At 44.5% G+C, this 141,638-nt stretch overlaps 5 protein-coding genes across 21 annotated transcripts in view; 2 read left to right on the top strand and 3 right to left on the bottom strand.

Annotated features, from left to right (window-relative positions):
- NARF (nuclear prelamin A recognition factor) overlaps nt 1-18,962 on the bottom strand; it is a 36,950-nt gene extending 17,988 nt beyond the window's left edge. For 8 of the 13 annotated variants that reach the window (XM_080395716.1, XM_080395722.1, XM_080395721.1 and 5 more), the window contains exons 1-12: nt 18,458-18,584; nt 17,424-17,504; nt 16,263-16,406; nt 14,445-14,577; nt 13,194-13,328; nt 9,104-9,184; nt 8,163-8,281; nt 7,165-7,294; nt 6,404-6,476; nt 3,675-3,812; nt 2,948-3,105; nt 1-2,358 (exon numbers count right to left, since the gene is read on the bottom strand). The exon at nt 1-2,358 is cut by the window's left edge and continues 8,513 nt beyond it. In XM_080395716.1, coding sequence (XP_080251842.1) covers nt 2,117-2,358; nt 2,948-3,105; nt 3,675-3,812; nt 6,404-6,476; nt 7,165-7,294; nt 8,163-8,281; nt 9,104-9,184; nt 13,194-13,328; nt 14,445-14,577; nt 16,263-16,337 — 1,284 coding nt within the window. In that variant the 5' untranslated portion in view covers nt 16,338-16,406; nt 17,424-17,504; nt 18,458-18,584 and the 3' untranslated portion in view covers nt 1-2,116. Of the gene's footprint in view, nt 2,359-2,947; nt 3,106-3,674; nt 3,813-6,403; nt 6,477-7,164; nt 7,295-8,162; nt 8,282-9,103; nt 9,185-13,193; nt 13,329-14,444; nt 14,578-16,262; nt 16,407-17,423; nt 17,505-17,827; nt 17,994-18,457 lie in introns of those variants that run through there. The other 5 variants (XM_080395720.1, XM_080395717.1, XM_080395728.1 and 2 more) reach the window with 5 other exon arrangements.
- Nucleotides 18,963-24,102: 5,140 nt separating this feature from the next.
- CYBC1 (cytochrome b-245 chaperone 1) lies at nt 24,103-37,104 on the top strand. 2 transcript variants are annotated; one of them, XM_080401397.1, is made up of 8 exons: nt 24,103-24,326; nt 25,212-25,339; nt 27,048-27,178; nt 28,368-28,409; nt 29,694-29,767; nt 30,843-30,939; nt 32,123-32,264; nt 32,838-37,104. In XM_080401397.1, exons 3-8 carry the CDS (start codon nt 27,094-27,096, stop codon nt 32,965-32,967), a joined length of 570 nt encoding a protein of 189 aa, XP_080257523.1. In that variant the 5' UTR covers nt 24,103-24,326; nt 25,212-25,339; nt 27,048-27,093; the 3' UTR covers nt 32,968-37,104. The 2 variants fall into 2 exon arrangements, with proteins under 2 accessions (XP_080257523.1, XP_080257522.1); XM_080401396.1 differs by having other exon boundaries at nt 24,129-24,326; nt 32,120-32,264.
- Nucleotides 36,959-47,036, bottom strand: HEXD (hexosaminidase D; the record flags this gene model as incomplete). Its single annotated transcript, XM_080397018.1, is given in 13 exon segments — nt 36,959-39,003; nt 39,817-39,906; nt 40,438-40,539; nt 40,618-40,696; nt 41,476-41,558; nt 42,235-42,430; nt 43,203-43,274; nt 44,696-44,879; nt 45,773-45,937; nt 46,382-46,469; nt 46,571-46,680; nt 46,825-46,913; nt 46,916-47,036. Coding segments are annotated over 13 exon segments (1,548 nt in total). The 3' UTR covers nt 36,959-38,834.
- Nucleotides 47,014-91,567, top strand: OGFOD3 (2-oxoglutarate and iron dependent oxygenase domain containing 3). Of its 3 annotated transcripts, XM_080397821.1 has the most exons (10): nt 47,014-47,094; nt 47,210-47,346; nt 47,685-47,902; nt 55,367-55,438; nt 59,822-59,910; nt 62,193-62,257; nt 62,836-62,892; nt 70,776-70,929; nt 77,773-77,896; nt 91,234-91,567. In XM_080397821.1, the coding sequence occupies exons 1-10, from the start codon at nt 47,035-47,037 to the stop codon at nt 91,368-91,370; spliced, it is 1,113 nt and encodes a 370-aa protein (XP_080253947.1). In that variant the 5' UTR covers nt 47,014-47,034; the 3' UTR covers nt 91,371-91,567. The 3 variants fall into 3 exon arrangements, with proteins under 3 accessions (XP_080253947.1, XP_080253949.1, XP_080253948.1); XM_080397822.1 differs by lacking the exons at nt 47,014-47,094; nt 59,822-59,910 and adding an exon at nt 56,386-56,428 and having other exon boundaries at nt 47,159-47,346; nt 55,367-55,442; XM_080397823.1 differs by lacking the exons at nt 47,014-47,094; nt 59,822-59,910; nt 62,193-62,257; nt 62,836-62,892 and having other exon boundaries at nt 47,154-47,346; nt 55,367-55,442.
- On the bottom strand, nt 70,921-115,543 carry LOC308068106 (urotensin-2 receptor-like; the record flags this gene model as incomplete). 2 transcript variants are annotated; one of them, XR_013929862.1, is made up of 2 exons in its annotated part: nt 70,921-71,059; nt 114,401-115,543. XR_013929862.1 is itself a non-coding variant. In XM_080398127.1 (1 exon), the coding sequence occupies one exon, from the start codon at nt 115,541-115,543 to the stop codon at nt 114,452-114,454; it is 1,092 nt and encodes a 363-aa protein (XP_080254253.1). In that variant the 3' UTR covers nt 113,786-114,451. The 2 variants fall into 2 exon arrangements, 1 of the variants encoding a protein (XP_080254253.1); XM_080398127.1 differs by lacking the exon at nt 70,921-71,059 and having other exon boundaries at nt 113,786-115,543.
- Between the last annotated feature and the right edge of the window lie 26,095 nt (nt 115,544-141,638).

The raw sequence follows: 141,638 nt of genomic DNA, 5'->3' as shown, positions 1-141,638 counted from the left end.
ACATACATAAAAAAAATAAGCATACCATACAAAGAACTGAAACAATATAATTTAAACATGCCATCAAGCTATAAACCATATATACATAGAAACGTATGCCTATACAAACAGAACAAGGCTACTTTATTACAAGATAAATCTGGTGAAGTTTTTGGAGGAAATTACGACAGATAAAGAAAATTAGACCAAAGGAGTTGGATGTTGCTTCTAGAAGTAATCTGTTCAGCAATTTCATGCAACACCACCATCTTTCCTTAGCAGACATTTATTACAGTTTCAGCTATACATAGGTCTTCCCACAATTTCTAGACTCCCTTCCTGTACAGAGGTAGATTTCTGTAGATGTTCTGATATTGCACCACGTTAAGTATAATGTTTTTATTACAACAAGGAACAACTTAAAGGCTGATTTACGGGTATAATCTCATTGTGTGCATTCAGGTTAACACAGTAATCAAATTCATTTTCACTTGAAAGAAAACATCTCTCAGTGAAATGTTCTGTTGTTTAGGTGGAGGTTCCGTTGAAAGCTGCAATTCTATTAACAGCTTCACATTAAGAGATCTCTTGTCATCAGGGTAACACACTTATGTCTGTCTCGTTTCGAGCCTCTGTTGTTTAGGCAATGCAAGGACCTGAATCGACTTCACTGATGCATTTATCTCATCCACTGTGTTCAAGTTAAATGCGTATTTCAAATAACACAGGTTTTTTTGCAGTATTAGATCTTACTCATACAAGCAGCTGCAATATTAAGAAATTGACAAGATTCATTCAAACTGCCTGAAATGATTAAAAAAGCCCACCCACACTTTCAGACTGGAAAAGGAAAGCTGAAACTTTGCTAGCTTCAAACAGCCATTAATTGTGAACAAATTTGATTCCAATAGGAAAACTTGAAGAAGTCTGGCAGTAGATTCAATTTTTTTTTGTCCATCGCATTCTTCAATAACCCTCTGCCAACTCATGAAGTTGCAGAAAAGTTTGCACTACACACCACTTTGAGATGTCTGTCAAATGAGACCTCTACGATACACTTAAAATTAAGCGCACCAAAATTCATGAAGCCAATGTATAGTAACTTTGATGAGCTCACAAGCATTGCTACTTGGTTGGTTTTTTGGAGGCACTCCATAAAGTTATTTTAACAGAAGTCTGTCAACAAGGAGATAAATGAAAGAACAATCTGGTGTTCTGTGTACTGAAACATGAAAGAACAAGAGTGCTGTAAGTCTGGCTCAGCAGATCTAGCAAAGCTGTACTATGCATGTGCTCACGTGAAGTACACGAGCACGTCACACTCTCCTAAAGCTGCCAGACAACATGAGCAGCACCACTCTTCCTAGCTGCAAGTTTCTAAGAAAACTTACAAGGAAAAGTTCTCTTTTTGTACCAACCAACTTACCTAGAACTATTTTTATCAAAGGACTGTGTTGTAACCATTTAGCATTGGTTTCCCCAAGTTCAGCTTACATGAAACATCCTGTTCCTAACAAAACATTACATCAGTAAGGAATAGTGACTAGCTCTGGAACTGAATAGGTTTTGTTAAGATACGGATAAAAGGCATATATAAATTCATTACACTTCTCCATATACACACTTGTCCCTGTAAAGGGATTTTTTTGTTAACAAGGCAAGTAAATCCCAAGTTACTTCACAACAACATTGAAATTCATGATGACCATTTTCCTGTGATGAAACGGACTGCACACCTAGGAGTAGGAGTACAATAATCTCACCTTCTCGGGGGAGCCCATTTTGTGAAATGAAGGGAACCCTTCACTTCAGGGAGTAACTTCCATCAGGAATTACACTCCCTGCCCCTGGCAGAAAGTGCTTATGTACCTTGCAAGAACACATTTTTGAATAAAGAAACCCATTATACGCAGGAGATTACACACAGTAAGAGTTAAATGACAATGGCAGGAACCAGGGCTTTTGAAGATTTCTGTTTCTGTTTTTAAAAAGCAATGGTTCTTCACAAATAATAATCCACAAGTAGGAAGCGTCTCATTCATACACTCGGCTAGTGCATAGCATCTGCGATTGCATAGAATGTTTCCAGTGCTGAATCTGTAACTAACATAAGCAAATCTTTTGCAAGTTTGATTTATTACCATTTGATATCCAAATTGCTTGCTGTTTGATTTACTGCACTGTATTTGGTGTGCAAAGTTTCCTGGACCTTCTTAGAGTCCATGCCTTCCAGCCAGTCCTGGTACATCTTTTGTATGTGCGCATTGGTTTCTGGAAGTCGAACAGGTATTGCAGCATACACTTCTTCCATCTGGTTAAGCAGTGCTTTATCTGGTTTTCCATCTTCAGTTTGTGCCTGACCTTTTCCATTTAGGCACCCTTAGGAAAAAGAAAAAAAAAAAAAAGCCACAAGGGTGATGGATGAATATTTGATATGAAAAGAAAATTTATGTTAACTTGGAATTTTTTTCATACTTGTCTAAAGAAAAAAGTTGTCTCTCTACATGAGCTACCCTCCATGCTGTCAGAATTTGTATTTACTTAAAGTGACTCCAATATCAACATCACTTCAGCGTAAATGAGGTTTCTCTGTTTGCAATCTTTTCTGCCTTCTCCGTGTTTTTATGATCTTAATTATGTTCCTTGTCTCTTTTCTTGCCCTTGACAACCACTATTTCAGAATATTTCCTCTGAGGTTTGAAATAATCATAAAAGCCACACTGTCACTTATTTATAGGTCAGAAGAGAGCAAATAACATTGTGGTTAATTTTAGAAAATCCAATCTATTTCTGAGCCAACCTTGCACATGTAATTGGTGTTCTGGACTGTTCATTAAATAGTAAGCATTTTAGATGATTAAGAAGAGCATTAAGAGGGAATGAAACTAAGTGCCAGCCTCTAAGACAACTTTCCTTTGAGGTTCAAGATATGTGTGCAGAACGACTGTGAATCCACAATTATTCTTACCCCCTGGGCAGGCAAGGACTTCTACAAAATGGTATAAAAACTTTCCTTTTTTCAGCTTCAGAACCATGTTTTGGATATTTCTAAAGCCATAAGCTGCTGCAAAACGCAGCACTGTCTCACCATCCTTCTCAAGGGTAACTTCTTGAAAGTCCTTGTTCCTGCAAAGATATGCAGAGAATATTTTAAACTCCTGCGTTACCAAAGGGATGATCCAGCTGCATCAGTTTCTATTCAGATGCTCTGAAGAGAACAGAACAGGTTTAACAGTTAAGCCGAACTCTTCCAGTCTCTAAACTGAATTAAGCAGAAGTTGGGGTTCAGTTTTCAGAATGGAATTACACTTAATTTTTGAGGGCACGTAAGTTATTAAAAATTAAAGCTAGCATGAGCTACTTCATAGCAACAAATGTACAGGTCTGCATGCCTACCAGCAAAAGAGCCAGCTCTGCAATAACCGCATTGGGACTCACTGTAGCACCAACTAAACCAGGACGCTGGACATTAGGGACCATTTCTTTACCAAGGGGGTGGTCAAACACTGAAACAGGCTTCCTAGATAGGCGGGTCACGCCCCAAGCCTGTCAACATTTAAGAGACATTTGGACAATGACCTTAATGGTATGCTTTAACTTTTGGTCAGCTCTGAAGTGGTCAGGCAGTTGGACTAGATGATCTTGTAGGTCCCTTCCAAGTGCCATATTCCAAGGACACAAAACTCTTAACTTACTTTAATGCTTTGTAGGTGATTTCCTTGACATCCATGCCAAAAAGCTCCTTTGCAGCATGCTTAAAAATGTGCTCCAGGTAACCATCGGATCTCTTCCCTTCATGCCTTACTACATCTCCCTCCTTTATTTCACCAAACCTTAGAAAACAACAGAAAGAAAAATCAACTTCACTTCAGTAAAATACTATGTTCTTCCCCTTCTCTTGCCTCCCCCACCAAAAACAGTTTTATAGTAGCGAGTGAGAACATACTAACATTTTTGTTATTTGCAGCCTAAAAAAATTAAAACTATTCAGGACAGCAGTAAGATGATGAAAAAAATGCAACAGGATGCATGGCTTTCCATGTTCAGCACCCTTGAGCAACAGTAATTTCTAAGAATGCCCATTCAGCACAGCCTAAAGACTTGGTTAACAACCACGCACTGCTCTGGAGACATTTTTGGGAAAAAATAAGTCAGTCATTTTTAGCCTGTGAGAATATGGAAGTACTTCAGAGTTACAAGCCTTCGCTGACGAACAACTCTCTTGCCCCAGAAGCTGTTTGTCACAGTCTGTAACACTGCGCCACTAAAATAACACCAAATCAGCACAGCTGCGGCCAGGCTAGTGCAATACTTTTAAGGTAACTGCTACACTATAGTTCAGTAAAGAAAATTAGTGAAATCATATCCAAATCGTATCCAGCATTCTCCTGAAGGTTCAGCTCTCCCTCAGTGAAAATCGGCACTGATGAGCTGGCAGCCGCCAAAGACTGCAGCTCTGCAGCCTCACGCTCCTTTCTGGCAGAGGAGAAATCAATAGGGCTGTGTGGTAATGCTGGTTTCAGGAAGAGATATTCATCTTCAGATTAGCAAACAGACAGATTATGTCCTTGGCTCCTGTGTGTAAAAGCCTCTCCAGATACAGTCTAATTCCCTTCCTCCTAGGACACCCAGCCACGACCTTCCCTGGCCCACACTGCCAGCTCCTGCCCGAGCAGCAGCCCCAGCACAGCGCTCAGCCATGAAACCACAGTGAAAACCACCACAGCAAACACCTTGCTAACAAAAAATACTGAAGTTTTCATCATGGCAGAGAAATATTTTAATCACTACAGAGCTGAAGCTTACAAATTTAGAATGTCTGTCCCATCTGTGCCACGCCACTGCATCTACTTAGGAAGTACTGCAACTTTTTTGGTTTGTTTTGGTTTTTTAAATAAATTTGGGTGATTTTGTCTCCTAATTTTAGCCCATTGCTATTTGTTAGCATTCTCTAGCTACGAAAGTGAGAACTCAAACACGAGTTACTTTATCCATACTACTTTTGCAATTCCAAGAACTATACCACAAATTGCTGCTGTGTTGAGACTTATTTTAAAAGGAGTTCAACTGATATAAATTTCCATGCAAAATCTACCTTTAAGACCCCAGAGGAGCAAACATTTATGTCATCAGGTCTCACAGTTTGAACCAGTACTATCAGCTTTTAAATATTAACATCATTTTCCAACATAAATTGGTCCAATAAAACAAGTATATTCTGAATAAGAGCCTGTTCTTTTATTGGGCAGGCAGATTTAGAACTAAATAACCCTATGTGATTATGTCTCTAAGAACTTGACGTAATTCTCATTCTGTGTAGCAATCTCTGGTAGAGGTAATCACAGCAGGCTACACTACACAGACAGCTCTGAAAATGTTACCACTGTACCGCTTAAATTTCTCCAGTCTAGACAGGGTCCAAGTGGGATACTATCCAAAAGTTTAAAAGATTTATAAAAAATTTCCAGATCTTTCTGTTTTGCGCAAGAAAGCCTGCTGATTGCTCCACTATCACCACTTTGGAAAGATACCAAAGAACATCTGTCACACTTGAACGAAGATCAGGGAGCAGCGAGACCAGGCTTTGTAACTAACCCCGAGAATTAAAACAATATGCATGTTGCTTTCCGAGCCAGTCATACAGTAAGCAAACAAGATCTATTTGATGCTTTGTCTGATTTTCATCTAAAGCATGTTTCAATTTGATCTGATCTGGAAAACTGCTGTCCTCAGTATAAAAACACCCCAGTAATTACCATTTCCTGAAAGGGTGCCTCTATCAATTCTACATGAACATATTAGGGGAAGTGGAAATTTACTGTCAAGATGCTGCTGTGAATGAGAGGGAAGCACAGAACAGATGGTCAGCCCCGACCGCATCCCAGCATCTTTGTGTGAGGCTGGGCAGTTGGAGGGGGGCAGATGAGACTGTTCAGCTTTAGGCAAGCTCAAGCATACGAGAACTCTGAATGGGGTCAACACCCTGAGCCAGTCAGGCTTACCAGCAACTCCTGAACTTGATATAGTCAAGTCTAATATTACGGCATTAAAATACAAATAAGGAGCTACAAAAATCTTCAAATATCGTAAATATTTGTGTTACTAGATAGGCATCATTACCTTCAATTACCCACTTTGTATTTAGACCATACATACAGTTTTATATTATCTGTTCTGTATTACTTTTATATACATCAGTGAACATCTAAGAGAATACTTTGGGGATTTTTGGCCACTATATACAGGACGAGGCTTTAGTATACTCAGGCTTTAATAAAGGTTTTCTTTAAAAAGAAAAAAAGGTTTTCTTTAAAAAGAAAAAAAACATTCTTTTGAGAAGTTCTACATTTATGTTGAATATGCTCAAAGGTGTTGTCATCGGTCATCAAAATAAGGAAGCAATATCCACAACAAAACTACTTACAAACTATCTACAGCTATTTCAGCCACATCTTTCATAGACACATTTTTCTGTTCCATTATTTGGACAATTTCACCTGTAGGAAAACATATAACATTTTATTTTCAACACAAAGCAAAACGCACATGCTGTAGGAGATCACTGTTCCAACACCCGTATGCGCTTACAGTCACATCCTCCAATTCTCATGAGTCAGTTTGCACCAGTAACTGAGAAGCCTGACACTTCCAGCCCCCAAGAAAAGGGCCTTCACCCTGCTCCAGACTCTGCTTAATGCTATCCTTAGCCTTTCCGTTATGTTAGGTTTGGAAGGCGTTTCTACGCTGCAGGGGAAAAAGGAGGATACACAGTTTGGACATTAAGCCTAAGGACAAGAGCCACACCAAAAAGCCACGGATGCCATACATTTAGAATGAGTAATCCCAGCGGAGATTAAATAATGGCCACAGACAAGCAAGACAATGATTTTAAATATGAATTTGCATAACTCTCATCTTTCTCAAGAGGCTGTCAAAACCAAATACCTGAACCTTGTTTTCAGATGAATACCAACTTAGAAGGAAAGTATTTTTCACTTTGTCTTACCTATACAATATCTATACTACCAGTAGCACAAACACATGCACTGATTTTTAAAGCAGAAAAAAAAGACAACCTTGCAACCAAAGCAGACTTGAAAAAAAGCAAAGTCTGGCACGAAGACTATTCTAACAATGGTGATTCACTTGTATCTTTATACATAGTAAGTTTAAAGAAGATTTAACCTGATGTCAGAACACAGTCGACTTCCTGTGAATTATACAAGGCAGTGTAGAAATCTTCCCGCAAGGCTTCCAGTTTTTTGTCATAACAAGGCGCCACAATTACATGGAAAATTTTATCAGGAGACAAGTTCTGTGGAACATAGAAGAGACTGCATGTGAATTCCACAAAGAGCAAGTGACAGCATGAAAGATTACAGGGACAAAACCTGTACCTGCATCACAAACTATGCAGGTAATACTAGTAATCAATCCCTAGCAATTAAATTTTAAGTCTGCTGCACACAGATGAAGTAATTTGCCAGAAGTCACAAAGCATCAGCAACAAACATCAAAAGCCAAGTCTTCCGGCTGAAACTTTACTTATTCCTTCAGACCACATTTTCTGTAGCTTTTGATTGCCTTAGAAAGTGAACGCAAGTCAGAACTTCAGAATTCTGTTTTCTAGCTGTCACTCATTCACTTTCATCCACAGCAAGTCCATCGGTATTTCTCTATGTAGAGACAGCAATGCATTCCCACATAATATGTGGATACATAAAAAGAACTGCAACTTTTTCAACATAAAAAACTGAGATAAGTAAATTCCTAGGATGCAATACTTTTATTGATCCCAGATAACAGGGCAATTCCTACACTACTCTCCTGCGCTCCTGTTTTGGCGGTGCTATCCAACTACCAGGCAGCATTTAACAAAAATCTCTTTAGCTACCCTGGATTTAATTCTGTCCATCAATATTTAAGCCCCTGTTGCACAGCGAGCGCAAGGATTGCTGCTGGCTCACGCTGCACCACATGAAATGAGGTTCATTGTACATTCTTCTTATCATGAGCACCTGTGTAACAGCAGAGCACCATTTATTCTTCAATTAACAGACAAACAATTCAAAAGGATGCTTTATCACTGTATAATACACCAGGATCCATATTTCAATATTAAAACCCACTAGCCCATCTTTTTAGAAGAGTGTAATGGTAAAAAATAAATCAGAATTACTTACCTGCTGCCTGGCAAAGTATCCCTTCACCAGAGAGCCCATGATCTGCTGCGGAGACTTTGCAGTGCAAATGTGAGAGGTCACAAGATTGGTAAGTACCCTTTCAGCATACCGGATCCAACCTGGAACGGCAGAAAATCACAGTTAGTGAAGTGGCACATAGGCACGGCAAAATGGCAGCAGTTATAGAACAGCTCTTAAAAACGAAGACACCTTCACAGGAGATAGGACATTCCCGTGCAGGCTGGAAGCCCCACCTTGGGAACTGCAGGAATGCTTTAGAGTTGGCTATCAATAATTCACGGTGTCATTAATTGTAGACCTAGAAGCCACTGTGAACTTCACGACCTATTACACCCTTTCCAATGCATAGATTTAACAAAGCCGAAAGAACAGGACCCCAGCTAACAAAGAGTAAGTTGACTTTCTAGACCTCAGCCCTTGGATCACCAGATACTACAACAAGTGTACTCTGTTCAGCTGCTTAACTGTAATCTTCTGTTTTCTGAGATTTAATATCCATGCACTCAGCTTGCCTCCTCTACAACAGAAGTCACATGAAAGCATTATCACAAGATGCACATGGATTAAGCCTGGAAAAAAACGGCTTCTTTTACTATTGTTAGAGTAGCCACGCCTTCTTTAGAAACACCCCCACAGAGTAATCAACTGAAATCTCTCTGTGCTCAACATTCTTAGTTACTCAAGAGTCCCCCTCCCTTTCACCAGGCTCCTTCAGCGTGTCAGCTATGACAAGCTACGTACATTCAGACCACCCCAATACTCAGAGAGGTTCTATGATAACCCCACCTTCCACAACAGGAGCTGACACAGGAGCAGATCAAGATATGCAGGGTGTGCAATTCTTTCTTAGGCACTGCAGCTCTCACCAACACAACAGCCCAGGACCTGTCACAGCAAGCACTCAGAACATTTTGCTTCACCTGCATGAATGGAGAACGAGATACCCAAGCTGTGCAGAAGTGTTAGGTCCAGCCTTCTATGGGAGTGTGTTGCCTTTGGCACTAAGAAATAGTGAAAAATATCACACTTCACAGAAGAAGATACCTTTTAACGTCAAACAGATTAGTGTTCATATAAAAGAGAAAAATTGCTGTGAAGTACCTGCTGCCCAGGAAAGGTAAACCCCATAGGTTAATTCTTAAGCTTGAAATTAACACGTATGTGTAAACGCCTGGTAATAATTAAGTCACAAAGGCCAACAGCAGCACAGACCTGGAATCCAAGCCTTGTTCAGATGGTTCATCTCTCTATGGCAAAGTGGTTTTCCCAGTGTAATAACATTTTACTGATGGAAATGTATTAGGGAAATATGAGGATCCTCCAGCTGTTTAAATATTCCCAATTCTTGTTACAGTACAGACTTCAAGATTAACAGATACTGGTCTCCATGGAAAATCTCAAAGACTTGCATCACCTTCAACAAGCATTCCTTTCTGTTGTAGAAAGGGTGGCAGGACTACGCTGAATCGCTAGGCTCTGAGTAGGAAGTTTGCTTAATGTCCAACTTCAACCTGGACTTAAATCCAAGACACTACCTGCAACAAAGGACTTAATTTCTTGGTGCTGGGTAAAAAGGCCATATTAGCATATTCTGTATAAGAGAGATACGCATCTATTTCTTAATTGGCTTTAGTCTCAAGTACTGTCTAATAGAACAAAAACTGCTTCAAACAAAACAGAGTTTTTAAAAACATTCTGCCTTGTACTTTAGTAGCATTTCTGAAAAGTCCTTCCGTTATACTGCAACTATGATTGCCATTAATCACCACTGCACTCCTGCTAGGAGGCTAGTTTTTAGAGCATTTTGGATATTGTAGTCATGAATTATAAGGAAAACTCCCTAAATCCCAACAGACTTCCAGCAGGTATTGCCCAAAGCAATTTCTTAAATTGTTTCTTTCCTTGCAGAAGATGGAAAAAGCATCTTGTAGTTGGCAGCTCCACAATGACCATTAGCCGCTGCTTAATTATACAGGCAGCCTTGGTGAATGAGCAACAGGAGGCATTTATCTGCACTTCACATACACGCTAGCGGTTTCTGCCTACTCATCAGCGGGGCTAAATTCCACAGCCAGTCTCAGGAAGCCCGAGATACCCAGTTCTTCCATCAGAGCACCCCTGCACCCCCACACCTTCCCGCATTCCTTCCGATTCTCAGCCATTTCTCGGCTTGCTTTAGTATCAAAGAACAAGAAGAAACCCCTACAAATCACTGTATAAATTCTTACAGATATACTTCAGAACACCTTGTTTTTAGTGGTTTATCATGATTAGATCACAAAGATGCATGCTATAAATATCTACCAATCAGCATGAAGTGCAGAAAAACTAATAAAAACTTCCACTACTGTAAAACCCCATTTCTGTAAAAGGATATTAGTTGACTGGGACAAAAAAACTTGGATCCCCAACACTTATGCTCCTCCTGTGTGTGCTGCAAGCCTGCCCTCTTGACCTGAGTTCACAGAGGATGGCAATGCATTAAAAATGCTGGCTGGCTCCCAGAGCAAGTGGTTCTTGTTGCTTACCAGTTTGGTAAATTAACAAAGAGAACTGACTACTTCCAAGATATTACATATACAATGAGTAGTTAAACTGTTGTACTTTCAACAGAAACACCACCCCCACCCCCCCCAGAAAAAAATAGCTCTCTTTCTTTTCAAAGAGAAGGAGGAGGATGTAAGAAAAATTAAGACAAAGATGATAAAATGCCCTTTTGTTAGGTTCTGGGACTATATGGGCTATACTCTTTTGCTCATGGTAGATTCTACATCACAGACCACTCCTGCAGAGGGTGGTATTTCTGTTATACCCAAAGATAAACAAGAGTAAAGCAGTTGTTCTTGAGTTCACGTTGACCTTATATCTACAGAACTATGTGAAACACACCGTGATAAGCACTCTCAGTAAACAGCATTTCTGGGGCAAATTTATGTCATCTGGGGGCAGAAAGAAGAAGGAGAATGAGGAACAGAAAATGCACTCCAAGTCAGGAAACAGTGAACAACCTTACTTTAAAGATTACAGATTATGGTTTTTTTTCCTGTAACTGCTGTCAATAGGAACAAAATACCCCATGCTTTCAGAATGGCTTTACAGTGATATTTCGCTTTTCCAGAAGTGGAAAGCACCCATGCTTCTGCTAACATCTATACCACAGCAGACAGCTAACGCCATAAGTAGCACTGAAAACAGAAACAATCTTTTATACAACAGATAAAGACAAGAAAAGTGCTCAGTTAACTATTTTAAAATATTTCCTGTGAGAGCAGAACATAGTCTGAGCTGTTTCTAGATGAAGAAAATTAAAATTATCTCAGAAGTTCTAAAATGCAAAACCTGAGGATTTCTTTTAAGTAAACAATGTACAACAAGACGAAGTTAAGTAATAGGGGGTTATTTCAACTTCACAGGGTTTACAGGGAAAAAAGCAACATACAGTATGTCTGCTCCTGCAGATAGGTGGTAACACTAAGATAACAGTTAAGGGGAGGGGGGGGCGGGGAGAAGACACTTTCCTCTTAATACATGTATGCAGTTCCTAAAGCATAACCCAGATACTTCCACTACAGAATACACAGAGCAAACAAAAGTACAAGTATCACTCCAACAGCAGTATTTATACTTTTAATTCAATGACAACAGCAGATTCTGGGGATCACCAAACTCAACTCTGACTGACTCTCTTGTCACTGTAACATTTATTTTAAGAATGCAATCTAGCATTGAAGATAATAACAATGTTGGCATAATCTAACACTGAAGTTTTTTCAAAGCTAGAAAAACATATTTTTGTATTTTTATTAGCCTTTTGAAAAGCAACACCATGAACTTTAGGGTGGAGTTGAGGGGGGAATAGGCAAAGGAGTTACTTTTGCTTCCTTTTTGATACTTCCCTTTTAGAAATGTGACTTATCATACTTAAACTGAAATGACTGTGCTAATGAACGGCAAAAGTAAACAATGACTGAATGTTCTACATCTTTTCAGTTGTGTTAAGTGCAGGTTCTGTTCATAATAGAACAAGTTCTCAGGTGCAAAATTCTCAAAAGACAGACACCGAGTCAAATCTGTACTATTTCAAGTGGGAATTATTTCGTAAGTGGAATTATTTTGAAAGTGTTACAACATAATCATCTCACAGTCATTAAGAATGATGGCAAGTTCAAAACTTTGCTTGAAGTAATGGTGGTTGTGGTTTAATTATATCAGTTAGCAAAGTTCCCTAAAGATTCTTTTCAATAAGGAAATACCATGTTAAACTTTGTGGTCTGAACACACAAGCAGCAGCCACTAACTCCTCAAATCCAGTTCTGATTAATTTCTCCTGAAGTCTTACGCAGAGCACTAAAAACTTCAGTACCTCCATACCTCAGTTTCATTATCTAAAGATTCATACGCAATGCAAGCTCCTTTTATAGAATTGATGGGAAATACAACTGACTCATAAATTCCACATACAAACACTAGCACAGGAAATCAGGTTCTTTGTATTATCAGAGGCTGCGGACTGCAGCAAGTCTTCCCCCGCCTCCCCCCCCCCAGAGCAACAACAGGATTTATACTCCTTGCCTTTTACAGAGCTCCAGCAGAAAACTGTAAGATGCAGATTAGGGATAGATTGCAACCTTTGTACCCCACTAAGGCCCTACAGTGAATGAGCACATGCTTATCCAGCATGATCACACCCTCCTTTGCCTGCATGGTTCACATTCATGGCTGCGGCACCTCGCTTACATACGAGAAAGCTGATTATGCTTGTTGGAAACAAATCCTGCTCTCCCAACAACCCATGAAAAACAGGCCCACCTAGCAATGCACTGAAATGCCCTAAGGATGGTCAGCACTACTGGTAGCAAGTACAGTGTGCAGTATCTGGTGACTCTCAAAAGCAAAGCCAAAACGCCCTGTCATGTAAAGCTCCCAAGTGAAACCACCTTTCCTTAGCTCATTGGCAGTTCCAATGAGACTAGGCTGAAGTGCAGGAAGGTTGGAAAAATCTGTTCTCACCAGGGCAAGCAGAGGCAAACATTGGTAAGGCATGCTCCTCCTGGTTCCTCCGCTGATACCGCTGCACAAATTCCCTCTGGCTCTCCAGGATACTGAAATCAGCAGCTATAGTGGTGTCAAATACATAATGCACCCCTATGAAAGAAAGCAGAAAGGAAAAGCAAATTATTAGAATGTATTCCATCCTGCAAACTTCTTATAGCTGTCTACTTCCCTATGAGAAGCTTGGGGTTCAGCACATACTCGCTTTTTGTTTAATTGAATGGGATTTCACCATTCCTGTCCCATATGCAATGACTCTTGAAAAGAGCGTTCTTTTCAAGACAAGCTGAAGTCAGGTATCATTATCCCCCAAAAATATGTCCAGCCAAGAGGCATTATCTTCCATCGCTGAAGTTGTCTGCAAAGGTACACGAGCATATCACGAACAGAGCAGAGAACTTCTGTCTGCTTATTTAGCAACAAACTGCCTATATGCCTACGTAATATTGAGCACGTCCCTGCAGCAAGTGAGGCACAGATAATGAACGCATTCTAAGAAACCGAGGCCCACCAGAACTTAGCATTCCTTTTAGATTAATAAAATGTACTGGGTATAGAAATGCATAAACCCTATGAAAAATATAAATGCATATACATATATATGAGAGGAAGCAGTTTATAGGTTTATCACTGTCTTTTTCCTTCTTCCCTTAAGTACATAGAAAAAGAAAAAATCCAAACCAACAGGCAACGTATTTTTGGTTTTTTTAACATAAAACTTAGCCTATGTAGTACAAAGAGCAAAGGAAATACAGCTTTAACGTAAAAAAAGACAGATACAACCATTCTTTTTTCTGTAATGTGAAATCACACGCAAAACAAAACTGAGAATCTTCTAGAGATATAACATGCCAAAAGGACTGAAAGCATTTAGGGTAACTTCTTCCCTCAAGTTACAAAATAAGGGGAATTATTATTTAAGCTCATGAACAAACCCTCCCCGATTTCTTGGCAGTGAAGGTTTTGAAGGCAGCTCTGTAATGTCCTTCTATTCTGTGACCTTTATTATCAACAGGGTAATGCCTCCAATCCATTTCTGACACTGGTGTACGTCACGCCGGCGCGCTGTCATTAATGTCAGAGTGCTTACTTCAAACTCGATTGTGCAAGGGCCATTTACAACTGCGTAACAAAGAATTCTGCTGAGGAAGCAAAACCCTGAAATAATCTCTCCTTTCTGCCCCACCATCGTAACAACCCCAAACTTACCGAGACTTTTGAGGAAACCACAGAGTCTCTTGGCTGCATCATTCACAGAGAGACTGAATTTAGCAGCAAAATAAGGCAATGACTGAGGGCATATAGACACTGCCAACACTTTGTGTTTTGAGGTATCACATTTCTGGTAAACAAAAAAAAAAACAACAAAGGAAACGAGGTATGTAATTACAACAGGGTAAAGCTCCCTGCTTTCCCTCCCTTTCCCACTCCTGGAGTTACTGCTCAGTGTCCTGTGCTTCAGTGGGCCACGTCCTTAAAACCCCTGTGAAACAACTACTAAGTTTCCTGACAGCACAACAGGACGTTCCTCTGATCCTGTCAGTGCTCATCTCTAGATGTTTCTTTTATATAGCTCAGAGAAATCCATCCCTCCTAGGACAACTGTGGTTGGTCTCCAAATGGCATAAGGAAAGTTAGGAGACATTCAGCACCTACAACGTTATAGCAGTATGAAACACTCTAGCCAATATGAAAAAAGCAGCATGTTTAAACATTAATAAATAGATAAACTGAAGTTTACAGGAGCACGGGCATTTGAAGTTACAAATCCAACCCAGCAAGTTACAGATCTGATCCTTTGTCAAGGCTCTTGTGTGTCTATCGCTGAAGTTGTTGAGAGAAACTGGCGTGATAAGACCCTCAACAAACCAGTGTTTGTCAGCACTGAAGAACCTGTTGAAAATACCTAAGATGGTGTGCAGCTCTATAGCTCTGATGGTGACTGTGACATTGAATTGCAGGTGAAGCTTGTGTTTCAGTTGGGATGTTTTCCACACCAGTGGAACCCTTGGAAGACAAACCAGGACTATGCCAGAGACAAGTCTCCCCCTAAAAATGCTGAGACCATGGTTTGTACTTAGACACCCTAAACACTGCGTAATGACCCTTCACGTAACGCTCATAACTGCCTGGAAAGCATCTCTCTTTCTCACTGTCCTCTTCTGGACCCCTGAAGTTCTGAGGAAGGCACCTGGCTGCCCCCGTATCGTAGGCTCTCTTAACAGGACCCATGCGACCCTGAAAGATTATTTCCCCCCAGGCCCCTTTTCTTCTGTTTTTCTCATGTATGACAACATTCTGCTGCCTGGAGAGTTAAACTAGTTCTAAGAAAACCGAATCACTATGTAATGAAGCCTCTATTTATGACACTTATGTAAAATTAAGAAAAAGCATCAATTCTGCTAGCTTTCGCATATCAAATAAGGGCACAGAAGTCTGGAGCAGAAATAAATTAATTCAGTATCAAGATCTAAAGAACTGAGCACCATGCATAGCAACTAGCTTCCAGGAAATCCAGAACAACAGAAAATAAGACAGCAATAGAACAATTTGTTAAGTTTTGCTAAGAATTTGGATAAAAAATTCTGTTCCAAATATAGTCAGCTCAAATATATATATTAAAAACAATTCTACTTTCAGAAACATGCCTTGGTAACTATATTATATGGATACACTGGCACCAAAACCACCCAGAACAGTCCTCGTAATGAAGATGTAAGTATTTATAAACACTGAACCACAGACTAATTTCTTACTACAGTAACAAGGTAGTAACATTTCCCAAAAATTTTACTTCTGCAGATGTAGTAACTTTAGCATTTAGGTTAAGTGCTGTGATATTGCATCTCTAGCACAAAATTATTTTAAGGACTTAATTCTCATCTTGCCTAAGTTTTCAGTTCCTCTTTAGAAAAAATACATACTGACGAATGTTCACATTATCTGCCTTGGGAAACCAAGCTGCTTAGTCATTCTGCAATTGCCTCCTCCTCACAGAAAACTGTGTTATTGTTCGTGTCACTTTACCTTGTTAAGGTTAAGAATATGAAAGAGCTCCTTCTGATTCTGTTGGAAAACTCTGGCTCCTTCTTCTGATGTCATACAATTGTCACAAGCTAGGCAGTCACTAAGGAGTATTTTAGCATTAGCCAATGTATGAAACTCATTTTTCTAAGGGGGAAGAAAGAGAAGTAAACAAGTATTTAATAACGATTGACCAATTTTCAAGACCTCTGCAATGAGCCACCCAGCTGAAGAGCAGACATGCTGTCACTGTTTTGTTTCAAACAAGACAATCCATGACACTTGCATAACATCCAAGACTACTTAGAAGTAATCAAAGCAATTTGTTCCATCCTTCTTCATGACTTTTGCTCCTATTATTACTGTGAAACTGCAAAATGTTTAAGTGTAAACACAGATCTAAATTTAGCCTTCTAGTCCATGTTCTAGTAACTTAATTTGCATCGCATTTCAGAGCTGACATTCCCCATCAACTTACCAAGCAACTGATAAAACTTTTACTTGAACTACTAAATCTCTTTTAACAGCCAGGTGCTCTCTAACAGCAAGATGGCTTTGGCTTTTTACCACAACATACAACAAACAACGCGGTCCTACAGCTACACTGAACATATACCATAAGATCAGGAGTTTCATACTTCTGGCTACAATACCCTTGGCAGTTCATCTGTGGGAAGAAGGAATACTTGGACAGCAGCGCAACATAACCAGACTGTGTGCAAAAAACATAAACAAAACCCCCTCAATTAAGAACCCATTCTCAGGGAAACAGTTATCTGTTGAAGAACAGGAGGCAATCTTCAAGTTTGCCTAATATAAAGAGTAAGAAGACGTTTTTTACACTTGTACTATCACAACTCCTCCTTCCTCCTTACAAGCTCTGTCTCCGTTTTGGAAACTTGATGCAAGAAAGATTTTTGACACCCAAAACAATTTTAGTACATCAATTTTTGTTTTGTTTGCATTAGTAAGGGTCTTTTTTTATTTCACTTTGATTCCCATGTTATGAGATGCCTGGAAGTGCTCATAACTGCTTACAACTGCTTGTTCATTAGTTATATTTAGTATTTGGAAGTTCTCTACTACTAACCACCTCTGCAACAACAACAACAACAACAAAAGAATACAAGGAGGAATGTATCAGAATTTATGAAGGAACATTACCTCTTCGAAACCATCGTTTGAACTCAACACATCAACAGATGTACTTTGCGTATCATCGTTTTTCTGTTTCTTACTGCACTCCTGAAACAAAGCATCAGACGCGCACCTATTACACTAAACACGCTCACAAGAACACCTCCGCCGAGACGTTTGTGTCCCGAAAAACGAACCCGGTTCTTTTACAGGTCTTTTCCCCCAGGTGTTAAACCGACACCCCCCGGGCAAAGCCCCGCTCTCACACCGCCCCTGCGGGGGGCAGCGACTCCCCAGCGCCCCCCGCCCCCCTTCTCTGCCCCCCGCCGGGCGCTCCCGGGGCCGGTGACCTTGGGGCCGCAGCCGCCCCGGGACGCCACCGGGCTGCGTGTGTGCGGGGACACCTCCCGCGCCGGCCCCGCCGCACTCACCTTTTTGGTGCAGTTCTCGCACTTCATTTGCGATCGCGCCGGCGCTGCCCGGCCCTGGCGCGGCTGCCGAGCGGTCCTGGCCGCCGGGGCTGCGGGAGAGGCAGAGCGGTGCGGGCAGGTGAGCCGAGCCGAGCCGCCCGAGCGGCCACCGCCCCCAACCCCCTCCCTCCCCTCCCGTCCCCGCCGCCCTTTGTTGCCGCGCTCCGCTCCTGCCCCCGCACCGCCCCGCCGCCGAGCCGGGCCGCCCGCCCGCAGCCAATGCGGCCCCTGGGGCGGGGGCGGCCCCGCCGCGCCCCTCACGTGCTGCCCCATGGCCCCGGCCCTCATTAACCAACAAATGACCCGCGGGCCCCCGCCGGTCCCTCCCCGTTACGTGCTGCGGGGGGTGGGGTGGTGTTCCCGAGCGCTCCCCCGGTACAAGCCGCCGGAGGACAGCCGTGGCCCCGGGGCCTCGCAGCGCGGCCCTGTCTCCGCAGGCGGAGCGGGGACCCCCGCCCTCAGCGCGGTCCGGGGGCGGCCACGAGCTCCTCAGCTCCGCGGGGAAAAACAAAATTAACAATAGTAATAATAAATACAACCCCAAAGCAACCCGAAAAGGGGGTGAGAGGGGCGGAGGAGCGGGCACCGTACCTCGCCGCCGCGGTGAGCTGCGTGCCCGGCAGGCGCGGCCGCGGCTAGCGGCAGAGGCAGGCGGGGCAGCGGCGCCTCGCCCTCCGCCGTGTCGCCGGCAGGTTCCCGGCTGGGCCCGCCGCTTCCCCGCCCCCCCGCGCGGCGGGGCTCATTGTGGACCTGAGCGTCGTCACGTAGCCGCCGCCGGCAGCGCCGCCGCGCGTCCTCGCCGCGGGGCGGGCACCGGGGGACCCTGGGGCGGCCACGGCGGCACCCCGCGGGGCGGGCACTGGGGGACCCCGCCGAGCGGGTCGGGGGGACCCCGCGGCGCGCCCGCGTCCCCACCGGGACTCCCAACCCCGGGCCGTTAAGTCCGACCGGCCGGGGAAGCGGGGACGCGCGCGTCCTGCCAGGCACCTGCGCTCGGCGGCCGGGGGCACCGCCGGCTGCACACGGCATCTGCCCCGGACGGCAGCCGCCGGCTCCGGGGGCACCGCGCGGTGCGGCGGGCGACACCGACGCCCTTCCCGCGGGCCTGCCGCTTCTCCCGAGCGTCTCCACTTATTTTTCAAAACACACTGCAGTCACATTCCCCCCCCCCCCCCCCCCGATTTTTGTTTTCTCTCAGTCCCGTTTAAATGGAATAGTATTTTGTAATTTAAATGGAATATTTAGTAACAGAAGTTACTAAATACATCATCACCACCCTTTTATTTAACGAGTATACTCTGATCTCCCCTTTCCGTAACAAAACACAAGTATCGGTGATGCTGTTCCCAGGCAGGTATTGCCAACCCTTGTACACAGCGTTATTACGCACGCACGTCAGCCGCCTGCAGCTCCTGGGCCCCACAGCATCAAGATGCTTATGATTTCTGTCAGAGTGTTTGTCTTTCTAAATGCCAGGTTGTAACATTTGAACAGAAAGGTTCAACCCACATTTTGCTTTCCCCCCCCCTTGAACATACACGTATAAGCATACGCCTACAGCTGCACGCAGAAATTTTTCAAGTATAAAATAACATTTTAGAAATTAAACCACAGAAGTTCCCACAAACATGGGGTTTCCTGTCTAAACCAACTTTTGATTATCAAATATGCCAAGTAAATCCCCTCCTGGTACCAGGTGAGGTCTATAGCTTTAATCCACAGACAAGGGTTTTGTTAGGCACAGATGGCAATGCCGTACAAGAACCAGAGTCAGCCACAGCTGCAGGAGTTTGTCACCCATGGCCATAACTCTAAATGCTGGTTTCAGTGCAACTGCCTGTGAAAGACATCACAATCCAGAAGCAAATGTTTGTGGATTGGGCTATTAAAGATTTCACAATCAAATTAATTAGTTTTAAAGACAGCTCCAGAGCAGAATGTAAAAATGATGTTTTTTTTTTTTTTTTTGATTTACAGACTGTGTGTTATCATTGAGGTCAAGGAAATCAGGAATTCCTTAGCTTTACCGTAACAAAAGCAAACAGAAACACTTCCTTACTGCCCATTTAAAGAAAAATAAGCTGATACTGCTTCACATACAGATTAGGAAAATATTACTATTCCTAGCTAGACGTAACAATTCTAATAGCTTTGGTAATCATTTTCTGTGCTTCTGCTGTCTTCATTCAAAATGCTCTCACATTTCACATCAGCATATTAATACAAGTGTTTTAAAAGCACTATAATCACTCTAGAGCAATCCCTAAGCAACTTCAGAACTTGCATTTCCTACAGAATTGCTGGAATGCAGCATTACCTGACATCTTGTTTCCCATTCTTCTGGATGAATATTTTCATACTAAAAAGATGTGCCAATCTCACAATTTATTCCACAAGGATACAATAGCCATAGTTGCATTGACAAATGTGGTGAGAGCACAGATGAAACGTCTAATTTAGGAATGTGTTGAGATTTGCACTTGAAGGCATATCTAAAATCCTTCTGTTTCACACTTTTGAAGATTATGCTTACATTTATTATCCAAAATTGATATAGCAACTCTCCAAAAGACATGACAGTTTTGGATATTTCTGTAACTCTGCACAGATCATATTTGAAATATTTTTTATTTCCCCTGGTATTTCTTTATTTTCACAATGAAAAACAGATCACTACATGAAAACTGAAACATTTGTAGAAACACTGAGGCCATCTTAGGTACACATCTTGAAGCATACCTACTTCATCCTCTGATTTAGAAATCAGACTGAGTTAATTTCAATTTAAGAATTCAAACAAACAAAAAAAAAGAGAAAAAATTCATACAAACTGAAGGGCATGCAAGGAATCAATGTTTCAATGCACAGGATAAAATTATATTTGTGTAATCATCAGATAATTAGATGTCCCATTTATTTTATTGGCAAGAGCAATTTCTGCTTTCCATGAGCTATTTATGCCATTTTCCCCCAGAAAATCAGATCAATTATCATCACACCGCACCTGACAACCTGAGAAAAGAAAGCACCATCCTGTTTTAATCTGCCCCGGGGGAGGTAACAGTTACTACCTTTGCAAGGCTACTTCCAAAAAAACCTCACAATATAAAAGCTTTCCCCTGTCAACAGTAGGCAGCACTTAGAAGAATTACTTCCTTTTATGGCCTCTCTTGATGTTCTTGGCCTCCATTGCTACATCTAACGTTTATACCTGCACCTAAAAGCATTTACACCAAGAACGAAAGAGATAACCAAGTATTTCTCTATGAAAACAGCATGCTGCAAACAATTTCAGAATGCTTTAAAAGGTTATGCATCAGTCCTGCAAGGCCCTGCAAGCTGTAAATGCTTCCTCAAGCTAGTGACAGCAGATGCCACTCAACAGCTGTCAGAATGAGGCAATAAATCTTGGTTCCAGCTGGTAAACACATATTCCATGAAATCAGTTCTCCCCAGGCTTTATACACACTGTTCCCATAGAGGTCAGTGGGGCACCACAGAGCTCAATGGGATGAGCTCATGTAGAACGGGGACTTGGGGCCAATTGGGTCCAGCTGCAAAACAACTGTTTCCAACCAACTGTTTAAAATCAAGCACACTAGGAATTTTATTCTGGCATGCTAGTAAGATCACATGCTTATTGCACAGCTGAATTTTGAAGGTGAAGACCTCAGGGTGGGGGAAATATAACGAGCTAGAAAAGAATATTTAGGAAAATGATCTGAAATTAGGAGAAAGGACCAGAAATATAGACAGCGTCAAACTAATGCAAAATAAAGACCATTTCTTCTGTATCAGCATGTTCTTGGTTTTAGATCAATGACTTAAAAAGTTAATGCCTCACAAAAATTTACTTTTATATTATTGAAAGAAGTCTACAAATAGTCAATTATGTATTTCTGAATGTTTCATCTGGCAAATAGTTTTCCTTTCTGCAGCAACATGTTTTGGAATTCATGCTGTTCTTTAAGTCCAAGATCAGATCACATTTTAAAATGTGTTTCTTCTTCCTTTTTTTATTGGTAGGTGTAACACCACTTACCTGCTTCAAACTGCTGGTGTAAAATCCCCAGATGACTGATTAATGATTCTTAAAACTTTTTTTTCTGCAATAGCAGAAACTTACATGGATCGTTACCATATTCCAGTTTGCACAAGCACTTGTTTGCATGTGTGTGGTACTTCCCATAGTTGAAATAATTTCTAACTTCATAATTAAATTAGGTCATATCAGGTTATCCTACCGTGGTCTTTGCAGAACTGGAGAAGTACAGTATTGCTAACATTTCTGTAGTTAGTAACATAAGAATAAAATGAGTGATATGCTGCGTGGTTTCTACTGAGTGGAGTGTACCAATGAGTTTCTTACTTATTTCACTCTACTTTAGACACAAGAAACCTTTTGTCTTGTACTACTCAGAATGGCTTAACATTTGGTTTCCAGAGAAACTGGCTGCTTATAGAAGCTGACTGACAACTGCTTATACGTTAATTTCTTCCCAGAAGACTCAATCAGCTGCTTGTTTGGGCTGACAACACGTGATACTTATTACTTCCTATTTTTCATCCAAATCCAGCAGCTGGTACCTCATTAATCACGAGCATGCCAATTCATTCTTGCAGTTCCTCATTGCCTCTTTCCATTAGATATTTTAGATACATACAAAAATTGCAGATCAGTTTGTATTTTCTACTACTTACAGTCAGTTAAGTCTATACCATGGACTCTTGAGCCTCACCACACCCCACACCCCCCCCCCCATCGTCTAGTAGTTCACCCTGGACTGTTAAAAAAACCACTGATCAAAATCTCGGTTACTGTTCACCAACAATGGCATTTGGGAACAGCTGAACAAACCTGTACCATGTTATGGCCTTGAGCAAACACTCTGGAGTATGTGGACTCATATTAGGAAAACCCCCAAAAAACAGTATGTCATTCAGGAAGGGACACATTCCTGTGCAATTGAGAGGCCCAAATATAATTTGTAAATGAAGTTATACATCAACTTACATAAAGCAAATGTAAGAAGTTAAGTTAATCTACAGCTGTCTGCACTTCACCGTTTTGTCGCAAAGATGACAAGAGCAGTTGTTAATGGATCGAACAGGAGCAGCTTTCACATGTGAATGATGTTTAACAGAACTAGAAAAGCAGAGGATTTTTCAAATGTAACCTACGGTCCAAAACAGGAAAGTCACTCAGTATTTCACATGAATTAGAAACCTTCTCCCCAAACACCAGATTTTCCAAACCAAAGCCTTTGGTTAACATACAATTCACAAAACATCACATTAAACCCATAAGATTATCACTGTTGCTTCTGCTTTGCAATCCGCCTGCCTCATTTTTGAACAACATTATTTTTTTTCAGGATTCTGTTCACAGTTATAACAGCTATCCAAAAGTACACTGCATTCAATTATTATAGCCATTGTAACTATCAATGCTGAAAGCTAAAGCTTAAAAAACACCAAGTATTACCTAACTTGTGCTAAACCAACATCAATTGGCAACACTGATATAATTCACTACTGGTGAAAAAGAATCAACAGCAGCAAACACCTTCCCAAGTATCAAGAGTCACGTTTGAAAGAATAGGACACTTAAATAAGTTAGCTCTCTACTTACATGTGTGTAGTTATTCACAGGAGTATACACACCCATAGAGACATCCAGTACAGAGAAGCAATGGCCTTTAGCTGCTGCCACTGGGAATCAAGTTCCCAGTAGCGGGTCTTCTCTGCACAGCCATCTTGGGACAACTTTGTGCTGCTGAGAAATCACTTACAAAGCTCACCTTACCGCAGCCTGCCACCCACACCTGCAGTACGAGCCAGTAATGGCTACCGCACAGCACGGGTGCCCCAGGTACACACCGGCTGCCTCCGTAGCAGGCACAGGCACCAAGGGTGGCCAGGCAGGGAAACAGCATGGAGAGCCCCCCCGTTACAGAGGGGGGGTCCCCAGGCCCCCTGTACCCCACCAGGCCCTGTACAGCCAGGCATCGTGCCCCCTCACCCGTCAGGCCTACCCAACTGCCACCAGCTGCACCCCGTAAAGCTCTTCCACACACCCAGCCTCACCCTATGGCATTTCACCCCTCTTGTCTACCAACAGGCACGATTGTCTCTTCTTTTTAAAAGCAGTTAAAGCCTTACAACCTAAAGAAACGTCAACCCTCTTACTTAGGCAGCATCCACCGGCCCAGCCGCCATCTTGAATGCGGGCACTGAGCCGCCATCTTGGGTGAGGCTCTTCCTCGCCCGCCCCCGCACAAAGCGGCGGGAACCGCGGGGCGGGAAGGCTGCTCTGCCCTCATCCAAAATGGCCGCTGGCGCAGCCCATCCTCCCTGAGGCGGGCGGCGCGCCGGCACGCCCCAGCGGCCGCTCTGCCCGGGCTCTGCTGGGCCACCCTTTTCAGAGCGCGGCCGTCGGGTGTGCTGCCGCGCCCCGCAGGTACCGGCGGGGGCGTTGAGGGGGCGGCGGGGGGGCTCAGCCAGCGGGCAGATGCGGCGGGGGCCGCGGCGCACTATCCCTCGGGGAGCCGCCGGCTGCCGCTTCTCAGCCCCGCGGGTGGGGCCGGGCCCGGAGCTGCTGCCCCCTGGGCCGCCCCAGCTGAGGGTCTCTGGTGCTGCCCACGCGTGGGGGAAGGAAGGCCGGGGTCTGGTGCGGCCTCGGCAGCGCGCTACGGGCCCTGCCCGGGGCTGGGCCCTCGGGGGGGGGCGGCCGCGGGGGGCGGCAGGTGCGGGGCCGGGAGCTGGGGGGCGGCCGGGGGTGCGGGGCTGGCGCGGCCCCTCTTTGTAGCGAAGGCTTCGGGTTGCTTGTTCGCTCGTGTGCTGCCCGGCCTCCCTCAGGAGCCGCGGGGACGTACATCGGTGTTTGCTTTTGGTGCTGAAGATCAGTTTGATGTAGAACCTGGTGAATGCAAGCAAAACTAGCCCCCCCCAAGTACCTCTTTCTCACTTACCGTGAAGTTGTTGCTGTAGTAAAAGTTCTGTGTTCAGGTAAAGGCATGCTTATGGCTTACAAAGTGTAACTTTAAGAAGCTGCTTTGATGCTTTCTGTCCCCTGAGGCACTAGTCCTACAAGCAGCCACCCCTGTGGGAGGCGATGCTGTTGACTTTGAGCATCCAGCGCTGCGTTTGCAGGATGGGCCCGCGCTGCGTGCCACCGCACACGCGTGGGGTGCTGCACCGCACACGCGTGGGGTGCTGAGGTTCGCGTTAACGGGTGTAGCTGGTTCGCCTGTCAGCAACCTTTTAAGTAGGGTGTGGTGGTTGTGAAGTATGGCCAGATTTCTGCAGTGATCTTTATGTATTTGATAACTTTTTTTTTTTTTAGGTTGCAGACAGAAGATGGCTTTGTAGGTGCAGAGATATTTTCCAATCTATTGAGAGCGACTCACAGGAGCCAGTTGAAAATTAAAATTTGATGCGTGACATCCGGAGGAAATGGGCTGTGTCTTATGCGTAAGTGGTTTTGTCTCTTTTGTTTTCAGATTCTCTCAAATGTGTTGCTAAGAGATTAAAGTCGAAGTCATATGTGCTCTTTGTTTAACTGAAAAAAACTTGGCTAAATCTTCTTTATTAAACGGGGAAAAAAATCCCCTGGAGCTTTGTATCTAAACTAGCCAGTTGGTGCAGAATTGCAGGAGTGTCATGGAGTGTCTAAAACCAGAAAGATGAATAAAGCACTAAAACTCGCTTGATTTTCTTCCGTAAGAACCTGGATGTGCTTGGGCCTGCTCTCTAAAGTGCTTTTCATGGTTATTCAGAAATCTGTTGAATGTTGGCATTCTTCTGGAAACCTGTTATCATGGGCAGCTAACAACAGCTCAGTGCCAGTCTCCTGCCAACTGGTTCTGTAGGCAGAAGAGTCAGCTATTTAATGATTAAAGGACCAAGTCAACAGAAGCAGGTGGCATTCATTGTCTTTGGCAGTAAACAAGCTGGTTTAGTGCTCCCGCAGTCCTCAGAATGCTTCAAAGAGATTGAGCTGCATCACACCAAGAAAAGTAGACAGCCTTTTTAGAAATCCCTTTTGAGGAAGTCTGCTTAAAACCCACTATCTTAAGTGGTATGAAGGTTGTAACAAAAAAACGGGCAAAATAAAAGTTTGTGGTTAAGGCCAATATATAACCTGCTAACTTTATGACACAAAGCCTAGCATGTGCTTTAATTTCCTATTTACTTTTACTGGATTATGATCTTCATCATAATAACAAGCATCTCTACTGATTTGCTTAAGGGAAGCAGTAAGCAGCCTGTCCTTTCTCTAGTGACAATCCTGAACAGATCAGCTGGGTCCTCATATGCCTCTTGCATCTCATGCAAATTAGTCTTTATGCTTGCCATGACAGTATTGGGATAAGATTGGGTTTTGCGCTGGAGGTCACAGTTATGCCAGAATTCAAACAATTTTATGCTGCAGATAAGTATAAACTTTCTGCAAATGCTGCATGGGATTGCCCCGTTCTTACTGGTTTTAATTAATCCCTGTAATTTTAATCTGTACTGTTACTTTCTGTCTAGGTTGAAGGCATGGTCTTGTTGAGGAGAAACAAATATACTTCTTGTTGGAAATTCCTGGGTTTATTCCTGCTTTTGGCTTGAAATATGGGGAATGCTGTATATGGCATGATGTGACACCAGCACGGCTAGGCTGAGGCTGTAACCCTTGCTGGTCTGTCATGAGGGATAAGAGACCCAGTGTCTGTTGTGGAAGGCTGCGTTGTCCTGCCCATCGTGGCAGCCTTTGCAATTGGCAGAAAAAAGGTTGTCAAAGAACTTCCCATTGTTCTTGCTGTTTTATTTCTTTGAAGCGCTGCGTGAATCGGCAAAACCACTGTTCCAGGTTCTTGTTCTTCACATTTTCTTCTGGAATCTGGTTGTGATAGAAAGGAGGAGACTTTTACCCCCAAAATGAGAAGTTTCTTGAAGAGTTCAGGTTCCTGTTGTTGTGCAAGTCTCCACATGACAGTTTTTCTTTGCAGTTGTTTTTAGGTGTGCATGTTGCTGCTGTTGTGAGAAAAAAGACTAGGTTCTTACCCTGGACGTTTTTTATAGTCTGGATTAAGACTTGATAAGCCCTGAAAAATGCTGGGAAGGTAGAGTGTTGGAATTGACAATGATTTTAGTTTCTTACTTTTTAAATTATTTTTTTATTTTTTTTGTCCAGTGAGGTTTCATGAGTCAGACTGGGCTGTTGGGAGTTTCTTCTGAAGATGTACATGTTAGTTGAAAACCGCACGAGTTCCCATCTTCATCTGAAGAGGTCACCTGGCATCCGATCCTGGTCTCTCTTTGTTGGTAAGATCATAATATATGTCAGTTTCAGAACTTGCTTTAAGGGAAAGGGGTCACAGAATAAATTCCTAAAAGAGCATCTAACAAGAGATGCCTGGCTTTCAGGCATTTTTCTTTTGAGAGGAGGAATCATTGTGCTTTGAACTTCTGCTATACAGTAGTGACTGAGTGAGTCTGAAATCTACTCTTCAGCATGGTAGTTCCACTGTCAGACATAGTATTTTAGTCTGTCATCTGCAGAATGTCAGAGGCTCACAGGCAGAATTTTAAGAGAGTCCTGAAACATCAGGAAAATAAAGTTTTATTATATGCCATGTAGCAATATAAATGTGAAGCTTCTAAAGGGGATGCATACTTAATGTTGAAAAACATCTGCGTTTTCAGAAATGGAAAAATCTGCAGTGTAGCGATGCTGGGGTTAGGTCTTGCGTGTGGTTGACAGTGAACTGTTAATGGCCCTGTGTGTATGAAATAGGAAGTCATATAGGATGTTCTGAAAGGCATCCGTTTTTAAACAGTACTGAATATACAGAAAAAAAAATGCAAGTGGCACTTCTTAGGATTACACTGAGCGAGCTGGCAGGGAAGACGTGGCATACCCCGGCTTTCCAGCTGAGTAGATCCCATTGCAGTAATGCTACAGCGTTGTCATTGCTTTCAGTGGTGTTGTCTTGTCAAACTGTCATTGAGGCAAGATCTTTGCAGTTGCAGCAACCCTCTGGGGCAATAGGGGCTCTGCTGCCGCTTCCTTGTCAGGAGTTGCCAGCTCCTTTCTCCCATTGACACAACTTTATTGCAGAAGTTTTCTTTCCACCGAGCACTTAGAGGGGAAAATAGCCATTGTCGTGCTTGTGGCAGCATGCTCAAAATTGTGCTGTGCTCAAGAGGAAGTGTAGTGTAATGGTTAGACTGAGAGTCCCCCAGAAGTTCTGTTCCCGATTCTGTCACAACCTTTTTTATTTCTGACCTCAGCCCCAGTGCTTTTAGTGTCTTTGCAGAATGGGAGGTTTTTAAAACTTAGTCCAGAGAAAAAAATAACTGACTCTTTATTCATATAATGATCAATGTCACAATCACATTTGTCCCTTCTTTGAAAAGTGATGAACTTATGAATGCTCGTATGTTTTTAATCAGGGAATTTTAGATGGTTTGAGCTGCTTGTTTGTCTTAATTCTCTCCCTTCTCATCCTAGGAATAGCCTCCATAGGTTTGGCTGCTGCTTATTATAGTGCAGGTAATGGCCTATCCTTCCTATCTTTTTTTTTTTTTTTTGGTGTAGAATTTTTTATTTCCTGTTGATCTGTGTTTCATGCTGATGACTTCTCTCTGCAGCTCCTGTCTGGCCTTAAAAAGGTAGTATATGGTGTGAATATTAAAATGCAATAATTGCCTGTGTGTGACTTATTGTGCTTTATTGCTCTATTTCTTACTCAGCCTCCCTTTCCATTTGCAAGTGCATTTTTAATAGTGATATTTAGTACTCTGTGGCACTTTGTACTTTTAGTGTGTATTATAAATGTGATTAGCTGGTCCTCACAGCTCTCATGGGAAGACATATAATGATTGTTTGCCACCATAATGAAATGATTGCCTTGCCTTTGATGGAAGTGCTCTGTTTCTCTGGAAACTGTTAAATCATCACTAGCAGAGATTACTCATAAAAACACCTCTAGAGAACAGACAGCTCCTGCTGCTTCCTGCCCCCCCGTGCAATAGAGCAGATGGCACCAAATGCCAGGTATCCTTCCATCTGTGGAATTTATCCTGCAGGCTGTCCTGTCATTCTCTTGCTGTATCTTGTTAACATCAAATGTTAAAACTTAATAGTGTGGAGGAATATGCTACCCATATAATCAATATCTTTTTATTTAAAGAGCAAAGTCCAGTGAAAGCTGCTTGAGAAACCAGCTAAATCAGCCTGTTTTTCTTAAGACACCGCAACAAAGTTTTCTGAAACAATACTGAGCACAGTTCTACTCTGCCTTCAGTAAAAGCCTGAGTAAGCAAATTGCTTAGGCTGCTCTATGTAAACATTTCCAGGACATAAAATGCAAATGTTTGTTTGTCAAGAGGGCTGACTGCTTCCTTTTATGAAGAAACATGTTTGCTTCAGTGAATTTCCATTGTCCCTTACCCTTGTCCTCTGCAGCACAAATATTTGGTGGCTGACAGCAGGCTGAGAGTTCTGTGGATGCCTTTTAAGATGCCTTTGCTTTTAGAGAAGGATGTGTAGTGATGTTACAACCTTCCCAATGATATATATGCTTATAATTCTGCATGGTTTGGAGCCCAGTGTAGATGGAATCTTAGAAAAATATGTGAAGAGTTTTTGTATTTTTACCCTGGGAGAGAGCTGTAAAATAGCTTGCATTACAACTAAAGGCAAAAATGTCGCATCAGAGAAACCTTTTTTCCTTTTGTTGCCTTTAAAGGGAGCATGTTGCTTTTAAAATTAACTGTTTGAATACCAAAGAAGGAATAAACTCCCCTGAATTTGTGCATTTTTTGCATTGTTCAGACAGCTTGGCATGGAAGCTCTTCTATATGGCTGGGTGTTTCTTTGTGGCAGCGCAAAATCTGGAGCAGTGGGAGGTAAGATGCTGAACTCAGGAAATGAGGTCGTGCGAGTTTAGAAAGAGTTGGCAGGTGCTGATTCCAGCAGCCCTGTGCACTTGCTCAGTCCAAACAGACAAGTTATGCTTTTGATTTTGAGGAAACTCTTTCAGGTTGCTGTACAAGGACTAGAATTAGGGCAATAATTCTTTCACTACGCAAGCATGAGAACATGAAGCTAAACATAGTGTTGTTTGTTTTGTTTTTTTAAGTGTTTTTGTTGTTGTTTTTTTTTTAAGGAGACCTGCCCCAAACAGTTTTGTGGCCTTTTCTTCCTCTTAAATAAAAGAGGGATAAAGAATAGCACTTTCATCTGCTACAACATGATTTTGTACTTAACTGTTCTAGCTAGTGGCAGAACAACCATTAAACAGGGTAGCTGTAACCTTCCAGGCTACTTAGCCAAGTTCCAGTGGGAAAAGCAGTGGTGTTTGTGAGGCTGGCTGTTAATCGTGTGGATGTTGATTTGTTCAGAGTTGGACTGAGAGCAGTAACCCATTATATAGGCTTGTCACCTTACTGACCTGAGTTGTTATTAGAATAAGCAACCCACACATGTGAGGTATCCTCTTCTCATCAATTGTCAGCAATATCTTAAATCTAGTGTAAGCCTGGCCCATCCAGCACAACACTGGAGTGTTGGTGGTTAGTGACTGTGTTAGTGAAAAGTGTAACTAGAACTTACGCTCACTGGATGTGTGTACCGTAGGCCAAATGCATACATAAAAAAGGAAAATTACAGGGGCTCCAACATCCAAATTTGATTCCATTTTTTACTACATGTGGAATGTGGCAAGAGGGGCAACGAAACCCGCTTTAACTTCCTTCTAGAAGTAACACAGGAGATACGGTAAAGTCTCTGTTAAAGCCAACAACAAGGTTGCAATTTTCACAGTCTAATAGTAGAAGAATGTCTCTAAAATAGCTATGTATTTTTCTGTGTTACCAAGATTATTTACCTATATAACTATTTTTATTTTACTTTGAAACATAGCTACTGATGGTGTTCTTAATAAAATCTTGATATTTTTTTTTTAATTTTTCAATTTTATAGGAAGCTGTATTTGATAAGAACAAGGGAACAGTCTGCCTAAAAACATTCAATCTTTACAAAAAAATACTGACCTTCTCAAAAGGAGGCAATGAACAAGGTGAGAAAGCAGTATCTGTGGTAGCAAGTGTGGTAAGCAAACAGAAGGAATGCGTACATGCCCACTTGATAAGCTTCTGTAGAGTTCTGTGCTCAAATTAGTCATGTCTGTTTCCAGGTCTGCTTTGTTCCCAAGCAGCAGATGTAATAATCTGCCTCTCTGCACCCAAATGCTTTTTCAGGTCAGGGTGCTGAATGCATCCTGCTAGTTACTTTAATCCAGAGTAACTAGGCCTAACATTGATTTCCATAATAGTCTTGGCCCTTCCTTTGGGATGTTAATGTGCGGGTTTGTATTTCCCTTGGCCAGCCTGCTTTGCAGGTGGGATTGTTAGAAAAACTTTTTGGATTTGGCAGATGATATTTCTGTAATCTAATCTGGTTTCAGTAGCAGGCAAATCTTTAGATATATCATGTGCAAGCCGGCATGTTGTATCCTGCAAATACATAATATGCATTTAAAACAGCATATTCAGTAGGCACAGCTTAATGCAGTATCTCGTTTCTTTCAAGCTTCTTGTCAGTAATGGAAGTTGAAGTCACTGAGACAGGAGCTCCATTGCAAACTAAAGTAGGATCCTCTTTAGTGTCAGATTTTTTTTTTTATTCCACTACTAGTCTAAATCGGAACTGACTCTCAATATGCTTAGGAAACTGACAACATTTGGAATGCCCCTAACCTGAATTGTTTTTTAAACATAATTTTAGAGATAGAAGATAAGAGATATGGAGAGAAGGATGTTTAGTGTTAACTGAGAGGTTATTTGGTAATACCTGTTTCAAGTAGCATCAATGTGGGGATGCGGAGATCAGCAGATGCTCTGAACAGTTCAGTCGTTCAGTATTCAAACACCCGTTTGCCTACTCTGTACAGAAGAATCTTTAGAGCTGTCATTAAAGTCAGTGGGAAACATAAGTAATAAACTAATGGTCCCCAGTTCCTGGGAGGCAGTATGTCTTGTTTATTAGGGGTTATACCAGCTAATATGTGCTGTAGTCACTCCTCGTTTGTTCTGCCCAAATAGCTCGGCAATTGTTAGCTGCTGCAGCACTGCTCCGGTTGCACGGATCCGAGTGATAGCGCTCAAGAGCAGAGTCCCGGTCCTGCTAGTCGCTAGGGGCAGTGCTCAGAGTTTGCTGAAATGCTAATAGACTACTTTGTTTTCCACATCTGTTTACAGTAGTGGCTCTACTGAATGAGATCCGAGATGTGAATGTGGAAGAGGAGACTGTTCGATATTTTGGGAAGGGTTACCTGGTTGTGCTACGGTTTGTCACTGGATTTTCACACCCACTGACTCAAAGTGCAGTGCTGGGCTGTAGAAGGTACAGTGTGGACTTTTTTTCAATTAGAATGTGTAAGGTGGGAAATACCGATCACTTGGCTCAGTAATTGCCAACTATTGAGGCTCCTCTTAGCTCCATTTTCATACTTGCTGATATGACCTTGTGTTAGCCAGTTTAACTTCTTTTAAACCCTGTGATGCTTCAAGTTGCAGACACTTGAGTAACTTCCATTGGGAGACTGATCATATTTAGATATCCAAGATCCCTTTAATGCTGCATGTCTGCTGTAGTTGCCTTCACCAGCTCAGCTGTGCAGTGGCAGAGGGAATTAATTCTGTTTTGCAGCCATCCAGTGTATTTATCAGTTAACAGAGGATTTATTTTAAGCATTGATAATAAGGACTCTTGCAGCAGGGACTGTGGGAAAAGGATTGATTTGTTCTGATGTGGAAGTAAGGGCTTGATATTCCTTCACAAGTGGGGTGCTGTCAGTCATGCTCTGTGCCATATGTGGAGCAGACCTTTCAAGCAGTTATTGTCAGGAGTCAGTGTGCCTGTTCTTGTCAACACCATGGTTTCACTAACTCTCATATTGTTTCTTCTTTTCCACAGCGATGTGGAAGCAGTTGCCAAACTCATTACTAGTTTTCTGGAACTGGACAGAGTAGAGAGCCAACAAGATTTCTCTCAGAGCAGTGAAACAGAGGCTAGTGACGCAGATGAACCACAGGATAAATACTAATAGTCGTCATGAGCTGAAGAAAGCAGAGGCTTTCAGACATCTGGAAAATACACTGATTGTTCTTCAGAAAAAGAAATCCCTCACAATCGTGGCCTGAGCATTTCTCTACGATGTGCATTTACTATGGGAGGAATCTGTCTTGAGGCACCTTTATAGTGCTAAACTGCTTCAAGACCCATGCCCCCAGTAGTGCCTTTGTAGAGTTGTATTTGCTCCTTTGCCTTAGTTCCTGCATGTGGGCACTGCTGGCTTTTGAACTTTGTCAGCTCATCAGACTTGTCTAGGAACAGTTATTTATTAATGAATTGGTTTGAAATAATTTTGTGCTTTCCCATTAATGGAGATACAGATGTAAACTTTCACTTACTGCAAACATCTGCTGCAGGTACAGTATATGAAATGAAGAGCTGAATTTGTAACACATAACGCAATGCTTTGAGGTTTGTCTTGAAATCTTATAAGTGACTGAATATATCGCTGAATTGGTTTTAAGCAGCTTAATATATACAATTAGGTAATGCAGAATAGTAGCACTTTTATATTCTCTACTACTGACTTTCCTTTAGGTACCAGTGGAAACTAAAGTTTGAGTGACTGTCTTGGAATTGCAAACATCAGGCTGATAAACTTGTTACAGTGTCTTACTTCTCTTGGACTTGCCAAGAGCCATAAATAGTAAACAAAAATGATGATGTTGATTCAGCATCTTTGGGATGTTCTACCTTAATCCTTCCTGCTTAACTTCTGGTCACAGGCTACCCTAAGACAGAATAACCTTTTTCTAGACCTCAACATTTACTATTTTAACTGTGTATTTAGAAAGGAAGAAAAGCACGTCTGTTACTTTAGGTAGGGAAAAGACTGATGTGAAACAATGTGGTAGCCTACACTTGCTTAGTATTTCCTCACTTGAAATGATACCGAAGTGCTAAATAATAACTTTTTTTTTTATAAGATAGCTGGGATAGATCCAATGTTTGACTTGTACCCGTGTTTTACTCCAGGGGTGTAGTGTCTTTTGTTCTGACCAGTGGTTTCACAAATAGTTAAAATATGAATTTTCCAAGGTATTTTTTGACGTAAAAGCTACCTCTGTTAGGCAACATGTTCTGTCTAGAACTAAAACTTCATTTTGCCTATATCAACAGATCAGTATGAGGAAAAGGTTGTAAAGAGCTGAAAATTCCTTCAGCATGCTAAAACTGCTTGTATTAAGGTTCACTAGGTTTTATTTAGTATTGTATGGTCTTAAGATCTGAATTAGAAGTAATTGTGTAAATATTTTCTAGGAGATCTGAACAGGGTACCAGGTAACTGTGTCTGCTTTCATACTTGGCCAGCAGCAAATGTCTTCTGGCAGCAGTTTCTTCAGGTCCTAAACGAACCTGTGTTCTTGTTTTGAAGCTCTCTACCTCTACAGAAGAGAAAGCTATGAAAAGATTTCAGCAGAAGCTATGTCCTGTTCTGTGTTCCAGCTATATTTGAAACTAAGCACATGCATTTCTGACCAAAGAACAGGTTGTACCAAAATTTTACTTGCAGCCGTTTAGACCTAGTATGTGAGCTGTGAGACAAAGATACTCTTACTGTCAGTTTGAAAGGGTAATAAGACTGCAACAGGGAGACAGCTGTTGCTGCAGCTTGACTGCAGCACAGAAATGGCTCTGTTTCTATTCAATAGAAAAAAGGAACTTGTAATCACATCAGGTATCAGAGCAGACCTCTGCCAGGAGACATGCTTGTGGAGTGCTCTGATTTGGTGGGCTAATCACATGGCTTCCAGTCTCTACCCCACATCACTGGAATTGGGATCCTGCTAGGTACAAATGTGGGAAAACGAGATTGCAGGCAATTAGCTAAATTTGCCTTTATTCTGAAGCACAGCTGTAAGCTAAGAATAATCATCAAACCTGTTAAAAAAAAAATTGCAGGGTGTAAAGCTTTGGGAGAGGTCTTCATTTAAATTGATTGTAACATATCCCCAGGTGATGCTTACTTTAGAGAGAGGAGAATGAGATTAGGAATTTGGAGAACTTCCCCCCTTTCAATGTAAAATGAGGATGTTGAGTGTTCTAAGGACTTCCATTGAGAAATACAGAAAAAACTAGAGTATTTAATGGTATAACATAAGCAAAAGGGTGCAACCTGCAGAATAACTGCTGCTTTGTAGCAAGGATATTCAGAGGGAGTACATGGTATGGATATACATTGCACTTACATTCCGAGCCCACAGAATCTGACTGTGGATGAAATGGAGAAAACTACCTGCATTCAACCTTAGCTGTGTTAGGTTTCTTTTGTATTTCCATGAGAACTAACGTTCCATGGAAGATACAAACCACACTGTGGTTTTGCAGCTAAAAATCCACTTTAGACAGGTGTGTCTATTGATCTAACCCTACACAGCGTCATGTACCCTGCTTCTGCTGAGCTCTCTTGTGCATCTAGCTTGCTGTGCATTCTTGACGTTAGGAATGTATATACTTACGGACTATGCAATGGCATTATACAGAGTAAAACAGTGTAAGGAAAACTTGGAATCCCTGGAAAGGGGAATGACCATATAACATAGCTTGACACACATTCTGCGTGACACGTGGCGTTTTGAGTTGATGTCCAATGATCATCTTAAAGGTGTTCTTAAGTGTTCGCTCCCACCTCAGGACCTACTGATGGTCGGCAGGAGAGGGTTGGCTGCTGGCACGCACTGTGTGTCTGGGAGGAAGGTTTTGCCTCCTCAGCCTCTCACTTGGGACAGCTGGTGTAATCCCCTCCTGTGCCATTTCCATTGCATTTGGCAGCTCTGTCGCCATACGAATTAGCACAGTTTCAAATGGGAACCCGAGTTCTGTAGGCTAAGCTAACGTGAAGGGGGATGGGGTAAATCCTTCAGAAGCCCTGTGCCAGGCACTGCTGGCTGGTACACGTGGCTGGGTCCTTACTGTGGTACCCGCTGCGCGGGTGGGGACGCCTGCGCTTGGCAGCTGGGTGCTGTACTCGAGTGAGTGTGGCAGGCTGGTGTGTGCGTTTCTCTTGATCCAAGTCCTGAGTTTCCCATGTTAAAAACTTTTTTGTCTTTTGTAGTTGGAGGACGTAGCCAGATGTTCACAGCTGTATGCATGGAAAATGTACGTGCGTGACACTGGCAGTGTCCAGGCTCCCCAGCGGTGCGATGCAGTTTGAAGGAACTGCTCGGAACAGCAGGGGCGACCCTGGGACAGGTTCTGGTTCCCCCCCCTTCCCGCTAGTCCTCTCCGAGCCTCTTCTCTTGCCACTTTCCACCATTTTCTTGAAGGCTTTTTTGGATGGTTTTCCTCACTTGGGCCTAGGAAATGAAAAGGCCCAGCAAACACAGCCTTCCGTGTGCCTGATGTGAAGTGGCTGGTACTAAAAGGAATGATGTGAAAGACTAGTTCTGGTTAGGAAATTAGATACCTGGAGGAGTATTACAGGTGATGGCTTTGTTCTTTTTGCATCTCAGGCCATCTAGTAACTTGAGCCTGGACTGCTGTAGTTTGTATGACTTACAAAAATGATTTTTGGTAATTTTGATATGCAAACCTGCATAACAGACCTTCGGTTAGATCTAGTGCCCTGCCCTGTAAAACCAACATCTTCTTATGATGTCCCTCAATACACAGGTGTGCTCAGTGCCGTGGGGCAGATGTGTCAGCAGCACGTTTGAAGTTACGTGCATGTGTGCAGTTGGGTGGGATCACGGCCATAGCTGCCATGCTGAACAAAAGCTGGACTGCATGTTGTATCAAGGGAGAAAGTTGCGTTATCTAAGCTATAATCTAATATTCTGGTATTTCACAAAATGAGTTACTCAGTAACTAGGATCAACTGTGCAGGAGTCAAAGAAAATCAGAGTATTTATGCTATATAGCTGAGATCTGACTCTTGTGTTGTATTTATGAAGTTACATGGATACCAAAAACTGAGCTGGCTTACATAGTAAATAGAGTGCTAGTTCTGACACTGTAGTAGATTGCAGATAGGCAAAAATACTTCTGGAAAATGTTTAGAAATTGCTTTTCTGCTTTAAAACTGTGAGTAGAATTTCAGCAAGGCCTTTTTTATTGTCTTTTTTTTTTTTTACAAACGTCCATTGATAAAATGAACTTTGATAACTTGCTTTGTGTCACTGTTGTCTTTTATATTGTTTTTCATTAAAATATTAATGGATAAATGACTACTTGGCACAGATCTGTGGAAGGAGTTAACGGGGGGAAGGACAGAGTAGAGGAAGCCTAAATAGCTAGCGCATTCCTGACCCTGCTTTCACTCCTGTGCAGCAGTCCAGCTTTCCATTTCAAAGAAGCTGATACAGCCAACTCTCCACAGGTGAATGCATTTGCATTTCCTCCCTTTAAATCAAACCAACATGCCACATGCAAAAAAACCTCACCAAAAACAAACAGCAAATTTCCACAAACATTTTGAGTATCAAAGGATTTATTATAGTAATGTAAATTAAGACTTGTTTAGTTCAAGGTATGTGACTTTTGTAACTAAGATGTATATATATCAATAGATAAAAATCTGCATGTGGACCTAACTCCTGTAGCTCTTACTAAGTTAAAGATTTGTCTTATGCTGCAGTTCTTGTGCCTCCTGTATCTAAAGCCATACTCTTTATAATAGGCTGTTGCAAGAAAACTTCAATACCTTTGCTTCCAAAAGAAGACTTTCAAGAAAGCAATAAATGAAGCAAACAAGTAAGGAATACTTTGAATATTCATGGTAGTGTACTTAACTATCAGATTTCTGAATTGTTTTCCACTGTGGTGATGACCTTAATGCTCTAGTTGAGCCCACAAGATATATTGCTATACATTATTAAAAGTTCAGCATGAAAGCAGCATAAACCAGCATTTCCCCTCCGTCAGTGGGCTCCAGGGATGCTTCACGTTGGGATGAAGCTGCAGTCTCGGGTTTTACATTGCTAAGCAGGTGCCTTTAAAGTGACTGGGATGGTCCTTCTCTGTGGGGGTGAAACCACACTTGGCTTAGACAATGCTTTGGTACAAAGTGCGTTAAGGCAGTTTTCCCACAAGGTCCAAGTGTCACCTTCACTCTTGGGTACAACCTCCTTTTCGGGAGCTCCCCTTGCTCTGTACTGTGGTGGTACGTGTCCTCCTTCATGTATCTGCTGTAACCTTGTCAGCATCTAGGCAGCAGTTCCTTGCTCAGACTTCTGCAAAAAGCTGGATGTCAGTTTCCTGGCCTCAAGCTCATCAAAGCTGGATTTAAGACTGATGGGTTTATGTATTTGAAAGACCAAAAAAAAAAAATCCAACCCAGTATCTGGAACAAATCAACCGCTGTACCTGTGGAAGGACTTGTCAATGGGAAGACACGTCTCTGAATGCAGCTGAAAGGTGAGGGAGTCACAGTACAGAAGAGAAGGACCTAAAGCGTGTTTAACATTCTGAATCTTTTTACAGAAATTGCAAAGGGAGGACACGTTGACTACTGACTAGAGTAGGACTTGTAGAACCTCCTCCAGGTCGTTGTTACGTGAGGAAGTCTCTTACTACAAATGCTGAATTTGGAAGAAAATGGGTTTTTCTCCTGCCTTGTAACACAGCCGAGTGCTGACTCACTCCTGTACTGTGTTACACAAGGGGAGCAACTGGCTGACAGGGCAGGTGATTTAAGGCTCACTAATGTGTTAAGACAAGAAAATTAAAATCTAGTTGAAGCCTTTTACACCCACAAATTCCTTTATGCCTTCAGGTCACTTTCACTTAACCACAGCTCGTGCTTCGCCTCACGATGACAAGCTCCAGCTATATGACTGGTTGCCAATTTCTACCAGCCATGTTTTCCCATGATATAAAGACAGACTAATTGAAATGCCCCTAATTTTGTGCTTTTATTGCTTTATCTAAATCATCCACCACTTGCTGCAGCTTCTGTAGGCTGGGGTGGACGTTCTCCTCCATCCACTCCTCTATAGTACACCTGTGGAAAACTTGCTCCATGGCTGCTTGGAGGTCTTGCACCACAGCGTTCCACTTGGAGAGAAGACTGAGTAGAAATCAGAAGGAAGAAACAGTCACATTTGCAGGGAAGCTCTGCCCCAGGGGAGGGCGAGCTCCCTGGGCCTTTTAGAGGGAGCACAGTCCTTAAAATGACTTTACAGGAAAAGAAGCATCTATTACATGAGCTCAAAGGACTTGATTTTGTGCAGTGGGAAAAGGCTGATGCTGTTTGTGTTTGAGTACCATTAACCTTAGCACTTTCCTTACACAGTGACTCTTAAAGCACTGAAATGTGAGCTCATAGAAACACGATACACGTTTTAAGCGTAACTGAAACCCACTGTGAGACTTGTTGGGAACTGAATTCTGGTTTTTATCAGAGCGGATGCAGTTGGATATTCACCTCCCCACAGCAAACCCTGTGTAAATTAGCCATTAGCCATGAACTGGTATCACGTCTAGGACAAGTTCTGAAAAGTGCACAGTGCCAGGGAGCAGGGAAAGGGGCTGGTTTTATTCCAAGCCCTGCCTGGAAGCTGTCCCATGGGGAGTTCCTAGGCTGAGGCTAACGCCTGCTGTCAGATGCAGCAGGTCGGCACAGCAGCAGCTCCATACACAAGGCAGAGCTTGTCAGAGACTGATTTTGTACCTGCATACAAAGAATTTGTTCAACAGAAGGTGGACAAAGATAAACATGTTCTTCTGTTTAAAACCACATTAGGAATACTTCATATTGTTTGATTTCCAGTGATGCTCATGAAATAATTATAGAAAGAGGCAAGTACTCAGAAGTGTATGTACTTGAGGGCCCCAAATATGACACTTTATTTCCCCTATCATGCAAAATAAGTGGTGTTACCTCACTGCATCTGGCTGAAAGTGATGCATTATTATGGGATGAATAATACTCCTTTTCCTGTGGTAGGGGCTGAACCAGCCTGTGACGTACCTGAAAATGGACGTTAGTGTGAGCAGCTCATGAAACAGCAGCGACACAGGTGTTTGTGGGCTGCCAGGGAGGTGACAGGGCTCTAGCTGAACTGCTGCACAAGCAGAGGTAACGCTTAAAGAGTAAGTAAATTTAAATCTACATATCTTTGGAACTAGCTTGTACAAGACTGTTCCTGGCAGATGAGAATACCTGATTATCTGTTGCAATTTAAGTTGCATTTCAAGCTCCTTTCTTTGTAACCACACCATTAAAAAAATTCATTGTAACTATAAATAACAGCAAGATTTAATTTGGGAAGTAACTAGATTCTTGAAATAAGGTGGCACACAGTATTTAGGAATTCTGCTGAAATACTTTAAATTTACATCTAAATGTTATGTTCTGCTCAGGTGTCTCTATAGAGGGACGTGATGCCTGAAATGCAGAGCTTGATGTTTACATCCCTTTGCTGGAGTTACGCCCCATTGTGAGGTGACACAGCTCCAACACTCCTGCACGCAGCCAGAGAATCGACATAAGCCTTATTACCTGTTCCTTTCAAGAAGATCATCCACTGATGACTTGAGGTAGAAACTAACTTGTGTCACAAGTGTAAGGATATTGCTCCCAGGAAAGGTCCCCAGACTTGTGCTGTCCAAAAAAGGATCCGTTAGTTTCTGAACTTACCACGCAATGAGAAGCATCTGAATACTGCAGCTGGAATTTTACCTCATGAAAGTATCAGTTTCCAGGTTGGACATTCCCAGGAGCTTTTCCACATTTTCTTTAATCTTTTCAGAATAGCCACCTGGCAGAAGACAGTAGAAATAAGTAAAAAGAGCCTAAATAACCAAAATGTTCATAAAAGAGTTTTTCTGGAGTACTCTGCATTGGCTTAGTAGCTCTCCCTGGATGAAGATTCTTTAAAAGGTAAAATGGGAAATAGAACAAGGAAAAACCTCAGGGTGGGAGGAGTACACTGTCTCGCACACAGCTGTCTCGTGCTAGGTGAAGCACTTTCTAGCTACGAGCTTTCCATTCAGGGTGCCGAGTATTTTTATTGCTTTGGTTAAAAACCAAGTAGGTTGTGGGAGTTTTATTTGGAAAATAAATGCAAAAAGACAAAAATAAAAATTCTGCTGGCAACTGCCTGTAAAGAAACCAGGAACTACAGGAAGTATTTTACCAGACAGTGGACATCCTACATCAGTTTTAAGAAAATTGATTAGTTAAAACAACTTTTGCATGCAAACAGGTTCTAAACTAAATCAGTCACATTCATATACCAGTGGTGTTTCAAAAGCAATCCAGCTTCTTACATTTTTGAAGAAATTTGCGACCATTTGCAGACTAGAACATAATAAATGATTAGTATGCTATGGCTATTTTTAAATACTTAGGCCAAGAGGCTTCTCTGCTCCCATACTGCAAACACACAGTATGTATAATTTATTGCTTGTAATTCAGACCACGATCAGTCAGTCAAACCACCTCAAAATATATAATACATCTGTGCCAATCTCAGGGCAAGGTCACTTCACTCTTGCGCTAGGCGTAAGCTGAGAGAGAATAAAGTTGTCATTGTACCGTTCTTTAGTGCCTGCAGACACACAGCCAACGATGGAATCGCCACAGGGAGAAGCTCGCACAAAACAGAGAAGTGATCATACCTAAATAAGAAAACATTCATTAATTAGACGTTTTACTGTTCAAACATACTAAACAAGTGGGAAATTTTAGTATTTCAATCACTAACATCCAAAGAGCTTTGGAAACATCAGTTTCTGTCTTGGAGAAGGGACCTTCTGTCTCTGGAACACTAAGTATTCCCGTTATACTCCTAAGAACGGCTACAAATGAACTTGCTTTCTCAAGCCAAATTTGGGTCAGAAATTGGAACTCAGCTCTCTGGTATTCCTGCCGACCTCCTGACTTGCATAAAAACCTTTTACTCCTCCATTACATTAACAAGTTCTTCTCTGCTATGCAACTTCATTCTATGTGGGTTCGCATCAGACGTGCCGATATACGCCATGCGTTAACTATGCTGTCTATAAGCAGTTCAAGGTGGCACCAAGGACATTCAAGCCTTCAAACCCAATCTGCTGGTGGTGGTGTCTGCCAAAACAATTGCTCCTGCTCATCAGTGCTGGAGCAGTGGACTCGAACTCTGAAATCCACCATTCGCAGTCAGTGGGTGAGGCCCAGCAGTAACCAACAGGAGGGGCTGCAGGGTTGCAAAGTTCCCTTGTAAATCCCCAGCCTCTTCGTACCTCCTAGGGGAGTTTTGGGGTGGAAGTTTCCTTCCATGTGATCCCTGGAACCACACGAAAGGATGTTCCTTACCTTTGCCAGCCGGTCAGTGCGATACCTTCAAGGACATCAGCAGGGCTACTGCCTGCCACTTTCAGCCACTGAAGATGGTTTTTCAAGTGGTGCCCGATAAGCGTTAGAGACTGATTCACTCCCGTAGCTCCTTTAAAAGCACTAGCAAACCACACCTTGGAGAAGCCGCACCTACGGTACTTCTCTATGAGATGTACTGCAATAAGACACAAAAGAACACTTACAGGACAAGTTTTTCTCCATTTTCAGCCTTGACCGTAATGCTCCAATTAAGAGGAAGCCAGGTCCAGTTACAACAGGCTGCTGAGTCCTGCCAAGTTCTGAGCATCGACAAGGATGGGAGATCTGACAACCCCTCCGAGCAGCCCGCTTTGGTGACTGCCTTCCTGTTCTCACGTGCCCAGTTACTAGACTCCATTCCCTTGAACTGCTAAATTGCTTCAGTGCCAAGAACCATGGGCATGCAACGAGCATGCACGACACCTGACAACTGATTCTTCTTTCAACAAAGCAGTATTTGTATGCATGTTAGATGCCTGCGTGGAGCCTTTAGGAGATTATCCTTTGATTTCTATAGATGTATGAAGCCTTGAAGCTTCTTTTGCAGAGCTGTTCAATACAGAGCTATCTGCTCCCACTGGTTTTAATGCAAGGAGAGCTAATTTAATGGTGCTTGTGAAAAACCTCTCAATGTCCCATCAGTGATTCCTTAACCTTGTTGAAAAGAATTGAACAGCAGAAAATTCAAGTCCTTCACAGGAGACACATGAATAGAAAAAGAAAATAAGTAATAGCAGCTATTACGTGAAGTCAAACAAGGGCTATACTTATGCTACTAAAACAATAAAAAACAAAAATGGATTTTTTTGGTGTCCAGCTTTGTTTTGATCATACTGTTTTGGCTTGGCTATGTTTTTTAACAGGTAGCAGGCCTCAGCTGCTACGCAGCTCAGCAGAGAAGTACAAACCTTTGTCCTCCACGTCGAGGTCTGCTGTGTAGTCCCAGATCATTGGCTGCACAAGCTGTGGGACCCCAGACTCTGAAAGGAAAAGAATTCTAAGTAATGGAAAACAGCCAGTTAAAAGTGAGAACTAAGTAGATAGTATGGTGCAGTAGCATGTGACTAGTTAGTTCTAACTAACACTGCGTAACTCCTTAACTATGGCTTGTGTCCAGAATTCTTCATTTGCAGTTGAAGTGATCCTGGGCATTTTCAGCTGGGCTGTGACTTTTGAGCACGTGGGTCCCCATGCCAGTGGCCACTAAGTCCTTAGACATCTTGAAACCAAAAATAGGGATCAGCAGTGACAATTCATCGGAGATCCCATCCATCCCGAGCCCATCTCATTCTTAGTCCCTTGCACCTATTGGTACACCTGCTTGGTTGAACTGTCAGTGATGCAAACCGCACATGCAAGATTTCAGCTAAATTCAAAGGAAATATTCACCCTTTAAGTCAGAGATTCTCTGAGCTGTGTTTGCACGGAATTTAGTTTTTCAAGATGCCTTTAAAGTACAAATAAGATACAAGTTTATCTTCAAATCCCTTTATAATCAACTCCCTGACTAGTGTTAAACATGAGCAACTGACCCCTAGAGAAGCTGCAGTAAATTGTACAGAAATTCAGTATTTTAATTGCATCCCATTTTAATTTGTTTTGTCTGTCATTGCCTGTAGCAGTAGAGTGCACTTAGATAGATGCTGTGCTGCTCTTGTGGAAACCGCATGGGTCCCAACTGCATTTTTTTGGATGATTTCCCACTATAAAAGCCATGAATAGGTCAGTCACTGCTGGAGGAGCTGCACAACCCTTTACAGTATCGTCCAAATCTGTTCAGAGCAGATGGGTGAGGTGGCTCTGAAAGTGCTGGAACTCTCTCTATGCTAGGACTATTCAAATTTTAGCAGTGGTTTCCTATTTTTCAACAAACAAGACTCATGATGTCCAGGTCTCGGAGCTACCCCACAATTCTGTATCAGAGTTCCTCATGATGTGCACTATGATCACATATATGTTGTCAAAGATGCTCACAGGGTTGCCGCTTCTCCGTGTGAGTCTGCACCACTGGAACCAGGTGCTGCACAGAGCAGCACATTACACAGAACATTAGCAGGTAGTGAGAGGCACAGAAATGTAGACCGAGACCAAAAATGCTAAGAGATTTTTGGGTTTTTTCTCAACGTCTGAAGAAAGTAGAATTGATGGCAACCACTACATGATGAGTGTTTTGTTTGTCACTGTGTATTACCAGATGGGAAACTGAAGTGTACGTGTCGAGACTTGCCCACAGTCCCACAGAAAGTCTGTGGCATAGCCAAGGACTGAGCATCTCTGCTCTCTAGTCTAATGGATCACATCTCAAGTATTCTCAGTTTTTTTGTTTTCATTATTTTCAGCTGGTTGCGTAAACTTTTTTGTATGCTACAAAATATGACTCACCCCATCACTGGTCACACACCTGCCAATGTCTCCTCACTTATCCCTCTGAGCATATCATCCCACACGATGGGCGTCACAGCGGGGTAAGATGAGGCCACACAACTTGCTACTGCTTTTATATGGGATAAGCACAGCTTCTCTGGAGTGTTGTTGCGTTGCTGCAGCCACTGCTTTGACTCCTCTCCTTCGCCAAGGTAGTAGACCTGGAATGCCAGGCAAGTAATCTTGACTTCTTGTATAGAAATAGGGGGGAGGAGGTTGACACAGGACCATGAAATCATACAATATTCAAAACCTATCGCATAGATGTGACAGGCTCAATGGACATATTTAAAAGCACCTCTCAGAGCTGAAGACACTGCAAGCACTTCTATCTCTGCAGGAGACTGTGGCCATGACTAAATGCATCACGTAAGGGAATCTTCCTACAGAAACCAAAATATTTAAAGAATAATTAATGCGTGCTGCATTTGTCTTTGGAAGGTTTGTCCTTGGAAGCAGCTCTTGCCAGTTTTACTCAGTTCAAGTGAAGCAGCCCATACAGTCCTGAATTAGAGAGAACGAGGTTCCCAGCTTAGGGAAGGAGATCATCTGTACGTGAATCTAGAAGCGACCTGGGGACACGTCCAAGAGTGGCCCCAGCACAGCTGGTCCTGTGCAGAGTGTGGATTTGGGCCAGTTGGGTTGCATGTGCATTTAAACTCGTTGCTGTTTTAGAAAGAATTTTATCTAAAACTATTCTGCAAAAATAGTATTTTGCTTTATAAAAGCCTGCAGCTCCCTATCTAACCTTCCCAACACAACAGGTTACAAAATGCTAAACTAGTATCAGTACAGTTAAGGCGATTCTTGCTGAGTTAGCTTTAAAAAACTGCTTTCGACACTTTTGGTATTGCACTCAGATCCATAGAAATGACATCCTGTGCTACTGGGATCGTTTATTGTCAAAACGACTTTTCTCCACTGGCTTGAGTTGATGTTTTTTGTCCCCAAAATCCTACCCAAACGTGGCCTGGGCAGCACTGAAATGCAGAAGCCTCAGCCCTTACCATCATTCCTCACAAGAGAACAATTCCTGGCTCAGGAGAAGTCCCACCTCATCACATCCGATGTGAAACCACTTTAAGTCTTCGTGCAGTGCCATGACCTGGTCAATCATGGCTTTGACCAGCGCCCGCGACTCCTCCTTGTGTGGGTTGAGCGCGTTGGGGAAGACCTTCACCTCCCGGAGATGAGCAAACTCCTTGTGCTTCAGCACAAACTGCAAGAGAAAGGAGAGGGAAAGGAGAGCTTGGGGAACTGCTGTGGAATGAGGGGGACAGCAGCCTCCGCCGGCGTCACCAGGGCTCTGCTCAGAGCTGTCCTGCTGAACCCCAGGCTCCGGCTCTGCCAGCACAGGGGACAGCGCGTGGCCTCTCCTCGGGGCTGGCACAGGCAGGAGGGGCACGGCTGCTGCTCCACGCTGCCGTGGGGGTGTCTGGCTGCTGCGGGGGTCTCTGGCCACAAAGCACCTCACAGGGCGAACGAAAGGCAGCACTCAGCACAGCTTCACCGCGGTGCCCGGAGCGGAGCGTGCAGCTGAAGGCTGCTGGACAACCCGAGCACCGGAGCTGGCGATTCCCCGCCAGAGCCCCCCGCCCGCCATCCCCGTGCACCCAGCCCAGCACTCCCAGGCCTCGAAGGCGTGACGCCGCCCGCCGCTCACCTCCATGTGCCCGAAGGCCTGCACCAGCGGCACCACCTCCAGCCCCTGCGCCCGCGCCTGGCTCAGCACCGCCCGCACCTCCCCGGGGCTGCAGGGGACAGTGACAGTCAGGGCTGGGCCAGCAGTGCAACCCCCCCCCCCCGCTACCTGTAGCGGTGCGGGGCGCGCAGCCCCCCTCCCCCCCGCTACCTGTAGTGGTGCGGGGCGCGCAGCGGCGCCAGCGGCCCCGCGTAGGGGAACGTGTCCTCATACTCCAGCAGCAGCCCGGTGGCGCCCAGGGCGCGCAGCAGCGGCAACACCTGAGGGGCGGCGAGCGGGTAGGGCCGGGGGAGGTCGGGCCGGGGGAGGCCCAGGAGAGGCTGGCCCAGAGAGGGGCCGGGGGAGGCTGGGGGAAGGCCGGGGCGGGGGAGACCAGGCAGCCCCCGCCGCCCCCCTTGCCTTACCTCCGCCAGGTAGGAGGCGCGGGGCGGGGCGCCCTTCAGGTCCAGGTGCACCAGCCGCCGCCGCAGCCCGCCCGCCGCCATGCCCACCGCATGCCGCCGCTCCGGCCTTGATTGCTCCGGGCTGCGCGCTCGAGGCTGGCCGCGGCACCCCCTGTCCGCATCGATTGCTTCGGCCTTCCTCCGCTGTATCCGGGCTTAAAGCGCTTAGCCATGTCCCTCCACCCTGGTTCCAGCCTTTCGGTGCTGCTCGGCCGCCGCCTCCCTCCCTCGGTGAGGACCTCTCCCCCTCTCCCTCCCTCTCTCTCTCTCTCCCTCTGTAATGGATTTCTCCTGTCTGCTTGTCTGCCGCGTTTCTGCTCGGCGGCCGATTGCTTTCCCCTGGCAGGCGGGAGAGGCGCGCCGAGCGCATCGCTCAGCGGCGGCAGGCGCCATGGCTCCGCAGCGGCGGTCAGCCCCGCGCGGCCCCGAGAGCGGCAGCGGGACGGCGGCGGCGCCGGACCGCGGGGGCCGCCGCCACGGCAGGTACCGGCCGGGCCCGGAGCTAGCGGCCGTGGGTAGCGGCTGGCCCCTTCCGCCGGTAGAGGCGGCCCTGTCTCCGGGGATGGCGGTGCTCAGGCCCGGCGGCCGAGGGGAGCGGGCTGCGGCCCCTGTGGGAGCTGCTGGGCGGGGGTGGGGGCGGCCTGTAACCTGCGGGCGTGAGGGAGGGAAAAGCGCTGCCTGTGTCTGTAAATGTGTTGTGTGTGCTCAAAGCAAGGGGCCAGCCGGGGCACTGCCCCTTCACCGGCCTGCCCGGTTTCGGCTCCTGGCCGGCTGGCGAGCGCGGTTCGCTCCGTGGGACTGTCCCTGTGCTCCCTCCATAGTGCTAAGAAGAGCCGGGGCCAGCCGGAGCCGTGGTGGCGGTGGCTGAAGGCAGCGTGCCTCCTCTGCTTGGCTGCCCTCGGTGGCCTGCTGAGCTGGAGCTGCCTGAGCGCCGAGGATGGGGTCACGGAGGTGCTGGCTCCTCACAGCGAGAACCTGCAGGGCAAGTTCATCGAGATCCCCTGCTCGGAGGACTACGACAGCCACAAAAGATTTGAAGGTATTTGGGTAGGATTGGCTGAAGTGGGATGAGGTGGTCTCGAGGACCGTAACAGGCTGACTGCTGTCTAAGTTTGTTAAACCACGTGTGCTGCAGCACTCCTGTGTTTCCAGCAAACGCTTGGTTATCCTGTGTATTGTTTAGTCTTGGGCCAGCCCAGAAGCTGTGGCTTCCCAGAGGTTCTTCTGTCATTCCTATATAGTTCTCCTCTGAAACTGCTTTGCTTAGGCTGCGTGGAATAAACCTTTTGCTGAATCTGTTTCTAGTGTCTTTCCATACTCTGCGATTCCAGTGATAGGCTTGCGGGTGAGTTTTCTGCTAGTGAATACCATACAGGGCATGGAACGGGACTGATTTAGCATATTGTCTGTGCCGCTAGCATGTGGTAATGGCACAAATGCCAGCTTCAGCTACGCTTCTTTTGAGGGGTGTATGTGTGTCGGCAGCTTTTGATGCTGCCTGCAAAGCACTTTGTCTTACATCTTTCTGAGCCTGTTTTCAGTCAAATTGGTATGTGTTTCCCCTCGTATTTATTTCTTTGGAGTGTTGATGTTGGATCTTTGAGAGAAGTGAAAGATTATCATCTTCATGAAGAGCAGTGAGCGTCTAACACAGTTTTCATGGATGAACTATGCTGATCTCTTTCAGTTTTGCAAAGTGTATCTTGAGGTATATTTTGAGCTGTTACTGCTGCCAGAACGTAGCTCTACTCTTGCTTTTTGTTAGCCTACCTGTATGTCTAGCTGTGTGTTGACCGATGAGCTATTGCGTCTTAAAAAAAAATACTCTTTTTGAGTTAGCTTTTCGCCGAATCAGTTGTCTTACCTGGTTGATTATGTGGCTGACAAAACACTTGCTGATGCAAAGCTGGCGGCAGTGTGGAGACAGAAAGAAGCTGCTTGGACCTGAGGAAGAACAGACGATCAACGGGCTGGAGAACCTGCCCTATGAGGGAAGACTAGAGGAGGTGGGTCTCTTTTCCCTGGAGAAGAGAAGGCTCAGGGGGGACCATGTCACAGTATCCCGGTATTTAAAGGGCAGCTGCAAAGAGAATGGAAGCTCCCCTTCCACAGGGAGCCACGTGGAGAAGACAAGGGGCAATGGGTACAAGTTGCAGCAGGCAAGGTTTTGTCTTGATATAAAAAAGATTTTTTTTTTTACAGAGGGAACATTCAATCATTGGAACCGCCTCCAGCAGCAGACTCCCTATGACTGGAGGTTTTCAAGATGTGATTGGACACGGTGCTAGATATTCTCATCTTGGCTCCCTTTACCACAAAAGACTGGACCAGGTGATCTTTTGAGGTCCCTTCCAGCTTGGGCTGTTCTATGATTCTCCGATTTCTAACTTTCTTCCAGTGGCAATTCTTGTAGAAAGTGTTCATCAAACCGCAGCCTGGATGTGGTGCCCCGGAGATGTGGCGGTATCCCCTGTCCTCTTCAGGTGGCCAGTGCTGTTGGTCAAAAGGCTTGTAACAAAGCAGAAGTTTCTATGTGGTCAGATAGCAGCACTGAGGAAAGGCTACGGTAGCATCTTTTTTGAAGGGTTCAGCCCAAATTTTATTGTGGCCAAGAAAACTATCAGGAAGCTACCAGCAAGAACACTTCCTCAGGAGGGGGCCTTTTCTGGCTGAGCTTGTGAAAACACATGTTCAGTTTTAACTTTTCATAGTTACTATAGGGAGAAATTGCTTTTGGCTTGATTAGCGTAGTGCCAAGGCCAGAGAAAACTGCAGCCGGTGTTGCCACAGATTTGGCAGTTATGACTGCACTAAGGCTAAAACTGTCTGTGTTCTGCTACTATGGATTTTGCTTATCAAAAGAAACCCCCCAAACCAACAAAACCTTATTTGTCGCTTCCCTAGTTTGCAAGAGGAATTTTCTGAGCTGAGGACTTGTGGTCTTGGCAACTGCATCAGTTATCCTTTCATCATAAGGAAAGCAAGAACTTCAAGGATATCTCTGCCCAGGAAAAGGAATGAATGGGTTCTCTATTCTTGTGGTGTCATGGGGAGCAAGCTGTGCAAATGCTGACTGCGGGGTGAAGCGTGACCTCTCCTGGCTTTGTATGGGAATGATTGACGCGGTTGGCATCAGCCCAGGAGGAACAAAGTGGAGCACACTTGTGTGGTTGTATTCCGGCTTTATAATTAGATGTTTGCTTGCTGCTGCTTCTTATGTGATTAATTTTGGGTTTTAGCAGATGTTCTTACACGTGTTCCCCTGTACTATGCTTTCAGAAAGATCAGTGGTGTTGGGGACGTGCAAACATTTCTTTTGTGAAGTGGTTAATTGAAGCCGTGCTGTGGTAATGAACTCCGCCACTTAACTCTTGTCTCCTGTTCGGAGCCCACGAGAGGGTGGCGGTGAGCTGCTGAGTCTTGCTGGCCCGGCAGAGCTGAGCTCCTTGCTCCACCGCCTGCTACTGAGAGCTTAGTGAGGCAGTAAATGCAGGTTATGGTTTTCTGCCAAACTAGATTCAGCTCTGAAGCTTTAGTCACCTTGGAAATAGCTTTCTGTCACTCAATAGCTTTCCGTTCTCTGGCTTGACATCCGCAGCTGCTGGCTCTGTGTCAGAAGGAGGCACATTCCTATCATCTCTTGGTGTCTGATACTCTGCTGTAAAGTTTCTGCAGCTGAGATGAGCTTTTTATTTATGCACATGGCCCTGCTTCAAACCGAACTGGTGCAACTGAGCTTCTGGTTTGCTTCAAGTGATACAGTAGCTGGTGTGACAAAGCAGTGGGTTTATTTCCGTAGCACTACCTGCCAGTAAACATGCTTCATACAGAAATAAAATTATTATTCTTTTCCAGAGGCCAAGCATCTAACTTATTATTTTTGCAGGAGATAGGGTGTTCTGTAAGCACGGTCTCATCTGTGTTCTGAACCCTGTGGCCAGGTCTTGGCTATTTCTGCTGTCTTGAGACATGGTTAATTACTTAAAGCTACTGTGGCTTCTAGTGCGTCTGATGGAACTCCTGGCTAGTCTCTTAGGTGTGTTGACTTACTGTGACAGTGTGCAAAGCATCCGCCATCACTGCCCAGGAGACAGCTTTGAGATGCTTTTCCAGAGACTAGATCAGTGGATGAGGAAAGAAGTCTGTGAGCAGCGGAGGAAAAGGTCTAGCACCTGGACTGCTGGTGCAGTTATGGAGACGTCATCCAATAAATCTTTGTTTCCTCTAGTCCTGCTTTGAGATGGATTGCATTAAAGGAGCGCTGTGATGGGGCTTTCTTCTCACGTGAATTGTCCTCGTCTTGACAGCATATGGTTCTTGGCCAAGTACCACTTTAGGTAGAAGACAGAGCTGCAGTTCAGACATTTGGACCCCTGTGTTAACAGTCTGTTTTCTGTGTACTGAACAGGAGCAGGGACCATAGGGAATACTTGCGGTTTTGCATGTTTGGGTATGCTTCTCCCTTACTTTGGGAAAAAAAATAAAATACAACTCTTAAGATCCAAAGCAGAGTGCCTTATTAGATACGTGAGTGATTTTGTGACTGCTCTGCACAAATTTGTAGAAGCTACTGGGTACTTTGTAATACTAAACTGAATTTCTTTTGTGCAGATTCTCCAAGTATGCTTTTAACACTTCAGTGCTTCCGTGTACCATGCTCTCTCAGACAAAGATGACACATTTCATAATGCTAAAATTGTTCTCAAACAGACTATTCTGTTTTTTTCCTTAGTGTTCATCCAGTGTTTGTGCCTTATTGACGGTACCTGACTGACTTTATGCTGGGCTACCTTTTTCTTTTCTTCTCAGTTTGGAAGAGCTTCTGCTGTTGCCTTCAGAACACCTCCTGCTCCCAGTACTGCCTTAGCCAGCTCTTTGTCAGAGGCCCTAGACATGTAACAGTTGTCCTAGGTAACCCTGTAGTTTTGCCAAATCTGGACTCTCCATCACCAGCCTTTCCAAAACTGTAAAAGGTCTGTGCTGTTGTTTGCAGCTGGAAATAGAGCACAAATGTCTTCTGAAATCAGAAAGGTTTTTTAAGTCCTGGGAACCCAGACTGGTTCCTCTTTGGCTGTTTCTTTTTACACGCATTTGAGTTTAAAATTGGGTGCTGGAAGCTGTAACTTCCTCAGCCATCTGTCTCACTCTTTGGGTGAGTATTTGCTAGCCTGGAGTCAGAGATATCTCATCCCTGTCAACTGGCTTCTGAGATGCTCTTCAGCCTGGCATTCAAGAGGAAATAATTGATTTTAATCTGCCACTGCTGAATGTATGATGGAGCCTTTAAGGCACAGTAACATAAAATGTGTGCTTTTTTGTTAGGGCAGACAAATAGTTTGCAGTGTTTCCTGGCTGCTACTTGTTGCTTTTCAGAGCTGCTAGGTCATATGCTCCAAAGGACTACAGCGTTTCCAGTGCTTGCATTTTTATTGCAAGATCTGTGGTGTTTTGACTTGTCGATTGTTTGTTCCTGGAATTGAGATTGAAAAATGCAAGAGTTTCCACAAAAACTGTGCCTAGCCTTTCTGGTTGCAGAGGGGATATTTGCAACGTGCCTGAGACATGGCACAGAAGCTCCCTCTTTCTCCCTCCTCCCCTGAATTTGTAACTTTGAACAACTTTCTGCCTGTAAAGCCCTAGTGGGTTTGAATTCTGTACCTTTTGGGGGCTGGTACTGTATTGCAGAGTGTTGTTCCTTAATATGCAAAGCACCTTTGGCTTGCTGCCAGAATTTCTAATGTTTTTGGTGCTTTTTTTAATATCAAGGCGCTACGGTTTCTGATGAATGGTATGTTTTGATTCTACTTGTTTCTTTAGCTCACAGGGTTGAGAGGCGAAAAGTGAGTTGAGGGAGCAGCGGTTGTGGTTTGTTCATGTCACAGTGCTGGGTTGTGTGCTGGCATTGATAAATGGATGCTTATGAGTGTAATCTCTAGCATTATTTTAGACTGCTAGTTTCTTAAGTCATCGTCAAATAATTTGGTGTGCTTCCAGGAATCTGAATCTTGAGCTGACTTCAGTGAATTATTGCAGGGTAGTCGGAAAACATGATGAATTATCTGGGTTGTAATCCAGTTGGTTTCCTGACCTTGATCTGTGTTTAAACAGTCCGCTTGGTGTGGGTGCCTTTTGACTTCAATTTAAACATGTCAACTAAGGGACTTCTCTTTTCCCAAGCAAGGGAACTGTGTGGAATTTGCTGTGTTGCTGTCAGTACTCAGCCTATTCCCCCACACATCTTTTTATTGCTTCTCCCTTCTTGAAACACGGGTGTAACTGGAGGGCTCTGCTGTGCACCCGAGGCATAGCCAGGGTATGTCTGGTAAGATTGAGTGGAAATTCCTACAAAGCACCCGTGCTGTGGCAAGATTTCTCTTTCTGTCAGTTTGTGGTCATTGTTACCATTAGTTGCTTTTGATCAGAGCCGACTGATGCTTTTGACTTGCATGAGTGAATTGATTGATTTCTTTCCATGAGTTCCCCTGCCCCTTGTGTTCTGATGAGCAAATAATCCTTGAAGAGAAGCTCAGTTCGGCAACAGTAAGTGTATTGGCAGGTGTCAGAAAATACACTCATCCCAAGTTTTCTGTGGCTTTACATCTATATATGGGTCTTCCTCAGTAAAGTTCCAAGTGTGGCATCCCAATGTCTCTGGTGGCTCAGAACTGATCTTACTTCTTCTTGCCTGAAGGCTGTTGTGGACCAGACTTCTAATTTCGTAAGAAATTTCACATATTCTTTACCTGGAAGTCTTAAAGCAGGCTTTTTACCATTTTTACAATTTAATGTTAATTTCTTAGCAATGAATTTTAAGAGGCTTTTTAATCATACATGTCCAAACTGTGTGCTTCAAGATGCTTTTGTGCAAAGTCTCATATAAAAAGCTGCTCTTCAAAGTGCACTTGTATAGATGCCCCATACAGAATGTTATTTGTTTCCTCTTGACTCGCCTGTTTGCAGGAGGAGAGGGCTGAGCAAATCTGAAAGATGCTGCTTTTGTTCTCCTGGCAGTGCAGTTGGAACGATCAAATTCACTGCTCTTTTATATTACCATTGTTTTTCCAGTGAACAAATACGGTGGTTCTTAGTGCTTGACTACAGAAATCTCTTGTTAATAAACCGCATTAATTAGGTTGAATACTGAAATGTAGGTTAAATTCAGTTCTTTGTGTTAATACATGAAGTAGCATATATTGTTACTACATAAAGATCCTACACCTATTCAGGAACCCTGCGTTCTAACCATTTTTTTCAGTTTCTTTTGTCAGGTAGTGATTTCACGCCTGTCTGAGTGGCATTCTCTCTTTTCTGTTATTGGCACGGTGGTGCTCTGGTGTTCCGTCCACTGCAGTCTGCATCCAAGTGTGTCTTGTCTTCTGCATCTCTCTCTCTTTTTTTTTTTTTTTTTTTTTTTTTTTTTTTTTTTTTTTTTTTTTCTTCTCTCTCTAGGACAATCAAGTTTGTTTATCCTGTTGAGGCTATTTGGGTTCGGGACAGAACTCTTCTTGTGTTTTGTATTGTACCTGAGTGGTGTGTACTGGACCTCTGTCTGAGTTGAAGACTTCCTTGCACAGTAATAAAAACACTTTGTGTATTGGCACGTGGTGTTAAGGGGGTTTAGCTGCAAGAAATCTTGGCTGATTTGGAACTGTCAGCCTGAGATGGAAGGATCCATGTGGCACTACTGAGCTTTTCTAGTTCTTGCCCTGCCTGCCCAAAGGCTAGAATAGGATGTGTAAGATGAAATCATCTAAGATCATCATCCTTTCAGAGACTGTCATATAAACAGAAGCTTTTGTTTTCACTACTGCATTTGGGAAGAAGGGCAGAAATCACTGAATCTCTCTCTTGCTGCATGTGCACTGAGATACAGATGTGTCTGGTACAGCCTTACTAAACAAAGGCCATCTTCTCTGGTTTGAAGTGGTAGATGTGCAAATGAACATCAGTAAGTCAATTTTAATTTCTAAGAATTATTTTCATATCATCAGGAAAAGTAGTTCGCTTTTAAAGGCACAGTATTGCTGGGCATTTTGCTTAACCTAAGCCCTGGAAGCTCTAGGTCATGCATGACAGCCACATCTCCAGCAGCTGTGCTACTCTGGGTGTTGAGATTTATTCCTTTTGAATCATCTCGGTTCTGTTGAATTGCATTGTGGATGTGGCAGGGCATAATTTGTCAGCTTAGCTGGTGTAATTCCCCTGAATTACACCAACCAGCCATGGCAGGGAAAGTGATGTAGTTTAGATGAGTCCTGGGGACTTGAATCTGTCCAGAAGCAACAGTGACACTGGCTGGCTTGTCTTCTCTCTGATTGCAGTGCAAAACGCATCAGAATGGAGATGTAATTGTCTTGTAGTTTTAAGTGATCTAAAATGTTCTGAGATTGCCAGTATCCCTTCTGAATGCTGTGAACTTCAAAGGGGAGTAGGAGAGACTTGTTCTGAACCTTGTTTGAAAGATGATCTCTTATCATCTTTTTTTCCTTCATCTGTGTTCCAGGTTGCACTCCTAGAAAGTGTGGAAGAGGTGTGACTGATGCAGTAATCACAAGGGAAGAAGCTGAAAGGATCCGTAGGTAATTTTTCTTTTAATGCTTAACCTTTACAAGCACTTGCTTTAATGACAGTGTGCCAGTGTTTAAGGTGTAGCACAAAGCTCCTTAGCTGAAGGAGGATGGGTTAAACTGGTTAAAACACTAAACTTTTTTAAAAGCTGTTTTCCATCTTCGCAGTAGTGGAGGCAGTTCTCTTTCATACAGAGTCTGCCTATCTCTGTGGGGCACGAGCATTGCAGAGGGAAAAGGTAAATGAATTAAGTAAGTTTTAAAGGATTTTTCACTTGTCCTTCTGTTCCATTTGGCCTTTAAAACCAGAACAAAACAACATAAGCCACCTTTCAGTGGATTCTCTTTCTGGGTAGTTATGAGCTAGTGCTGACCCTGTAGACCTCTATGAACACTAAGTGGTGAGATTTAATCAAACAGTAGGGGACACTGTCAAATTATGCAGTTAAAATAAGTTATCAGCCTCTTTGAGTGTGTTTTGCAGTTAATCATCACGTAAGTCAGGAATATCAGTGTCATGCTCAAAGCGATACACAGCTCCTCTAAGTGCTCAGTTCACTAGTCAGGCTGGCCACTTGGTGATGCCAGATTCTGTTGGGCTCCTGATTTTGGCACAGCGCTTCTGCATTGTACAGAGTTATTTGTACTGCCCCTAAGCATCAAGATCTGGGCTTTTTTAATGTTTAATCTTACTTGGCCAGAATGTATTTGAAATACAGTGTTTTGGGGATTTATGGAAGGGGGCTACAAGCACAGAAGTTCTGCAACATAGATACTTTAGTTTCATGACAGGCTGCAAGATTCAGTTTCAAATAGATGGCATCTTCTATTAACTCAATTGGGTTGTATCTGATGCATCAAATAATACTGAAGAATTACACGTTGTAAATAATGACATTAAAGGACAAAGTAATTGGACTTCAGTTCTCATCTGAGGTTATTGTTTTGCCTGCAGAATAGCAGAGAGGGGACTGTCCTTGGGAGGATCTGATGGAGGGGTGAGCAGTGTCCTGTTACTTTTTACATTCTCTTACTGCCAAGGCAAGATTATAAATGCATTTTGGGAGCTTAGAGGAGAGGAGATGGAGAGTTTTTCCTTCCATTCAGGCTAGGAAAAAAAATTGTTTGGAAAGTTTTTTTTTTTTTTATCTCCCATTAATACAATTGCTAGCAGCGTAATTTGTGACTTCTGCAATACAGTTGACATTTCCTTTTATTCAGTTCTGTTATTTCTAGCGCCTCTCTTGAACTGATTTTGCCGTCTCCATCTGGAAACAGTTAGTGTAGCAGAACCGCACAAGTCTGACTTCTGAAACTAAATTACAGTGGTTCACAGCATCATGTAAAGATTGGTTTTGTGTAGTGACAAAAAGTGCCATGTAATGTCTTAAGTAGACCTTTGAATAATATTCTTTAAAAATCAAAACAAACCCACTTCTCTTTAACAAGCACATTTATTTTAATTTCTTTCCCCCTGTCTGTGTCAGGATACTTCTGTGTATGAACAGAAACTGTCATGAGTATTTGTAAATGCGACCGCTGTAGGTCTTTGCTGAATTAGGACATGTATTGGCAGAAAAGGAGAAAGGTTTCAATGAAAAACGAAGACTTTATTGTCTTTGTGATTGCTGAGAAAGACCTGCAAAATATATAACCTGAGAAACGTGAGCAGTGCTGCCCACTGGAAACAATATGTTTAAAAGATTTGACATTCTCTGTTCAGTTCTGTCAGGATCCTTTGGATTTTTTTTCAGTTCTGTGGTTGCATGATTTGCCACTTTGCTTAGATTACTCGGCCCCTTGGGACCTCCAACTTGACAGCACCAACGACAGGAGTTAAGCGGGTTTCCTATCCTGTTCTTTTGGGACCTACATGTGATTTTTCATTAGACTTCTTCAAAGAGGGATTACAAGGGCAGTGTTTAACATGGACAGCTTCATGGATTTGGATCACAGAAAGCTAATGCCCAGCTGGGGTCAGGGCACTGGAGAAACTGAGGCAGAGAAAGTTTGGAAGAGACATTGTGGGAGGCAAACTTGCTGCCCAGTGCTTAGAGCTGGCCCGGGCTCCTGAGCTGCTGTACTTGGACAACAAGCCAGAGTGTCAGACAAATACAAATCATACATAATTTTGGAAGCATCATTGTGAGGTTTTTGAAAGGGGAGGGGAAATGGTGGCAGGGAGAAGATTCTATTGCTGCAATAAAATAAGTCTGTTAATAAATCAGATCTCCATTGAGAGGTGTGGGCTCTGGTCTAAGCCTTCTCAGAAAAAATCCTTAAGTAACTCCTTGTTTCTGGTTAATTCTTTCTTTAGCTGCTTTGATCTCTCCACTATTCCAAATAAAACTTCTTCAGATTTCTACTGGGATGCAGACTGCGTTTTCATCCTCTCAGATTTCCTGTTAACCCCTTTTTAAGCAACATGTCTGATGGTTTTTTTCTTTTTTCTGTCATATTTCTCATATTTTGAATCCACACAAGTGGATTTGTATTTACGTGTCTGGATATAATTTATTGAAGACCTAAACTTGTAGTTTGTGACTTTTGTCAATTCTCTCCTCCCTTTGTTTGCTGCCTTTCTGCTTCCTTGGAGTACCGAAGGATAGCACAAAACTTGTTTCCGTTTCCATCCTTCTCTGTTGAGAAAGTCCTGGCAAACATCTGAATTATTGAAATCTCCCAGGAACCATGCCCTAGCTGTTGTGCTGAGCTTTCTGTCTTATCTTCCTTTGTAATTTTCCCTAGATTTATTTTTATTTACGTACACACACGGAGTGAGGCTAGAGGAGGCCAGTTTATATTCTCGTCAAAGTTTCAACAGAATCCAAACAGGAGCCTCTTCACCAGTATGCCGCTTTTCCTTGTGCGTCTCTGTAAAATAGTTTTATACTCTGTTCCTTACTCACAGAATATGAACTGCATTAGTTCTCTTGCTGTTTGCCTCAGCTGAGGTTTTTTTTCTTCATTTTATAAAGATAATGACAATTTCTTCCCTAGCTAATGTTTTCTTACTCACTACCTTTTTGCGTTACTTCTTTGGTCATGACTCATTCCTTCACGTCTTTGTAGGTGCTGTTGTCATAACATCTCTCTAGTGTAAATGAAACAACTCATTTATTATCGGCTATATTGGCATTTATTTAGAAGCCCCAGAAAAGAAATCCCTGGGTACAGCCAGTCAGCTGCGGTCTGTTTCCTGCATTGCAAAAAAAGTGGAAGTCACCTAGACCTCCCTTTTGAGGGGAAAATTAAATTTTTTAATCACTGGGAAAAGCAAACAACCCGCGTAGCTGTGATGCCTGACAAGGGTTTCTGCCGTGGGCCCACTGAGCCGTGCCTGGAACAGGGGTTCTGCGGGCTGTACCCCTCCTTACTCTGCTTTCAGCCCTCCCAACCCAACTCTGAAGTCCTCAAAATGCTGGCGGCTCTGTTTTCCAGGGAGAAGTTTTAAGTCTCTGCGTAACGCCTGTCCTATTTCATACCTCTGCTACAGCCGTGTAGCTTTTTGGCTTCCTAATTAGCCTCCTGATAGCACTTAGGAAACACATCCTTGTGAGGAGCGAAAGACAGACTTGGCAGTGTCTCTCACTTTCCCTACGGCCGAGTGTTGGTACGGTTATCGAGCCGTGACTCCGTGAAGCTGGAGAGGACCTGGCTGTGTCTAATCTGTATCCAGTGTGGACTTGTACTGGACTCCGTAGCCAAATATTGCATTTAATTTCCCCGGTAATAACCTGTACCTCCAGCAATCAGAATGATGTATATGCTAGATTGGTTACACTTGTGTCTCGTGATTAATCGGCCTAACCTGTGAGAGGCGTTACCCTAAGAACATAACCTTTGTTTGCCTAATCTCAAGGTTCAAGCAGGGAATATTTAAGGGTGGTGGTGGTTTGGGTGCCTCTGAGGCTGCCTGCAGGGACGGCAGCTTTGATGCTGCCCAGGGGTTGGTGGCCATGTAGAATCTCCGTTGCTCGTCGCTCTCCTCAGCCGGAGGGTGTGAGCCTTCCCACAGCAGGAGGGGGAAGGGTCTGAGCGCTGCCAGCTCCTCTGGAGACAAGTAGAAGCAAGTTCTTGCAATTTTTTTCTTGTGGGCAGTGTGTCTGCTCTTTTCTTTAAAAGCATCGCTTAAAGCTTTTAAGGGGTGGAGGAGCTGCTGTGCAAGTGCGTATGTGTTCCGTGGTTGGCAGTCCCTTTCCGTGAGGATCAAAGGCAGGGCCTGTCGTGCTTTGCAAGGTGGGGAGATTGATCTTTTTTGCCGTATGCTGAGATGTGGTGGTTACTTGCATGTTCTGTTTGAATCCTTTTAGCAGTGAGAGCGTGGAGAGTATGGGACTAACAACACCGAAGGTCCAAAAGAACATATCTTGTGCGTTTTTCTTTTTTAGAGGCGGTTCAGTTTCCTTTGTATGGAAGTTCTGTAAACCAGGATATTGGGGAAGCTCTGTTGAACAGTTTCTCGGAAATAGGCGTGTGGGTACGTGTGTTTGCAGTGTTCCTGCCATCTTTAGATAAATTTTGTAGAGCTTTCAGCCTGGGAACACTGGCCTGAATTGCAGGCTGACCCTTCATCAGATAGCTGAACTTGAAGTAACGGTGTTGTTACAGGCTTCCACCAGGGTATTCTTCTCAGTGTAGGAAATGATGCTGAAAATATTTAATGCTCTGAAATGGCAGAGGCCAAAAGAAATGTATTTCAGTTTCTTTCCAAGGTAGCTGTTAAATAAATAGCTCCATGCTCATGCTTAATCAAGTCCCTGTCTACATCTGGCATTCAGTTCATTTCCCCTGTCTGAAACAACCCTGAAGAATATTCTTTCTTTTTCAGATTCCCTTTTCAGTCTTCATCTGGCTTTTCTTGTAGCTATTGTTTTTTCAGCTACGAATACCTACAGTTCTTGGGGGTGTCTTTTATTGATTCATTTGGTTATTTTGGATCTTCCCAACTCTAATCATCTGGAGCTTGAAAAGTGAGAAGAAACGTGTGTGTTCGGAAAGCACACTGAAAGGCAATTTGTTTTTAAAATAAATTAATCTTTTCAGATGTGTCCTGCTACTTCTCCTTATAATCTACTTTGGCATGATTTCAGGCATATTTTTGAAGCTACACAGGAGCAGTTTTACTCCTTCTAGCTGTAGCATAGGTTATTGTACAGAACCAGAAACGAATAAATGAAAATATTTTGCTTCTGAAGCTTGAGTAAAAAGCTTATTACAAGAACTGCTCTTGCATGACTCTGAGAGTACTTATTTCCGTAACAGTCCTCTGAAGCTTTTGGAGAACTGTGGGAAGGGAAGATCTGAAATGCTCATGCCATGTCCACTTGAATAGCTTTGTTACCTTACATATTTTTACAGGGGCAAATCAAACTATTTGGGTAGGTTTATTAAAAGAAAGTTGTTGCTATCCCTTTTTAAAAGGAGACTTTAGTGGGGTTTCCCTGCTTCAGCTCCGAAGCTCAGAGCGATTGAGCCTGCAGTAATTGTCTTTTGCTGAGAGCCTGTCATGGATATCTTCCTCCAACGTGCCCCAGAGGAGGAGGGAGAGGAGTGCTTTGAGGCTAGAGGTGAACCAAAGCTGAGCTGCCGCCTGGCATTGCAGCTCTGACATACCTGTGGGCTGATGCTTCCTCACCAGTCTGTCTGCTTTTGGATGAAGATTCAAAGTGGCTTCAAACAGTACTGTTCCAACCATGGCCAGAAATTCTTGTTGCTGGTAAGGTGGAAGTTATCATTCTTTCCAGGCAGCTCACCTAGTGGTATTATTACGGTTTGGATTTTGTTAGAATAATGTCAATGGTATGTGGTGCGTCAAGAAGTGCCAAATTCCAAGAGGAGTGTTTTTATATCAGAGATGGCATTAATTCGGTGCTGGTCAGGTTAATTAACTGTTGCTACTTGATATTTCCAGTACAGAAAAATAAGACTGCTCTTAAGCAGTCGTATTTTTAAAAACAGTTTAAATGATGCAAAACAATCATGTATTTTGTGGACAGCAAGGGGCATACAAAAGTGTACTTTATTTAATTTAGAGAAATAATTTAAGAGTCCTGAGAGGTAGCTCTTTATCCTGGCAAACGTGAATACTAATCTTTTTAGCTTGGTCTGGAGCTCAGCAGAAGTGTTTGGCTTGAATCAGATGAAGAAATGGATTGAATTTTCATATGTAAAAACTTTTCACTCTTTGGTTTTCTTCTACACTGGTTTAGAAAGGGAGAAGAAAGTTTGGCTCTAGTAAGCCTTAGAATTATAATTGTTCTTTTAGACAGACTTTTATGTCTGTATTAAATATGAGAAGTACACAGAAACTCATGGTGAAAGAGAAGTTTTAATAACAAATGTTGAGCAAGATAAATATTAGTGCTGCTATTTGAGCCCTTCACAAATACTGGAAAATTAGTCATCTTTGTGTGGAAGGGAAATGACTTCAGGGAGGGATCCAGGAACACAGTGACTTACCCCCAGCCCATGGTGGGAGAACGGCAATTCTGTATGTCGGATCTGAACCTCAGGAACAGTAGTCCTATGCTTTTTTCATAGTACCTTAGTATTTCGTGTATCTATACAGCAAACTGGGGGAGGTTTGTCGTTGTAAAGTAAGCATTAGTATTGTGAACCTAAATGCTAGAAACTAGTATTTTTACTTGGGAGGCTGTGGAAAGGGAGAGCCAACTTGGGACAGTTATTAAAGGTCATAGTTAAATAATGATAAAACCTTTTCATGCTCATTTTTCCTACTTTTTTTGTTTCCTTTCCCAGGCATCAATTTTGGACTTGCACTCCGGAGCTCTTTCACTGGGGAAGCATTTTGTTAATCTGTACAGGTAAAATGGGGCTGTGGCTTGCTGCCTCCTTGTTATCCCCCCCGTGCAGTGCTCGTTGCCTCTTCAAGTTTCTCAAGCCCTGTGGGCTGTAGAAGGTCGTTAGATTCACCACAGTTTCCATGACCAGTAGAAGAACTTTTGTGACGTGAAAACCAATCTTTTGTTGAACTGGGTGCTCTGAAAGCTACCATCACCTTTATTTTCAGAGTTCTTATTGCACCAGTAAATAATAGTATATTTTCACAGTTAGTTTGTCAGTGGTGGAAGAAATCAAGTAGTCTGAACTCTTAAAAACCTGAATCCAAGTGTTTATTTCATGACATGGGAGGGGACTTTTTTTAATGCCTGGGGAATTCTGTTATCGGTTGCTCCATCTCATCTGTTAATCTTTTAACACTGACTCTTCTAGCAATGCTTTTGAAATACCATGCTCAAAAGCATTTGTGGGATTTCTGTGTGTTTGTGTTTTCATTTTTTGATTGTAGGCAAAGCACAGGTGGGAGTGAGAATGCATCTTAGTGTTAGTCAGGCAGTCTGGTTCAGTGACTTCTCTTTTAGACTGTTGTTTAATTTTTCAGGTATTTTGGGGACAAAGTTCAAGACATCTTCACAGAAGAGGATTTTGCATTATATCGGTAAAGACTTTCAATGACTGCTGAATCAACCACATAACTTTTTTTTTTTTTTTTTTTGTAGAGTGCAGGTTGGGAGGGGATTGTCCTTTTGGATTCAGATTTACAATTGAATTTGTGGCTCAAAATAGCAATTTCTGTGAGAAGTAAGATGCCTTGAGGAAAATAAGTAAAAGGACCTTTTGGTGACTACCTGATAAATAATATCTGCTGCTTTGAACTTAGCTGCGTTACCAACGTCAGGGCAGTATTGACACTGTAAACATAACCAGAGTGATGGCAGCGCCACACACCTCCCGTTCTGCATAAGAGGCTGCTGCCAGCCCTGCAGGCAGGGAAAACTGCTTCATCTGAGTTCTGTGGTTGTTTGCTGGAACGTTACAGCTGGGTTGTAAAATCCTTCAGCATTAACTGCTATTTCACGTGGGCTGTCCAAGAGATGTTGTCTTCATCATCTGACACACTCCTGTGCTATTGTTACATTAGGGACTTGGGCTCTTTGGGTGAGGAGTAGCAAAACGTTAAAAATGGTAAAGCAGGAAGTGGAAGGACTTCACATTGCTCATGTTTTGGCTAGAGAAGCAGAGCATACTTTCCCCCGAAGAAGTCAGAGTATGAGATGACGCTGTAGTGTCATAGCTTCACCATCTGATGCTTTTATCTTTCCTGTAGACCTGCTCATATATTTCGCGAACACAACAAACGTAACGGTTCCATGTGTCTGAAGGTGTGGGGCCAAAGTTCAGCAACAAGCATTCTTTGACTAGATAAAATAAATCCTTAGTTACGTGTTTCGGTTGCTTTCTCCTAATTTAAAATGTACCTGGCTTGAACATTTTAACTTGGGTTTTTTCCTTGCCTTTGTGAAAGAATATGACCTCCCTCTACTGGTGGAAGTAGTATTAAGTAGCTAAATAGGTTTATTAGTTTAGTAACTCTTACTTGTCTTAAAATATTAACTACTTAAAGCTTATTTTGGATCAACAACTATTTTTTAGATAATCTTGTCTTTGTATACCAAAAAAAACACCAGAAAAAATAGAGTGATGGAGCCACACTTTACCCAGGGAATAAATAAATGTGACACTACAGTGCCCTTTTCAGAAGGATAAGTTTTTGCTGTTTCAATAACTGAAAACATCTTTGTTATAGTTCAAAAAACATATTTTTGCATAACTGCCCACATCTATAAAATGAAATTCTTTAAAATGTGTTTACTTCTGCCCTGAAAATCACAAAAATGAGATGCTGCCTTGATTGTTGTTGAATTTTGACTGTATAAAGAAAGGGTATAGTTTCTGCCTCACCAAGATAGTGGAGAATATTTTGAAAATAGTCTTTGTTTTGCCCTCCGTTCTCTAGATTAAAGAATCTGGAGAAAAAAACACGAGTGTATGGAGGGAGTGTCTTACTAAGGAATATTCATTTCACATGAACAGAAACATTCACTTTTTCAACTGTTTTAATGAATTTCTGATCCTTATACTGTGAGATGAGGCAGCTTCTAGGGAATATCAATATTCCATTGGTATTTCATGCCAATATAGGGGATGTTTTGGTCTAGCTGGATACAAATTTAATACAAAATATATTATTAAATGCTTCTTTTCATATTAATGGCAGTGCTTTAACATGGACTGTAGTACCTTATGTCCTTAATGAATGATTTTATGCTATTCTTGGGAGCATTTATCTTCATTACTTTAACTTACCTACCAAGGTCAGTTTAAAAATACACTCTTGAGAGAAATAACTAAATGTAATTAATGTCTAAGTATTGCTAATTGCAACAATAACAAATCTGATAGGCTTTGTGAGCCAGGAGGCTGGTTTCTAAACTGTCAAAATCATGTTCCTTTGGAATTGGTTATGGTTTCTAAGCTGATCCTTTAACCACCATCTGTACAGTGGTTCCTCTTGCTTCACATAATAGATGCGTCGCTATCCAGAAGAGACCTTTAAATCTGGACGCTTGGTTTAAGGGTTACAACTTCAGCAGAAAATGGCACTAGCAAAGACTGATTCCAAAAACCTTCTGACTTACTAAGGTAGAGACACAGAGTAGAGGAAGAGCTGATAATGTCGTTTCTTCCTTTTATTTGTTCTGCACGTGTGATTTCTGTTAAAACTTTCTGGCTGTGCAAGAGCATTGCTTTGCCTGCTTCTGCTGCCTTCAGTGCTTTTCCCTGGGAGCAGTGTGGGGATGCTGACAAGTGGGCTGGGGAAGCTGAGTAGTTTTGCAAAGCTTTGAGTGTTCCTGTCACCGTGCTTGAATCGCACTTTGCAGCAACTCCTAACAGTGCATTTTTTTGCTCGTCTGGCAGACCTTGTATCTTACAGAAACTAAAAATGCCACAGAAAAGTTCTTCTACTCAGTCCTTCATGCTGCTGCTGATACATTAAGTTGGTAACTTTGCAATCTAGTGATGAACGTCCTTTCTCTTAAGCTATGTGTTCCTTAGACTTCTGGCTGTTGGCTTTTTTTTTTTTTTTTTTTTTTTTTTCTTCCTCATCACCCCACTGCAAAATAGATTTCAGTAACAGCTTCTGTAGAAGGGCTGTGCTTTCAGGGAAAGGCAGAACAGAAATCCCTGAAAGTCTGGCTTGTGCATTTTGGTATTATCCAGTGATTCAGTGTGAATGTACGAGGACTGATGACACATTCTGTGAGGGATTGATTTGTTATTTATATTGGTGGCTGGGTGTGTACTCGTGTATTTACTGCCATAGCAGAGCTCTGTGTAGTGCATCCGCCCAGAGCCAGGGCATACCCTGAGCAGTCTGAATGAGAGAATAGTTGCTGTGGTTAGGAAAATGAATGCTTACATTCTCCAGCATAAAGCAATATTTTCTTTGTAGCTTTAGTACACCAGAGCTTTCCCAACAGTTCTTGATATATAGGGACATGGAGGAAAAAGTATGAAGAATGAGTGGGCCAGGATCAGGAAGGGAGGGGAGGCTCCTGCCTGAGGCCCCTGCTGCTTCTGGGCGCACATGAGAAGCGGCTGAGGGAGTGATACGGCTCTTACTGCACCAGATCCAACGTAGCTAGAGTTTCTGGGCTCATTCCTTCCTTCCTCGATAGCACTTTCTGAGCTGAAGTTTGGCTTATCTTGTCGCATGATTTACACACCAAGTACAATGTGTTTGTCCTTAAGTATTTTACCAATAGGCTATATAAGCTGCATCTGGAATAGCAGGGAAGGGATGGAAAGGAAAACTTGAACTCATGATATTGATAAATGTTGAAATGGCCCAGTCAGTGGAAAGCAGGCTGTACAAAAGAGTTTTTATAGGCTGAAAAGTGACCTTATACTAGTTTTGAAAACAGCTACTTGCTGTATTTGGCATACATTGGGCACAGAATGAGCTGCAGTATACAGATGCGTGTGTTCAGATACACGCTTTACAGGATCCTAGGGAACACTTTGACCTCTGAAGGAAGTCATACCTTTGCTCCGACTGCCAGGTAAACGCTCGATTCCCACGTATAGCATTTAATTTGCTGTTGCAGAGAGGGACAAAAGATACTTCACGGAGATTGAAGCAGAGTTCGTGTTTGCACTGACAAGTTTGTCAACCTGTTGATGACTCCTGTGGGGGAGTAAATGTGACTATGTGGAACAAAGGGCAGCAGAGATTATTGCGGAGCGCCTGCAAAATGCACCTCCTGCAGCGCACAGCACATGTCTTTGCCTTTGGCACCAAACTTGTAAATGGATGCTTTTTACACGTTTACATGAGCTACAAGCTAAGATCTCCTTGTCATTAGTTACAATAGTGCAATGCAGTGTTTGTGAGTAAGATCAGTGTTCTACACCATAATTCCCCATCACCCCGTACAGTAAACATTAAGTTCTTTTAGATTTTATGTGGCTTGCTTAGACTTTGAACTGCAGCCACTTTCATATGACAAAGTGAGAAGTCCTGGTTGTTATTCACATGCGTTGAGAAAGTCTTCCCTTGCATATTTTCCATTTTCTTCTCTAGGTTATAGTGCCTATGTATTTTATTTGACAGATGCTCTATTATTAGAAAGTAGGTATGAAACACTATGTGTAGAAATGATGTCAATGTGCTGGCTCAATAGGGAATTTCATGGACTTTCTGTAGGTTTTGAGCAGTATGGTACATATTCAAGGAGGAAAAAACATCTCTGTGCTCAAATGTATTGTTCTTTGGAGCTTGGTTCTAGCAAATCTTTGCCACAGGGGTTATTCATTCAAACATCAGTAGAAATCTAATTTATTCATGACTAAGGCTTTTTCTGTTGTTGATTCTCTTTAATTGGTTTTTTTTCATGCTGCATTACAGTGCAATAATTGGTTTGCATATTTGCAGGCCCAGTTTTTCCAGTTGAATAGTTTGTGTTAAACTCCTTGGGCATTTGTTGGACGCGTATCAGATGACACTATGTATCAGGATAGTATTTCAAACTTAAAAATTTAAGAGCATCCACAGGATGTGAAGAAACAGGGAGGCTGAGGTGGCCGGTCACTCTGCTCCATCATAGGTTACATAGGTTTCTGTTGTACCTCCTAAAATCAAGCCTGAACTTTGGGAATACCCAATTCACAGTGATGTAGATTACATGTATTTTTTTGTCATGTGTGTATGTTGGGGAAGAAAAAAAAAATCCAGTCTTGGATATGTCCTTTCTGTCCCTATCACTTCTCTTCAGAAGGGTCGTCCTGCGAAGGGCTTTTCTTGTGAGCAGAGCTTGCTGGAAAGGGGTCTTGTTTCCAGTTTCCAAACTTTGCTTGGGTTTTTCCATGTTGGATTTGGAGTTCATTGACATTAATAAATAACTTCCTACTGACTTCAGCATGTGCTGGATTAGGCCCTAAAAAAATAATGTGGTTGTTCCCCAGTTCTTACAAATATGTTTGAGACCACTGAAGGCAAACTAGGAGATTAAGTGTCCTCTCCCCCTGAGACTTAAGTCTTTTATGACTTTGTGGACTGCACATCAGGCAAAGTTACTTTTGCGCTTTTTTTTTTTTTTTTATTACAGCCAAGTTAACCCCTCTTGCTCATTGAGCTCCGATTTGAATGGTCAGTATTTGTTTGCCTGTTGACTCCTTTCTTGAAGGAAGGCTGTTGCTGTAACCTTGCTCCCTGGACACCTGGTATCATGGTGTGTCTGTATTATATACTGTTATACCATTATACAATTGTATACCATTAAGTACAAAGGGTAAACACCTGGTTTTTGAAGCTTAGTCCAAGTTCCATTATATCAGTGGGGCTTTTTGATAGTTTACAGTTTTTGTTGAACAGCAAATTATTTATGTTCAGAAAATTCCTGTTAGTCCGCTACATATGCGAAGATTGCCTTGATTGATTGAGTTTGGAGGGATACTGGGATCTGTAGGATGACAGCTTGCAGGGAGGCAAAAGGCAGGAATGCACAGGCTGGCACCTCTTGCTGCCTCGTGCAGGTGAAGGCACTGTGATTGAAAGTAATGCTGAAAGCCAAGAGCATGCAGGGGAAATCAGAGGCCAGTGGTGTCCTTACCCACCCAGAAACCAGCTACGCGGGTCAGCTGGAGGTGGCTGCTTCCATGAGGCCAGGTAGCACCTAAATGTCACACTTCTATTCCTGTCACTTCAGCTGTTCCTATTCACTGCCTCCCCTGCCTGCTTAATTTATAAAGAGGAAAACAACCTTATCTTCTGAAAAAGATGCTTGTCTTTGCCACATACTTAAACTGTCAAGTCTGGTTTTCTTTTCTCTTGATAACCTGTTGGCCAGTCCAAAGCAGGTAGACTTTTGGTTGCTGGTATTGTCTGTCGGGAAGAGTTGAGTAGAGCTTTGTTTCCTGCTTGGTTTGCAAAACACGCAGTATTGCACATAAGTCTCGAATAGGAGTGAAGCTTTAATGGAGACTTATAAACAGTAGACAGCAAATCTTAATAGAAAGCTTTTAAAAGTGGAAAAGAATCAGCCTGGAAGAGGAAGCAGTACTGCTCAAAGCGCGAGACAGCTGCTGGAGATTTAAAGTGATGTCAAGACTGTGGCCTGACTACTTGAGAGGAGATCTGTTCCAGCTGGCTGATGCAAGGGAGTGTGCTCGTTTAGTACTTGGGGGTTAGGCTGTTAATTCTTGGGTTGGGTTGTTCAGAGTGCCAGCTGCCCTCAATTCGTGAAGTAAAAGGAGTAATTACATTTAATGCTTTTTGGGAAACAGAAGGCAGCCTCTGCTGAAGTCCTGCTTCTTGGAAAGAAAACAAACAGAAAGATCAGGCTCCCACAGGCATGAAGGGAAGGACCTGCAGATCCGTTCCTGATGTCAGTTTGACAAACTGTGCCATTGTGTTGCTCTCAACCTGAAATCTTAGTTTGTGCAGATATGTAAATACCTGAAAATTTGAGCTCTAACTTCATGTGATGGTTTTGATATTCCACACGTAAAACGGCTTGAATTGACTCCTAAACCTTAGAGCCCTAAAAATGTAAAGTGAGACAAGTTAAAAATGAAATTACTCTGTGTGTGTTTATTTTTGGTGAGGGACAAGATGTGAACAGAATGAATAGTTGTTTGGAGTTTTTTTAGTACTTGTGGAAATAGTTTTTAAGAGGTCCCTTTCACAGCCTAACGCTGTAGGTCTGCTTTTAGTTCTGTCACTTTTTAGTCACTGTTTCAGTTCCCTAGAGAAATACCTGGAAAAAACTTTTTTGAAAATTACGCTGAAGTTTAGTACTACTGGAGAGATGTCTGACGCAGAAAAGATGCAGAACTACTAATGCAATTTTCAGAAGTGTGTTTACTCAGAGTATCTTCTTTCTGTGCTACTTTTGAAACACTTAGGAAGAAAAGACTAATTATAATAGGTAAGAATTCGTTAAAATTAGGAGAAAACAATATAAAGCTTTTAAGCATAGATGAACTGTAAAAAAACCCAACAACCAACAGCGTTTTCATTTAATCTCATTGTGTTACTGCATTCTTTGATGGTTTGTAAATTTCGTCAGAGTTAAATACTAGCTGTATGTGTTTACTGGTGGGGTTTGCCAGTGGTATTCCTCATTAATTACCAGTCTCTTCTCTTCAGAAGTGCTGTTGCCTGACCTCAGGCTGGCAGTTTGAGCTGGCCCTGTGCGCAGCGATGCCTGGCCTGAAAGGTGGATGCTGCTGTATAAGTAGTTCTGTATCGGAACACGTGTGATTATTAGTCTTCTGTTGTCATAATCTTAAAAACAAAAATGAAAATCCTATTATTTTCTTCCTGTCTCCCAAGAAATACAGGAAGAGCCAAGGTAGAAACAGTTTGGTTGAATCTTTGAAAATAGCTGGGAAAGACATCTTGTATTCATGTTTAAGGAAAATCCGGCTGTGATACCAATACATATGTTGACAGAGAACCCCAAGTTTCATGGTGCCAGGGACTTCATCGCTTCATTTAAAAATCAGTGTGAAAATAGTTGGAGGTTCTTCAGAGACAACTGTTTATGAAGATAAAATTTTCTAGTTATGTGCTTTGGATTAAAAATATATATGTGAAAGACTTTAGTCTTTTCAGTAGTTAATAAACAGTGAGATGTGCCTGGGAATTTTTTTAGGAAACAGACAGCTTACACAAAGAAACTTTGAAACCTGGGCCACAGGAGACAAACAGGTTGGGGTTTTTTGATATTCTGAGAATTAAAAAAAACCCCACAACCAAACAACCAACCCTGATGCAAAACATTGAGGGTGTGTCTCTCTTGATATAGTAGATCTCTCATTTAAGGCAAAATAAGAAAGTGTGGTATATGTTCCTCATGGTTTATTTGCTGAGGAAGCACCTTAACTCTAAAGAAGAAATAACAGTGAATGAGGGAGAGTCCTGAAGAAGCAGAAGTATGTCACTTAACATGCCGTGTTGTATTGTGTTCTTTGCAGTGATGTGAGGCGGAGAATTCAACAGAGGATTGCTCAGAATTTTGGTATCAGCTCTTCTTCTATGTACCTGACTAAGCCAACGTTCTTCTCGAGAATAAACAACACAGAAGCCAAAACAACACACGATGAATACTGGCACCCACACGTTGACAAGGCAAGTAGGAGGCTGAGATAGGATGCAAGTGTTTCCTGTTATTATTAGATCACTTTGAAGTCATTTTGCATTAAACAATCAGTCAAATGTTTGAAAACTGGTGCTTGTAAAAATCCTCCCGGGGATGAACCTAATGGAAGAATAAGTGAGTTTTAGAAACAGAGGCCATTACATTCCTTTTTATTTTATTTTCTCTACTTCGGTTCTGCTAGGATTAATAAATTGTGTGAATGTCTACTCAGGAATCTCTTTTGTGAGAAACGTTGATTAAATTGACCTGCACCTATGAAGTGCTTCAGTTTGATCAAGCCTGTGTTTCTAGTTAGGGTATCACTCTTTCAGCCAGCTCTAGCAGGAGCTATGTCAAAGTGATCAATCAGTCACTGTTTGTAGTTGAGCTGAGCCTTTTGATAAATGCATAGCATCTGTTTGTGGATTGAGGCGTTTTACTGCGTGCTCTTCAGTGGGGATATGGTACCCTCTTTCAATATTTTGAAGTTTTGTTGGGTTTGGAATGGTATGTTTTTGTGACTTTCTTTTAACTGCAGCCTTCTACCTGTAGGCTCCTAGCTTAATACTCTGCATATCTCAATGGCATGAAATGATCTGGGGTTGAGATTGAAGTCAGCTAAATTCAGAAATAAACTCAAAGGCAGCATGTGTGCAGCATAGCAGAATGCCAAATAACAATGGAAGAATAAAATAGAAAAAAGCCACACCAAAAAACCAAAACCAATCCCACACCAGGGTACCCAAAATGTCATGTCGTAAGGACTGCTGCTCTGGAGTTGGGGATCACCTAAGATGGAACCGCATAAAACTTATCCCATCAAAGCTAAGTTACACCTCAGTGCTAGAGGCTGTATGTTGGCCCTGTACCTTGAAGTCTATGACCTGAAACATGGAAGATGAAAAACAAAACAGAGAAATGCTCCTTGCCTTGAAAAATTTTCCTGGAAAAAGTCAGTCTGAGGGAGGTATAACGTCTGTTGCTCATAATGTCAGTGCAAGCTCGTGTGCCCTTTCTCTTGTTGTGTAGGCAGAAGCAGCTTATATCTAGAAAACATGGTGACAGTGGTGATACCTGATACAGCTGCTGTTCGAAAGAAGGCAATGTGGGGTGGTGGAATCTGCAGTCACTGATACAACTGACACCACCTTTTGGATGCCTCTTGTTTAAGAAGCTGTAATGTAATCGTTGAATAGGAGTAGATCTAGGGCCACAGGTGGTAGGGATGATCTTGAGGTGCCAGATTTTGGCTGTCATTGATGGGAACTGATCGTAGGGAACAAATTGTGCTGACAGCATTCACAGGAATTCTATCACATTGCACTCATTTCCAAGAGCCACCGAATAAACTAGTGATTCTGGTTGTGTGAAGTGCAGTAAATTCATAGGTTCTTCATAGTTTTTCCACGCTTTCAGAGAATTGCCACAAGGGAAAAGAAAGCAGTGAATTTCAATAACTGATGGCTGTTTTCTCCACTCTTTTTTTTCTTTCAGGCCTAAAAGGCGTATTAGAATTTCAGACTGATTTATTTCTATAATGAGATTTGTGTCTGCACAAGCATTAGGATAGCCAATATTCTCTTTATTCTTTTCTGCATGTGTTTTGCATTAGTAAACGAATAAGGTCGTTGGATAACCTCACAATTAAGTGTTGCTACCTAAATCTCTCCTATAATACACAAATTATTTTGTAATTTAGAATTAAATCTGTTTCCATGAAGAGCATTTGTTTCCTTTGTGGAAGCTGCTTCTCTTCTGTGGCATCTTGACAATGCCTGTACATGACGGACAGCAGGCTAGACATTTTGCTGTTTTTATCCATCTGTTTTGTCCAAATCTTGTTTATCTCACAGGCTGCCTGTTCAGAGAGCAGATACATCAACTGATTGGCCTTGGCTTTTTCTAACCCATCCATCCCCAGCTTCAAAAAACAAAACAAACATAAAATGTGGCTGCTTAAACTTGCTATGCATAACCTAAATCTTAATGGTTCCTATAATTAATAATTAACTGGGTAGTCTGATTTACAGCAGAGGAGAGAATAATCCCAGCTGGGGTAGTTGGCAAACACCTTGTTCATCATCACTTAGAATTTGCCTCCCCTGCCCCAGTAGCCAGCCTGGCGTGGATCAGTTCCGTTTCTTTTTTTGGGAGAGCACAAGGGAACAGAATCTCCCTGGCCCCCAGCCAGGCACTTGCCAGTGCTGTGGAATGGAAACCTTAGAGCAAACTTCTCAGTGCTTCTGGAGCTCATGGCTTGGAGGTCCATGTCTCACTCGCTGTTCACATGGAGCAAATGTGTTTGCCAGTGCAGAGGGTGTTGAAGAAGAATGGAAAAGCCACTACGGGCACAGATCATTCTTGTGGAAACTGTCCCAGCTTAGTGGTTCATCCCTTCTCTAGGATAAAGGACTTCAGCTATTGCCAGATAATACAGTTAGTTCTACAGTTTAAATGTTTGCATTGCCTGCTTGAAAATTCAGAGTTTGAACCAGGCTAATGATGCCTTAAATAGGGTCCAATAGAGATACATCCCTGATCCTGTTCACTTCGTGTCCCTCATGGAAGTCCAAATGACGTCATCATGTATCATTGCTACTAGACACTGGCTGCCTTCTCTTCTGGTACTCCATTCACGGGAATTAGCGTGAAAGGCTTAATTTGAATCCTTCCCTTGCTGCATAAACAAGCCTCTGACTTCTGTTTGTTTGTCAAAAGGTCTGGTATTATTTTCCCCTTAAGTGCAATTGGAACAGAACTATTTGTGGATGTAGCATTCGTGTACGTGTTTTGCCAGATCATGGCTTATAGAAAATGTTACAGTATGTGTAGAATACATGCCTGCATGTAATTTTAGCCTACTATAGGTGTATATTATGTATATCTGTATATTGGTTATGTGTTTAGAAGGAGGTAAAAAATAAGTACTTGCAATTGATCAGGCTGAGCAGGAGACTGAATTCAGAGGGAAGATCAGTAGGTCAGAACATATTTCAGAGGTGGCTAAATAGGATAGACAAGTTGTCTAGCTTTACAGGTTGTCTTCAGTGCAGTCAGCCTGTCTTGTATTTTAATTCCTTCAACAAACCAAGTTTCACTTACGACTTCCAGACTGCAGTTGAAAGCAAGGGAAAAAAATGCATTGCTGTTGATCTGAGGTAGGAAATACTTCCAAGATAAGAGCAGTAGTATGCTTATGTGGCGTCCAGAACAAGTGTGAATGCTAGGGAGTTGAGGAAAGATCAATAAAACTCAGCCTATTAAATATTTTGCCAGTTTGTTGGATGCTTTTTTGTTGTATCATTATTTACACTTTCCCCTTGTATGTATTTTTGCATAATAATTAAACAGTGAAGGTTGCTCCTAGAAGACTTAAGGATATTTTTGTCACTGCCCCCTTCCAAAAGAAAGGTAAAACTAAGCCTTTGAAAAATGAATCTGATGCATTTTTTGTTTGTTTGACACTGTTGGTTCAAAGATACAGGCTTCTTGGAGCACACAAATACCTGTTTTGCCTTTTTCCCCTATATTACTGAGTGTTGTGATGTTATTTCAATCTGAATATTCCTGGTTTGGAAGATTTTAACTGCATAATGGAGCAGCATAGATCTACTGTGTCTGTATGAGGCTTTGGTTTTTTTCCCTAAAATTTATTTGGGTTTTAGTTGCATAGGAATGGAAACCCTGAAATTGCTTAAATGACTCATTTAATCTTGTCGAATTTATAAGCATCTAAAATCAAAAAGTGTTGGCTTAAGATACGGAGTTTCATCTTGGATGGAATTTGTTTGGAACTCAGCCTTTCAAATGTCAAATGTCTTGATTTATAATGGAATTGCTGTTGCACACTCAATTCCTGACAGTATAGTCTATAACGTTGTCTAATAGAAGCGATATGGGACTTGAAGATTTCTGCAGGGATCCTGTCATCCTTCACAGAATTGTCAAGCTCTGCCGTAAGATCAGTTTTGGTTTGTTTTCCTGGAATTTCTTCTATTGGAACTGTTCTGAGACTTAAGTACAGCTTTTCTTTTTTTTAGCCTAAACTTGTTCATGATCAGTTTATAGGTATTTTTCCCACCCTTCTCCCAGTTCTACCTCCTCCTGTCCCCATATATTTATATGTAGCAATCGTATCCCTTTTCAGCCTGCCTTTCTCCAAGCTGACCAAGCCAAACCTTCAAGTCTCCTTACCTGTGATATGCTCTCCATCCCCCTAACCCTTCTAGCAGCCTCTTGCCTCAGGCTGTTGAGACATCACTGATAGCAGCTGCTATCTGTTCTAGCAGACTCCTCACTCTTCTTTTCCTTTCCCTCATGTTGTTAGGCATCTAATGAAATACAGCAAAAGATCTTCCTTTTGCCTTAGGACAGCGTCGTCTTTGAAATCTGAGGAAGTTCGTTCTTGTGTCTACTCAAACCTGTTGCCTCAGCTTACCTACAGCCCCTTGTAATTCAGAGACATGCTATTTGGTGCCTTACGCTGTCTACTAAATAGATACTACCAATATACAGAACATTTGAATTAGCTATCAAGGCTATTTTTGTGATTATCTGCACAAAGAGATAGGTAGAGTCTTACAGGAAAAGAGCAGTTTTGACCCTTATTTCTGCAGGGTACCATGTAGACTTGTGCTGATTGGAAAGTGTGTGTATTTTATTCTGCAATGCAAAGCAGGGGATGCTGTCCTACATATCTTAGTGACTACAGGCCTATTGAATATTCCTACAACTGTTTAGTTGCATATAAACATGTGTCACTCAAAAACCCAAGGATGCCACACTGCAAAACGTGGCTGGCTAATTTTGACAGTTATAATAACAGCCTTTTTAAAGTACTGTATCATACCATTATGAGCATCTACCACTAAATATTAGCTATGTTTGACATATTTGGGGAAGGGGTGCTCAAAAAGAGCACACCAACTGTATGAAGTATCAGACTGAGTGGAAATGCCTGCTTTTGTTTTTTAACCTTTCTGGTATTGGAAATCTTTACCAGGGTGATAAATGTATTTGATATACATGGGAGACTTCTAGCATTTGAAATAACTGAGTGTAATTTAGTGCCTTCTTTCCAGGCCTGGCTGCTTTCTGAGAGTTAGTAATGAACAGGAGTAGAAAAGCCATTTTCCATTGCACACTTGGTTCCCCAGATTAGTCATCTGTAGAAATCAGATGTTTGCTTAGGCTAAAAAGGTTTGTAATGAGCTCTTGAAAGTTCAGAATTGGTAAAGCCACCTTGGAGAGGATGGAGAGCGCAGTGATAGAGCAAAGATTGCTGCACCGCTGAAGAGTTCATAAGAACCAGTTTTATTGCATTAGACTTGCATGCAGGAGTTCAATAAACTTCTTCACTATGCTGATGTCTTCACTGGCTGGAGGGCTTCCTTAAGATGGCTGGAAGTTTTATCAGCAAATCAATGGAGGTGAAAGTAGCTTTGCAAAGCTAATTGCATGAGGAAGGCTGTAAAATAGCTGTTTTGAGGTGCTGCAGTAGCATGTGCTCATTCCTATTCATTGTCTCCTATTGCTTCTAAGGTTTGGGTAAATATGGGGAAAAGGGGATCACCAAAGCATTTCTAGCATTCTTGTGATTTGGACTGTGTAGTGCAGCATATCACTGGATTTGGCTTTTTTCCTTTAAGCCCTGATGGTCAAAATAATAGAATGAGTAAGAAAGAAAATATCTTCCTCTGCCATCTGCTGTTATGTTCTCTTTAGTCATTGCCCTTACAGAATAACGTGTACTGCTGTGGAGCCAAAATTTAACTGGCACTAATGAATGTAACTTCAAACAAAATTGAAAATATTTAGGGAACTTCTAAGTTTGGAAGTAGCACCTGCCTCATAACAGTCACCAGGTCAGTCAAAACACTCTGCAAATGTTGTATGTTGAAACAGTACTACTGTGCTGCACATTTCACTGTCAGTGTAATGCAGAGATTGAGTAGTTGTGTACTGTAAAGAAACTGGAGAATACAGCCACTGATTTGAAGTATATTTTTAATTGTTGGTGACGTGTAGGTATAAAAAGGAAATATTTTCAGCATTGGCTAAACTTGGTGTTAAATATTTAGATAGCATCCTCCAAGCATTAATATATAGTATTTTTCTCCATCCTCAACATAAATATCAAGCAAAAAGAATACTTTGAAAGGAAGGGAAATCACCTTGTTATACTTAAAAATGGGGCGTTTGGTCTGTAGACTGAGAAGCAGCAGGGACTTTGAAAGTCACGTTTGAAGGTTTTTAAACAAAACCCAAAAGGAAAAGAGTAGGAAGGTCCTCCAGCAAATGTGTGCTTACTTGGAAGGTCTGATTCACTGTTACAATGAAGCTCCAGCATGGTAGCTGGTGAAAGAGTAAAGGTGATGTTTCCAGAAGCCTGTACCTGTGGTTAGATGATGAGTGGAATTAATTAGTCAAAGGCTGTTCTTGGGTCTCATTAACCTTATGGTGAAATTTTATCTTGAAATAGTATAAATAGATCTGAGCCCTTCTGTATCTTAATACAGAGGTGTAATATGTTGGGGTTTTGCTAGCTGTTTAGTAGACTTAGGATGATAGAAATCAATAGGCGCACTTCTTTAATTATGGAAACTGTAACTAATAAAATAGTAAACATGCTAGTCTTGTGTGTAAACATAATAGACTAATAAACATGTATCACTTCTGGAAAAGAATGATCTCAGTTTTCAGAGACCCCTTTATTAAATACATGAAAACAGGAAAATGGGAAAACCCCATCAGATCCATCTGCTTAATTATTTCTGCTCTGCAGAGATGAGAGTAGAATTTGGTAATTTTTGATAATGTTGTCTTACTCCTAGGTAACTTACGGCTCTTTTGACTATACTTCACTGCTGTATCTTTCGGACTACACTGAAGACTTTGGTGGTGGACGGTTTGTCTTTATGGATGCCGGCTCCAACAAGACAGTAGAGCCTCGAGCAGGTAGGTCTTGGTTTGCTTGCACTGGGGCACGCCAGATTATGGCATTTATTAAGTGGGTGAGCTGGTGGATGTAGTGGGACTTTGTTTTGTGTCAGCAATAACTGTGGAAAAATGGACCATTTTGTCTTCAGATTGATGACATAGAAAGTAAAGATTAAAAAAGGTCAAAATGTGGCTACAGTTTGAAATATCTGGAGTTAAGCCACACAAAGTCAGTTCATTTGAAGCTTAGAACCTCAGTCCAGTTTCAATAGCTTAGCAGGCCACTATGTGTCCAGAGCAAAGACAGCTGTGTGACTACAGCATATGCAAAATAATTTATTTCAGACTGTCTGGCCTGAAGTTCCTTTGCTGTTCAAGGTGGGGCTTAATACTTTGTGACTGCTGTGGGCTGAGTGTGAAGATGATTGATTATCACAGCCCTGCTAACCTCCAGTAACATGATGGACCACAGTAACTTGCTTATACATCCATACCTGCTTTCAGTAGATCTGACAGGGATGAGCATTCTGATGGCTGTCAGTTATATCGTTAAAACAAAAAAAAAAAAAAAGCTTTTCCCCTAAGGCTGGTTTAAGATTTTTCTAGTAAGTGGATCCTTTGAGGCTGGAATTCCTTTGGGACAGTACGCGTAGAGCTTACTGTCATCTCATCTGTCTGGCAGGTGAGTGCTGAGCTTACAGCAGCCTAGGCTTTTGTAATGCAAGACTAGGCACACTTTTGCAGAAATAAAAAATCAAGGACAACTTTATATTCCTACCATGTTCTATCTTTTGTATTTTTTTTCTTCAAGAGAGAAAAGACAAACTTACTCATTTAAACACAGCCTCAGTAATTGTCTGCTGACAGGCATTACCCCAAGCAGGACTGACTTCTGACGATTGTTGCCTGCAAATGCGGATGGGTGTGGGGTTTTTTGAATTATGGATCATAGCAATCTACTCGCCAGCGGTAACGCTGGCTTAGATAGACTCTGAGATATCTGTATTCTGGGTTTGGTATCAAGAATTGTATGTTTGATTATTTTGGCTTTTGTGGTTGGAAATAAACCCTAAACTGGAAGTATCCTTTGCAAAATGCTGCCACCAGTATTTTGAAAGGGAACACGTTAAACTATTTCATTTCCAGATGCAATTCTTAAGTGTAATGTGTTTTTATAGTTGTAGAAATCATAGCTGAATTCTGGGGAGCTGGGAGGACAGCTGTCTCCTTGCACGGTACAGGGGCACTCAGTCCAGTTGCTGTATGCAGTGTGCCTCTGACTTAATTTCAGAAAGTCTGCCACTGTGAAATTGCTTCCATTCAGCTCTAGCTGGCTCATTTTCAGGCTCTGCTGCTGCAAGGTGTTTGCTTTTGTGTTGTTTTGGGGGAGGAAGTGGTGGCACATAAAATACAGAAAGATTTTTAACAGCACCTGGTTTTGGCCATTCCCTTTCCACAGGTGGTTGTATTGACAGCGTGCGTGCCCCAGAACTGGTTAAACCCACCTTTTAAAACAACGCAAAACTTGTTAGGGAGTGGCCTTTTCTGAAAGATCAAATGTGCTGCACGTACACCACAGAGAATTAAGTTTAATGCTGGTTACACTTTTCTGATATTTCTCTGTCTAAACGCAGTTGGCAGGGCCCCGTGGTTGCGTCGCTGCCTGTGGCGCAATCCCGATAGCGACCAGCACCTGGGAGCGAAGGAGCAGAGCTGGAGCGGTGAAGCGCGATGTGAAGGCGATACACTTAGCTTTTCCTCTTGCTGATAGAATGTGGCTTGTGAGAGGATGGAATGAGGGAACGACCCCAGGGTGTTTTCTGTTGCTGGTACAAATTGATGTATTTTTCATGTTCAGAATGTTCCTTTGCGGTGGGTTTTTTTCTCTCCTTCCCTCTTTGTGGTTTCTTATTTTATGATTCTTTTGATCCTTTGTGCTTCTCTTGTCACTCCAACCCAACTTTCAAAACTCCATGTTGATCAGCTTTTATTTCTTTCTCATTTAGGAGATTCAGGCTTTGTTAGAGATGACTGTGGTAATCGTGGGTTCTGTTTTAGTGCTTGACAGCTGCCTTACCTTCTCTGTACTGCTAATGCGATATCGGTTCCAAAAACTGGCACTTCTTGTCATCTCCAAGTTAGTCTGCATTTTGGGAGCCTGGTGCTGTGTGCCAAAATGAATACATCCCTTTTTCTGTGAGCAGTAATTTGTTAAAGTGTCAGGCTTTACAGTAGGGAACAGAAAGGCGTTGTTGCTGATGCAGCAGAGGAGAAAAACAATAATTTGAAATACAAAAAAAGACAACGAAAAATAAAACACTGTGGGATTTCCTGTGTTTGGGGGTGCTGTCTGGGCAAGTCCCACTGCTGTTTCAAATGTTTTTGCAGCAATTACTGTTCATAGATCGGTCTCAGCTGGATAGTTAGGGACAGCAGGAACTGTTTTGAAGTGGAACCTAATTTAATATGCTTACCACTTCTCTAAGTATGCATCACTTGTGGGTTGTGTAAAAAGTAGCCTTGCGTATTTGAGAGAAAGGCTTTCAATATAACTTGTAGCATGGTCTATAACACCGCCTAGTTCAATTTTTAACAAACACCTCTAGCTTTAGGAAGGAGTTATAATTTATTAACCTAGAGGCTCTTCAGATTTTTTCTTTGTAACAGATGTGACCAGTCACCACAGTGATGCCTATTCATGTGTACAGACCTCTGGCTAATTCATAACCAAATGTGTGGCATTAAGGAACACACCTTTCTTGTGCCCTGATGGGCTTCAGAAGTATCTATGTGTCTTTTGACTTACGTCAGGACCTCTGTCTGCTGCAAGAAACTCGCCGTACCATGAGTAAGAAAATTCTTAGTGCCAAGTGAAATACTACTTTGAAAAGAAAACATTTTTTTGGACAAAGAAACAGTTCTAAAGTAGTATCTGTTGCTTTTAAATGTCTGTGCAAATTCTATTTCCAAAATTGACATATTGGCATTTTTTTCCATCCTTTGCACCAGGGGTGGCTCTGTGCAGTGTTGAGAATGAGGTCCTGCAGAACAAAACCCGTGGCCCTTTCAACATTAACTTTCCTTCCCTGGCCTGAGGCCTGTTTTAGTAATCTTCATTAGGTACAGAAGAATTAAGAATAAATGGCAGACATCAAGGCATTCCTTTTTCAGTGATAAAACTGGTATACTTTCTGCCGCTACTGAATTTGTCAGTGTACACTGTATTTAAAATTTTATAATTTTGGAGAGTCTTGTGTGCATTTGGGGACTGGCAACATTAGACAGATCAGACTTCACTTTATGATAAAGTGTAGTTGAAACCCTGCAGTTGGAATGAAATCTTAGTACCACTTGAGTTGTGTGTTCCTTATTTGCATGTACATATCTTGGTTCCGAGGTCAGCTTTGCAGCACTTACTTTCAGCTTATAAGAGAGTTTGTTCTTTGTAAGGTTGTTTATTATATTAGGGTAGGAGGAAAGGTCAGAATCACTATTTCTGTGTGTTTGTGGAAGAAAATAATCTACGGTGCGAAATGAATTCTGTGCATTGGAGAGCGAAATGTGACTCTTCCTTGAATATCAAACTTTGCATATTTTCATAGCTGTCAGAAGCGTGTGTTTCTGAAAGTGTAAAAATATTTGAGATGAAGGTATGAGCTATCTGGGAACTTGTGAAGTTGGATTATTCTTCATTGAGCATACACTTTTTTTTCCACTCTAAAAGCCTGAGCCATTAGTTTTTCTGCTGAGGTGAGGAAGAACATACATTTAAGAATGCATATGTAGCTTTCTCAGTGCAGAAATGGGCTTCAGGGTGTCTGTGTGTACATTTACTGGGGTAAGTGTAGCTTTATTGCAGTGGTTAGACATCACATGACTCTCGGGTCCTGTAATCATGAGACTAAGTACAGTACTTTGTTAAGTGGTGGGAGTTTGTCATATTTATTTTATTGTGTTATTTTAAAAAAATAATAGAGTTCACTATTAAAGGCTGAGGGGTTGCAGCATGGTGACAGAAAGTGCAATGACACGAAAAGTAAGATTTCCAGATTCAGAACCCCCACAACAACATTAACACAAGTTGTGAAAACTGGTTTTAAAGCATGTATTTAGTAATCCGTCTTGTACTACAGAATAGCAGACGCTGTCCCCGCCCCCCCCCTTCCCACTGAGCACACGTAGCTGGATCTTTCTCTACATTCAATCCACATCATGCAATTCAGTCTAGATTGCTATAATCTTCTGGCATTCCTACCTTTAGTTTTGCTCCAGTCAGTAAAACTGGAGCACACCATGATGTTAAATCAGTAACAACTGGAAGATGAGAATTAATTTTAAAAATCCAGCGAAGTAGCTGCAGTCCCAGAAAAATAAATGGAGCTGGCATTAACAGCTGCAGCAATAAGGACCTATGCAAAGTTCCCGGGTTGTAGGACAGCAATTCTTAATGATTTGCAATACTAACCAGAAATTGCACCTGGGACTGGGAAGATGATTGCAGAGAAATGGTAGGAAGAGGAGGATGTGTTGCAATTGTGACAAAAATATGTAGAAAACAGCTCAATAGCTCCTCATTCCTTTGTAGAACTCTGAATATTTTTCTTCTGCTTTCTGTTTTGTTTTCCATGGAAGGCTAACTGTCTTCCAGGCTCTGGTTTTGTATTCCAGTGGTGCCTGATGATAGGTTTACGGTGGCATTAAATGAAATAATATTTTAATTGGGCCCATAAAGCAATAGGTAGTTGGGGGGTGCAGGTCAGACCTGCATTTAACATAGTGCTTATATACACTGCACTGTCTGGCTGAGGGCATCTGTTGCTGAGGGTAGTAATGGTAATTTTACCCGAGCTGGGCCATTGAAAGGATTGAGGAGCGTCTGGGGGATACGGGGACCTAAACAGATGCCTTGTGTTACCACAGAGCGTTGCAAAGCACTGTCAGTATTGAGAATTGGACTCTTAAGGCTTTTTTCCATGGTATAAAATATGTAGTTTTAAATGAACACAGGCAGTGTGCACCTTAATGTGCCTTTCATTGCTTGCTGCGCGGGACTTTGCTTTATGTAATGCATATACAGGCCAGAGTTTCATTAATTTGATGAGGTACTGCTAGACAAATATGTAGCAAAGCTGAAGGCATGAAGGAGGGTCACAGAAAAATGAGCTTCAGGCAGTTACTTGATGAAATTTGGGTAATGTAACAGATAAAGTAAAACAAAATATCAAATTCACCGCAGGCTCAGCTGTGTTACACTGTATAGTTCAGTAATGATGTTTCATTTCTTGGTTCCTAAGCTTGGTGAGTGTTAATGTTGCACACCATAGGTGGCATCATGAATTAGTTGTGTTGAAAAAACGTTTTTTGAATAAGAAATGAACAGCAGAAGTTACCCTTGTGTTTATGCTTCAGTGATTTAGTAAATGCAAAGGTGAATTCCTTCTCTGTCAGCAGTCCAAAACTTGGAACTCGTGCATCCGTGTGATTTGACCACAGCTCTACTGAACATGTTATGTTCAGCAAGGTCAAGAAGAGTAAACCAGATGATCTGTGGGTATTTCATGTGATTGAAATGGCAACATTTTGTTCTTAGAGGCTTCTCTTGGTGAGAACTTTTTGTAGGAGTCCAACTTAGAAATGCTCTAATCTGCCCAGGGTGCTCCAGCGTGGGAGAACAGAGCAGACTTGGCAGTGTTGGCTGGGGAGGTTGAGTGCTGAAGGGGAGAACTGGAAAGTGGAACACATATCCCTGTCCGTCTCTTGGCTGTAGGGAGAAGAAATGGAGCCAAAAGGCCTTGGTGAGACTCAGAAACTGTGATTTAGGGAGAACAGTTACGCAGTTTCACTTCTAAATACTTGACTAGGTTGTCACACCTTCAGACATCACGTACAGAGCAGGAACTCCTGCTGCTCTGAGCAACCAACTGTGCTGGTAAGAGGGAAGCAGGCAGGGATTCTGTTCAAGTCTAAAATGGTCACGTACTCCTAGTAGGAAATAAGTTCACTTATTTTCTTTAAAAACTTGAATTTGTATGTTTTCAGTCCAGGTGCTTCTGAATCTAAAATACAAGCAAGTACTCTTAAAAGTATTAATAATACTTCTATAAAATACTGCCAGCTATGGGAGAGTTCACTGTGCGAATTGGTGATTTCATCTATAATGGCAAGTAGTTTCTCTGTCTAGTAAATAAATTTGGGATGACTTTGTAACTAGGCTTCGTTAGATGCCTGTTGCTGTTTTGGTGGTTTTGGTTTGTTTTTTTGGGTTGTTTTTTTTCTTTTTTAAGGCCGTAGGCTTCTGTATGCTTCTGTGCTTGGCATATATGTAGCAAAATCATTTAGAGAGGTTTGTGCCCTTTCTTCACCCCAGATCAGGGCATCTGCAGATGCTGTCATTCCATATTACTTCTGTGGGGTTTAGGTAGGGACTTTAGCTTAAAGCTCTCCCCATTCAACATTTATTTATGAGTAACTGAGTAAGTATATCTGTCAAATAAGTTTTATTGTATGATTACAGAAGATACTGTGTGGTTATGTGCCTAATGCTGTGGTGGTTTTCCGTGGACACTTTACATGCAAATGAATTGGCAATTAATCCTCAACAGATGACAAAGATGAGAACACAGTTGTGTTTGTGCAGCTTCCCGGGCAGTGCTTCTGTCTTGGTGTCACTCAGCAGATGAGATGCAGTTTTTCCTGCTTTCCCAAGTGACATTTAGAGCTGATAAATGTTAGGCAGACAGTCAAAGCTGTCAGTGTATAAGATGAAAGGTGTCGAATAGATCTGTAATGCCAAATAAACTGTTCCTGTTTCCCTTTAATCAGGTAGATGAGTTGTTTCGTTTCCTTCTGAGCAGCAGCTCAGGCTTTCCAGTGCCCCCAAGCAGCTGCCGCAGAGGGTGGATGGAGGTGAGACCTGACATTCCCCCAGCCCGGCTTTGCACGCCTTCCCTGTCACGGGCACCAGGCAGAGGTAGTCCCTGCCCTTCCCTGGTGCCCAGGCACAGTTTAAGCAGAACAAGGAGAGCGAGGGGACAGTTATCAGTCCCTTACTTGCGTGACTGAGTGTCGGTCAAGACAATCTAACACATATAATTTATGGTTTGTCTGTGATGTTTTCATGACTTGAGGAGTTTGCAAGGAAATTTGGCAGTGAATTAAACTAGAAGAGCCAGAAGGGTGCTGCCAAGAAAGCAGAAGGGGTAGTGTCATGTGAAGGATGGGAGTGTGAAGGGGCTTGGAATCGGTGGCAAAACGGGCGTGCTGCAGACAGAAATTGCTGAATTTGGTGTTAATGTGAATTGCTTGCCGAAGTCGGTGTTAATGTGAATGGCCTGTTCCATGTGTAATCGGAATAAGCAAGGTTGGAAAGGACCTCTGGAGGTCATTACTCCATGCCCCCTCCTCAAAAATCAAGCATAGGAGACATGGGGGTAGCAAAATATGTGTGCCTGAGCCATACAAGGGGTAATGGTTTAACTAAAAGAGGGTAGTTTTAGGTTAGATACTGGGAAGAAATTTTTTGCTGTGAGGGTGGTGAGGCACTGGAACAGGTTGCCCAGAGCAGCTGTGGATGCCCCATCCCTGGCAGTGCCCAAGGCCGGGCTGGACAGGGCTGGGAGCACCCTGGGCCGGTGGGGGGTGTCCCTGCCCAGGGCAGGGAGGTGGAACTGGGTGGTCTTTAATGTCCCTTCCAACCCAAACCACTCTGTGATTCTGTACCTGGGAAATGCCGGTATCTGAATGCTGCACTTGTACGTGCTAATGATGTGACCCTGAACAACCTGATAGAACTCAGAAGTTGGATGAAATTTAGAAATTGGCCTTGATTTGGGAAAGGAAATTGGACCAGATAGCCTCCCAAGGTCTCTTCCAATCTAAATTATGCGATAAATTTATAATATTAGAGGCTTAATAATAATGTACATATTTTTTCTTATGAGCATTGTGGTATGTTAATATTTGTATGGTTCTCAAAGTCCTTTCAAATATTCCCTGCATCTTGTTATAATTTAATCTGGCAGGCTTTACCACTTTTTCTCTTGCCAGAATAAGACCAGAGGATTTTTTTTAATAATACTTGTAAAACTGAATGTGCGTTAACTGCGAAGTACTGTAATGGTGTTTACTAATTATTTTTCACATTAACCTTGCTAGAATAGGTCAGTGCTAGCTTCATTTTAGAGTCGAGGAGACAGATGAAGAGAGTAAGTGTTAAAGGCACAGTTGTCATTGGAAATTGTTTCATATGTGTATTCCTCAATCTATATTGCCTCAGTTTAAGTAGCAAATGTTACACAGCCCTGTCTATGGAAGTGCAACTAAATGTTAAAATTCAACACAGATAAAATCTCCTGAGAGCAAGCCTTGTGGGAATACTGACATTCTTACTGTGATACGCAGCTGAATGCATAATGCTTCCTCACCTGTATGCTGTTTCTTGCAGTGGTTAAATTTTCTGAGTACATCGAAAAAGAATTCATTGCTAGGGGGCAATTATGAATGTGATTAAAACCTAAAAGCTCATAGTTAACACATATATTCCTGTAGTGGTTTTGTTTGAGTAATTAAATGGGATGTTATTGTTGCACAGTGAAATATCTGTTGCTTTTGCTGCTTAAGTATTATTCCTGAAAATGAAGTGTTGCCTCATCTACGTTAGGATCACACAGAATTCATAGCAGTGGGGCTTATGACTGGCACTTGCTTGCCTTCGTAAATTATTATTCCTGTGCATCAGTGCAAAAGCTGGTTTTCAAAAAATCGGGGGAATAAGCAGTTACCTCTGCTACGATTAATGTCTTGCTTCCTGTGAGAGGAGCAAGAGCTTTCCTTTCCCACCCCCCCACGTAAGCTTTTCTCAGCCTGGCAGCATTTAAGGGCTTGACTGGTGTCACTGACAACAGCGACCAGGCTCGGTTTGGATGGATGCTGCGGCACTGAGCTTGTTAGCAGTTTCTTGTCCTAGGTCCCTGTGAGAAGGTGGCATATTTAAATGAGCTTACACCTTAGTTTTCTGTGACAGTAGTTCTTTCATCCCCAACACAATTTATCTTTTGCCTACTCTTTATGTTTAAACTTGTGTGGATGCTTAAAGGTGGCAGAAGGAAGGGACTGGGAAGCAGCTCCACCTGTGGATGAAATTCCTGATTAATCTCAGCACAGAAGCAGAGCTGGAGGTGTTAGTTGTGAACCAGAAAGGGGAGCAACCTGCGTCACAGCAAGACTTTCTGCAGCCTGCAAGGAGCAGAAGCTCATCAGTTAAGCTTTTACTGGACCAAACTCCATCTTGAAACACTCTTTCTAGCACTTAATGCTGGAAAGTACAGAAAACATGGGAAGGAAGAGAAAGCAAGCTGTAGATTCAGGTATTGTCAAATAAATATCAAAGGCAAGGACGGATTACTTCTGCTCCTGTAGAGATATGCAGGCAAGCTAATAATTTAGAAACAGGCTCCTGCAGGTCTTGAGGTTACTACAAAACTTTCCAATTCTTTGGGGTTTTTTTGCTCTTCTAATAAGAAAGGTAAGAACAAGCGCATTTGTGTGGGAGGAAATTCCCCCAGTCCATCGCTGTGCTATTCCATGGGAGCTAGGCTGGAGCACCGCTCACTCCCCCGTTACTGGACAGCCTGATGGAAATCCTGAAGCCAGCTGGGAACAGCTATAAAGAAGCTTGAAGTGTTTGTGGGCAGAAAAGAGAAAGGATCATTGCTAGAAATGTCTACAAAATCTGAGTATTTTTATCTAATGTGGGTGCTATATGTCCCAGTGTTGGAAGCACTAAATGCTCTGGTGTGCTGCAGTAATTGCTGGGGCGTGCTCTGCCTGATGGACTTCTTGTGGAATGGCAAGTGGCGGTGAGGAGGAGATGATAGAGGGTAGATGTGAGAGGGCAGCCCGTGGTTCCTTGTGATTTATGGATCTGAAACTCTTCCCCAAGGCTGACGTACTAGTCAAAGCATCATGAAACTAAAGAAGTGATGGAGTTCTTGGCATCCTGCAGTGACTGGGGAAAATGAGTCAAATGTTCACAATCAGGATGAAATACTACTCGGACTATAGATGTACCTCAGTGGAAAAAACTAAATCCTTTGTTTTTTAACCTTGGCATCACTTCTAAGCCCAGGACACCTCCTTTCTAATCTTTATCCTTCAGAATGTAGCTGAGAGACTGGGTTCTTTCTGAAAGCTTAGAATCACGGACCTCAAAACAGGAGATGATCCCATTGCTCTTCCACTCCACAAGTTCGTCCCTTAAGGACCAGGGATTAAACACTTCCTCTTTTTTGGTTAGATAATACACTATGAAATTGTATTGAGTGCTCGCTTGTGATCTCTAAAAAGCTTACACTTTCAACAGTGTTCACAAATCAAACTGAAATTATGTGCCAGGAGGTAGCAGTCAAGGTTTCTTTAGTGGAGCAGAAAAGCATGTTGGAAAGAAATCTGCACAGGCAGGTCAGAGGAGGGGAGAAGAAAATGGAGAGACTGATTTGAGGCTATTGTTAAATAATGAGAGAAAGGGACAAAGGAAATGGATTAGAATTTTACACTCTTTCTCCTGAGCTTTTCTCACTCAAAAAAATGTTTCATCGGGAAATTGTAGGTACTTACGTACTTTTATCCGCAATGAATAGTTGCATAGTCTTTCTCTAGCATTTGTAGTGCAACAGTACTCTCTCAGGAAGCTCAGCATTCACTCTATCAATATTTCATAGCCTGGAGAGCTCAGTGGAACTGCCCTGTGCGTGTTTTCCTCGCCATTCACAATGAGAGAAATCCCGTCACAGCTATTTTAGTTGTGGCAGCGTGTGTCGCTTCAAGTGCACTTTAAACACTTTGAATGCAGTCTCACAGCTAAAACCAGACCCTTGTTGCATTTGGTCCTACTAACTTGCTCATGTGGTTCATGGATTGGAACTTTGGCATTTAAAATCTTAACTCAAAATTGATCAAGATCCAGCTAGAGCAAGGACAGGTTATAACTTAGTCCACACTTTCTTAAGGAACTTGCTTAGTCCTGACCTGCGTGCTTGCTTGTAGTGATTTCATTTTTGAAGTAGTTTCCATATACTGTGTATTAAAGCAAGATTATGAAGAGTCTGGTCTTGGTGTGCTTGAAAGTCCTAGAAATCATCCTCTCCAGTAATGGTACAGCTTTATTTTATCTTGTCTTTCCCTAGGAGTCTCTGAATATGATGATATTGCCATATATCCCTTGAAGGTTTTGTCAGATGGGATGGGGATGAATATTCTTTACTCTTTGTGAACATCTATACTATTAAAAATAGTGTACTGTGGTGAGAGTGTGCTTTTGCTTCAAAATTTTGCAAAGTAATTTTAAAAGACACTTTTCCCAAGTGAGGAAAAATATATTTGAAAACGGACTGTAGGCTTGTTCAGTGACTCGGACCCTGTTGACAGATATGGGACCAGGTGTACAAGAAGAAGCTGTAAGATACCATATATATGAAGACATATTTATTAAAGAAAGAAATTAAGACATTCTGTATAGCCAAAAAAATCAATTTAACTGGCTTAATCAATACACTGAAACTTGTCTAACTCTGAATTACTACTACTTTGAATAAGAGATCAAAGAGAAGAAAAAGAGCTTGAAAATCAGTTTAAGGCAAAGCTTTGGATGAATAGGGGAGGAACTGATAATGAAGTACTTGAATGGTCTTGAAATAAGATTAAAAAAAATAGTTTCATGATACGGGCTTTGTATGAAATCCTTGAGGGTAGCACTGTTCATTGCAACGCTCGTAGGACAGGAGTACGCAGCGTTCATTTCGTCTTTCATCCAGACAAGCAGGATGCCAAGGTGTAAATGAGCTGTGCATACAAACAAATCTATTCTTCATATATATATATATATATATATATATGCATAGCTTTACAGATTACTGATGTGCAGCCACAGGCAGAGAAGAATATGATATGCCTTCTGCTTGGCAGTTACGAAACGCTGTGTGAACTATGGTGATTAAATGTGAACTGCAACTGAATGTGCAAGGGACACAGAAGGTACCAAGACTTCAGCGATTAGGGGGTAAACTGTAGGGCTAGTCTCATTTTTTTGTTCAGATTCTCCTGTGTGTGCTGCTTAGGAGTATGCAAAGTAACTCCTGGATCTTTTGGATCACTTTTGGAAGAGAATATCGGCTGTGTGTTTGGTGCCCATTTCTGCAGTGGAGACGGGGTGATGGTTGGAATAGTTGATCTTGTGCATATTATAGGAAGTGTTTCTTTTTGTCTGGTTGTGAATGAATCCTGGACAGAGTTAATTGGCAATGAGTTCCCTATGATAAGATTTTTAACAAACTTTAATCTAATTTGAACATTGGGGGGGGGGGGAGGGGGAAAGCCTGAGTAGGAAAAGGAAAACCACATGCTATCGGGATAAACCAGCTGTGCATATGAGTATTACTGCTTCCTCAGGAGGACTTGAGCAGTCCTGCAGAGTTGCGTCAGTTCCGAGTTACTTGCTAAGCATCAAACGTTTAAGTTCTTAGAACAGTTTAATAATGTGAAAGTGCAGCGGGCTCCATTCTGCTGTTTCATCAAGTGGGATGCTAATATACCTCCACTTGTCACTATCAAAACATTTTGCCTTGATGCCACTTAAGGCCTGGGGAACCCCAGGGCAGGGTGGTGGTCAGAGCGTGGACAGAATGAAGCACAGGAGTAAGCACTTGCATCTGGAAAACAATTTCCAAGCCAACGCATTGATGGAGTGGCTCTTTCTAAGGAAAACTAACTCGTATATGACCGATACATAACTTTCTAACCTGGCTGAACAGGGAGTGATCAGACTGAGCACAAAAAGCTATAGCAAATGCTTGGTACCATGCTGATAAGCTGCCACAGCTACTTGTAAACCTGCTGAGCATGTTTGCACTGAAGACTTTTTGCCACCTGTGTGGTACTTCCTCCTGCTTTGGTCTAAAATTAGAGCCCAGGCTAGAAGGGGAGCAGCGAGGAGATCAATACACTTTGCTGACAGTCACTATAGTTGCTTTTTTTTTTTAAAAAAAAAAAAACACAAACAAAAAACCTGAGGCCACTAAGAACTGGCTTCAGCTGTTCTTGGCTTCCTCCTGCCTTTTATAAACTATGAGATACGGTGGAATGACGTCTCCAGCTTTGTAGCACAAAGGATTAACATATGTTTTAAACAGTACATAAAGCTGTCAGAGCGCAGCGTAAGCTCATAACAGTTTGTCTTGGTGATGATGTATGGGCTTTCAGGTAGCCAGGGGGCAGCTGGACTGAGACAACAGCAGAACTGTAGAGAACTGAGAGCCGAGTGGCAAACTCCATGTCACTGATTAAATACTTTGTCTTTACAGGCAGAGTTTCCTTTTTCACCTCTGGATCGGAGAACCTTCATCGTGTGGAAAAGGTTCACTGGGGCACTCGCTATGCCATCACCATCTCCTTCACCTGCAACCCAGACCATGGCATTGGGGATCCAGTCTTGATGTAATTCCTCTGGGGATGGAACATGAGGTCAAATGGAATGAGAGAAGCCCTGCAAGAGGAGAGGAAAAGGGGAGATAACATCTCTTGTAACCTCACGTTCAATTAGAACTTCCCGGTTGTATTAATACGTTGTAGTGCACTTGGTTTTCACATGTCCTTCTCAATAAATGTTGCAAATGGTGCCTTAAAGACCACCTTAAATTTGGTGTATTCTGAAGGTGGTTTGTCTTCATCTCCTAAAGGGGTAGGCTACAAAGATGAGTTCCAGAGTGGGCTCTTTATTTCTCTTTTTAAATATTTAGGAAGCTTTTCAGTTTAAAAGATACAAACAGTCTTTTGGATCCTGTGCTGCTGTTACCTATTGAATTATTTAGTCTCTTCAGTTACTAATGCAACATAGAAAGTTTGACCTAAGTTGATAGGACAAGACGAGTGTTACTCTCACCTTCTGTTGTGAGGGATGTGTTCTCCTTAGCCTGGGCGTTACCACCTGTGGTTTGGCTACTGGGACTTACTTGAACTTTTTAAACTTCATTACTTCAGGTATTTTATGCTACAAACAGGGACTAGTTAATACAAAGTCAGAAACACAGTTCTGTGGGTGGCCAGAAAGCCTACTGCGGTTAGATGACAAATGCTTTGTGCTAAGGAACATCACTGCGTTGGATCGCTCTGATCAGAATGCAGCATTCACAGTCACCTTGTTTTCTTTGGGTCTCAAAAAGTGATCAGTCTCCTGGCTGGAAGCCTGGCGTTAGGGTTATGAAGAGCTCGCTATGCAGATGGCTTGACCAGAGGTAATCGGACAGTCCTCTGGATTCACCTGAGCATTCCTCATTGCCGAATTCCCAGGTAGGGCACTGCGGTTGGGAGAGGCACAGCTGAGGAAAAAAAAGCCATTTTTTAAATGGTTTTCCATGTGCCGGTTCTGGCCTCCTTAGACTCAGCCCTGCAAACCCCAGCTCGCCGCTGCAGAGGTGGGATGGCAAAACCGCACGGAGCGGTGGGCTGTGGCAGTCAGGTCTGGGGGAAATCTGTGTCCAACTACGCTTCAAATTGATATGGTCCGAAGCTGGAAATTGATTGTAAAACACTTTGAAAATCTCTGATTATTGGGCCTAAATGTAATCTTAAGACCAAGTAGAAGTTTTTTTGTTATTGTTGACACAACTAAAATCTCATGAAATACTGTGTTTTATCTCGTCCCAAACGATGTTTTATGTGTTTCAGAAAGTCTTTTAATGGCTTTTTTTGGACTTTTTTTTTTCAGTTTAGTACAAAGACTTTTTTTCTGTTAGCTAGGGCCATTAGTCTGTGGTGTTCCTTGAATAATAAATGGCAAGGGCTCCAGAGGGGGTGATTGCATTGCAGTACAGGTACAGCAGCAAACAAATGTGCAATCTTGCCAGCTACCTAGCTTGCTTATTACAAGCAAGGATTTTGTGAGTCAGTGCATTGATAAAGAAATGGTAGGAATTTTTTTTTTATTCTCAATCAAATTCTGAAGCAAACATTAATTTGTTTTATTAATGGTCTATATATGTGAAAATCTGGGAATGTGCTTTGATTTTTAATTTTTTTTTAATGCATATAGTTTTAACTTTTTAATCGACCCTTTTATAGAAATAATAAGTATTGGGGGGGATTACACTGGAGATGAATATAAAGAGAAGTGATGGCAGGACACTTGAACTTGTTGTATTGTGAATGTTCTCATTTGGCACATTGGCAAGATTAGTCTCCTGTAATTTCATTTCTTTGTTCTCAAACCTGAAAAAGGCTTCCTTGTCCGTGCTGCCAAGGAAGAATCGGTAAAATGGCTGGATGCCGGGTAATAGTAAAGTCACTTGGGTTCCGTATCTAAATACGTGTCTCAAAGCCTGTTAAATCCAGGAAATTTGCGTTACACCCAAGTTGTAAGTCTCTGCGAAGACAGACCAAGATCACCAGCAACTGCTTTACTGGGTTAAAACTCGATTACATTACATTATCTCATTATATTGTCTCAAGCTAATTACATATCCTTGAGATTTATATGTAAGGCCTTCTCCACAAAAACACCCGATAGTGGAATCCAGATATGAATGGACCTGTGTGGATTTTTGTTGGGATTCTCCAGGTTGAGGTCCTATGTTCCAAAATTCTTACTTCACCGTAAGTCCTATCACTGCTCTGCAACACGGTCATCTACGTTGCTTTGCCACTTTTAGATTTGTGTGTTAGTTACTTCTGTCATGCAGGGTTAGAGTTGCACTAGATGGAACTGGCATTTTCAGAGTTGCCCTCTACAAAAACTGCTCGACGAGCCGGGGTGGGGTGGGGTGGCTCAGCCCATCTCTTGGGTTTTCCTCTTTTGGGCATCCTGTGTATTGTAAGATTTCCTAATTACGGTGCATCTCTCATGCTGTGAATTGACTGGCATTCAGAAATCAAGTCAAGTTAGTGTGTCAGCTTAAACACTTTTGGAGTGTTTAAGCTGAAGTAATGTGTTCAAGATGATCAAACCAAACCTGTGGAAGAACTTGTGCACTGCACCTGGCAAGAGAATTCCTTTTTTGAAAGAAGCATAATAATTCCATATGCTGTGTGTCTTAGTGACTGAGATTTTTTTTTCTGTTTGAAGCTACAACATCGAGGGTACTAAAAGCAGTATTTAGGTCTATGAAGAAATTAAATAGCAAATGATATAATAATATCATTTAGCATAATAAATAGCAAATGCAGTCTAAAAGATTCTGAACGTAGCTTCCAGCAGGAGACCAGTAATTGTGGAGAGGCTGACGTTCCTGGGGCAGAGGGAAACCTGCAGAATTCACTGATCATTAGCTTAATTTATGGCTTAATTTATTTTTAGTTCACTTAAATAGCTTGAATAACTTTTTATTAAATTCTGTTCCTCTCTTCCCAGTTCTTGACAGATAATTCTGAATTTGAAACGCTTTAATTTCTGTCCGTCCTCTTTCAGGTTCAGCCTGCCTGTTGCTACTGGGAAATGCAGCGCTGTTTCTCAGAACTCTGGTTATGCCGAGGAAAGGATTTGTTTGGTTAAAAGTAGCATAAATCTGATGCCAGGCTGCTGGTGCTCTTAACGGCACCCACCGACGGCAGGACTCGGCTTGATGTTCCGCAATTGTGCGGGAGCTGCCGTGAGGAGTCCTCGTGGCTCAGACCAGGCGAGGTCAGTGCGTGTTGGGGGCGAAGCCCTGACCCTAAATGTACAGCCTTGGGTGTGAAAGCATGCTCTTGGCAAAAGCGTTTGGGAATACTGCTTTGTGTTTTGAAAGAAAAGCATGGCAAGGAAAGGTCAAGCCTGCTCGTGTGAGAAGTCCCAGGGTGAAGCAGGAAATAACGTCAGGAGAACAAGCCCGAGCTGGAAGGGTTGAGAGAAGCTTCCTGAGGGCTTGGGTGAAACCGTGCTGCTTGTAAAACTCTCTTCCCATTCAAAGGTTTTGGGGAATATCCGGAACTTTGTAAAATCAACAGTTACGTGATCACATTAGGTTTTTAGCATAAACCTAGCTTTCAATCCTGTGGCATGCATTTTTGCATTTTTTTTTTAAATATTTTTTTTTACCCCCTGTGACGTGATTCTAGGAACTCTGAGTGGACTTTTTGGCATTTCTCATGTATAAAATCTTCATTGTGTAAGCAGTTGTGGAATAGCTGTGTTTTTTAATTTCCCGTAAATCAACTGAAGGTTTGGACAGTTACGTTTATGTTGAGACTTTCCTGAGTATGTATTGTCCACCTGAAATATTCTGAGTTCCATCTTAATGAATTTCAAGTTCAGAAATGCTTACGAGAATACTGTATTCATGAAAATATTTTGATTTGGATTTATGGTAGAAATTTAGCTTTATGGCTTATTTTTAAGGTCAGCATCTGAACAGGGTACTTTCTGAGGCTGTAGCACATGATGATGTGCACATTAAAATAAAAGTGTAGCTGAAATGGCACTGATAATGACCGTGCTGTCAAAAAAATCCGGTTTTGTTTCTTCTTCAAATGCAGTTCTTGGCACATTTGATTTTTCTCCTTTATGGCTTTCCTTTCCCCAGTAAATAAAGATGACTTTGTTTTTAATATAGAGTTCCTCATGCTCCTTCTACATCCAGATACCCTTACACAGTGTTTACTTGGATCTCTCCAACATGCTCATGTGTCGCTTTGTGCAATGCTTTTTTTCTTGTCTAAATTCTAGGAATAAAAAGCAGGAAACATGGCTGCTGGAGGTCGGGGCGTTTGGAGGGGGTGGGGATTTAAAAAAAATTACAACCAGCACCACTCCTCCTCTTCTCTCCCCCAAGCAAAAAGAGGAAAAAAAGCAAAAACCCAACGCCTGTCTCTCCTTTTTGAGTCTCTTGTGTAGAAATCCGAGCAAACATTCCAAGAGCAGCAGCAGAGTTATTTCCTTTTGGAACCACAGATGGCTCTGGCATGCATCGATCGCCTTGGCCTCGCTCCGAAAGGCAGTTTTCCCAGGAAATCCGGCTGAGGCAGCCGGCCCGAGTAGGGGTAATGCTCAGGTGAGAGTCTGTTGCTCCCTGTAAAACGCCGTGAGGAGCTATAGCACGCTGCCTTATCTCTGGTTTTGTAAGCCACCTTGGGAAGCTGAACACAAACGTAGGTTTGCTGAAACCTGGCAGTCAGCTCTTCTTAACGATCGTCAGTTCATCCCCACGGGATCTGGGGGGGGGCATTTGTTACCTTCCACGGGAGTGCTGTTGAAGTGCGCTAAAGCTTTTCGGGGTGGACTGTCCAAGGAAAATAACTGTCCTATTTCCAACTGCACATCTCCCTCTGATTGTGTCCATCCCCTCCCCTAAATCGCTCACTTCATCTCTCCGTTCCATCCCAGCACATCAAGCCGTTACCTGTACACATATCGGACAGGGTATGTAAGCTCAGGCAGTTATTTATTCACAGACTGGCTTGCTAGGACTGGAAAGGAGCTAGCTTTTTCCAGTAGCCCTTTCAGCCCATGGGGTGTATTAATCTTTAAGAAGAATTTCTTAACAGTGGTGGAACTGTCAAGTGTTGCTCCATTTTTGAGTTGTTTTTTTTTTTTTTTTTCATTCTTCAGCATTCGTTTTTTCCAAATGCTGTCTATTTTTTCTTCCGTTAGAGGCATTGGCAATACTGGAAACGCCACCCTTTATGTCAGAGATTTATTTCCATTGTGCCTGTTTTCCTATGGCTAAAATAACGAAAAGATAGGTATCGGTGCTGCCTGCTGTTGGACATTCTTGTCGTTTGTGATAACCTGCAGACAGCGAGTACTGAATTTTGAAACAGATAAGAGAGAAACTTATTCTTTTTCCATTTTTTGTTGTTCTTTGTCAGTGACTTTTGCATTAAGGAACTGCTGCTGGAGCTGCTCCTTTTTAAACTCCCACTGACTTTAACGGGATGCTACACGTGCCGATCAGACTGTGGGATGACAAGAAATGCCTTACTCGGACAGTTATTATTGCAAAATCAATAAAGCAGCCTGGAAGTACCATCTCCTTTATTTTTGTAACCTTTAGATCCATCCAAGCAAAGCCGAAACCTCAAAATATCCAGGTGGCTGCAGGACAATCCTGAGGCTGTCCCAGGAGTCGGTACCGGATCAGTCCGTGAGCTGCCAGGTCAGGTAGATTGTTAATGAGCTTTACGGAGACCTTCGCCTGAGACTTCCAGCTGAAGGCTCACTGGTGTGGTAGCAGGGAAGGAGCATGTGCTTGAACCCCCAGCACCTTTTTCCGAAGAAGAATTTTATTTATAGAGAGAAGCTGAGATTTATGGAGCGTTCATGTTAGTTGTTTCTGGAAATTTCTTGTAATAAGCCTCCAGTGTTCATTCAAAAAGCTCATTTAGGAAATGGTTGCCCTTCCTGTGCTTTTGTTAACAACAAAGAAGCCAACTGGGTTACTGAGGATTGATTTTTCTGGACAGACATCTTGAATTTGTCTCTTTTATACAATTACAAAATTATATTAAGCTATTTATATAGGTGCCTGGACACTTTGCTGCTGACTCCACAGAAAAAAATACTGATCATTTCTTCTGGGACTGCTTTTCACTGCCAGGGTGAGGACTCCGGGTGGATTCACACCTTGGAGTGACCTCCTCAGCATAGTAACTTGCCAGCCAGCCCACAAAGTCTGGGGGGAGTACACAGGAGCAGGTCCTCATGGAGGCATTTTGCGCGTGTTGGCTCTGGGTGGTGGTTGCTTCCATTGCCTTTAGCAGGCAAATGTTTTCATTTCTGATTTATCTCACTGCAGGAGATGTGTTCCGGGAGTCCTCTCCGCGTTCTAGGGCTTTAAATGTGATTCACTGAATAACCCCGTTTACCAGGCGATTCAAAACTTCAAAGGCTGTTGCGAAACCAGATGGACTCTGAGCTCATTTAGTCCCTTGCACTTCTCAACACAAAAAAAGTGAGAAAAGTGGCCTCACGCTGCACTTCTCCTGTAGTATGACAGTTCTGTGGGCCACATGTGGGTGTTTTCTCATTTGTTTGTTTATTTTAAAGGGAGATAGAAATTAATTAGGAAGGCATTCCTTTCCACAGGGAGGAATATCACCAACATAAACTCTCTTTTACTAGTATAAAAAAAGAAATACAACAAAAGTAAGTCAAGCAGAAGGGTAAGTTAAATTTAAGAAGGTGTTAGGCAGGGAGCACCTACGGGGATTTCTCCACAATGTTGAACTGGTGTCATCCGTCCTTCCCCCCCTTCAGTCCACTTTATTGTTTCATTAGAAGATCAGACACAGAACTGGAAATACAAGCTTTCAGGCAATTGAACGGAATGTTGACTATGCTAAAATAAGTTAAGTCATACTGCATCCATGTTTTAAAAAATAACGAATTAAGCTTTCTTCTGTATGTATCTTGTGTATCAGCTGGGCCATTTTTAGGTGGTGGTGTCCTCCATGTGTACTCCATGCCAGTACTTCTGGCGCCAGGCAGAATTAAGACTTGTAAGAAACAATCCAAGAAGAAATTAAGACTGAATTCATAAATACACAAAGCGTACAGAATTTTTCCCCTTGAAAACGAAAAGCTTTGAGAATTTGGGTGTTTTGGAACCGTGAGAAAGGGCGAAGTTTTACTCGTTTTTCAGTCCTTTAGTTGAGGTGCAGGGGATATGCACCTGCTCCTCAGTACTCCCCGCTGCTGTTCCGTGCTTGCACACAGCTGGTAGATCTCCCTCTCCCTTTCTGGTTGCACAGGCGTTTTGTTGGGGGTCTCCGTCCATCCAGGCTACGTGCGTGCAGCAAGAATCGCATTTCTCTGCCTCAGCCCAGGCACAAAATGAAGGCAGGTGGATTTCTCAGGAAGGCTGTTCTCATTTGGAAGTGTCCAGCCACAAGCACACAGCTCGGGAGGTGCTGACGGCGCTCGCTCACGTCACATTTATTAGTGCCAAGAGCCTCGGAGTCCTCCACCTTCGCAGCCGCCTGCGGCCCCTGAGCCTGGGTATTTTCAGCTCAACAACTGGAACTTGAGACCTCTTGCCTTTGTTTTCTAAATGCTTTTAGCACCTCCAGATGGCTTGTGAGTCAGCGAATTCCAGCATGCTGCAAAAATTATCACTTTCAATACAAGTTAAACACCTTCCGACTGTAACGAAGATCTTTATTTAGGCTTTAGAGCAGGCCATTGAAAATTGTCCTCTTCCTCATCATTCTCCTTAAATTAAATACTTCAGCCATAAAGCATGCACAGAAGGGCACTAATCAAAAGCCTTTTTGTAGCTGAATTGTACAGGGAGATACTCTGGAGATGTTGAGGTCTAAATTACTTATTCTGGCCCCTGGTGAGGGCAGCTCTGTGGCTGGCAGGACCCCGAGCCGCTGCAACCGCACGGACGCTGCTCAGGGCTTGTACAGGGAAGTTACAAGCGGGTCAGGGGTCATAAGGAACAGTAATATCCTCAGACCATTTGACAGAGCTGAAAAAAGCAAAAGGCTTTGAGCCGTAAAGCTTTGTTTTTAATGAATGAAATGGAGCAAATGAATAAGTGGATCAATTAACTTGAAAAGTAAATGTCGTCGTCTGCCTCTCCCCTGCCCACTGGCTGGACAGGGTTATTGAACCTTAGTTTTCTTCCCTGGGAGCTGTGGACGGCCGTGCGGGGACGGCGGTGCAGCAGGACAGACCAGGCTGGCTGTTACCCTGCCCTGGGGCTGCAGTCCCCACCGGCCCTGGGCATCCGCTGCCGCCTCCGAAGGGGTGAGGGCTTCTCTGCAGTACGGAGACGACAACGGTGGGAATAAGATGAGCATATTGCAAACTATTTAAAACGAACAAGATTTTAGTTCTCTAACAGCGATGGCATGTGCGTTGGATGCATTCTGAGTAGTCCAGCTGCACCAGGTGGTCACCTGGGGGACCAGAGGTTGCCAGCTGTGTGCAGGGCTGAAAAGTGAGGACGGCGGGCGTACATCCCAGCCAGCTTTATTTACGGAGCGTGCCCGTCGGCCAGGTTTGTGTCAGTGCGACAAATAAAAATCTCCCTCTAAATTAGCTGCCTTGAAATTGAGAAGTATTGTTTTGTTGGGAAGAGCGCAGGTGTGGAACGCATGCTTGACTTAACGAGCTTATCTAATCTCAGTTTCCTTCAAAACTGCTAGCCTGACCATAAATATTGAAGTAAGCTCTTTTGAGAGGTAACAGCCAAGAATGCTTCCTAATCACACGAGGATTTACCATTCCTAAATAGCTAAAAAGATGAAACTAATCTGAAATATGAAAACCCCCTAAACCCCAGCATTCTGCACCGCTGGTGTGTTGCAGCTGGAAGCCAACTGCCGGGCTCGGGCACGGGCTCAGGCTGGCCCGCGGCAGGGATTTTTACAAGTGACTCAGGGAGGGTCGCTAGTCCTCTGTGTTATTGCAAAGTAAGTGTAAGATTATTACGGTAGCTGAGTTAACTGCAGACTTTTTCAAGTCTTAATCCTCCTTACGGGCTGCTCCTGTTCGTGTCTGATAGCAGAGGAGGGCTTCTGCCGGGGGAGCACCACCATCCCGCCCGCGGCTCCCAGCAGCAAGGGTGGCAGCTCAGCTGCGCGTGTCTCCTGGCAGGAGCCAGTTACTCTAAACAATGGAGATGGTGTTTATCCTCACGGCCAGGGCTCCATCAATTTGTCCAGTTTATGTTGGGAGGAGGCAGTAAAACTGATGCTTACAAGAAGCCTGACGGCACGCACTCCCGCGTAGGGAGCCAAGAAACCCCTGGTGTCCCTTGGCCCCTCACAGGATGGGTGGTAGAGACCACCCTGGGAGGGGGCTCGGGGTACAGCGAGGGCTGGACGGGGCACTCTAGCCGTCAAGTCCAAGATGCAGTCAGCAGATGGGATGGGGAGGACGCATCTGCCAGATCTGGGGCTCTAAGGAGGTGGTGGCAGCAGGAAGGACTCCAGGGGGGAACGGGAGATATTTGGGCTCTTTTGCAAGTCTCAGCAAGATGTTATAGGTGATGGGAATGCTGCTGAGGAGGTGCTGAGAAGGAGCAAATGCTAAATCCAGGTGATGGTGAGTGCTGAGCCGCAAGGTCTAAGGTCCCAAATGACACTTGATGGGGCCTGATACCACCCAGGTGCACGTGCTGGGAAAGGCAAAGCTAACTGATGCCCAGGGACTTCAGCAGAGTGGGATCCGTTCACAAGAAGAGGCTGAAATAGTTTTTTAGAGACGTTTCGTTTAGTTTTGAAAGTTCAGATCAGTGTGCAGCATTCTCCAGCCATCCTTTGCTGATAGGACTCTGTAGTTGCTGACTTCTTGTGGCTTCTCGAGTACCAGTAAGGAAAGGACACTGATGGGAGAGGTAGAAGTTTCATGCTGCCCTGGTGTGCCACAGAAAGATGCTTTGACAGGAACACTTTGCAGGAAGCAAAGATCTTGACAGCACTGCTGGTGTCCTCTTCCCAGCACAGCACCTCCAAAATCCAGCAGAAAATGGATTTTCCCCATGGGGAAATTCCCCAGCTTTGGGGAACAGAATCAGCGTGTGGCTGCCTCCGTGGCATACATCCACACAAACCGGAGAGATGCCCAGCAGGAAGGGGCAGAAAGCACAGAGGCAAGGCTGAGTGATTAAAACAGTGTTGGGTTCCTTTTTTTTTTTTTGGGGGGGGTAAGTGTAAAGCTCCTCTGGAACTTGGTAAGCTACTTTGCAGAAACATTTTGCATAAAGCCTTAAAGCAGGATGTTTCAGGAAGAATAATTAGAAAAAGCTTCATTAAGGAACCGCTTTGATTAAATAACATTTCCCTGGGATTGATGCAGGAGGATCGGCTGAGTGACGGCGGCAGCGGGACCGGCCGTGTCCCCAGGCTCAGCACTTGCTGGGTGCCCGGCCAGCCCGGAGCTCGGATGTGCCTGGCGTTCCCAAAAATCACTGCCCTGGGAGTGGAAGTGGTCCCAAACACACGAACATTAACCCGCCAGGGCAGAACATATTTAGTGCTGATGAAAGTAAGGGGGAGGAATGAAGCAAAGTCACTTGCCTGATGTAAGGCAGCTACTTTATTGATGTACTATTTAATTGTTTTGCTAAAGTAGGTGTCTTGGCCTTATTAATTTAGAAGGAATTACTAACTGAAGAGAAAATGGTAATTCTAGACGATATGTTAACTTGATTCTTCTTCCTTGGGGGCAGCGAGTGAATATCCCATAACACTTCTCTGCTTGAAATCACAGGATATCTTGAAGAGCTGCCTTGTGCCTTGCCCTCTTTAAAAAACCAAAACCCCAAAACCTGAAACCCCCAAACCAAACACCACCAACCAAAAAAACCCAAAAGAAAAAAACCCCCAAACCAAAATGGAATATTGAAAATCAACTAGATCCCACCAGGAGCTTCCTCATCTCCCCAGCAACCCAGGCTCAGAATGGACGAGCTCCGTTGATTTGCAGCAGTTTGGCAAAATATTCAATTAAGGGCCCAGTGGAGTACTTGACTGGTTATCATTCCAGTTCATTTGTTTTGCCTGTTTGAGAGTTACAGCCCTCGATGGGTTTGGATTGCGTTTCATTCAACGATTTTGTAACCATGGGTAACTGCAGAAATGACGCTGCTGCAAGGAGCCTGTCAAGGTTGTCAGGTCTGAAGATCAACCCGCTTTGATGGCTTTTCTGTTCTGCAGAATTTACCTTGCAGGGTTTGCTCTGAAAACCCTGTTCAAAAATTATTTTCCTTTTTTGCAGCTTTTAAACCAAAAGCAAGCTACAAGAACTTCGTGGATGCCTTTGCAAAAGACTGGGATGTCTCCAGACATACAAGATCTGGCTTATTCTAATGCCTTTGCCCTAACAGAAAAAATAAGTTTACTTGATTCTGAAGTGCGCTATGAACGATGAGATTCAGGATGGACTCTCCCTCCTCTTTATGTTGTGCGTACTACAGATGGGACCGGAGCAGCCACCAGCTCCTGGAGGCTCTAAACTTTTTTCATTCTCCAAGTGCAAAGGTGCTAATTCTGCCTGTGGTCAGCAAGGGTTTCAAGGTTTTGCTTTTTCTTTTTTCTCCTTTGCAAACACCTGTGCCTGACTTCCACGCTGGGAGGAGGGTCCCTTTTCCACCAGCTTGCGCCAGCTGGCAGCCAAATCCCGTGGGTGTATCTGCAGTGGTACTTACACTTGGCTGACACTGCGCGTGAGGAATGATGTTAAATTAAATTACTCTAGGACAAAGCATAAAAGCACTTAAACAGGAAGCCCAAAGCAAAATAATTATTTAATCTATTATGTAACCATTGTTTAAAATTAAGTTGTATTCATCTTGAGTCAAGTGATACCTCCTGTTTAGGTCCCTCCCTCAAAACTCTCCCCAAAAGTCCTCAAATAAAATCCTTTCAGTTACAAGCCTGCCTGAATTTGCATACAGGTATCTGATATTCTTGGTGCAACAGGTAAAGACAAAGCTGTAAAAGCTTTTCTCTCTTGATCACTGCCTTGAAGACTTCCCAGAGCCCCTGGAAGTTAGTCCACACTCCAGAAAGCATCCTCCGGGTGATCAGCTTGCTTCCTAAACCTTAAATTATCAAAAACCTCAAACAAAAGAAGATCTGCCCAACAACTGTGTTAGAGCAGCAGCAACAGAAACCTGACAAGGGCTTGAAAGCTCTTCTCCTGCTCTGTAAGTGCTCATCCCTTGCTGTTCTGTCTGTAATGTCATTTTTTTTCACTGGATAAGAATCTGGTCCCAGAAGTACCCGAGCACTTACAGGTGAGTTGCTTCTAATTAAACATCTCGCTGGAGACTAATGGCAGCTGCAGAGAGATCTTAATGCCTGTGAAAGCCAAGTGTGGGAGGGCTGGAGCTCCGGGGGATAAGGAGCACAGCCACGACGCCACAAGGTGAAGAGCAAGTGCCATCCTGGTGGCTGGAGTCAAAGACAAAGTGTTCCTGCTCCCCCGGCAGCGTGGGTAAGCAAAGGCTTTCAATCCCGGGGAAGGTAAGCACTGTTTTGGAAGGCTAAATTTAGCAGTGATTTAAGTGAGCTCTCAATTAACCAGATATTCCCCCTGCTTGCCTTTCCAAATTATTCAATAACTGAACAATTATAATGAGCTCAGCAAGTAATTACCATACATTCCTGGCACTGCCCTCACCAACTGCAGCCTTTGAAATCGCCAGCTGTTCATGTGCCGGGGAACCAAACCCATGAAGCGTGAGTCAAATAATTGAAAACTTAACGGAACACACCCCCTCCCCCCCCGACTCCCACCCCCAGGTCCAGAGGCAGTGTAAGGAAAACTGCTCCCCCGTGCCCCGTCCTTCAGTGTGTCGTCCCTTCCAGACTGAAGATCCATGATAACAATCATTAGCGTGGATGGAAGCTGCAGTACCATGTTTCCATGGGTGCTCTGGCAAAGAGACAAAGGTCCATGGTGGTTCTGCCTGACGAGGCTTTACGGAGCCTCCCTGGGGGGAAGCCGCTGCCTTGCTGCCCACGAAGCAGGAGAACGGACGGTAAAGCCCAAATCCTCCAGGAACACAAGTCTTAAACATATTTCTAGTTGTAGCAGGGTAAAAGCGGTTGGATTGCAAATTCAGCCAGGTATTGCTCTGAGTGATGTTTTAAACAAGAACAAGCCCAAGTGCATTGAAGCTTTTCACCCGTGACTTTTAAAAGGGATTTGAAGATGTTTCACAAGCGCTTCTCTTCCATCAGTTGCATTGGTTTAGCTGCCTGGGGGTGGACAGTGAATCTGATTGGGACAAGAAATAATTATTTTTGGCTTGATTGGAAAACACCTCCTGCCCCAATCCTATGAAGTAAAATGGCTTAATCCTTTAAAACCACAAGGCTGCAAAACCAGATGTACCAGCCTAAATGAGGGGCCAGAGGAGGCTGAAGCTGGAGCAACAGCAAAGGCAAAGCTTGTCAAATTTCACTCCTAGCTACGCAGCCCGATCTCCTCTAATGTTGTCACAGGATTTGCTTATAGCAATGGCACTTGCAGAAACTTGCCTGCTTTCTGACTTGTGGAAATCAGCAGAGACTCTTGCCTTCTCTGCGGGCAACCCGAAACAACAGACCTGCAATTCAGGAGGTATGGGATCTCCCCAAAGCCTCGAAACTCTCCCCGGCACGTGACAGAACCCGACGGGTGGTGTTGGCAGTGGAGCAAAGCAAGGGTGGAAGCAGAGCCCTTGGAGGAGGCTGCGACTTGTTGCTGAGAAGGCAACGTAACACGAGGAAAGGACAGGACACGTGGAGAGAGAAAAAAATAATCATAAGATTAAAGTAAGACAGTACCAAAGACAGTAACGTGCTAGAAACAAGCACGTATTTCTACTGAACAAATAACCTAAACAGTTGTGTTTGATCCACGGTCTTTCTGTGAAAACTCTCGTCTTCCCCGTGGGCAGGAGATGCCATCTAAGGTGAGCGATGGGAACGCGCATTGTTAAGGCAGGTCCTGGGATGAGTCTGTAATTATACATGGACCCTCTGCAGACTGACCTGCCTGCAGCACGCCCCTCAGAGCTCTCCGGGAAAAACGGTTACTGAACAATGTGACAGAAGACAAAAATGCCTATTAAGATGCTGCTTTCATGCTTTTTTTGAGATCTCAGCTAACATGCTCGTGCTGGCTTCTTTTTTTCCTGCGCCCTGACTCGGGCAGACGGGCAGAGCTGCCCCGGACCCCCGCCCCGCGCAGGACTCTGTGCTCGGGGGTACTGCAGGCACAGTAAACGGGGCAAGAAGAGAAGCAGCCGTGCGAGGAAGCCGAGCTGGGACTCGGCTGCATCTTGCATGGGGCACATGGCTGTCAGATCAAACGCTGGTTCTGCACCGAGACCCTGACAGGAGAGATTTCAAGAGCTGTCAGCCCCCGCTGCTGCCAGTGCCTGGCACGTGCTCCTCCCCCCCGAGCCCCCGCGGGTGCCCACCTCTGCCCCATCCGTAAAGCCCCACGACCGGAGGCTGCATGAGGCTGGGGTAGTATCACCTTTCTAAGCTTCCCTCAGCCTACAGCAATTTCTCAGTGCTCTCGTTAAGATCAACGAGTAATTCCAGGTGGCAGTTAACTATTTCACTATTTCACTTTTGCATTTTGCAGGGGGTGTAATTGTCACAGCCCTTCTCCCCGTGCCCGAGGCGCCCCTCTCCCTGCTTCCACACCCCCCCAGGGCTGTGAACCCAAGGACTAAAGGCGGGGGGACACACACAGTTTCCCGAGGCTGTGAAGTTACAGGTTTGAAGTTTTTTCTTGTCTTTTACTGGACTAAACCCAAGACTTCTTACAGGGTTTTTTTCTGAATAACAAAGATGGTGAATGAATATCCAAGGCACACAGCACCTGGTAGAGAAAACATTCACTTATATGGATGGAGGTAAAAGAGCAAGTGATGTTCCATCTCTGTGCCCATCCCTCCACAGGGGTCCCCCCATTTAAACCAGATTCACAGAGAGCTTTTTCCCTACTGCTGGGCACCATAGGCTGTGGAGCTTCACTTTCTCATCCTGCCAAAGAGAAACTGCTGCAAAGATCGAAGTGGTGCTTTGACATTTCAGAGATGTTTGCCACAATAAACTAGCCTCTGTATTCAAACAAACAAATACAAACAGCCAAGCAAAGTTACTGGGTTGCTATTCCCTCTGCTCCTGTTGTCGGGGATGCTTGTTCTGTGCCTCAGGCAGAGATTTAATCATTCTAAAAAGATGCCAACAACAAAATGACCGGGAAGCTCTCCGTGTTTAGCAGTCGGTGATGAGCGTTGGGATCATTCGTTCTGTTCAGCCTCCCCTGCACCACGGTCCCGCCGCTCCAGCAGGCTGTGGCACCGGCTCTGCCTGGGAGCGACACGCTGCCTCCACCTGCACAGACCCCGGCGCTCCCAAGCCATAACCTGGGGGAGAAGAGGCTCCCAGGGGCGAAGAAAAAAGATTTTGCTTCCCTACTCTATGTCCTGCTGTTGTTTCTCAGCCCAGGAGGGGCTTTAGAGAGGGTATCAATACACTGAAATGATGATGCTCTTATCAGGACTCATTTCAGCTGCACTCCCCGCGAAGCCAGCCGAGCAGAGCCACCACTGCTGTGGGGTAAGGGATCACCGCCATCCGGCTGCCGTTCATCAGACACGGGGAAGTTCTGGCACACAAACATCTCTGTTCCACCATTAATAGCTAATGCAAACCCTAAGTTATCCCTACACAGAGACCTTTTCCCTTCTGTACATAGCACGTCTCACCCGAGGATCTCAAACCACTTCACGCACATCAGTGACACCTCAAACCACTCGTGCAGATGACGGAAATGGTGTCGCTGTTTTCTAGGCACTTAATAAACAGCAGCACAAGAATAAGTGACGTCCCCAAGGTCACAGTGCAAGTCAGTGGTGGTTTTCTACAAGAAGCCAGGACTTCCGACCTCCTCCCGTTTAAGTTAACCTCTCTCCAGTTCCGACAGTGAGTGTCACCTTGACCGGTGTCCCCAGCATCAATCCCCTCGTAAACCCCTTCTGGTTTTGTTAGCTACCTTGCTCTAAGCCTGCCTGGGTTACTTACCAACAGCACTAGTGCTTCAGGATGAATGGCCTGCGAGTCCCCACCAGCAGATGATGTGAAGCAAGACAAATATATACACTTGAGTGGGGTCAGATAACCGCTGCGACCGTGCAGCGTGGTGCAGGTGGGTGCTGCAGCCCCCCTGTGCAGTCCTGCTACCGCGCCGGAGCCTGAACACTGGGGCAGGAAGCTGCTTTCAAAACGCAGTGGCTAGAGGGAACTAGGGATCCAGCTGATTTTATAATAATGCTATTGCTGTAAGATATTCCCTTCTACAGTGTTAAATGAAAGAAAAAAAAATCTGTTAGGAAGAAAAAGCAGAACCTCAGTTTCAATCTGTGGGGTTACAGGGGTGTTGAGTGGCGCCAGGAGCTGGCGTCCCCATGCTCCTGAAGGGGGGATGCTGCAGCAGCTGGGCACAGGAGCCGGTTCAGCCTGCTGCCCTGCACAGCGTGTTTGCTGGCACCTGCATGCCTCTGAAAGTTTAGGTGTCCTCTGTGTGTCTTCAAGAGTGCCACTGTCTCTCCCCTTTTAGCATTGATGCATTACAGTTAATTTACCTTCTTCATCCTTCTTCCAGATTTTTGCAAGATAAGTTCAAGGCAGCCTGAGGAGTAATTGCTACATAGTGCCTTTTCCTGGGAGGCTTCTTGCAAGAACCTTGTGGTTCTCAAATGTCAAGCTGATATTTAAAAAGATAAAAGGCGTAGAAGTGTTGTGGATTTGATGGCCGTCCCTGGCGAGGTTTGGAGGAGCGCATCTATGAAGAGGTAACTGTCTCCAAAAGGCTGCGTTTACGGACACACCACATTAAGCTTCAGGAATCTCCCTTGCTTTGTTTGGATGAAATCATGTTGGTTTTAGTTAAGAATTCAGGAGCTGAATTCAAGATCCTAACGGGAACGCACAAGGAAGGGCTAACGACATCTTGGAGAGACACTGGCCTAAACAAGCTGAGACAAACTGCAGATTTTCCTTCTCCAGCATTAGCACCGCTTTGGTTTTAGATGTGTACCCCCTGCCAAGCACGACTAATATTGCTGGGTGGGTGGATTTGGCACAAATTTACTTACTTACTACTTTCCCTCCAGGTATCTTAATGGAGGGGTTGGGGTGGGGTCTGCCACAATATCGAAGTTCAGCTTCTCAAATAAATTCAACGAATGCTTCACCTTGTTTCTCACTGTAGAAGCATTCCTAGTGTTTACAAAAATGTTTCATTGAAATTAAAATTTAAATTGTAAGTGGAGAGAACCAGAAAAGTGAAGTCCAAATGCCAGAAGAGTTCTTCAGGATTCATTCCTCCCTTTCCTGTTTTAATTGTACCATTCTTGGGTGAGGAAAAAAAGGAAAATGCAGCAATTTTGCTTTGGTATATTCCATCAGAAACTTTTCTGGGGGCAAGACGGCTCTAGTTGGGACCACAGATCTCAAAGCTCAGTCTGGACCATTTGAAACCTGCTCAGATGAAGTTAGCCTCCCCCAGGGTGATACACACCATGCTAGAAACTTGGTGTGGGCAGAAAGCTGGATTCCTGACGCAGAAATGTTTATAATTTAAAAAAAAACCAACAACTTCTAATATATGTCCCATTTAGTGTTTTGATATACCTCAATAACTTCTTTCGATGTCGGGTGTCAGACAGAAGCTGTTGCACCCCAGGGGTCTGGCTGAGCGAGGTGGCAGCGAGCTCCCCCGCCTGCTCTCAGCCCCCCTCGCCGCACCCCCCCCCCAGCTACCAGCAGAGCACGCACACCCCCCTGCTCTGTTTTACACACATTCCCAAACAAGGGCAAAAACGCTCGTTTTGAACAATAACTTTAAAGGGTATCCTGTGAAGCTGCGGCTACTATTTTGAAGACAAAGCAATGTGTTTCTTACAGACCACAGCAATTAACTCCACGTCTCTCCTATTCCCCAGTAAACCTTAAAACTAACAGCAACAACCACAGGTATAAGGCGCACACCCCCCCAGCCCCAAGCTGGGCTAAACTGTAATTAGTCGCCAGCTCTGGGTGTTGCCATGGGTGCTGGCAGTGAGGATGCTGTGCAAAATCCCAGGAATAAAGCCAGTCTGGGCTCGGCATGGGAAGAAACGTGCGGGAGGGAGGGTTACCCTTGCAGCGGGCTTGTCTGCTCTTCCAGCAGACCTGGCCCCTTCCGATGCTGGAGTGATGTTACACTTTAAAGATATTAAATGCTGTTACATGGTTAGGTTGTGCCCTGATTGTGCGCAACCGCTATGTTTTAAAGCCGAAAATAACGAGCCATTGTTCTTCCCCACCGCTCGGGATGGAAGGATGCTGCTGCCACCAGAGGGACTCGGGAATGGGACGGCCAGAGCCCGGCGTCCCGAACCGGCCAAACTTCCCACAAAGGTGTCTGGATTTCTGCGGCTGCCTTCGGGTTTCTCAGGTGCTGCGTTACCTGCTCCCATGGCTTGGGGGCTGGGCTTGGCTGCGGGGGTTATGCACTTTCTCCTCTCATCAGGCTGATGGGGGAACAGACTATGAACTTGGTCATCCCGCCTGTCCTCCTCGGTTGGTGCAATTGGGAGCAAGTCCTGCATGTTGTGGCGCAAGGTACAAAATGCTCATCAAAAGACCTCTTATTTCACCGGCTTCCCTGGTATTCAATCACACGCTAAGCACCAAAAATGACTACTAAAATAGGAGTAAAAAAGTTAATGATTTGCTTGCACTCATTATTAAAATGTAACCGGGGGCTTCTGAATATTTATTGCAAATTTGGTTTAAAAAAGTGGGGAAAAAGATGATTAAAAAATGTTTGAAGGTAAAGTCTGCTAAAATGCAGTAAGGTTCAAACGGATTCTCCTGGGTCCGGTGAAACCAGCCGCTCTCGCCTGTCCCACAAAGCACTGGCGTTTGCTCTTTTCAAGTGAAAGCAGAAGAATTGCCATTGCTGCAGCAGTTACCCCCTCAGACTGTGGGAGGGAAGGAGCATGCAGGGTGGAACTGCATTGCTTTCCCAGTCTGGGCTGGGGTTTTTGTTTGTAATAACCTAAACCCTAAGGGGTGTTGGAAAAGATTTTCTAGTGATTTAATTATTTTCTTTCTTATAAAGCACATATGGAGTTTTGTGGTAACAGCCTCTGGCCCAACAAGAAAAACGCTGTTGCCTTTCCTAAAATCACCATTTCCCATTTTGCTGAAGAAGTAGCTGTGCCACCAAACCTGGAGCAAAAATTCATCTATAATTACAAAATCCACGTTAGGAACCACAGGATCACAATGATTTGGGTATGACAGCTGATCCTAGGGTACATATAGCTTGCCTTCTTGGAATGTAGAATAGCCAAAGTAAAATTGTTTTCAAGGGAATCACCACATTCTGCTCAGTTACAGCCCGACTGACTTTCCTGCTGCTACTTCAGCCCTGGCCTGAGATGCTCCAGATTTACCGTAGGTGGCAAGGTACATAGAATTGCAGAGTCCCATGACCCAGATTCTGGTGATGTGTTTCTCTCAATTTTCATACACTTTTGTGGCCTCTGTGGTTGTGGAGACAAGATGCATTTTTAACCTCATGATTTTGGGGGTCCTGACTCATCCTTTTTAGTGTTGAGGACAGGTCCTACCTCTCCCTCGCATAGGAAATAGCCCGAGCTGCTTTACAGGAGCTTGGTGTGACCTGCACCCCTGGAGGTGGGCTTATGGCTACTGAGGACCTTCCAGACCCAAACCAGCACCCTCCCCAAAACACCCGGGGTAAGCAGCAGGCAAAGCTGCCCCTTTGGGGTAACTTAAAGGTTGTGCCAGCCCCAGACAGGAGGTTCTGCTATAGACAGGCAGCAGCAACCCCCTCCCAAAGCTAGCTACCAGGTTAATTGGGTTTTGTTGCTGAAGGAAGATAGGTGAAGACTGTCTCCTCATTTCCAGAACACGAGCACACCAAGAGCCGTCAAGGCTTGCCCAGTGACAGACAACAGGAACTCAGTTAAAACATCTGCTCCTACAGGATATTTACGAAGTGGGTCAAACCTACCAACTTGTGGCAGTTTAACTGCTCCGATGGGACAGTAAGAGGGATGCTGTTGGTGTAATTCACCTTTGAAACTGAGCTCTGATCCCCCGGAAGGTGAGAGGCTCCTGAGGAGCTGTTTGTGGGGTCTGCGCTGCCCAAGCCCACCATTCCCTGCGCACAGCAGCATCGCCGGTGGCTGGCCAGCCTGGCCCTAGGCGGGTCTCCTCTGCCCAAGGGACACGCTTTGCGGGCATCCCCAAATTTACTGGTTCTCCCATTAAAGTCACTTTGTATGGGTTTAGCAGAGCCTGATGGGAGAGAGAAGCAGTGCTGGGATGGGACTGGGACGAAGCACATACTGGTTGAAAAACCCGAGTGACAAATATCCAGTATTCCATCTTTCATCTGGATGCTCCTCCATCCTTTGATGTTTAATGCTCTGACGATGTGGCACAGAAAGCACATCCCCTATGCACCATTCATGATGCCGAGCGGAGCAGCAGAATCCCTGCTGGGGGTGGACGAGGTGCCCTGGGTACCCCAAATCAAACCCTTCTCTTTGCTTACTGTAGGTTACAAGGGCAGATCCCACCTGCTCTGGGTTTTCATGCCTTTTTTCCCCAGGCACAGCTCCTTTTCAGCTTTCCCATCTTATTAATTATTATCTTTTTAGACTGTTTGTTTAGATGTTTTAACGTGTGGTCTTTTTAAAGCAGAAAGCGTATTCCCTAATACTCTTTTTGACACCTATACGGCTCTTCCATCACCTGCTTCCCCTTACATACCTGTGAATGGATATACACTACGCCTTGCAACTATGTCATACATAGTAATCACCCATTTATAGCAGCCTTGTAACGCTGTGCTGGGTAGTGGCCTTCCAAGGACCTTCTCCTTGGGCCAAGCAATGGAAATCAAGACATATCAGTACTGCATCACATCAGCATACAAATCAGGGTGGAGGTTTTCCTTCTATAGCCGTAAAAAATTTTTTTTCTTTTTTTCTCAGAAGTGGGCAAATGGCACGTGCGACACCTGGCAGGGACACAGCCATGCTTGGCTCTGCCAGGACGTCTGTCCGGCCACACCGCGACCCTGCCCGAGAGCAGCACGGCACTGCACACCTCACCGTGCAGATGACGCACGTACTCCAGCCTTCCCATGCTGCCTTGTCCGTTAAGTCTTATATTTGTTATTCTTATATGGGAGTGACTTCCAGCCTTGGGAATGGGAAGCAAAGGAAAAGTAACAATGACTTCAGAATTCAGAATTAAAAAATTAATTTGTTCCTGGAAAGTTGTTCATAAAAACTGTCGAAGCCTGCTCTCCCTGCCAATTCCCGACATGAACTGTGTGTTAGTCCCCCGGTTTCCTAAGGAAATGGGCACCGTTAGGGCTATTCATTCTGCCCAGCTTGGCAGCGTACACAACACTGGGACACAACAAAGTGGTCACCAATGTTTTGAAGACAGTCCCACGGCTAAAAGTAATATGGGCAAGGTGAGTTACCTATTCCCCTCTCCCCAAAGAGTTTCCCAACTGCTGCACCTACAAGAAGAATGCCTGACTCCTGGCACAGGACCCTGCTTCCCTGGTGTTCCTCCAACATGTGCCCTGAAGGGTTTATTGTTTTGCTGTTAGTCGAGAGCATAAGCCCCAGCATGTTGCTGTGCCGTGTTCCCTGCTCCCAATACCTGGCTGCTGTGGTGGCACTTCATGTCTCTGCTCTAGCACAAACATACCCTGAAGTGTGGCGTGTGACAGGAGCCCAGGAGCCCAGGAACGCTGCTGGGCTGGGCTGGACTCCGCTCAAGCAGATGGGGGTCGGGATGTGACTGCAGTTTTGGGAGTCCCTGGGCATCACTAGCTGCTGACAATAGTTTACACAACTCCTGCTGTGCATTACTTCTCCCCAGACACTTTCCCAGACCAGAAAGAGGAATATCAAACCCAACTTCATCCATAAGCTCAGGAAGAGCAGCCTCTCCCCTGGGAAATCCACCACCGAGCTGGGTGAAGTGACCACCTGAGGGGAAACCCAATGATGGTCCATTTCTAAATCAGCATTCCTTTTATAAACTGAGGTTTTACAATTGTTTAGGTGCTTGCAGGCATCCCTAGTATCTGAGGTGAAGGCTTACTAGATGCTAAGTGGGGAGAAAATGAGCAGAATACACTGAGGCAAAATGCTTTTGATCAAATGTCATGAATAAATTTGTCCCTTTTATGATGAGTCTCATGATACAATTCAGTTGCTTTTCTTAGAGCCTCAGGTCTTTGAGTGATAGGATTACAGGACATTTTTCCTTCTTTCCACAGTAAAGTTTCAGTTTTTCAAGCCCTGTTGACTGTTAAGAAAGGGACCAACTTTAAAAAAAAATAAATCAGTGGCAAATTCAAATCGCCTTAGGCAGAAACCTTAAAAAATCGCATTATTTTATTATTTTTTTTTTTAGGTAATCCTGCAGTTTTTGACAGTTTAACTTCTGATTTTTGCATGCTTGGAGTTCAAAGTGCTGCTGCAATGCATTTTAAAATACAGACTTTAAGCTTGGTGAAACTGTAGTGTGCTATAACGTAACAAGCAATAGGAAAAAGGGGCTTAAAGGTCTCTCTACGCTGTCTGGAATCAGGCAGTGGTAATATATAGAGCAAACCCAGGGCTCGCAGCTACATTAACCAACAGCAGCCTCAGACTTTTGCGGACCTGACCCTGCTGCACCCTGAAGACAGCACCCAAAAACCACACGGCAGGGAGGCTGTGCCGAGCCGGAGCCGGGCAAAACAGCAAAGTGGGAAAAGAGTCTGCGGCGCATCTGAGCATCCCCCTCACCTTCTGCACCCCAAACCCTGAAGGATTTGTCCCACACGGCTGCTGGCTGCCGGCAGGACCCCCCTGACAGCCCTGTGCCAGCCCGAAATTCAGAGGCATCTCACAGTACCTGGGTTCACGCAACTTCTTGCCCCTAACTAGTGCCCACCAGAAAAGAGTTTTTAGGACCTTTCAGGGCTAAGGTGTCCCAAAGCTCTACCTTGGCCAGATGCTCTGCTGGTCCTGGTGTCTCCGGAGCACCTCCTCTTCCTCACTTGTCCTTCAGCGTGGCCATGCCCAGGGCCTCCGAGCTGTAGTCATACTGGTTGCTGGAGGACATGGACCGTCCCCAGGAGCACTGGAGGTTGGAGCCCCTCTTGCGAAAGGAGGATGTGAACCTATAGAAGTTGCGGTGCCGGTTGCGCAGGTACTCCCGGTAGTTTTTGGTGAGCAGGGTGTAGAGGAAGGGGTTGATGCAGCTGTTGCTGTAGGTCAGGCAGGTCACCAGGTAGTTAATGCACTTTTGGGTTTGGGTGGTGAGCTGCAGGGAGCTGCTGTAGAGCCGTACCAGCTGCCAGATCCAGAAGGGCAGGAAGCAGGCCCAGAAGACCAGCACGATGCTGAAAATCATAATGAGGACCTTCTGCCGTGGGGACCTCTTGCTCTTCTCCTTGTGGGGGGGGTTCCTCTGGGACTCTAGGTAGGTCCTGGCCAGGCGCGTGTAGAGGAAGCCGATGATGATTCCTGGGGCCATGATGCTGGTGCTGAAGAGCACTGTCAGGTAGGTCCGGTAGGCATCCACGCTCCAGGTGGGCGCACACATCCTCTTCACCTTGCCCTCTGCCTTGCCCCCCTCGGTCAGGTTGACCATCAGCATCATGGGCAGAGTCAGGAGCAGCGAGACAGACCAGACGGCCCCAGCCGTGACCTTCCGGTAGCCTCGCGACCGCTTCAGGGTGTCCAGGGGCCGGGTGACGGCCAGGTAGCGCTCGGTGCACATGAGGGTGAGGGTGAAGATGCTGGCGTGCATGGTGAGCAGGTCCAGGCTGAGCAGGATGCGGCACCCGAGGTCCCCGAAGTACCAGTCCTGGGCCAGGTAGGTGCAGACGATGAAGGGGATGGTGGAGAGGTAGAGCAGGTCGGCCAGGGCCAGGCTGACGATGGAGCTGTACATGGGGGCGGCGCAGCGCGCCGAGTGGCACATCACCACCAGCGTGTAGACGTTCCCCGCCACCCCGGCCACGTACATCACCGACAGCACCGTCCCGAAGGCCGAGGGGATGAGCAGGGGGCCGCCCCCGGGGCCGCCGCCCCCCGCCGCCGAGGCGTTGCCCCCCGCCGCCGCCGTCCCGTTGGGTTCCATGGGCGGCGGCGGCGGCCCCGGCAGCGTCGCACCGGCCCCGGAGCTCCCGGCCCCGCCGCCGGCCGCTCCGCCCCCCGCGGGAGGCAGGGCCGGGCCGGGCAGCCCTCGGGGCAAGGGCCGCCGCCGCCCCCCGCCCCGCCGGGGCTTCCCCGCACCCCCCCGGGTGGCTGCGGCGCCGCTCCCGGAGGTAGAGCGGAGACCACCCCCCCCTCCGCCGGGTGCGGGGCCGGGGTAGAGGGAGGACCCTCCCCGGTGCGGGGCCGGGGGCAGAGCGGGGACCCTCCCTCGCCGGGTGCGGGGCTGGTGGCAGAACGGGGACCTCCCCCCGCGGTGCGGAGCCGGGGGTAGGGGGAGGACCCCTCCCCGGTGCGGAGCCCGGGGCAGAGCGGGGACCACCCTCCGCCTGGTGCGGATTTGGGGGCAGAGCGGGGATCCCCCCTGGTGCGTGTCTGGGGGCAGAAAGAGACACCCCCCCACCCCCCCGGTGAGGAGCTGGGGATAGAGCGGGGGGACCCCCGGTGCGGAGCCGGGCAAAGCGGGAACCACCACACCCCCACACACCACCACACCCCCCGGTGCAGGGCGGGGGGCAGAGCGGAGACCCCTGCGCGGTGCGGAGCCGGGGTAGAGGGAGGACCCCTCCCCGGTGCGGGGCCGGGGGCAGAGCTGCATCCCCCGGCGCAGAGCGGGGGGACCCACCCCGCCTGGTGCGGGTCTGGGGGCAGAGCGGGGACGCGGTGCGGAGCCGGGGGTAGAGCTGGCCCCCCCCCCCGGTGCAGAGCAGGGGGAGCTCCCCCCTCGCCCGGTGCGGAGCCGGGGGTAGAGCGGCCGCCCCTGTGCCGGTGCCGGTGCGGGCGGGCAGAGCGGGCGGGTGGAGCGGCCCGCGGGCGGCGGCTTGGTGCGGGACCGGGGGCTCGGTGCGGGCACCCAGGGGCTCGGTGCGGGACTCGGCGGCTCGGTGCGGGCCCGGGGGCTCGGTGCGGGGACCCAGGGGCTCGGTGCGGGCCCGGGGGCTCGGTGCGGGGCCGGGCCGGGCGGGCAGAGCGGCGCCCCGCGGAGCTCCCCCGCCCCGCTGCGGTTCGCCCCCGGCTGGCGGCGCGGGGCTCGCTGCGGGCACGGGAACCCCACGGGCGACGGGGCAGCCGGGCCCCGGGCGGGACCCCCGTCTGTCGGGTACGTTCAGGCAGCGGCAGCGGTGGGCACAGACCGCGGCTGGAACGGCCCCTGCTCCCGTGGGAACGGTTTGTGAACCGAGTGTGGCTCGGGCAGCGCGGCGGTGAGGCTTAAACTGGAGCTTTGGTGACAGCCGATCCACCCGGGGAGGGGGGTACGGGTGTGATGGATGGATGAGGGCTACGGCAACAACTTTCCCAGTGAGGTAGAAAATCTGGGGACAGTTGCAAAATCCATGAGTGCCTTATGTTTTGATCGGCTTTTAGAGAAAGCAGAGATTAGGGCAACCCACAGGCGAAGGACAGCTTTCCAAGGGTACGAGAGTGCTGTACTCCCTCAGCTCCCATTGATTACCAATATGAATTAACCGGCTTTTATGCCTTCAAACATTTCTGCTTAAACCAGAGTGCTAAAATGACTGCTATATGTTTATTTGATCCCTCCTCAAAGTACTTTTGTGCAAACCGTCATCTAATTCTCTGTGGCATGCTACAAAGCAGTGAAACTCTCGTTGACTTGTATGAGTAGGATTCAGCTCTGTAAAAGTATTGTATTGACTACTCGGTTGTAATTTGCAGTAAAGTTAACATACACACGCGTGTAAGTCTGCTTTCCTCCCTCCTACTGCCCATCGATGTACGTGTCTCGCTCCCGAGTGCTCCAAATGCTTACAGCTATATTCATTAAAGTAGCTGGCTCCAACATGATCTGAATGCTGGTCGGGGAGGAGGATCTAACCCCAATTATTGTCAGGCAGGGATTTGCTTTATCAGATTCAGCCGTCCTGCTGACAAAGTTTAGATCCAGGCGCTGAGATGGAAATATTTTTGCACTGAAAGTTGGGACTCAGTCCCATGCCAGCGCCCTCGGCAGCCCTGCATTCCTCCGTGGCAGCTGGACCAAGCAGCTGGGAATGCAGGCGGATACTTTACCGGGGCCAAATCCTGCCGGCATGGCAGTCAAGGGACTGACTGCCACAGACTTCAAGATCCGGATTTGGCACAGATAGCTCATCTCTGAGAATTAAGTTGCACGCAACTTTTTGTTTTGAAGCTGTTCTCTGCACTGTTTTGTTTTCTGCCTCCATGTACCGGCCAGGACAGCGGGCCAGCAGAGAACAGCAGAGCTCGTTTGTTGTCTGCCATGCTACCTGATTTCTTTTGGGTGATCACATGGAATGGCAAAGCTAAGTGGAGTGCTACATTCTTCTAAATAGAGAATTACTTAATCTGCTTAGTAAATACCCAATTTCAACCTCCCTTTTTTCCTTTCGGCAGAAGAACGTTTAATTGAGCCACGCTAAGCATTAGTGAGCCCGTGAGACACTTGCCTTCTTAAACATGTGGGATACTCACACGTATCCATGGGAACTTACTCGCCTTAAACTCTTAAAAAATAGTTTGCTGCCTGAAGTTGTTCTGCAGCAGATGAAAGCCTGTTCTCTGAGCAAAAGGCGCTTCTTCCCTCCGATGCTCTGCTCTTGCTGTGCACCGAGTGTCTTCTACACACCCGCCAGGACTGACATAGCCGTGGTGCCTGGTGGAATTGGGCCTGGAGCGTATGACAACCGTGATCAATCAGAATTAGAAAGGGGGCGATGCAGGAGTCTGGAATGCTGATGTTTCCCATTTGTCTGTGGACACAAGATACGCATTTTTCAGCAGTGTTTGTGACAAGCTACCAGAAGAAGTGGTGAATTTTCCATTTCTCCAGATGTCTTAGCAAGGACGGCAAGTGCCTTTTCGGAAGATGTATTTTAATCAAACAGAAATATAGAGCTCGGTGCAGAATTACTGTCAGAATAAGTCCTCAGGGACACACTGCACACAAAACCAAGTCATCAAGGATCAAAATGCCTTTTATGAACCTCAAAATCTGTTAATCCCCGTGTGTTTTTTCTTGTAATATCCCAAAAAGTATTGATATGAAAATGATTAATAATGTACTTCATGTGCAAAATTTCCTCTCTGGAGGCATTTGTGCTAATGCACAAACCCATACCCAGCCATCTTAAAATATAGCTCCATTTTGCATTTTATTGTGTGTTTTGAATAGGAAATTTTTTTCAGATGCTCAGTGCATGATTTTAGAATTTCCTAACAACACTGTCTGCTTATTAGGAAGGAGATAATAGCAGCCTACATGGTAAAGGCTGTTTGAGTAGCCATGTCGAATGTCTTTTTTATAAACACTTTGGTTTACTCAATGAATAGTTGGTACTCCTTTGTTTGGTTATGAAGGTCAGAGCATATAGGGTGGGCAGCTGAAAGCTCTTGTCTTGGCAGATTGAAAGGAGGATCTCGTTGTTCCATTCAGCTGTGACAAGCTTCAGAACTAAGTGGGGGCCAGGCAAAAGGGGGGCAGCGAGGGTTTGGAAGCAGAAGCTGCCTGTTGGGGACTGTCACCGTAAGCTGTTGTCCTCCTGGAGCACCTTCCCGCTGGAATTTTATTGTTGAGAGTGAGTTTTGCAGTTTGGCGTAGGGAACATGTGTGAAATGCTGCCTTTGTGTCGTTTTGGGCATACATCAGCTGTGACTGCGCCAATGCCGTGGTGCACAGATCCAGCCTTTGGATGGGATCGCTTTTAGTTGGGCTAGTTCTCCCTGGCCAGGTGAGCACCGCTGTTTCTTGCCATGTTCTTGTGTCACCAGGTGGCCAATGCTCTTCCCATCGGATTCCTGCTCAGCAGAAAGTGAAAAGGCTTAACTGATTGCTTGGCAAAGCGTCAGGAAAGTGCTTAGCTTTTGCCAAGTTCAGAGGTCTTGATACAGCATCCATGTAAGAAAGGCAGCTATTGACACGGCTCCGGAGAAGCCCAAGGGTGAGGTTTGTTAGATCCTGAACACATGCTGTCAGATGAGATCCGTACATTCGTTTCTTAATCCTGAACTTAGAGGCTCAGAGTTATCATCTGTTAGTTTTGAGCCTGTACGTGGAATGTAATGTTGTAGTGGAAGTGGATGGCAAAAAGGTGTCGAAAGCAACTGCAGCATAATACCCCCCAGGAAACCCAGGGACTGATTTGGCTTAACTCAACAGCGTACCCCGTACAGAACCTTTTCTCAAGTTACTAACACGCTAATATCTAATCCGTGCCTCTTGGCAATTAAATCTCATTGGAACAATGTTTACGCTGTGCAATAATATGCACAGGTCTTCATCGCTTTGAAATTGATTCTGAATCAGAATTGTCAGTCAGGTGCAAAGGATTATTTAAAACGATAATACCATGATACTCCATGATACCAGTGGAGTCACTCCCGATCTGCAAAGCTATAAGCAAAAGCAAATTTGTTTCGCCACTTCTGAAAGTTTGTTGTTAATACCTGTGTTTACATTTGTCTTATATGGTTGAATGTGCCCTTAAGTGTAAAATTACAGGTATACTTTATAGTTAGGGCTCTCTCTGCCCAGTGAGATATTGAAGAGGCAAGCTTCCTAGTGCTAGAGGAGTCACTGGAGAGAATCTGAACCCTCTCCAAGATCGCTAAAGATCTTAGAGATCAGTCGCTAAAGACGACTGCATAACAAGTTTCAGGCAGCGTTATTTCAGGAATGGAACTGAGTGGGTTTTTAAAGCCCTTCCTGATACACAGACCACAGGAGGGACTCGCTTTTGTACCTCTTAATCACAGCGCCCATGGGCAAGTGCACTGCATTCGCGTCCCAGCTGCCACGTGCGAAGGGTCGAGTCACCGGCAGTCTGACATCTGAGACGCCACATGGATTTGCACCAGCAGAGAATCTGGCCGGTGGCGCTTTGGTACCTTCAGAGGCACGCTGCTGGCGTCTGCAGCAGGGCACCCCCAGGGCTGCCGAGTCCAGTTCTGCAGAACGGCAAACAACTGTGTAACAGATGCGAGTCCAGAAAGTCTGCTCCTCGTCTCCTGTGCATCCGAAGCCATCAAAGCTGCTGCGGAGTGCTGCAATAAGCCTGAGATCTCCAGTACTGAAGATGACACCTGGCAAAGGCTACAGTGGGCCATGGGCCACAAGAAAAGATGGGAAGATCAAAGGCTTTGTCCTTGGTTTTTTTGTAGTAGTGGAAGAGTGTAGATTGTGTGATATTGTGACTTTTAGCAGTAAAGGCTCTGGCAGGAATTTTAGGATCTTCTTGTGTCAGAGCATTTGTGATCATTTTACAATGGAAAAAAAAATGTTAATAACCCCAAGTCATTTCCTGTGGAAACTCAAACCACTGGTATAGTTAGATTTGAACTCCTTCTCCCCTATAAAAGGCAGAACTGTACACCAAAAAGAAAAAAGTATAAAAAATCATCCTTCTTCACTATGCATGTGAGTACAGAGGAGACAGTGCTGGCTCCCAGACAGGTTTCTGTTGCTGTACAGCACAGCCCCTGCGCAGCCCCGCGCGCTGCCGTGATGGTGCTGAACGGCTGCCGAGGTCCGACCTGAGGAGCGCGGGGCATTCGGGGCAGCAGCAGGTCTGCTTTGGCCATTCGAGTTACCTTCTGTGTAGCTGAAGAAGCTCTGGAAGTTGCATACTCGGTGCAGTGTTGCTTTTGGTACGTCATTTGTTTTAGTTGAAGGTAGAAAGGCATGTGTTGAAGGGTAGAAAGGCATTTAGTGCCATTAAATACCCAATGGAGAAAAATTACAGCGTAGGTATTTGTGAGTTTCTCCCCCAAAGAAGGACTGGCTCTTTCTACAGCCTGAACTCTACTTGGAGGAGTATGCAAAACCTATGGCATGCTTTCATCACCACAGCTCAACATTTTGTTAATAAAGGGCTTCAGATACTGGAAACTCTTATTTCCTGACTTCTGTAATGTTTCTTTGTCCACACAGAGAAATTACCTTCAGGTAACGTCTGCGGTTGGTGAGAGCAGCCAATGGGGAGCAGCCAGCTGTGGTGGGACGGGGCATCCTGCACGGTGGGGAGGGAAACTCCTGCTCTGCTTTGGAGGAACAGTTGGTAGGAAAGTGGATGTTTTTTGATCTTGGTTTCATAAAAGTGTATAAAAGCTCTTGACAGATGTGAGAAAAGGGTGGAAGCCTGAGCAATCTCCTTTTGCCAAAGAAACAATTCCCAGTGAAGCCTTATGCTTGGTGTCTGGGTCAGGGCTCACTTGAGTCAGTGGGAGCTTTCCCCTGGATTTCAGTGGGATTTGGAGGAAGCCAGTGATTAAAAACCAAACAAGAACTTAGATTCCCTCCTCTGAACAACGTTTCAGACCAGAGCTGTGTCCAGCTTCAGGGGATGTTTGCACCGAGCAGTGATTGTACCTTGGAGGTTGGCAGCACAGCATCTTTTTCAAGGCAGATTATTTAAACCTCTTCCAGCAGCAGCCACACTTGGAGCATCACAAAGCGGCGCCAGGAGCTCTGGGGTAGCGCTCTGGGTGCTGGCACAGCTCTCGGGGTGAGGGTGATAGCTGTCTGCGTGACACAAACCCGCTTGCCTCCGCTTAGTCATTTCTCTCCTCGTTACCGACCTCCTCCTGCAGGTTTCCTCCAGCTGCACGCCCCGGCGAGGCACGGGGTGCAGGGGGGTGTGATGCAGGAACGGAGGCCGTGCAGCAGCCTGCAGCGTGGGGTGCAGGGATGTGTGATGCAGGGACTGTGCAGCAGCCAGCAGCACCGGGCAGGGACTCCTGCTGCTGCCTGTTTTACCTGTAAGCTGACTTTTGTCTCCAGATTGTAATGCCTCTGGGGAAGCTGAGAACCATTTGTTATAGTTTTATTCTAATGTTTCTCTGGCTTAATTATTTAAGAGTATGTATCGAAGTCTATCACTGTCAGATGTTGCTGCTGAAAGGGGATTTCAGTCAGTGAAAACTCCAGCTGGGTGGGTACTTACACAGGCTTTACTGAGAGCAATGAAGTCCTCTTTGTTCCAGTTTTTCCATTGCCTTTGGATCAGACTTTGTCTCTCTGTAGATCTGCGTTAAACTTGATTTTAACAGCCTTAACCAAACGGAACAGAGGATTTACTCCGTGCGCTCTACTCCCAGTCCTGAAATTACCTTCAAACCAGCTTTGCCCCAGTCATTTTTTGCGCTCCGGGCTGCTGCAGCGGTGTGCTGCCTGTGCCCCGGTGGGCTGCTAGCCGGATTCTGGGCAGAGGGCATTGTTCAGACCATGCCTGGAGGAGCTGCACGATGCCGTGGCTTGGTGCCACCAGCTGCTGCCAGCTCCTCGGTCACGCTGACCCGGCGAGGTTTGTTCCCCAGGGACTCTCCTGCCTGTCACTGGCGGGTGATGAGAATAAACAGAAGCACCGGAGAGAAGCAGTGATAAAGGAATCACAGGGAACTGTTTGTTTGAGTAGTGGAGGGGAGTTTGGAACCATTTTTTAATTTTATGGCAACTTGTAGACAATGAGAAAATCAGTGTTCAGAAACTCAAAGACTTAAGAACTAACCACCAGGAGCACAGCTTTTTCCCTGCAGGCTGCGGATAGCCAGGTACATTTCCATTTCTTTATTAATCTGCCTGGGACTAGACCAGCATATTTATGTAAAAACACTAATACTTTTATTACTGAGCCCAGAGCTCAGGCCCCTGCAGTTTGTCTAGAAAATGGAATATTTGATTTCCCCCCACTAATAGTATGTTTTTCTTGTCTCCTGGCAGTTTGCACAAAAGCTCTGAAGTACGTGACATACGGCAAAGAGAACATCAAAATCTGCTGTGCCATATGATCAGCTCACATTGCAGTGGGCATGTTCCTGGCTTCACAAAGCTTCACAGCCATAAAACTATTCCTCGCTTCCTGATGGGAGTTCGTGCCTTTGCTTTAAGTGTCTGCAATAATTTATATGTATTTGCTCTCAAAACATGCAATGTTGATGCTTCCTTTAAATATGAAATTTACCTAGGATCGCTAAAAGTGGGGTTTGGCAGTCCTGGGCACTGCTATTGTCTAGGCATCTCCGAAGGAGACGCTTGGTTGATGCACTGCACGCCTCCCCAGGCGGTGGGCTGGGTGGGAAGGACGCATCCCTACGGGCAGGTTGGTGGCTGCTGTCAGTTGCATTCATGCAGCCACGCCAAGGTAGGGTGAAACCTCCTTTTTCCCATTTGGGTGGCTGGGACGGTACCAGTGTGGTACCGTAAAGAGCTCTCCTACCTTCTGTCATCCTTCACCCAGTGAATTTATTACTGCTTGTGATGACCAGGCATTTATCTGGTAATGACCGTCAGGACAGCTCTGGCGGTGATGATACAGCGATGTGCGGCTGCATTGTGAACAAGCACAATCAAATGGTTCTTTCGGGCACTAACTGACAGAAGCCACTTCAGTAACCTCTACAAGATAGAGCAAGGCATGACAAAAGGAGAGGCCAGGTGACAGAAGCACCAATTGTTTGTAAAACAAAGGCTTTATTATTTGCCGCGACTGATGAGCAAATCTTCCACAAAAAACTATTCCACTGAAATTTGACATTTAAAAAAGAGGGGATTTATCTTCAGCGGGATTTTCCTGCGCTAGGCTCAAGAGGAGAAATGAAAGATAAACATCGCTCTGGGAGCAGAGTGCGGGAGGGAAAGCCTGGTCAGCGCAGCTGAATGGCTTCGGGCTTCTTGTTCCTGTTGGTGGGAAGCAGAGAGACCTGCATAAAGGGCTGCGGGAGCCTTGCTGGGGGGGAGGAAGCTCTGTGTGGGGAGTCATTGAACTCAGAGAAAATGCCGCATCTCGGGGTTGTTTATGTCAGGCTGACAAATGCAGCCTTTTTGCCCCCATTAACTGCAGCTGTGCGATGCTCTGGGGTGCACGGAGGCCAGCGGCTCCGGTGCCCTCTTCCTCTCACCGAGCCATGAGGGGGTTGGAGGTTGTATGTCTTTGGACTAAGATGCAGAAATTTGTTTTTGTAAAGCTTCTGGTTAGAGAGACAGAGAACGTATTCATCTTCTTAAGAGACGTAGCTAGCCTTGGGAGCAGGGTTGTTGTTTAGTCCTATAAAGTGGTGCAGGAGAGAGCCTGTACCCTGAGCTACAGGTAGGAACAGAAATATCTGTGTTGGCAAAAATGGGGCCAGGAGTGTGTGTATGAGGGGTGTGGGACTTTGAATGAAAGGATGGGAGGTGGTGTCAGAGTGAAAAATCGGACCTGACGGGTTTTCTTCACAGCCACCAATTAGGGGGTGGAATTTTTTGCTGAAGTGCGGAAAGGGGCTGGGGTTTCTCTGCTCTCCTCAGTGCTCAGAGGGAGGACGTGCGGGGACACTGGCAGTTTTACCTGTCAGCATAGGGGGAGATCTGACTGCTGAAAAAGAGCCTTACATTGCACCCCAAAAAGCTTGGATGAGAGAAGGTAGAAGACAGGTATTCCCTGCTTTTCTCTTTCAGGGTCCAGGCTGGTGAGCTGTGGGCTGGAGCATCTTCCCTAAGTGGGAGAAATAGCAGAAGTCGTGTTGTTCTTCACTCCCCAAAGAGCTTTCTGTTCCCCCGTAACCCTTCCTAACCTCTTCAGAAATGTCTCCCTGTTGGTAGTGTGGAGCTGAAAAAGGGTAGGAGGGTACCTGACAGAGCTGCTAGCATCTTGGGGGGGGGGGGGGGGGGGGGCGTTTAGAGGCTTCTCTTAGGTATTGGTGAAATGGTGAGTGCGAGCACCGAGTGTTACTGCTTGACTCACCCAGTCTTTATGGTGCAGTGTCGTTCTCTGCCTTGCCACTGTGACTGAGCCCACCACCCCAGGGAAGGAGACTGAGCACTTGTCTCCCAGAGAAGGGCTGAGACGTTGGCTCGTGCCTGGCAGTTGTTCTCACACATCTCTTCAAGGTCCACCTCTGCTCCGTCCTTGAGGTGCCACAGCACTGCTGCTCAGCTGGGGTTCAGACACGCATCTCCCGAACCTCACATACCAGTTGAGCACTTGAAAGAAGCAGCTGCTTTACAACTAGTGTAAGAAAGGCAAATCTTAGCCAAGGGAAGAGCCTCCTCCAGCCCCTGCGATGGTCCTCAGGGAATTTCGTTACCCCTAGAAAGGGTGCCAATGTAAAGGTCTTTCCAAGCCGCCTAATGTGCTTTTAAAAAAACATATCTCATTTTTTAAAAGGACTTAGAGATGTAGGATCATACATTTGATTGAAAATCACTGGGATTTAGGCACTGTGAAATAAATGTAGAGCACAACCCTCCGGTGTCCCTGTGCAGCCCCCAGCTCATTGCTCGGTGCTCAGGCTCATTAGACAACCTCCGCATGGGTGGAGGTTCACATCTGAATTGCAGAAAGTGGCTGAAGAAGGAGCTGCTGATGCCAGGGAAGGAGAGGGGTTGGACATCATTGCAGTGATCTTGCCAGTGACAAGTCCGGACTTGCGGCAGTTCCTTCTGCTCAGGCAAGTCAGCTGTGAAACCCCTCGGTGTTTGCTGCCAAGGCAAGACCTGCTGCGGGGATCCCACCTCTTAGTTTCCCATTGCGGTTGTGAAGAGCCGGAGGGGAGCGAGCAGAGTGACAAACTGCCTAAGGCAACGTTAGAGCCAGGTGGGACGGGTGGTCCCTGCCCTGGGCTGCACGCTCACCTGGGAGGGCTCGGCTGAGCAATCCCGCCTTGGCTCCTGATGGGATCAGCCTGAGGCATGGCACCACGCGGCCCCTTGGCTGCTGGCGGTCTTACGTGGCCTCGCATGTGCCAGACAGCAGGAACGAAAACGCTTGTGGCGTTGTGCACCAGGGTTTGGGAATGGCAGTGACACACAAATTTTGCCCTTGAGCGCTAGGAAGCCTAGGAATTCTTGATTTAGGCTGAAGTCCATTTTGAAAAGAGGATTTAAGCATTTTTTAGATGTTACTCTGGATGTGTTCCGTGCTGTTTTTCTCTGGCAAGGGAAGCTGTCTGCACTGCATTATGTATTAGACTCTTGAAAGCATAGCTAGTTATGTAATTATTAGAATTATATTTGCATTCACCACTAGGATGTATATAACTAGTATGGTAATGCATGCTAATTAAATACCAATTAATCATTTTAAAAAATGAGATTTGAATCTATACAGCTATCACAGATGTAGTAAATACTCATTGCTTATGAAGAATAAATCAGGTGTGTTTTAACATGCAGCCCTAGTCCTATGTAAACACAGTGCCAATTATTTAGAACAGATTTGTGATGTTCCTTGTTTGTATGACCCAGCTACTGCTGACTGAGTGACAGTCTTTATGAAGTATTTGTCTGCTTTTACATTATTGCACATTAATGCTTCCAGCTGTTCACACCGGGCTGGCTCGTGTTCCAACCATCAGAAAATCTGCAAATTCATTAAGTTTTACCCTGCAAGGTAGAGAGGTTTACTCATGCTTAATCCAGCCAGGCAATCCAGATAGGCTGCTGAAAACCAATCGTCTGCCTTTGTACAGTTTGAAGCGTTACGGCTCTGGCCGGCTGCCTTACAGTGCTGCGTCTGCAGGCTTCGGGAACGCTGTGGAAGTGTCGAAGCCCACAGAGAGCTGAGAGCATTTGATGCTTCTGATCTAAGAAACATTCAAAGTTGCTGCTGCCAGAGAGGGAAACAGGCTTTAGAGCACTCTGTCTCAGCAAGTTTTTGCTGCAAGCTTACAGTTGTGTTATGGGCCTGGGGGGACGAGTCCCAGCTAAATGCGCTGAGCACGCTGGCTGCTGCCTGCTGTAAACCCGTAACGAGCAAAGTGAGGGGCTCATGGTGTGCGGCCAGGCAGGGCACCGAAGGGAAGGTGTCGCTGGCGGCCCTCCCAGCAGACAGCCTTGCACGGTGGTGGCTGTGCTTGTTGGGGACAGCACACGTGTCCTTACGTGCCCAAGGAGGTCGGGGGTAGCAGAGCCAGCGGCATGAAGAAGGTGTGGAGGTGGAGGAGCTGCGAGGGGTGTAGCTGCAGGCGAGGTGAGGTGGCTGAGATGGCTCCGTGCTTCCCACTGATTGGGGTTTTGGCTTGTGGGGATGTTTTCCAGACTTTTGCCGTGCTGGGTGTTTGGTTTTGATTGCGTTTTGCCTTGGAAGCCATTTCCTCCATGAAAGAACAGGCTGGTTGAAGAGTTGCTTTGGGTGGGCAGGACCCATCCAGGACACCCCGCGGCGTGGGAGGTGCATCCCTGCTCCTGCACCCGCTCACTCACACGGGGCTCCACCACGCCAGACACCTCTGTCGTACACACCAGGAAGCTTCTGCCTGCACCGAGGCCAGGTCAGGACTAGGGCTGGGACACCCAACCAACAATTTCCCGAAATCACCCCACCTCGCTCCCCAGGAGCATCCGTGGTATCAGGCTGTTGGTGCTCCTCTGCCACCCCCAACAGAGAGGAGGGGGGCGAAGCCAGCTGAGGTGCTGGGGACCAGGGCACTCGGAGGAAAAGCAGGAGGAATGAGGGTGCTGTGCAGTTAGGAATGGGGTAATGAGGTCTGGGGCAGCATTAGTGCCTACCCCAACAGCTCCCAAAATGCGTCTGCGGCTCCTTGAGGCACACGCACCCCCAGTGTCTGTCTCCCAGTCCTGACTCCAGCATTCCTGCCTTTGGCACTTGTCCATAAACAGCTGCAGAACCCTCGGGAGAGGAGCCTCCCCCTTCCCCTTGGCTGGCTGCTGCCTGGGGGTGACAGCTGATGGCTGCGGTTAACCCTGAGCAAACTGGGCTTCAGCCAGAGCCTCCCTGGCTTGGGATGGGAGGGCTGGGTCCTGCAGACAGCCGGTGGGGAGGTCCCTGTGGTGGATTGCCTAATTATCCTCCCCTCCATTTTTTCTTTCTTTCTTTTTTTTTTTTTTTTTAAGTTAAGAAATAGCGTAGTAAAAGTCTGTTTTACATGAATTCTGTGAGTTCCCAAGTCAAGAGTTCAGCAGTGATGGAATGAAGGGTTTCCCTGCAGCCTCCGTTGTGTATATGGATGTTTCATTAACACTTCTTTCATGCAGTTTCAGTAGTTACTAAGCTCTGATGCATTTGCTCTCACTTAGAAACACCTCCTAACGCCATACAACCCAGAACTGTGCTGAAATGTATTAGGAGCATCTACATTTGTGCTTTGCTAAACTATTGACTTTTTTAAGTGCCTGTAACTTCTCCAGTTACTTGCCGTGCCAGGTGAGGGTCCCAGCAGGACAGTAAGGGTCTTACTTCCCACCCTTCCTCTTTGTTCATCCTCACTTTTAGACATCAGGCTCACTGATTTTCAGGGTCTTGACCTTTAATTTCTGGAGCTGGTGATACCTTAAATAGATGAATCCATCTCCTTTGATTTCATTCAGAAACCAATCAACCCAAATTACCCTCAGTGATAAGTAATGAAAGTTAGTTCAAGCACTTCTCAAAGTGTTTTCCTGAGGTACTTGTCTGGGCTCAAGCCACGCTGCATTTATAGGACAATTTAGGTCTGAAGTTCACTTGAGACTTCATCAACAAGGTAAGAGAGTGTTAGTAATGATTCTAGTCTCTCAAGTAAAGATATTTGTTTGGAAGAATGGATCTGTGCTTCCTTTAAAGTTACTGCATCTCTCTCTTTTTTTTCTTTTTTTTTTTTTTTTTTTTTTTCTCCTCCTTTTCCCCCTAATGGCTAGGAATATGAAGGCTAGATACTCAATTCGGTGTTATTTGCTCTGATCATGTTATTTCTCAACAGAGAAATATAAATTTGCTATTATTGATGTATATTAACAAGAAAAAAATGCCATTTTACTAAAAGCTCAATTTAGATAGCCCTGAACAAAACCTGGTCTGGATGGTAGATTCAGGAGCAGCGACAAGGGTGGGTGACGTTCACGTAGTGATACAAATGTAAAAACAATGGAGATGTTAAAAGAGGTGACCGCCGTAGAAGCCAAACATCACTCTCCATCCTCTCAAGGTTTTTGGCTTAGAGACATTGGGCTGGCTGTTTGCATTCTGTCAGGCTCAGAAGATGTGGTGTTTTCATACGTGCTAGGCAGGCAGGTCTCTCCCTGACAGCAGTGTCCTGTCTCCCATGGAAACATCATTGTGGCATGTGCCTGTATTGGGTTCCGCCAGCTCGTAACATGTGTTAATCACTGCAAATTAAGGTAGTCTCTCTGTGGACGTATCAGGAGGATTACGTGGAGCCTTTAATCTGTGACTCACTTGCGAGCCCAGCTGATGTTAACCCTGTGTTAATTACTGCCCCATGGCGCTCAGGTGCAAGCTGTTGGTAGATCTCCCACCAGTTCCAGAGGACAACCAAGCACAGCATAAAACCACCAAAGTCGAAGCTAATGGACCTGGCCTGGAATTAAATTCATCTTAGAGAACAAAGCTGAAGCAAATCTGTGAGTACGGGGAATGTACTTATGCTGTTTCCTTTCAAAAGTTAAATGGATGGTTTTAACTGTCATTGTAGACTCTTCTCATTAAGCTAAATTCACTTGAGAGTGCTTTTCTCTTCAGAAGAACGTCATGTGGAAGAGAAAGTGCTTTGCTACAAAGCAAGCTGTAAAAAGGTTAATGATTTTAAGGCAAAGTTAGATGTAAGTACCGATAAAGTTACAAGTTGTGTTATTCCATCTTCTGTGGCAGCACACATCTGTTTCTTTCATTTTGATGCAAATTTTTGTCTCATAACAGTGCTCTGGGTTTGGGAGCGGGCACTTGTGCTTTTCTGCTGGGTGTTTTAAAGGGCTGCAGCCTGGCACTAAGGCTCGGGTATTTTAGCTTTTGCCTCCTAGCTTTGTTTTAGGAATAATGAGCAACTCCACCAATTCCTAGGTGGAATTAATGAGTACTTCTCAGAAATTCAAAAAAACCCTAACCAACCCAACCCCAAAATCCTCATTCCTTCAGAAGTCTGGGTTCAAAACACCTCCGGCTGCCTTTTTGGTCATGGTGCCTCAGTGGAGGTGATGATAACTCTGACGGGGAGCAGAGCAGGTTGTGAGAGCAGTCTCCAGGTCTGATGAGCTGGGGTGGAGGGAAGCAATGGCATTAATTCGGTCCAGCAGCCTCTTTCACGGGGATTTTTATTATGTGCAGTTTGTATTGAGGGAACCGAGGCAGAAGAAAGACTCGTGACTTTGTCGCAGCTGTAAAGAACCCCCAGTTTGGGCTGGAGATCAGCCTCTACCCACAGCTCCCGTTGCTCCCCACGGGTCCTGCACTGAGCGTTTTTCATCCTGCCCTTTGGGATGAGTGATTTCAGGATGGGTGGTTCCATCACAGGACTCTGGTGTTTGTCCAAGACTCCCAACAGAAGGCGGTGCGGTGGAGCTGTGGGGTGACGGGTGACCCGGGGCGGTGGCTGGGGCTGCCCTGGTGCCTGTGGCTTTTCCTGAGCAGGGAGCGCCGTGAGCAGGAAGGAAGAGTTTGCTGAGGATAAATTTGACACGGTGGAACAAAGTGTTCCCCTTAAATGTGTTCTACAGTCAGAATAGCAGCAGTGTTTCTGCCAAGTAAGGGGCCTGCTGCGGGAATGGTTTGGCAAGGGGGGAAAAAAAAAAGGCAAATTTGTGCTAAGCAGCCTGATAGCGGGCGGCTGGATTGTGCAGTCTTACTGATACTCAGAATTCATTATCCCTTGCAAAGTGTCTCTGAATGAAGTGGCACAGTAGATAACTTCTGATTTTGTTTTCTTCCTCTCCACACCCTTCCCAAAGTTGTGCATTTCAACACCTCCATTCACATTCTTGAAACCTGAGCAGCTGAGACCAGGAGGGCTAAGCCTGTGATGAAACCTTCCTCAGGAACCTGAGGGCAGGGCTAGAAAATGAGCTACTGTAGTGTCAGAAATTCTTGAATTTGTTGAAACTTGGCCCTGGAAGGGATGGGCCAGAAAGGAATCATAAGAAAGAGGGGAAAAAATAGGATATCCTCTCATTTCAGCATGCGCTTTTGTAAGTGTAGTCATTTCTGGGAGAAGTATCAAGACTCACAGCTATTCTCCATGCTGCCGTGTGGGATGAATGAGCTCTCGTGAATGGAAGAGTCATCATCGTGTAGGAACTGGTGTGGTTTTGCATTGGAAAGAGTGGTCGTAGTTCAACGGTTGTGCTCAACTGCTTCTACTGTGTTGCTGTGTACAAATGAGAATTTTGTTCTAATTGCCTGGCTTGTGAATTAAGGTGATCTGGCTGGTTTATTCTCGTTGGGAGTAACTTTGACCTCACAAGGTTGTATTTTAATATTAGTCTTGTCCCACTTGTGGCCTTATTTGAGGAACAAGGGAGGACTGAGCTTGGGTTACAGATGCCATAAAGATGTCTGAGCTGAAACAAAAAGTTTTGTTGCATGTAACACTCTCTTGTTGACTTGGCCAGTATGTTCTGGAGCCCGTGAGAGGTGATAAACAAAGGCAGCCAAGGGAGATGTTTTGCACTCTGGTGCTTTTCAAAGTACCTCCCTACTCTGAAGCAGACTGTTCCCATGAACAATCTTAGAAATGCAGTCTAGCATGGAGCCAAAGCCTTGACTGTTCATTAACCAAGCTCAGTAATGATATCCAGCGTAAACGGACCCTCAAAGAAATGAGCAAGAAGAAACTGCAGCCTGGGTGTGAATGTTTTCTGTATTTACCACTGAGCATTAAAGAGTCTGCGGACTGAAGGCGGGTATTGGCACGCTCTTCCCCTCCCCTTTCAGTTTGGGGTTTGAAACCAGCTTGAAATTCCTCTCCCAACTTGCACCAGCAAATGGGTGTCTGCAGCCGGGGGATGTGCATGATACCGCTACTACGACAGAGTCCATGGCTATGAGTTTTGATGCGAAACAGTCCTGCACGGAGTAGGAGAAACCACTTTTGGCTCCAAACCTTTGCTGTTCTGAGGCCAGTTCCTTCTGCTGCCAGAGGAGAGGAGCCTTGCTGGGTTTTGATCCTCTGACTGACTGTGTAAACTTGGACCAATGGCTTCCACCTTCGGCGCTTCCCAGAGCAGTCCCTAAACAAAAGCATGCTTGCTATAAGTTTCCAGCGCCACTTCGGCAATGCAAGTGTTGAGCTTTCCCTTTTCTTCTCTGGATTTTTTTTTCCTTTCACATTTTAAGTTTCTTCCCTTTTCCCCAAGGGAGTGCTTATGTTCTCAGGTTAAAAACCAGAAATTCGTTCAGTTTTCCATAAAGGTTAATTTGTTAAAAATACAGTTTTAGTATCCTTTCAAATGGTTTTTTCCATATAAAAATATTTATTTTGCTAAACCCACACCTTTCTGATGGAAAAATGTCTGGGCATTAAGAACGGCAGCCACTGCCTAGTACCTTTAATACATAAATGTTTCTATGGCACAACTATGGTGTTTATGGAGTAAGGCAATTCTAGATAACTGGCTAAGCCCTTCGTTTTAACTAAAGTTAATTAGTTGGAAGATTATTTTTAGCTAAGGTATGAAAGCTTCATGCACTAGAGCCTGTGACCTTCTGAATCCTAGAAATGTTAATGCTTAAACTGTAAAATGTGGGTGTCTTCCATTTTTTATCAATGCAATGAAGGAGCTGTGGAAGCCAGGTAAATCTTGCTCGGTTGCGTGGCAGACTGGCCCTAGCCAGCTAAGCTGCAGTTTGTAGTTGCTTGTTATTAGATAACGCAGCTCTGCGGTGGTGTGAATTGGAGAGTCTCAGACCCCGGGTTTTGGGAGCCAATCTCCCCGTCACTGCGGGTTTCCAGACCGCTGGCTGCAAACGGGTGTATAAAGCCTGTAGCGAAAGCTCTGAAACCAGCTTGTTGGGTTGTGGGGTCTTTCGATGCTGAAAATGTTTTGAGAAAGGATTTTTTTTTTGGAAGGAAAGAAAAAAAGATATTTTGAAATTAATTTTCGTTGTTTTGTGTTGAAGATGACAGAGGGAGATGTGTTGTGAAGGCTGTACAAAGTCTCAGCTCTCCTGGAGTCTGTGCTGAAGACCAAATCCAATCTGGGCTGATAACAGGTTGTTTTTATTACAGGGCTAGCAGTATTTTAACCTCCCTCTCCTGGAAGAGCATTTGGAAACTGCCCCTCATGTTTTAAATTAGGCTATTAAATCCTGCAGTTCTTTCCAACAAGGCTCCCTGCTTCAGGGGTCTATTAGCAAGAGCCAGACAACCCAGTAAAAGCCAAAATATTATTAGGAGAGAAGGATTAGAAAGTACAAGAAATGCTAACCAGAAGTCTTCAGGAAATGCCTCTTCTGTTTTGGTGGTCTGGACATGGCTTGCTTCCTCCAGCACTCCCTGGAATGACCACCACCCTTCTGCAGCATGAAATCCTGTTGTAAACTGCAGGAGTCCTGGCATCTCACGCGCCCGTCTCCTTACCCCTACTGTGCATGCAGATGGGTACCTGCTTCCCGTTTCGCTCCTGGATTTTTCCCTTCCAGCCGCTGCCAAACACAAACGATGCTGGCTGTGATGTGGCATGCAGGGCTGCTCCGCTCCCCTGCCCAGCCCTTGGCCACGTTGGGGTCTTGCAGAAGGTAGGGAAATGATTCTGGAGGTGGTTTGGAGGCAGCACCCAGACCAACACTTAAAATGCCATCTCCTTTGCATTTTTAAACAGCAGAACAGGTGAATAAACCAGTGCAGTGCAGCTGATCATGAAATGCCCGGATTAGTCAATATATGTAACAAAGCATCATCCATAACGCTCCTTGGACACAGCGGCTGCTCCCTGGCAGCTTTGCAAACCCAGCAGGACAAGCAGAAGCGTGCAGCTTGCAGACCTTCCACAGTGCTGTGACTCCATCCCTGCGCGCTGCGTTAAGTAGGTGAGGGAGAAAGTGGTTTTAATGAGACTGCATATAGATCTCCAGTGAAATAGATTTTAACTCTTGAAAATCAATAGGTACAATCAATCTACAGTAAAGTCTTTTACTGATTAAATATCACTTCATCCTTTCTTGAGGACAAAATGTCGACCTCTCTAACTGCTTGAACTCTTAGAGAGACTTCCAGGGGAAAAGAAAAAAGGGTGAGAAAAATCTTCATTTTCTTGGTATTTGAGGGGGTGATCCTATTATATCTCCTTCTGCTCCCAGCTCTCCAGTGGATATTCTGATTAAAAATCTCAACCTTCCAGATCTTTCTGGATTTGTGTAGATTGTTAGGAAGAACATTAACTGGTACTTTTTTTGGTGTTTTCTGGATTGCTGGAGTGATGTTTCTAAGCAGTTGTAGGTGCAGAGAAGCTGTAGGCTGCGTGGCGGTGTGAGAAGTCCTTCATCTCAAAGTGCTGCCTTCTGATAGATGAGCACGAATATTTCCTCCTGTGCGGTGACGTTATTTGTTTTGCAGAAAACAATGCTGAGAGAAAATAGGAGGTTTTCTCCCAGGGCTGTGTCACCAAAGGCCAGGCTAGAGCCTGAAGCGTGGTTACAAAGCTACCAGCCTGCCTGCAACCTGTTGTCCTTGCCCCACCGTGCAATCTGGGCCCTTGCTGCACACCAGATGCTTGCTGTGCAAAGCGAGGAGCAGAGTCTCTTCTGCACAGACCTCGCGCCCCCTCCCACGGCCCCTGCCCAGCAATTTAAAAGCAAGAAAAGCCTCCCAGCAGCACCAAACGGGAAACACCTGCGTTGGCACAACTGAAAGCTTTCCTGGGGATGTTGGCTTCAAACTTCTAGGTGGTGCAAAAAGCTTCACGCCAGCCCATTTTTGATTGCAGCCTGTGAGGAGTGTCCCAAAACATAATGTAGATCTCAAGCCAGATGCCGTCCCACTGGCCGGCACTGCACTGGTGATGCTGGAGAAGGGGCAGTGGGGGAAGGCCAGCTTCCCAGCCAACGCAGCCCCCCGTGCAGTACCCACTGGTGGGTGGAAGCTGCCCCTGAGCACCCCTCCTAGCGCCCGAGTGTCGTGGGAAATGCACCAGGTAACATCTGGAAGTACAACAGCAGCTGGAGATCTCACAGCATGGCTGTCCCTCCTTCCCTCTCGGCAGGCGGTGATCATGTCCACCCTGACCTGCTCCCCGCCCTCTGGCTGTGCTAATTAGACCAGGCTTTGAGACGTCAGGCCCCTGCACTGGTCATGTCAGCATGTAATTCCGAATAATCGAGCCAATTGTTTTAGAAATTAACCTTTAGCACTGTGAGCTCCTCTCATGGAGAAATGGTGTCGATCCCTGACCAGTGCAGTGAAAAGCTGCTGGCAGCTGTCACCGCGGGTTAGTTCTACTGGCTGATGAATTCAGGGTATTTTTTTTTCAATTGTAATTAAAGTGCAGGACTTGTGGTGTTGTTGCACAAGGGGCAGCAGCATGCGATTAAATATGCTGATGCAGCAGTTTAGCGAGCATCCTGAATTTCTTCTGGATTCAAGGTTTTTTTCTATCTGTCACGTATATTAAAAAGAGAGTGATAAAATGGAATTTGTGAAATTGCCGTTTTAGACTTCACCTGATCTTTCCATATGATAAAACGAAGAGCTCGGCTCTGAGATGTCGCATTGTTTGTGGCTCTTGAAAGTGGCGGATCTGGACTATTTAATTTAATTGAAATGTAAGCTTATGACGCTTCACTTGTTACGTTGGTAGGCAAGTTGTGGGCTTGGAATGGGGCCACGTGTTTGTACTAGCAGGAAATTAAAACTGCCAAATACAGGCTGATACTATGTGCTGGTGAGTCAAAATGTGATGACAATAGAACCCACGTTTCAGAAACAAAATGTTAGCACTCGTTATGTTTTCCCCTGTCAGCAAAAGAGGGTGCCAGTTGCTGAGAAGTGTGATCCGTTTTAGGTTATAGCTCCTCATGAATTTTTTAAAGAAATAGGATGCACATAAAAGCCTAATGTTAATTATTTGGAAGGTCTGCAGAGAGCCCTTGGGCTATTGTTGCACAGTGGTGCCTGTAGGCAGATGAGCTGATAGCCTGTGTGGTCAGCACCGCTGATGCATCTGCAAGTGTAATGATTTTCAGTTTGCTTTATTATTATTATTATTTTTTATTTCTCTGTCCTTGACATTTGTGCAACTAGTGTGTGTGCTGTGCTTGGAATTTAAGCAGATATTTTGGAAGTGGATTTTAGCTGTTATGTTTCTAGACATCAGCATCAAGAAATGTTATGTGATCATCATGGGGGTTTTCTGGGGGGGGGTGGGGAGGAGGGTGTGTTGTGATGGAACAGGAGTCCTTGTTTTTAGTCTTTTTTGCTCTAGCAGTTGTCATAGTAATTGGGAAAAGCAACAAAGAATTGCTTTAATTTCTCATCATCCCTTCTCTTTTTATCGTTGTGGAGTAATGAGAGAAACTGCCGGCGAAAGGTCACTGCCAGCAGTGTGCCTGTAGCAGCCTGCGGTGATGGGATTCTCTCTGGCTTCCTTTGTTGAGGGCAAGAAGGGTTCGGGGTGGATATGCTGATGGTAGGGTTGCTCTGCTAGGAAATCTCAAAGGGGAAAAAACCCAGTCGTGCCAGGAGTACGCTAACTTTACTAGGAGTAAAGTTTGTTGGTGTGAGTACATCTGTTAGGAGCCGGAGGAGCAGAGTACCTTGGTACCAGCTGAGGGTTAGTGAACCTGCCCTGTGCCCCCGGCTGCAGCGGCAAAACCAATCTGGTGAGCCTGACAGTTTATTTGGCACCCTGGTACAAGCCATGCCTGATGCCCTTTGCAGGAGGGGGGTGGTGGTGTGCTTAAAGCAGCCACAGGGAGGCTTTTCTGCTGCAGCAGAGGCTGAGAACTGAATTTTGGGCTTTGGGCTGGATTGGGCCAGGTTCTTGGGTCTCCTGAGGACATAAGGTGGGCTCAGGGCAAGGTGGTGCCCCTGTGGAGACTGTGGCTACATTCACTCGTCCTTCGCTAGGATGTGCGAAGAGCAACTGTCCTTGGCGTGGAATTCACCGTAGGGCTAATAGAAATGACACATGTAGTTCTCACTAGTTATTTAACATACTGCTTATAGTAGTGGGAATACTACAAGCATAATGAACATAATACGCTGCTAATCCCTTAAATCCAGTTCTCCCTCTGACCTAATGGACCATTTTTGATGGACATGTTCTTTTTCAACAGCTGAAAGAACCAAAATGCCACCTTGTATTCCCGATTTCAGGTAGCAATATTGCTGGGAAGTGTGTTAAATTGTCTCTTTACTGATCAGATAAAGGAGGTGAATAAAGACGGAAATTGTACTGCAGCATCATTGGTTTTAATCTGATTTTTTAATAAGTGGAGGAGTAGATTTAACAGTTGTACTGTTGTGAGAAATCTGACTCAGTTTACTTTTAATTCACACTTTGGACTTGCCTGGATTAGTTTTCTCACTGTGTAGCAGCTTTTAATATATTGACAGGATCAATAAGGGAAGAAAGTTTGGTATATGCCACCAATCGTCTGTGTGCATCAATGCCCAAATGTAAAAATAAATAAATAATAATAATAATAAAACTGTCCAGAGGCTTTTGCATTCTCATTTCTAGGTGGCAACTTGAAAAATCTTGATCTGTTGAATTCTCTGAAGAATCTGTTCTCTTTTGAGGAAATACTTGCTTGGAAAAATCTAAGTATTTTGCAGGAACATAAATTTCTACCTGAGCTTTCTGTGGGAATTTTTCAAAGTAATCATCATTTTGATCTGATGTGCTAGCAAGAAATGATGATATTAAGACTAAGATTTCAAAGTAAAACTTTCTTTAGGCAAGTTAAAATATTGCAATATGTTTTTATTCTGCCAGTTGAGGAGAACCATAGAAGTTGACTGAGCCTGCAAGTCTGTGTTTTGGGCTGGTCCACACTTAACGGGGTGTCACCAGAAAGCGTGCGGCACCGACATCTAGAAGTTCCTCATTTTAACAGGCATTTTGGGTTACTCATCAAAACCTGAAGGCACATGGTGAGGTCTGCCAGCAGTACTAGATGGTGAAAGCCAGCTGTTTTGGTTAACTACATCATTAGGTTGTCACTTAAATATTTATGGATGTCTGTGTGGCATTTTGAGGAGTTCCAATAGGATACCACTAAGACAAGCTTGTCTGGCCAGAGAAAGGAGCTATAAATACCAAAGCCAATAAGCACATATTTTGCTGAAACTCTGCTTTTCTGAATGCTCTGAAATTTGTGCAGGGAGCCTGCAGAACCTGTGCTGGGCCAGCTTTGCTTGTCCTACCTGGTGCTGCTGAGATTGCAGTGGGCAGAGCTGTCCATTCCCTCGCCATTTCGCTCCTGCAGGGAGTCAGATCTGTGCCTTAGGTTCTTTTATTTTAAATTCATCCACTTTTCTGTCTTCCCCCTGTTTGCGGTGAAAAAACCATCTTTTAAAAATGACTCCATTCTGGAAGGCTCTTGCAGGGAAGCCAGCAGGGTTTACCTAGCTCACGGCTGCACTCCTGCATTAAAATTCACTCTGGGTCTGGAGGAAAAGTACACCTTCCCTTTTTCTGTGCAGAAAGCTCAGAATCTCAGCGTGCTGTTGTGGTGCCAACGCTTTTCCCCTGGGAGACTTCAGTATAGGCTCTGGGTAAAGACTGACTCAGCCTGGTTTAGGGTAGGGCAAAACCAAGCAGGAGTGTGGAGGTGTGGGAAAAAATACCATGTCAAGCGCCCTGCCACCCCCTTGCATATTCCTCGTCTAAAAAGACATCGCTTTTTGCAGAAATTGCTGATTTTCCCTGTAACTCCCCTGTTGCTACTGACACTGATGCATATCACATTGTATAAATGTTCATCTATTCATAATAAATGAGGCAACAAACTCCCATGTCTCCCTGGTGCCTGAGTTGCTTTTAATATAATTTTTCTTCTTAGGATGTTTTAGTATGAAAGTACCTTACTAGAGGGTATGGAGCAGTATCAGTAACTTTTTTTTTTGGTTCTTTTAAGTTTCAACATGGTCCCTTGCAGCCTGTGTTTCACTATTGCTGCTAACAACAACACACACTAATAACTAAACTAGTTATTGCTGATAACTAATAACACACTGTAACAGCAACCTTAAACTCACAGCCAGCATGGAGGGACAGGGGAAAGACTCTTCAGAGAGAAGTGGGGCAATGTAGAGATTTGTGTATTCTGGAAGAAGTTTATGGATTCTGATTCCTTAAAAAAATAATATAAAAATAATAATGATAAAAAGAATTCCTCTGGCAGTGGATGCTCCCAGGCTGCTGGCACTGGATGGGGGCAGCACGCCCAGGACCGATCACTCATTATCAGTTTTTATTTTCTCTGTCTGAAGCTATCCAGACTTGCAGCCCAGAAGGAAAAGGACTGGAATGTAGGCTATCAGAGAGTTCTGATCATTAATTGCGTATCTCCTACTTGAAATGACACATCCTCACAACTGCCAGAAAAATGTCCTATTTTAGCCTTTTTTCCCAAGCAAATGAACCTCTTATGATCGTGTGCTCTGTGCACAGGAGCCTTTCTGACAGTTGCCTCTGTAAGCTTGAGTGCCTTGGCTAATGTCTGCGAAAGTGAACAAAAATTCCAGAAATGCAAGGTTTGCAAAAATAGACAGCAATTGGGGAAAACCCAGAGAGAGGAGCCATGGAGAGGAGGAAGGTGTGAGCCCAGGGTTTTACTAGGCATGCAGGAGTCTACAAAGTATGGAAGCATTATGATTCCCTCATCTGCAGAAAAACTTCATTAAGAGTTTGTTGCAGCAAAAGGCACAAAACAGTGCCTGGCACAAGGTGGGGACTCGCTGGTATTTGGATTCTCTGGTGTGTAGTAAGGAGGACCCTGACACAGCAGCTGCAGCAAAATTCTGTATAAATGCTCTCAGACATGACTCACAGGTCCATTGCAAATGAAGATACATAACCTTTGGCAATATTGGAAAATATTTGTTTAACTGTATAGATCATTTATTCTCCAAACAATACTGGGTTTTGGTTGTGGTTTTTTTTTGGTGTGGGGTTGTTTTTTGTTTTTTTTTTTTTTTTTGGCTTATTCTCTTCTTCTGATTTGGGGACTGCATTGCATCCTTAGCCTGTCACTCATGCTGTTCCCAGTGCCTGTCTAGGATGCTAATTGCATTTCTTCCTGTGCTATTGCTTGGATCTTCTGTGTCGGCCTGAATCTAAGCTCCAGCAGTCTGAAATCAGAGAACTGTAAGCATGTACATGTGACTGAAGACTTGCTCAAGCTCCTGACAATATTAAAAAACATTTGCTTGCATGCATTCCTACAGCTTGTAGGATGTGCGTTATAGTTACGTGCAGGTGAGCTTGACAGCTTTTTCCTTGTCTTTATGTGTGCTGATTTGAGCCATGTTACCTCTAGCTGTAGTCTTCAGTTCTTGCCCTCACCCTTGTGTGAGAGGAAGGAAAAATCACAAACGTGAAACAAATAAGGAAGAACAAAAATTGAGGAGATCTTGTATTAATAAAGTTCATGCTGTTCCTGGATTTACTGCTGTAGGATCTTGAGGAAATTATGTCAAGCTGATAATGATTTCCTTCTCATCTTCAAGAATAAGAGAAGAAAAAAAATCACGGTGGACAGTGATCATCAGAAAGGGGGAGACATGGGCATGGGCAGCGTCGGCTCCTCACTGGCTTTTGCCCACATCATGCTGGGGCAGACCATTCCCCAGTTTAATTAAGCAGTTGTGAGTAAAAACTATTTCCATGTCTTTATTTAAAACCTCCTGCCTTGTAGTTTCACTTGATGTTCTCTAGTTCATGAATTGCAAGTAACTGAATAATTGGGCAAGGCAGTGGCTCGTGGAAAATGACTTATCCCATTGACCTGAAGTTATCCTATGCATGTCCTTCACCTCTCAGCTCTAAAATGGGAGAGCACACAGTCCTTAATGGAAGAAATGCTACTTGGCATCTTTTTAGCTCAGAAACGAATGCCAGGTTCAGCTGATGCTGGATAGCCAGCCCCCAGCCTGTACTCTGATATTAATTTTCAGGTTTTGGTGGCTTTAGCCTGCTGTCAGAAAAGGTTTCTCTCTCTCCTCACCTATGCAGCAGCTTCTTCCCTGCGTGTGCCGGGTGGGATGCAAGGGCAGCAGCCGCAGGGGATGGCTTCCTGGCACTTCTGCCCAGGGCTGTCCGATTGGATTTTTGCAATTGGTTTCTTTGCATGCTGCTCTTTAGGGAAAATCCTGCCTTCCTGCAGGCATGCTGGTTT

The sequence above is a fragment of the Falco punctatus genome (genome assembly GCF_963210335.1).
Source record: "Falco punctatus genome assembly, chromosome: 1".
Lineage (NCBI taxonomy): Eukaryota > Metazoa > Chordata > Aves > Falconiformes > Falconidae > Falco > Falco punctatus.
This window is presented reverse-complemented; position numbering and strand designations above follow the sequence as displayed.

What these genes read in the sequence shown, in the direction of transcription:
- OGFOD3 (XM_080397821.1), top strand. Translation starts at nt 47,035, where the DNA reads ATGTCCCTCCACCCTGGTTCCAGCCTTTCGGTGCTGCTCGGCCGCCGC. An exon ending in CAGCCACAAAAGATTTGAAG is followed by an intron (nt 47,903 to 55,366) that starts GTATTTGGGTAG and finishes TCTGTGTTCCAG; the next exon opens with GTTGCACTCCTAGAAAGTGT. An exon ending in TCTCGGAAATAGGCGTGTGG is followed by an intron (nt 59,911 to 62,192) that starts GTACGTGTGTTT and finishes TTCCTTTCCCAG; the next exon opens with GCATCAATTTTGGACTTGCA.
- CYBC1 (XM_080401396.1), top strand. Translation starts at nt 27,094, where the DNA reads ATGTACATGTTAGTTGAAAACCGCACGAGTTCCCATCTTCATCTGAAG. An exon ending in AAAATCTGGAGCAGTGGGAG is followed by an intron (nt 29,768 to 30,842) that starts GTAAGATGCTGA and finishes TCAATTTTATAG; the next exon opens with GAAGCTGTATTTGATAAGAA. An exon ending in GCAGTGCTGGGCTGTAGAAG is followed by an intron (nt 32,265 to 32,837) that starts GTACAGTGTGGA and finishes TCTTTTCCACAG; the next exon opens with CGATGTGGAAGCAGTTGCCA.